Below are 135,689 nucleotides of genomic sequence, written 5' to 3' on the forward strand. Positions count from 1 at the left end.
GGTGGAGGAGAGTTCTGGTGGGGAAAGCCCGGGGCTTGTGAAGGGGCTGAGCTTAATATGCAAGTCACTGCTGGGAGGAACCAGCCTCATGAAAATGCCATTTCCACGCAGTCCCTCTCCCAGCCATTATCCTGCCTCAGACAAAAGCAATTTACTCAGCCTCCAATAAAGCAAGGGCGATAATGAAGCTGAGAGGAGCTGACTGACAGGCAGGACAGCCTCTCCTGCCACCAGCACCCACCTGCTGGCTGGGGCTGAGCCTGTGGGGAAAATCTCTGGACAGCACTGTGAATCACAGGCTCTGGGTGGGGTGTCTGGGTGCAGTCAGCTGTGCCAGAGCCCTGCCTGGGTGCTGTGGTTGGTTCCTGGGCACTGATGGGATAATGCTGCCCTTGAATCCCATGCCTGTCCTGCAGGATGGCAAGCCTTGGCATGGGCAGGATGGGTCCTTGGAGTCACCACCACAGCACAGCCGAGCAGAGCGAGACTGAATGCAGCATCTGCACTTAATGGATGAGTTTTGTCAAGTGCTACAACAACCCAGGAAACTGCACCAGCCCCAAGGGCGCTTGGAAACCAAAGACAGTATTTCACCTCCCTGCCTGCTCTGTCACAGCAGCTCTGAAGGCTCCTTTGTATAGAACCCAACCAGCGTTAAGCACTGAACAGATATTAAAAAAGAGTAAAGCTGACCTGCAGCCGTGTCCTACTGGATAAAAAGCCACTGACTTGTGTTTTCCCTGGAGAAGCAAACAGGAGGAAAACTTGAATAAAACCAGGGACACAAGGGGAAGTAACTTCAGCTGAGGGATGTGGCAGCAGAGGCAGTGCCCTTGAGCCCACCAACAGAGACTTGTTTTGGATGTTCACCCAGGATCCCAACAGTGATGCACAAAGCCTGCTCCATGTAACAATCTATTTATTGCTTTGGTTTTTGTATTTCTGAGCTTGCTTCCAAATTTAGTTGAGATCTGCCCTTTTGCTTCACTTGCATAGATCTTCCCCGAGTGTCAGGAGGCAGCCTGCTGCCAGGAGCGGCTCGGGTGAAGCTGAGGGATCCAGGAGCAGTTGAGCAAAGCAGTGCCTGTAGACAATCTCTGCAGCAAGAGCCTGGGGATGTGGGAGCTGGAGATCAGGGGAGAGGCCCCTCAGCAGGGGGAGTGAGCTGACCCCAAAGAGGAGTCATCCTCTGCTCACTGTACCACGCCGTCCCTACTTTGACAAACCACGGCACTGCTGGGGTGCCACGGTGCTTGCTGGCACTGCCATGGACAAACACAGAGGCTGTACTGGGGCACAGGCAGGTGCTTCATCCAATTCTCCTTGGGGTAGGGGTTAGAAATGGCCTGAGAACCGTGATCTGGGCATGGGAGAAGTTGTAAATCCCTCCCAGGTGTAAATCAGGGCCGGCTGATTCTCTACAGAACCTCACAGAGAGTGAGAACAGAGCATGTTTGGCCACCTCTATCTGGTCTCAGAAAACTGCAGCTGTGAGGAGCAGCCCTGATGCCTCTGAGAGGACACGTTGTTCTTGACAGTAACATAGGTGAGGAATTTATTGGAAATGCACTTTAACTTCTGAGATTAACTGCTTTTAAAGAGAACAGGTTTATAGTGCACCCCCAAACAAGATTCTCTTCCTGGGAAGGGTAAAAGCCAGAAAAAAACTTTTGCTTTGAGTTGTCAATCACTGTCCAGCTGAGAATGGGAGGGATCATCACAGCTGTGAAGAGATCAGAGAGGTGGGGGGGGGGTGCTAAAGGGGCACCCCCCCAAAGATCAAGGAAGTAATTTCTGGAAGATGACTTACTCTTCACACTGAAGAATTTGGAATAGAGGTGCCGTTTTCTCTGCATATGGTGCCAGCCAGGCACAAGTCAGGAGGAGTCAGGGTCATGTACCCACCTCATCCTCAAACACCCCTTCAAAAAAATAAACCCTCTGCACAGGGACGGTGTCTCAGCCAGTGCCCCAGACTGGGCAGCCCTTCCTCTGCCCCTGAACCATTTGGGTCCTCAGTGATGGTGTTTTCCCAGGTGAGCTCTATCCTGGTGGTTCCTGTTTCCCATCCCAGCTGCTGTGTAGGTCTGTCAGGAAGGAGATGCCTCCTGGGTGCTGGTGCTGGGAGCTGTGCCCTCCTGCTGCTGCAGCCTCTGGAGCAGGAGCAGCACGTTGTCCGTGAGCTCATTCCGTGGCCGCCCCATCCCGCTGAGCTTCACCGGCTGCAGGCTGGCGTGGGGGGGCTCGTACCCCTCGGGGCAGCACACCTCACTCAGGAGCAGCCAGGTGCTGTCAGGGTCCACGTGCATCAAGTGCAGGAAAACACTTTGGAAAACAGTAGGAAGACAGGAAAGAAGAGTAAGGACAAGGCCTTGTGGTTGGCACCCAATGGGGTTATTAAGAGCTAAGGAAAGCTTTGATGCTGTTGGCAACCTCTGGCAGCTGCACAAATTCTGCTCTTTACAGAGGGCAGCACAGTGGCCCCTGTGCCTGAGAAAGCAGCTCTGTGCCTCACAGCTACTGGCATGTGGGAGAAAAATATTTATGATACCACACAGTCACTTATGGACATCAAACAAGCAGCTGGTGCAGGACTGACCCAGGCTTGGTGCTGGCACTGTGTGAGCTATTGCTGGCACAAGCATAAACCTGCCTGTCCCAGGTGATAGGAGGTGACTGTGGGTGACTGCATGTGCTATGCATATCTGGGATCTTTTGGACAACAGCTCCTGCAGAGATCTTGGGAGAAACTGTCTGTGTTACTCACCACCCTCTCTGGTTTTTGGGAGGCTGGGCTTCTCTGTCTTTCCAGAGGTGGCAAACCCAAGAGTATTTGGGGACAGCTGCCCAGGCTGGGCCCCAAGGGAGGCTCAACACTGTATTTGAGGGCTTTTTGCTCAAGTGAGATCTCCCACCATCCCAAGTCCTTATTAGCTGCCTCCAAATTTTTGCAGTTCTTCACAGCACCTTTCACATAGCAGGATTTTAAACCAAATCCAAACAGAACCTTCATTAACAACAGAATGAAGGAAAAGAGGATTCACAACTTCCTCTGCAGATTTACTGCTGTGTTGATGGTTTTCACTTTGCATTTCCATACCTCAGTAAGATGGGATTTGCCTTTCCAGCATGCCCTTCACACAGGGCTCCAGCTGTGAGCTGCTGGGACACAGCTGCTGCTGAAGAGCAGGAAGCTCAAGGAGTGAAAGAGCAAATGCTGATTTGTGTGACCTACACTTACCCACCCCCTCCTGCCAGTTCTTCCTGCAGCAACCTTTGAGCTTAGCTAGGTCTGTGTCATGGTTTAATGCACAGGTGTATTAGGCTTAACTGGTATTAAACTCTCTGGCTGTGCCATGAACAAAATTAGACTGGAATTTGCAAGGCCTCTTCCTGAATGGTGCTGAGTGCTCTGTGAGCACCAAAGGCACTCAGCACTCCCCACACCTATGGTACACTTTTCCAAGACCCCAGTAATGCCCAGCCATGCATCTTCAGGTCTCTAGTTTTCAGTGAAATCATGGAACTGTGAGGAGAACAGCTGCCAGGTCAGGTAATGGGAAGAGAAATCAAGTAGGTCTGTCTCTGCTTCCCCAAGAAGCACGGGACTGAACTCTCTCTACAAGCAAAGATCACTTGCTACAAAAGGCACACAAAATCCAGATCTGATTGCTGTCCAAATTTCTCCTGGAAGAGCTTTCATCCCTAAAGTGAGGTTGCTTCCAATGTAAAGCAGGGAGAAATCCCTTTGAGAAGCTTTCCTCTGAAAAGGGAGTGTAGTGCCATGGGTAAAGTGAAAGAGCACAGAAATGAGATGAAGGTAGGAGAGAGCTCCCTCTCCACTTCACAATAACCCTGTGCATGTGACTCGTTACTCATGCACAGCCAAAGCTGCTGCTTTTGCCTCTCTGCCACTAACACCTCACCTGTCCCTCAGTGCAGGTCTCTGAACAGCAAGAGGGGAGAGGTCACCACTGAAGCTGTTGGCAGTGTCCCCTCCCAGAGGTGCTGGCAGTGCCTATCTGCCTGCTCCAGAGAAACCAGTGGGAACGTGCTCCACAGTGATAGCTGGGCTTGGCAACAGCTGCCTCAGCAACACGACCTTTTTTCTGTGGATTGGCCAGATGCAGGTGAGCTCACAGGACTCCTCATTCCCCTGGCTTTGTTCCTGCAGCTCTGCTGACTGGAAGGGGAGGACTGGCCCACTCAGTGCCAGCCCAAGTGAGGGGCTGGCAGGGGCAGGGTATGGAGCTCTCGCTCCTGCCATCATGGCTCCAGCTCTCCAGACACTGCCCTGCCCATGCCCTCAGCTTGGCTGTGACTGCAGCAGCACACAGCTCTGTGTGCCAGCAAACACCAGCTCCCAGTGGTTCCACCCAGATTTCAATGGGCAGCTGCAGAGATAATCCTTGCTCCTTATGGCTGGGATGGGAGCAGGCAAGGACAATGAATTGCTGTGAAGTGAACATGGGAAGAGGGGATATTGTGTGGCAGGCTGCTGATCCCCAGCACACACACAGCTATAGCTCTTACACTCACAGCACAGACACTCTGCTCTCCAACCTCTTCCCAATCAGTTGCTCCAGGGAGAGCGACCCTCAGAGATTATCCAGACCCTGCAGAACTCACTGCCTCTGGTGCCCATAATGGTTTGAGGCTGTGATTATCCCTCAGAGCCGGGAGAGCTCTGCAGCTTAAAGAACAACTTGACTTTTACATTTTCAAACTAACTCTGGGGTAGTTTCCAAGCAACCTGTTTCCATAGCAAAGAATCCTGGGGTTAATCCAAGTTTGTTTTCTGTTGTTGCCTTTTTCTTTTTGTGGTTTTTTTTTTTTCTTAAATATCACTTTATTGAATTTTGCCTTGAGCAGGTGGCTGTTCTGGCATGCTTCAATCCAGCCTGAGAGTGACAGCTGACAATGAATACCCAACAAACCACACAAGCAAACCAGAAGAGGTAAGCTGCATATAATCAACCTTGGTATGAAAAAAACTCTCCAAATAGCTCATATTTGTCCCAAGTGTGCTAAACTTATTCTACTAGCACAGAGCAATTTGGCTATTCTGTTGCTTTGTCTTCTCTCGAATTCCAAGCAAAGCCATGGCACAGTGAGCAGACTGGCAGAAGGACAAGGCTTCCCGGCTTTCCATCCCTGCTGAATGTTTAACTGGATACAGCCCACATTAGGCTTTGGTAAGAATTGAGGAAATTATTTCTGCATCTTAGTTAGGAGGAAAAAAAAAAAGCATTCCTATCAGACTGCTGACGGAAAGGTCAGCATTTAGTAGGCATTAAGTGTAAATTTCGAAACAGTCACTTGAAACTGAAATAATGAAAAACTACTTGTCAGTTTTGACAGGGGCCAGTGACAATTTCCTAATCTCTTTTTCTTCAAGGTTTTATTCCCTGAAGTGAAAAGCTTGACAGGGATGATGCAACTTCACAAATTTTCGAGAAGCTCAGATTTACCAATTGTGACTTTCAGTTCCCACCATCTCCCCTGGCCTTGTTCCCAGAGGTGGGGCCCCACGTGGCCCCCCCTTGCTCAAGTCTTTCTGGGCACTTCCCCACCCTTGCACGGGCTCATGTTCTTCAATGATGGCAAAGACTTTTCTAGTGCTCCTTGCATTCCCAAACTCTTCTTCAGTAGGTTTGGTCCCTTTGGTGATTTTGCATTTGGTTTTTGTTTGTTGTTTGGTTTTTTAAAAAGCTTTGGATAAGGGTCTCCTGGAATACTCCCAGCAGTCATCTTCTAGTAAAACCTATTGTTATTGTCCCATTTTCTCTTCCTCAGATGTGCTGGAGTTCTTTTTTCCCCAGCATCTATTTTTGCCTGTTGAGTATTGCATGAAGCTGCAGTTGCAAAAATCACTTACTCCCACTGCTTCATCTAATAAAGCTACAGGGTCCCATAAATGGGATTAAGCAGACTCCTTGGGGCATGATAATGCCCCTGGATGATAGCCAAACTCCCTTTTTCCTTTTTCTTTTTTTTTTTTGTGTGGCTCAAGCACCTTGGCCAAAACTTCCTGCTCAGCTCTTTGCATGCCTACAGAATCCTCACATAGTCAGTGTATGATTTTTGGAGCTACAACTGACTTTGCAAGTCCTGACCTTGCTTTTGACAGGTCGCAACCCATCAGTTGAATAAGAACCCTAAGAGCTGAGCAAAGGCCAGTTAGTATAAATCACCATGGCAAGCTGATTCCAAACATCCTTTTACCTCATATGATTTCTGCAGTGATAAAGCTGAGTTATGTGACGTATGCTGGCGCTCAGGCTGGGGCTAAGATTAGTTCTGGTCTATCTGTTTTTAGAAGCATTTAAAATGCAGAATTTCTCATGTATCAGCCTGATAACACTGCCCTTGCTTAGATGGAAAGGCCCTTATGTGTGACAGCCTGTGTCACTTTGCAGGATTACTTTCAGGCACATGGAGAGCAAGAAGAGCCAGAACTTACAGGAATGTGGTGGTTCAGCAGCTGGAGAACAGAAATAGAAGGGTGGCTGAGAAGTGATTCTTATCCTGATACAGGAGCTGATTGTTATGGTCCAAACTAATTTTGACTTTTCCAGGCTGAAACCTCATATCAGGGAAATAGAGTTAGAAGTGAGTGTGATACGATAAACTCTGATCCATCCAGGCTCCAAGACCAGGGATCACACAGGGCTAAACTGGAAAAATTAAACCCAAAAGAAACCTGCAAATGCTGCCATGTCTGTAGTGTCAGGCCAGGCATGATACACACCTCAGTGCACACATGTGTCTGCTCAATGGAGTTAAACAGGAAACAGCAAGGATTTCTTGTGAGCAGCTTGGTTCACATATGTGATGTATGGTGCATCAAAAGCATGGGGGGAGGAACAAAATATACGACATTTTCACCTTAAAATATAATAAAAGCAACATATAGGAGAAAAATGTTACTTGCCCTTGCTGCCATTTTGCTCTAACAAGTGAGCTCACTTCAGCATACAGCTTCCAACAGGGCTCATTTCATATTCCCCCTACTCCTGCTGTTGGGGGGAAATTGCACAGCTTCTCAAGCTGCTTGGTTAATGATTTAAAAGCTTCAGATTCCAAATATCTAGATAAATCCTGGTGTTCTGCTTTTCATCCAGCATTGCTTGCACAGACTGAGGCATTATTGCATTAAGGGGATGCACTCCCACAGCATAGAGCCCCTCTGCAGAACAAATGCTGCTGGAAGCCTGCTGTGCTGCCGTGAAAGCCTCCAAGGTAAAAATAAACCTGCTCCCATCCGCGCAGAGATACAAACAAAGGAATGCTCCAGCTCCGGAGAGCGCTGGCTCTGAACTGCTGCCCAGCCACACAAAGCCCTTCACACCCTGCACCCCCGGGAGCCTGTGCTTTGTGAAAGGGAACGGATGGGCTGCACTTCCCTTTCCAGCAGCCTGCCCTGGAAATCCGAAACCGCAGAGTCTGCGGAACCTGCTGCTTTCCCCTCCCTTCGGGGGAGGGCAGGGCTGGCCACACAGGAAGAGGGGGGCTGGCTGGTTTTCACCCCCATCCTTCGGCAGAGGGGCTTCCTGATTTATGCCCCATGTTCTGTACCTGGACTCGTTTTGTCTCCTGAAATCTCTGGCCTTGGTTCCAGGTGACAACATATGACAACAGTGATTTCTTATCCTGACAGCAGAACATGCTGAGCAGGATTTTGTACACCAAGCAGCAAAGTATGTCTGTCAACACTTCCTAGAGCTGGAGTGTGTTCACCTAAACTGTCTTTGCTCTTTTAGACTCTCCCAGCCTGCTCAGAGCAATACTGGTGCCAAGACTGACAGCTTCCCAACAAACTCTGGTCCACCTGGCAGAGCCTGGGTTGGAGCCCAGGGAAAATGGAAGGATAACAGAAGTAGATCCCCCAGCCTGCAGAAGGTATTAAGTGATAAAATACAAGGGAATGCCTGGCACATCCTCTTCCATAGCTGTCTTCCCTCTGCAGTTTGATGCCACCAGTGGGCCAAAAGCCTCAAGTATTTGATGAGGAAAAAGCAAGTAGCACATCTTCCCCTCTATCCCCAAATGCACTGCAAGGTAACTTGTAATGTCTGGGCAAGCTGACAGCTGACCCCTCTAACTCATTTTGGAGAATAAATGATACTTCAGCACAGAAAACTTCCATGAGTTCAAGCCCTGTTGTACAGGACTTGAATGTGCTGGAAGGTGGAACAAGAAAGGTGCAAAAGGAATGGGATCACCATGCTGCCTCTGTCCCCCACTATCTGTACACCCAACACACCTGCATTTAAAAGACATTACCTCTGGGCAGCTTCTTGCAGTTTCACAGGTTGCTTGGCACTGAGGTAAATCAGGCAGGCATCTGCCACTTTATTCAGGTCATTCTCGCCTGCAGAAATGGAACAGGAAAGAAGGGTAGGAGGTGACCTCCTCAGCAGCTGCTGCCTAATGGAATCAGCTCCAAATTGGCAGCAGAGGCTTCAGAGCCTTTGAGCTGTCTGACCCGGAGCTCTTCCGACCTTGCCTTTTAAGCATCTTGCTGCAAAGCCAGGAAAGCAATCAAGGGCACTGAGAGGAAAAGAGCAACTAGCCAGCAAACCTTCTCCCTCATCAAAGCTAGTTCCAGAAATTTCACTGGGGAGAATTTCACAGTTTCATTCAATAGAAGAGTGTGATGTGCTGGCTTTAAAGGGTCACCCAGAGATAAGCTCACAATGGAATCAGTCAAGCTAGCCAGAAGTATTATCTGGGCTCCAGTTTGTCCAGTAAGAACAAAGTGTGGCCCAACAGCAATGCAGGGAGTCCGTTCTGTACCCTTTTCTCAATCACAAGCGGGATGAGCACCCACATTTTGCATGTAGTGGGAACCTTCTCTCCCATTTGTCTCCTCGGGAGAAAAGAGAGCCCAGCACCTCTTTACAGAGCTCCCAAAGAGAACAGATTCAGGCTAGAGAAGATCAGGAGATCAATTCCATGGGCAGCAGGAGGAGAAGCAGCGAGTTGAGAGGAGACAATAAAGTCTGGCAGAGTTCCATACAGCCTGTGCTTCCCCTGGTACTCACCCATGTCCAGCTTCTCACAGAGAGAGCCCAGGCCCTGCAGCACAGCCAGCTGCAGCTTGAAGGCCAGTGTGTGGCTGTACACAGGCCCAGCTCTGGCACTCACTGGGGCCTGGCTGAGGAGGGAACTGGTCAGCTTGGGCAGGACATCTTTGGAGAACCTCTGCCTCAGGAAATCCCCACATGTTTGAGCCAGGGTACACAGCACCTAAGAGAGACATCAGTTACAGGGGATAGCGCAAACACTGGTCTGGGAGGAGCTCAGTGATGCACACCAGCCTGGTGGATTCAGACATTCACTCTCCTGGAGAATTGTTTTTGCAGGTGAGAACATTGTGACCACACCTGCCCCAGTTTCCCCATAATGAGCAGAAGGTGAATGTTTGAGAGGCTGAGTGAGCTGCACCCTGCTCTGCAGTGTCACCTGGCTGACCTCCTGGACTGCCCTTCCCTCATTAGCACAGTAAGGGTAAGAGCAGCTGTGCATTCTTACTCAGAATTAGTGGAGGAGTCTCTGATGGAAAATGCCATTAAATATGATTAAATCCTTAAATCTCTTTTGCGGTGCAGACAACCCATCTTTCCAAGCATGTCAGCAAGCAGAAAGGCCAAGTGGCCACAGAAAAGGGCACCCAGCACCATTGTTGTCTGCCCAGGATCAAACTCAAACTGGATAGAGAACGGCCCTAAATGCACGTACAAACAAAGGGGGCTCCACATGGCCAGAACACTGATCACTCTTTTGGAACTTCACTGAGCTCATGGTCTCAGTGTGCAGGACTGAGATGCTGGTTATTTTGTGTTAGCTTTACAGTGATATGACACTTCTTGTCCTGGAATTTAGGCAGGAAGACACTTTGGGGGGAATTTGTACAGCAATACCCAAGCTGGGAGCAAATTGTAATGATGACTTGGAACTTTTCAATAGTTAATTATCTTTTTATAGCAATCTCTACCTCCTTTTAGGGCAGGCACATGATAGGTATGGCTATTCTGAGACTGTAGTGCATGGCTTCTGGAATTTCAGGAATCAAAACTCTCTTTATTCACACAGAAGGATTCTAAAATGAATCTCACTCTGCCCAGCAGATGGATTCCTCTGCAATGCTAGGGCTGGCAACCTCTGGAAACATGCTTTACTGGCCAGCCTGTGAATCAGGAGGAGAAAGGAACCAGCTGACAAGGTCAGGAGCTCTTTAATAATGTCATTATAGGGCCAAGTCTTTGTTCAACCTCTCCCTTCCCTTGCCAATGCCTCAATCATGAAATGTTCCCCTATTTTCAATCTGAGACCTCCAAAGAGGATGCTGGGACTGTGTCTCCAGCAAGGCCAAGCTGCACTGTATGGTGCCTCTAACATCTGCTGAGGCTGTAGAGCTGTTTTTCTTATCCCTGCAATAACCACCAACATTGCTGCTTCGCCCAGGAACAGCATCAAGGCTTTACCTGTGGACGAGCTGCAGTGAGAGTGGTACAAACCCACCCACAGCAGAGCATGGTGACCCCATGCTCCAAACCACATTTAAACATCACTGCAGGAGCTTGGTGCTCTCTCCTGAGCTGCAGCACTGCCTGAGCCACTTCCTGCCCAAGCCCCAGCTGGAAATGCTGCTGGCAGTCACTGCCATACCTTGAAGGCTCTGAGCACTGCCAGAGGGTCGTCGCTAATCAGCCGGGTGACGAGAGCTGGCCAGACACGGTGAGCCATGGGAAGCAGATGGTTTCCATGAGGATGCAGCATGGTTACACAGAGCTCCAGCACGTCCAGGACCTGGGCAGGAGGGGAGGGAACAGACTCTGAGTGCTGCAGTGCCAGGCATTCAGGTGGATCCCAGCATCGCGGCAGGAAGCCGGGAGGAGGGGTTGAACAGCAAAGGGTGCGGTTTTACCGCAGCAGGAATGGGGACATGTGAACAGTGCTAGAAATCAGAACTGCTTGGAAAGGGACAAGCACTGCAGTGACACAACCTGTGCTGGGTACAGAGTTGGGCTGGGAGCAGGGCAGGATTCCTGCCCTGATCCCAGAGGCTGAGCTGCACCCGTGGACCCCACTGCGGCTGTGGCAGCAGGATCACCTGGCAGAGCTGAGGCTGCTAGGATGAGAATCTGGGTTATGCCTCATTTTTCTGTCTCACTTTGCACTTTAAAAGGAGGCCACCTTCAAAGGGTTTTCATAATTAGAAAAAAGCCAGGCTTTTAGCCCTGCTTATCATCACCCCAGCTACTTCAAAAACATTCATCAGCCTGTGCACTTCAGCCTGAGGAAGGGGGATGGGAGGCACAGATGGGAGAAAGATGCTTCTGTTTCCTCCACCAAAGGACAAAGCACAAGACTTAACTGTCATGAGCATCAAGGGGAAGTGTCCAATACAAAGCCACCCTTAAGATTCTGTTCCGCCTGGCTGCCATTCCTAATCCAGAGCACTCCCAAAAAACTATCTCCCTTTCTCTTGCCAGGTTTGGAGGATCTGTCCTGCTCGAGCATATGGCAGCACAAACCTGGGGATGGCAGGGAGCCCAACGTGCATGGCACACATGCTGACGAGCTACCAGCCCCTTCATGGTCACCATCTGTCCCCTCAGAGCCGGCGATTACCGACCTTCAGCCGCACTCGGAGGCTCCCGTCAGACAGCAAGTGGATGCACCTCTCCATCACATCCCTGGCCAGCTGAGCATGGCTTGGCATTGGAGCTTCTCCTTCCGTGTCACAGCTGGGCTCTGGCTTAGCAAGGGGAACCTCATCTGGAAGACAAAACCATTACTGAAGCCATGAAAATGACTTGGGAGCTCTGGAAGATCAGAGTCACAGATCACCCACCCACGACGACTCCGCAAATTCCTGAGTAAGGCCTTTGGCATTTTTTAATGTGCTTAGATATAGTTAAGCTTATGAGTTCTGTGAGTTAGTGTCAGGTTCAGTTACGAGTGTGGGGCTAGGGAACGTTCGCTTTCTTTACGGGACAATGCAGCTGGTCTGACATTTGCAGTCTCTTCTCACCATGGACTTATTTCCCATTGATTTTTATTAAAAATGAAAAGCCTGAATATTTAAAGATGAAGTATTTAAAGGTCAGGATTGCAGCACAGCCCAGTGAAGACTAAAAAGTTTCCTATATGAATGTCTGCAGTGCCTGCCAAGGCCAAGTGAGAAGGGAGCAGTGGCATCATTAGCCAGGAGAAAACAGTACAGAGATTCCCAAAGGACTACGAGGAAAACGCATAGGATCCTGGAAAGGGGGAACTTCAGGTCCTGAACCCAAATGAACTGTTACAAGGTAAGAAAAAACACAGTGTACTTGTGTCTCAGAGCTAGAGAAGCCTTGATCTGCAAACATTTAGCTCCCCCACTCAAAGAGAACAAAGTGAGAAGACCCAACAGCACTTTACATGAAGGAAGGTCAGCCCAGAGAAGACCTGAGACAGCCTGGCCCCGAGGCCCCCATGTGACAAAAGGACACCTCAGAGGTCACAGTCTCTCTGCAAGCTGACTGTGCTCCTCTCCAGCCACGCACAGCACTGACCTGCCTCCTCCTCCTCCAGGTCAGGAAGATCCCCCTCTGCGATCTGCTTCTGGCTGACGTAGTCAAGGAAGAATCGTTCCACTTCTTGACTTGTGATTGTCACCTCCTGTTGTCCCTGGGACCAAGCCCTGCTCTGCCCCTTGTCAGTCTGCCTTTGCTGGTGCTCCTGAGCGCTGGGCATTCCAAACCACTGCACTGCAAAAAAGGAACTGACATGACACTGGGCAACCACAATATCCTCCTGAAAGTCAGCAAGGGGCTGACTTCCATGAGAGATGAGATGGTTCTCACACCTCACGGGATTGCACCTGATTCAGACACCTGCTGTCACATCCCAGTCACCTCCTTATAGTACAGGCAAGTTAAAAAGGAATATGTGCCATGTGCTCTTACAGAATGTTCATGGGAGCAGTGAATCCATCCTTTCTCAGCCTCTAAAGGCCATGTTCCTGTGAAAGGCTGCAGGCCAGGCAAACTGGAGAGGGAAAGCTACTGGTGATCTTTGCTTGAGCACTGCCCCAGCAAGCAAAGCACAGTGGCCATCACACTGCAACACCCTGGCTACCTGGAACCTCCCATGGCAAGTGGAAAGGTCCTAGACAAGTACCCTCAGTGACAGCAAGGCTGAATTACACAAAGTAAACATTGTTTTGGTACCTAGAGCAGTCATGACTGAGTGGAGGACCCTGAGGAAGGTGGTAGCCTGGCTATTGTAAGTCTGATCTAGCGTAGACAGGACATCCTGGATTACATCTTCTACCAGTGGCAGCAAGCTGGCATCTGAATGCCTCAGCATCGTGTCCAGGACCTGGGACGCACGTGGCTGATATGCCAGCTGGCGCAAATTCAGGGAAATCCCGTTCACCAGATAGTCAGAGTTCTCATTAATCAAACACCGCACCGAGTCGTAACCACAGGCCTCACATATGTCTGCCAGTGTCCCCAGTGCTGTCTCGCTGATGAGCAGAGTCCTGTCACCAGCCTTTTCCAGCACAGGGTAGAGAGCCGACAGCAGCAGCAGCCGGAACTCCTTCCCGAGGACAGCGGCAAAGCAGCCAACGCCCTCCAGCTGGATGCAGATCTGCCAGATGTTGCTGTTCATGGTGCGGGTTGTGACTGGCGGCTCCGGGGACAGATGGAGAACGCTGCTGGATGCCCCTCCCGCACGCACAGCGGGCCCCAGGTGCTGCACTGACTGCTCAGGGCTGCTTTCCTCTGTGTCAATGCTAGTGACCAAATACCAGTTCGCCTGGTCCATGTACTCATCCAGAATGGACGTTATGGACCCTCTGAGATCATCCAAGCTCACTGGAACTTCCCTCTCCTGCAGGAAATCCACTCCCACTCCAGCAGCTCCCGTGACCAGCTCGTTGAGGATCATGGCTGCCTGCTTTCGGTACAGGCCAGACTCGCTGTACAGCCCCATGAAGTGATCCACAAGCAAGTAGAGGTTCCCGTAGTAGCCAAGAACACGACACACTTGCTGAAGGAGCTGGAAAACCTTCTCCTCCGTGAAGAAGCGGAAATATTTCTTCTGGCACCTGCCCTTCTGCACACCCTGCTGCAAGGGCCCCGGCGGCCCAGAGCGCCGGGCCTCCACTATCTTCACATCCGTCACGTCCAGCTCCAGAACCTGCGCCAGTGCCTTGGACAGGCGCTGCAGGTGGGACACCGAGTTGAGGACAATGTTAATCTTGGGGCCCAGCAGCTTCAGGTAGCCAAGCAATAAGCTCAGTGTGGAAACCTTGCCCATATCATCCTGAGAGTTCATCAGGCGGGGAAGAGCTGTGGCAAGGGAATGGAGGTTCTCAGAGAGGACATCAGCAAGAGCCCTGTTCTGTGCCACAATCCTCTGCTCTGCAATCCCTTGAAGAACTTTGTTACACCTGCTCTGGACTTCGCTGTTTTCATCATTAACCAGCCCAACCAAAGCCTTTAAGAGTTGACTGAACGAGTCCACCAGTGACTGACTGCAGTTCCTCAGTAAGTGGTGGACCAGCTCCACCAGCTCCAGTCTCACCTTCCAGTGGGGGTGAACTGAAGAAGATTCAACCACCTTATGCAAGAGAAGAGAGAGTTTTTCAGCAGTACTTTTAGTCCATTCAGGTCCTCTGTGGATCATTAGCTCTGATATTCTGTTGTGTTCCACTGGCAGCTTTTCCTTACTCTTTGGGATTCTGGCTAGCTGTTTGTCAGCCATTACCAAACCAACAATCAGATAAAAGAGTCTGATGGCAGAAACGGTGGTTTTGTGACCTTGTTTGATGTCTCCAGCAATAACTCGAGACAGTGTAATAGAAATCCCGGGCAGAAAAGAAGCAAACAAATCCCCACATTGCTGTGCCTCATCTTCATCCAGGTGTCGGTGCTCCTGGCAGTCACACTGCAGAACCAGGACCTGCAAGCACTCCAAAGCAGAGATCTTGATTTGCTTTGCTTTTTCTTGCTCTGCAAGTGTCAGAAGCAAAGACACAGCAAATCCTAAGAGCGGAAGGGTGGAAGGCTGGTACAGAGACAAGATAACATCCCCATAAGCCGAATGCATCAGGGTGTGGAGTGCCTGGATCACAGCCAGCTTCAGCTCCTCGGACAGCGGGGCGGCTTTGCCCGAGCTGGGAGGGGGAGCGAGGCAGGTACAGAGCTCAGAGAAGAGCTCCTGCAGCAGCTCCTGCTTCTTCACGCACGTCGCCGCAAGCACGGAGGAGATGCACTGCACCAGGCTCTGCACCAGCCGCTCCTGCTTGGGCCCCGGCACCCGCAGGGCGAAGCGCAGCGGGAACAGCACGTACTCCTGCAGCTCCTGCAGGGCCGCGCCGCTCACCCCGGCCAGGTGCGCCTGCAGTTGCTCCACGTTCTCCACCGTCTGCGCCCGCGTCAGCTGCACGCAGACGGGGCGCAGCGCCCCGAACGCCGCCTGCGGGGTGTCGAACACGGCCATGCCGGGGGACCGGGGGCCGCGGGCCCTGCCCGGTGCCGGGGGTCCCACCCGGGGCCGGGGCCGTGCTGGGGCCAGGCCGGGCAGCCCTGAGGGTGCCGGAAATGACGCCGCGGTACCAGCGCCACAAAGCTCCCGTGAAGTGGGGCGGGCACTGTGAGAAAAATCTCGGGTGCCGCAACGCACATGCGTCAGCGGCGTGCCAATAAAGTAACGGAGCTGTCAGCGCCACAAAGCTCCTGCGGGCCTGGGCGGGCGCTGTGAGAAAAATCGCGAGTGCTCGCAGTGCGCAGGCGCTGAGGATGGTCGCGCATGCGCTGAGCCCGCCCGCCGTGCGGCCCGGCTCCCTCCGGCGCTCCGTACGATGCCGCCCCTCGCCCCGCGGCGGGGTCAGGGCGCGGGCGGCCATCTTGTGGCGGCGGCCCCGGCGGGTTGTTGTCGGTGAGGCCGCGCCGCGCCCCCCCCGCGGGCGGAGCAGCCCCGGCCCCATGTCCTCCTTCTCGGAGTCGGCGCTGGAGAAGAAGCTGTCGGAGCTGAGCAACTCCCAGCAGAGCGTGCAGACGCTCTCGCTGTGGCTCATCCACCACCGCAAGCACGCGGGGCCCATCGTCGCCGTGTGGCACCGGGAGCTCCGCAAAGGTGCGCGGGGGGTTTGTCCGGCGAGGGCCGCTCTGGCAGCCCCTGCCCCGCGGTACCGGGGCCGCCCGCGGAGCTGCCGGTGGGCGCGGCCGGTTCCTCCTCGCGGAGCTCCGCGGGCCGGCCCCGGGAGAAGTTGTTGTCCCGGGAGTTCGTGGAGCCTGGGCGCTGTTTAGCTGCTGTGTTGTTGTTTACTAAACTTTGGGGGGAATGCCACGTGTGAGCGGAGCATTCCGGTGATACAGGCGGCGGTTTTGGGAAGGCAGAGGACGGAGGCACAGCCAGGTGTGGGTTGAGAGGGAGGGGATGCTCAGCTGTGGGCTGTAAAACAAGATGTGTAAAACAAGAGATGTACGAGTTACGTTCCCCTGACTGTGCTCGGGCAAACTTGGAAGTGCTCTGGCTGTTTGGCTCCGTTTTGAAAATTTGGGTTTGGATTCATACAGCTCACCCATTATGGAACTAGTGAGAGGAGATAGGCAAAGAAAAAGTAGAAGTCTGTAAAACTCTTTGGTGTTCTCAGCCAGAAACATTTTGTGCGTGTTTTTCTTGCAGATTAACAAAGGGTGATTTCCCAGATGGCTTCATCCTGAAGTCAAGGGAGCCTGCCAGTGCCTAGTGGAAGGTGTTCCTGCCGGGGCAGGGGCTAGGAGCGAAGTGCTCTTTAAGGTCCCTTCCTACCCAGACCATTCTGGGATTCTGTGTGGATGATGCCCTGTCCCCAGGTGCAGCCAGTGTCACCATTCCCCTGCTGGCAGCAGCACTGTGAGCCCCTTGGAGCAGCTGGGGTATCTTCTATGTGATTGCTGGTTTTTGCCATTTGTAGTTTATTGATGAGTTTTTGGAAGATCTGCCTTTGCCCTGTTGTGGAAATGAGCACCTTTGTTTTCTGCCTTCTATGTGTTCATGGTTGTTTTGCTTGGGGGAACAGTGAATTTCCCTAATTCTAATTTTCCCTAATTCTGGCCATATTGATATAGAATAGATGGTGTCAAAATAGGAAAATTTAGGGTATATTGAAGAAATGTTAGGAGAGTTGTTTGGAAAATTTTTGAGTCTCCACAATAGCTTTCTCCTACAGTTTCATTCATTCTGAGTTACACTGTTTTATTCAAGTATTTTTCCTGAAGTTAATTGATAAAAAATAAACGAATTGGTTTATTAATTTGCTGATGGGTTAGAACAGCTTTTTAAAATTGTGTTTAAAATGTATTGGTTTTTCAGAGCTGAGGTGTCACTGCACAAAAAGCATTAAACTCATGTTTATTTTTATGACTTAATTAGAAAAGAGCAGAAGTGAGGACATTGAGAACTACTTGACTTGAAAGCCCCTGATTCCCTTTGGTAACATGGAAATGTTTGGTTTTAGACTGCAAAGCTATAAACAACTTTGAAAGCCCTGTTAATGACTCTAAGTGAAAGAAATGAGAAATAAATGCAAACTCTCCTTTTGTTTTTTCATTTTCTTTTTCCCCCTTTCTCAGCAAAGTCGAGTAGGAAGCTTACTTTCCTATATTTAGCAAACGATGTCATCCAGAACAGTAAGAGGAAAGGCCCTGAATTTACCAGGGAATTTGAATCTGTTCTCGTGGATGCATTTTCTCATGTTGCCAGGTATGTTGCTGTATTTCTTCAGCTTTCCTCTCTAGGGATTTGCATTCTTGTTATTCAAAGCTTAGTTCAATTGGATTTTGTTGGTTTTTTTAAGTCTAGGGGGTGCTTGTACCCTCTCTGTAGTAGAGATTGGGTCCTGACTGCTTTGTGGTTGGGGACTGTTTAGTGTAAATGGGTAACTTCGTGTGTGGACCAGTCCTTCACAGCTTCACATGTTGTTTGGACTTTATTTCAATTGTTACCTAAAGATCTGGCAGATCTGTTTGTGGGCAGTGGAATTGAGCAGCTGGGTGTGTTTATTAAAGTCACATAATGAATGGTTCTGCCCCATTGTCAAAAGACTTTAAAAGAGCTGATGTTTTGGGTCACTGGGTTCTCACCAGCCTCCTGGTTTGAGCAGTTTCTTTGTGTGCTACCTGATCAGTAATATCCTTGTTGGAGGAAGGAAGAATTTCATATTAAAAGGGAAGAGTGATGCAGCCACCACCTTACTAAAATGCACTGTTGTTTAGTTAAGATTGTGTCTAAATGGCATTATGAGTCCTGTTAGCTCAGCTAAATAACATTAATGCTCTGGGTATTTGCCTTTTTGGGGGGCTGTCTGACTGTCAGAGCACACTCTGAGTGCATTTAAGTGCCTAATGATCCAATTAACCTCCTTTTAATTGGGATGTTATTGGCTGAAACAGCTGTTTAAAGTTAATACTCAGAGTTCAAAACTTGTCAGCTTCTGGGTTTTTTATAAACTCTTATTGCTAATTCTGAATGATAGCAAGTTTCTTCTTTCACAACTTTTCTGCCCTTACTTTGAGGTCAGAATAGTGGAAGACTTCCAGGCAATCTTTAGGTCAAATAAAGGGGAAAATTGGCCACAAGTGTGTTTTGCACAGTTTGTCTCAGACAATATGAGCAAGATTCTCTCCAAATGTTCACATATTGCAATGGGTGCAGTTGCCAGTTTGGAAGATGCTCTCTGAAAACATAAGGAGTGTTGATCAGCTGAACTGTAATGATTTCTCAATCTTTGAACAGAGAAGCAGACGAGGGCTGCAAGAAGCCCTTGGAAAGATTGCTGAACATCTGGCAGGAGAGGAGTGTGTATGGCAGCGAGTTCATCCAGCAGCTCAAACTGTCTATGGAAGACTCCAACAGCCCCCAAACAAAAGGTAAATGCATATTGCTTGTCATGTGTGTTTTGTTCTTAAATTGGTGCATCTTTCACTGGAATTACTGTGAGGAGTTGAGCTCGGAGTTGAGTTGTTGCCAGAGCCGATTGTGGAGATTCTTCAGGACTGTGTTGAGAAGTCTGATTTTCACGAAATCCTCAGTTCTGGTTTGCAGGTGTGCTGTCTTGGGGCTGGCAGTGAGCTTAACTGGGCGTGAGGTCTGGTGCTGCTTGTGCAGATATAGTGCTCCAGGGCTGCCTTTTGGGGTGAAAGCAAGTCAGTCATGCAGGGAACTGTTGTGTCCACCTCAAGTTAAGTGTTCCACTCTGCATCTCTGAGACTGCTCAGCTGGGTTATTAGAGTGTCTTATTCAATACTGTTAGTGCTTTCTTTCTCATATTAATTGTTTTGTTTTCCATAGTTACTGTATTTTATTATGATGTAGCAAGGAGTTTTGAATAATTGAAGTCTGGAATATATGCCCCAGAAGCTTGTCTGGTCTCTTTTTCTTACACCAGCTGATGTCATTTGGAGAAAACTCTAACTTTGCATAATTTAATATCATTAGAACATCACAGATATAACCTTATTACTGCATGAGACCTGTGAGAAACTGAGCATGAGCTTGTGTTTACTGTGCTTTGATTTACTGCTTTGGCACATCTCACCTCCTCTGTAGCACTTGGAGGTGTTTCACTGGTAGTGCTCCAGTGGAAAGAGGGGAGAAGTGGGATGCCTCAACTATGGAAGGTGAGGGTCATTAAAAATCAAGAGTGTTCTGGTTAAAGGAATATTTGTCCACCTTACAGTTGAAGGAAGTGGATGCTCCACTCTTGGAAGTGTTCGAGTCCAGATTGGATGGGGCCCTGAGCAAGCTGGTCTTGTAGCAAGTGTTCCTGCCCATGGCAGGGGAGTTGGAATGAGGTTGCCTTTAAGGTCCCTTCTTTTTAAGCCATTTTATGATTCTGTGAAGTGTCAGTGCCTTCAAATGAGCTGGAATGACATTGCTGCTCTGGTCATATTTTTTTCTATTGCCCACAGAGTTCTTATGGTGTGAGAGAGTTGGTTTGGTCATTAGTAAAAGTCTCTTATGCCATTCTTAGGTGGTGAAAGCAAGGTCTGATTGAGTCAGTATTTAATGTAGAAGTAATATAAAGATGTGAGCTTAAATGAGATCTGTATGTGAAGATATCTCTGGCAGTAGTTTTGTGCTTTTTCACACAGTGCTTTGGGCAGAACTGCTGAATGGATGCTTTAGCAGCTCACACCAGTGCCTTTCCACCTGCCCCTGATTGAGGTATACCTTTTGGAAGATGACTTTGGCAGTTTTTTCCCCAAATGTTGTGAGCCAAAGGGGTGCCCTGACCAAAGGGGTTGTCCCATCTGTATGAAAACAGAAGGACTCTGTGCTCTGAGGGGTGAACAGTCTCTGCATGAACTGGCTCATGTTGGGGTTCCTCTTATCTGGGTGCAGTGCATGAGGCACCTGTGTGTTATCAAAGGCCAGAATTTACACTCCTGATAACCCTGACCTGATTAACTGAGGACTTGAAACTTTAATTCAGTGTACCTGGGTAGGTGTTTCACTTCACAAAGTGTTTAAGTTTGAATCTAAAGGCATTGATAATTGATACTATGTGTTATTTCCTGCTCATTTGGCAACCAGCTGTCACTCAGTGTCCTTTGCCTTTGGCTGGTGGTATCAACCACTTCTGCTACTCTTGTCTTCTGAACTTAAAAACATTTTTACAAAATCAAACTTCCTAAGAGTAACAGATCATTGTCTGTGGGAAGCAGAGTGGAGGAATACAAACCCTTCAAGAACTGCTGTGTGCGCAGCTTCACTTGGCAAGAAACTTAGTTTTTGCCTGGCTAATTAGAGATACTAATGTAATATCTTTTATTTGAAGGAAAGTTCAGGCCTTTTCATGAGTCTGAATGTTACTGCCTTGTCAATTCATGGTCAAAAAGAAACTTGAAAAATTCAGCAGAGTTATCCTGTGGGCTTTTTCCTTGCTTTGACTGGCATGTGTGCAAATTAGCTTCTTGATGGTAAGAGCTAGTTTCACCAGGAGGCTTTATGGATTTCTGAGATAAATTGGTGTTTGAGTTTCTGGTGAGTTGCAGAAGGCTTTTTCGTGGTTACTGTATTCCATTTTCAAACAGGTGAACATAAGCAAGATGGAGATTAAGGTGTCCTGGTTTACAGATAGAACAATTGTCAGAAATGTGGAAAACCATAGTCCAGTGCTCCTCCAAAGCCATTCTGGTTTTCTGGGTTTGTGGACTCCCAAGGTCGACACAGCTGAGAAATAGGAAATGATGGTGTCTCTAGATTGGTGCAAGCTGTGCTGTTAAAATGTTGGAGCTCTTAAGGGCATCTGGTGCTGTTGATAACACCTGGTGCTGTGATAACTATTATTTTCTTTAGCCTGAAGTATGGCAAGAGGTCAGTTCTCTGTTATTTTTCATACTGCAGTGTCTTAAATTCCTGGCCTGGTGGGTGCTTCTCTTTTAGAAGGATGACTCTGCTTGTCTTGAGAGCATCACTTAGAGTTGTGTGACTTGCCAAGGTGCAATGGAATCCTGTATCAATGAGGAAATAAGTCTTTCATGCTCATCAGTCAGTGTTTCAGTGGTACAGTTTGTTTCTTGTTTTGTGAGTAGCAAGGCCTTGGGTAATGCACAGCAATTCAGTTGTCTGCACATGCTGAGTTCCTGCTGTGGAGCAGAGCTGATTTCCCTTCAGAGAGACAGAGGAGTAAGACAACCAGCCCTTTCTAAGCATTGTATTCCCTGGTTTGACTGCTCAGTGGTGCAGCTGACTACCAGATTTTAGTCTTTCAGGTTCCTTAAGGAGATATGCATATGCATGGAAATGAGCTTTTGAATATTGATACATTATTTTATCTCTAAATCTATTCATTAAGCTTGCATTTGCTTTCTCATTAATCTCATTTTTATTAGAATGTTTCTTTTCACAAGCAATAGGGAAGAGAAAAACCACCCATTTCTCTCAAAGACTGGAAAAACTAGGTCTTAAAGATTTGATGTGAAACCCTTCAGGCAATACAGCCGATATAGCTGATGTGTTTTCTTTTTGTTGTCTTTGTGACAAGCAGTTGAAGAAGGTCCTTGAATGTGCTGTGATGTAGGAGTGTGTCACTCTTAACACAGAACTGAACTGCTCCCTGACTGCTTTCATTGTGTTTATGTTGCAAATTCTGGCACAGAAAGTCAGACCTGTATTAAAATATGGAGAAGAACAGAGAGGAGAGCAGGCAGGGAGGCTTCTGAGGGTAGCTGAAATAAAAGCATCTGGACACAGGGCTAGGGTATGGTTTTGGAGCAGCTCAGCTCCGGTTCTGCTCACCCTAGGAGAGGCTGTCAACAAATATATATTGTAATGAGAGCTTCAGCAACCACAAGTAATCTGCCCCCAAAGAGAGAAGGGTTTGGAATGGTTGGAGGGGGTGCTGGCTCATTAGAAGCCTGTTTACCTCTGAACAGGCATCAAGAGCTGAGAACAAAACAGTGAGCACCTGAGCTGGGAAGATCCCTCAGGTGTCCAGCTGACAGGAAAGGCTCATAGTTGTCAGCAAGGCCTTTGGCACTGTAACCTTCCTCAAGCCAGCTGAGATGGTTTGTAGCATAAAAGCTGATGCAGAAATGCTTTTGCCTGTGTCTGTGGACTCTGCAACAGCAAGGTAACAACATCCTGGAGTGTCACTGCACAGGAGTTAGGAGAGCAGTTGTCTGTTGTTTTGGAGAAATGGAGAGTGCTTTGCCCTTTGGAGGCTTTTTGGGAGTAGTTCAGTTTCTGTGAAGAGCACAGCAAAGCAGGAGAGCTGACTTCATTGGGGTTTCTCTGGCTTCTTTATGTCCATGTCAAGGTGGGCTCTTGATTTTCATGGAAGAAGCAGTCTGTATCCTACAAGGATATCTTGATTGTTTTGGAGATGCATTACATTCTGATCAGTTCTGGATGTTCTCAGTGCTTGTTTTTCCCCTTCTCTGGCTGGATTTGACACGCTTTTCTGCTAGTGTAGACTGTGATGGGTAAATTACTCCTGGCTGGCAGATTTTGTAAGTTACCCAGCAAGGTGTATTATAATCTATGCCGTGCTTCTGTTCTCTTTCAGGGGTCCTTTTGCTCCATATGCTCTTGGGTTTGCAAATAAGTGTAGGGGTGTTTTTTTTTTTATTCGGATGAAATTGAGATAGTGTTTCTAGAATTCTCCAGTGACTTTTGCTTAGGTTTGCAGGTGCTCAGCATCACTGATTTCAGAGTGGTTCCAGTCAGACTCACGTGGCCTTGTTCAGATAGAATATTCAATGAATTCTGAATCCTCTGTGTCGGAGTGGTGAGCAAGTATAATGCTGTGTCTTGTGGTAGACCAGTTGGCAACACAGCAGGAATAACTCTTCAGCAATTTGAATCCCAGCTCTCAATTTAATTTCACTTGTGTGGTCATGCATTCGTCTGTTGTTGGCTCATGTTTATCCTCTGTTGGTTAATTATTTTATGATAAGTACATACAAGTGATAAATACTGATGACCTCTTGTGTTGGGCTGGGTAATTTTAATGCTCTCTTTGCCCACTTTCTCATCTGCTGTTCAACCCAGCTTGTGTTTCTTGCAGACCTCAGTGGGCAGCAGCTGCTTTCCTTGTTGATCTGGTACCTCAGTGGCTTGTCAGTCAGATTGTCAAGCACTCGTACATCAGTTGGATACATGCAATAATTGGCTGTCCTTTTTCTAGCCTTTGTTCTATCAAACATTAACAATTCCTTTGGCTTAGGGAAACTTTTGAGTGCTGCTTTGCCTTCCCTCTGACAGACATGTTCGTGTCTGCTTTGGGAAGGTTGTTCAGTTCTTTCCCCGGTGAGCAGGATATAACAGCTCCTCTGATTTCTCACCATTAGAATGAAGTTTTTTTGTATGTCCCACCTGACAAGGCAGGCAAACTCTGCATTTAAGGACAGATCTTTGTTTGGTTCCCCATTAGAATGGGACAGTCTGGTTTTGTTTTAAATTGAGTGATCTTGGGTTTTCCTGTGAATCAAAGTATATACAGATTATCTTGGCAAGACTTGATTCCATTGAATAGATGTTCTTAAGACTGTCCAAAGATTTCTTACAAATTACCCCGTATCTTGTCATCTTTGGTGGCAAGTCTGAAAAATGATCTACCTTCTTTTGAAGGTTCTATGGTTGGATCAAAGGCTTCATTAATACTTCTGACTCATTTATATAAACTGTCTCTTGCCTTTCAAGCTAATGTTTGCCATGCTGAGGTTCATTTAACCAATGCTGTCTTGCTTTATGACATCCCTGTTTCTGAAGTGTTGCAAGTTACCTGCTTGGAGATCAGATCATGCTTTGTCCATTAGTGTTGCTGCTGTCACATCTTGGAGTTGCAGTTTCACAGAACTGTCCTGAAGCCCTTATTTTGATGAAAGAGTGGCAGGTTGAATAACAAGCAATTACTGTGTTGATTGTGGGACCACAGGGAGCATATATTTAATGCAGAAAGATAACTTGAAATTCTTCTGTCCTTGTGTACCTCCACATCATTGCTTCATTTATAATGGTAGAAATCCTCACCTGTACACTCAGTGTTAGCCAGAGCATCTGAGGGTTGAAGTCTGTCATTTATTGACAAATAGCACATGTATTTGTCTTTCCTTCTTTCATTGTGAGAGGCACAAACACATATGAAGTGCACCCTGCTTGTGTATCCTCAGGCTGGTATGTACAGAGATACATGGGGGGGGGGATCAATCTTTTATTACTGTTTTGCATTTGAGTGTTTCGAATATGATGCCAACATTAAAGTCCAGCTGTGGTCATCCCCTAGAGGGCTTAATCATCAGAGCATCCATCTGGTGTAATTCTTTGAAGTAGAGATAGTTAAGGTGGGCAGATCTGGCATCCAAATGAGTTGTTTCTATGTCTTCAGTTGCAGAGGAGAAGAAGTCTTTAAAGCGAACTTTCCAGCAAATACAAGAGGAGGAAGATGATGATTACCCTGGGAGCTACTCACCCCAAGACCCCAGTGCTGGGCCACTGCTGGTATGTGGAATGGGTTGAGCCTGGGAGGAGCTCTGGAAGCCATGTGGCCACCTCCCCTGTGTCACAGCCACAAGGTGGAGCTGACAACAAGTGAAATGGGTTTAGTGGCGAGCTGCAGTTTGGGGTTGAGAAGTCCATGTGAAATGGAACGGATTCCTTTTTCCTACTGCAATAGTGTGTCACTTCTGAGCAATTCCAGGTAGTCTAACCCAAGATCTGAGTAGTGCTGCCAGGAAAGAATCTCAAAGGACTGCTAGGAGAACAGGCCATATTTTAAATTATTTTTAAAATCAATGTGTAGCCTCTAAAATCTAAATCTGTGAACAGTTAATACACAATTTCCTTTTGTAGGCCATATCTTTACATAAGTTATTTAAAAGCATAAAATTTGTTATATTTGTATGGAGCTGATAGGAAAACCAGCATTGAAGACTTTAGATGCTCCACGTTACTGGTGTGGAAATATTTGGAATGAAATAGAAAATCATTGCGGCCATTTGAGGCTACAGAATGAACATATGTTAACCCAGAGCCTATTTGAAGGGGATAAAAAATTACATCATCCATCTGGTAAACTGTAAACATTGAAAAATAAAAATAAATAACAGTTGTCAAGGAAATAAGTGAAAATTTTGTTGTTGTTTTTACCTCCAGATGCCTTGTAGCTTATGGTTTCTTTTGATTATAAACATTATCACTGTTGGAAATCATTTGCAGTTTACAAGGAGGTAGTAAATATTAGGTAATGGACCTCTTTGTTTTTCAGATTAAGAAAATATTTATTTAAAATTTGTTAGTCCTTTCATTAACTTTCAAACTATTGAACTGTAGTTTAAAAATCAGTGCTTGTGTTTATGGTACTAGTGTTCTGTTTCAAAAACCTCCCCTACTTGAGAATTTTTAAAAGAAAAAAGCAACACTTTGTTCTTCATGTTCAGGGAGTTTCTCTGCTTAAATTTTTTTGAGCAAGGAGGAAATACAGCATGTCAGGGATGGTCCTCCTAGAGCTCTCCTCATCCATGTCCTTTTAAAGTTTAGGTGCATTTTGAGTGAATTAATTCAAACTGACACATCTTTCCTCAGTGCACTAAAGCCAGCTGAGAGATGAGCTGAGGGCACACCAAGGAGCCCAGTTCAGTTGCAGAAAGCTGTGTGCTTGCAGGGAGCTGGGTGAGGACAGCCATGGCTTTGCAAAATCAGGACATTACAAAGTTTGCTTTATAGGAGGAGCTTTTATCATCATTGGAATTGATAGTCAGTAGCAAGTTAAAGAATTCTAAACCTTGTCATGATGGAATTTTAGTATAGTTTTATTTGGGCTGATGGAAATGTGGTGCTGGGTGTTTTTGCTCTGTCAGAATGCAGCTTTAGAACAGAACAAAAAGGTGCCTGTGCACTCCAGGGGGGCAAAGAGACTGTCAGGGTTGCTTGGGTGGAAGATTCAGTTCCAGCTTGAGGCAGCACACAGAGCTGGTGGTTCTCTGAGGCTGGTGTGGTCATGTCCTTCTCAGCTATGTCTTAAATGATCACTTTTCTTAATTGGACTGAGAAGTTTCCCCCTGCAGAGTCTTGAAAAGGATGACCCTGCTGTAATTATACAGGAGGAGCTAAACACTGGGATAGTGTAAACTCAATGAAATACTCCTTGTGTTAGGTTTAAAAATTGAAGAAAATATTCCCCAAATGGTGCCTTTCAGAGGTGGGTGAGCTCCTCTGCAGTGACCACATTCCTGGGAAGTGGTTGTGGTTAAGGTTACCTGGTTTTACTGTTGACTCACTTGTAGACCGAGGATTTGATCAAGGCCCTACAAGACCTGGAAAATGCAGCATCAGGAGATGCAACAGTGCGGCAAAAAATTGCTTCCCTGCCTCAGGAAGTTCAAGATGTTTCATTACTGGAGAAAATTACAGGTATGAGACTGGAAGATGAATGAACATGGGTCCAAAGAATAACTTAGAAATCAAAGTGTGGGGGTTTATTTTAATAATCACAATGTGTGGTGGAGTGAATTCCTGCTTTTGTGTCCTTGCTTTGTAGTTCTGGGGTAATTAACAGATAGCAATCCTGTGAAGTAACACTGAAGATTAAACTTACATAGCTGCTTCCATTTTTTTTTTTTTTTGGCTTGGACTGAGGCTTTTGTGCTTTGAGAATGCTTTTTATGCTTGCAAAATCATCAGCATTTTGCAAGAATATAAAAGAAATTGGGCCAGAGCTCTCAAGTGCATGCGTTTGCTCTTAAACACCTCAGCTGTTAAGATATCTTGAAGTTTTATCAGGCTGTGCTGAGTACACACATACTCCTTGATTGATATATTTTCGAGTTCTACCAGACTGCTGAGTACACACATGCTCCTTGATTGCTATGGAAAAGGCAAATTGCTACCCCTGTTAATCTGTCAGTCTTTGTTTAAATTAACTTCTGCAATTGCATTTGAAAAGTAATTTTAATAGAAGCATTTAGAGGTTGAACTGATTTGACTCTTGTTCCTGGAGGTAGTTTTAATTTAGAACTCATTATGAATTATCACTTATTTGGCCATTCATAATCTTAGTGTCCAACTGGACTGTGTGCAATTCTTAGATTTGTGTCAATACATTTGAAATTACTCATATATAAGAGGAATTAACAAGTGCACACTGTGTTTAAAAGTGGAAACCACCCGATTTGTTTACCTGAAGGTACTTCTAACATTTTAATTAACCTGTTCGTAGAGGCTTACTATTCATAAATTTACCTCTCTGCTTTCACTGACATCTCTGCAAGGATTAAATGCAGTCAGTGTCTAAAATACAGCCCACAAAGGGTGTATGTCCTATTTCCTGTATATCCCTGTGATAACAGCCCTTATTTTCCTGTCAAGCCAGAAGTGTATTTACGAACAAGATGTTATTGTGCCTGCGGCTCATGAATTGCAGCCCTTCTGTCAACAATTGGAAGTTCTAAACTTTGTCCTCTAAATCACCCAACGCTTTTGCACGCAGACAAAGAGGCTGCGGAGCGGCTCTCGAAGACGGTGGACGAGGCGTGTCTGCTGCTGGCCGAATACAACGGGCGGCTGGCGGCCGAGCTGGAGGACCGGCGCCAGCTGGCACGGATGCTCATCGAGTACACCCAGAACCAGAAGGATGTGCTCACGGAGAAGGAGAAGAAACTGGAGGTGAGTGCCTGTTCCTGGGGCTGGCAGAACAATTGGCTCACCAAACGCTCGCCCTGGACTCCTAATCCATGGGTTTCTCCCAAGGGACGTGATTCCGGGTCTTACCTTTACTTTTGATTCCGGGTCTTACCTTTACTTTTGATTCCGGGTCTTACCTTTACTTTTGGTTCTAGATTATCTAGGTTCTAGTTGTCTTTATACTTGGAATAAAATGGGTAAGAAAGCATTGTCATATCAGGAGAGTGCAGATCTGTTCTCATGTTCAGTCTAGGTGTTTCAATGCACCTGGAAAGCCCAGAGCTCTATACTTCTTAAAGAAAAATAGACTTGCCTAACACATACCTTATTTTGTTATGACAAAATTTCAAAAAATTAGCCTTTTTCAAAAAATTAACTTCCTTTTGCCATAATTAGCTGAGGTTTTTTTATGCTGCTTGGGTTTTTTGTTATTTTCCTGATGGTTAGGTGTCCTTCATCTGCCTCCTGAGCCCCTACTTGTTTAGGGGAAGCAGTTTAAGCCAGATCTTCTGCTCTGCAACCTTTAACAGCCACTTACCCACAGCTTCTGTGGTGCAGTATAAATGGGGCTGGTAGTGAAAGACAATGACTTGTGTTTCCTGTACAGCTTCTTTGAACAGGGAGGGCAGGACCCTAAAACAGCCTGGGGCTGAGCTGAGCCCCCCTGCTCAGGCTGTGCAGCCAGCTGTTTACAACTGTTTATCCGATACGTGCCTTCTCCATGGAAGTTCTTTCGCAGCACGTTGTGGGACTAGTGAGGAGTTTAATTAATGGCTGTGGTTGTATGTCACTCTGCCATCTGCTAAACTGCCCCTTGGCGGCACATTAAGGGCTTCTCTGCACCGCGGTGCTGGTGATGAGCAGCTGCTGCGGGGTGGGATGGGAGGGGACGTGGAGGACAAAATCTCCTGGAAGGAGACTGAGCTGCAGCAATTGCAGTCTCTGTTTACTCTCATGGCAAACCTCCTCCTCTGACAGCTCGGCAACATTGTTCCCAGATAAAATTCATTTTCAGTGTTTTCTTTGCCTGTGTTTATATTGGAGTTTCTCAATGCCTTGTGACTAAATTTCTTCAAGCATAGCATCAGTCTTATGACTGAGTCAGAAAAAAACACTTTTAGACATGGATACAGATGATGCCATGAAACCAAATGTTGTTTGGCAGCTGATTTATTTTCTGTGGAAGTCTTGGGTCAGGTTTTGGAGTTTCTTCTTGCTTAAAGAAGGACACCTATATATGTAAAGAAATACATAAATGATAGACATACTGCTGTTTGCAGTAAATAGGTAGCAAAATGCTGCACAATAATATTTTAAAAGGCCCAGAACAATTCACAATTTTGCGTCAGTTTGAGACTGTGAAACTGAGAAATCCATAATGACAACATGAAATTAAAATTTCTAATGCATTAGCTGAAATGTTGTGACAATTGTGGAGGTTTTTTGTTTGGAAAATATCCTTTTGGTAAATAGTGTTACTTGAAAATTGTAACTCTGGCAGAGGCAGAAATGTAACCCTGAAAATTAAGTGTTTTGCTGGTTGAGTTGCTTTGTTAATGATAGTAATCCTGCTGATGGCAATGGGACAGGCTGCTTGCAAACTATTAGGTGTAAATGCAGTTCTTCACTACATTAGAAAATAAAGAATGATCCTATTTAAATATTAGGATCTTATTAAGTATCTGTTTAGGTTGGCATCTTTGTCATTCTGCCAGACAAGGTGGCCTCAGTGCTGTAGCAGTCTAAACAGAGTTGCAGGAAATGCCACTCCAACAGTGAACATGAGGCACGATTGATATTCGTGTCAGCTCTCAAACCTCAGTGAGGGATGTTGCCTGATTACAGCGTTCCATTGTTCTGCCCTTGTAGAGGGTTAATAAACAGTGGAAGATGCTGGTTACAGATAAGGCAGGCCAGATCTGCTTATCAGTTTTGTTTGAGTCTTTGATGTTCTCACAGTATTGATAAGCCTGTATTTTTCTTTGTAGTGCTAATAAGCATTTTACTAGAAGGATCTGAAACTTGTAACAATTAAAAATGTATTAAAAACCAAAACATTTACTCAGGCAAGGTCTGAAATGAGAAAATAACTTAAAACAATCTAATTTTACATATCTACTCATTGTAGGCTTTGCTCTCTTGAAGTCTCTTTTCCAGAATCTTTGGTACTTGGAGTTTTTCCTCTTGTGATGAGGAAGTTTCCTCTAAGTTTCCTGACTTAGATGAGAGGGTGTGTTTGGATGGAAGATGGATTGTTTACTTCACCATCGTCCAGCCAAGGCTGTTGGTTAGGCAGAGGGGCTTCTGACAGAAATAAAAGTCAGGGCTATATTTTAAGAGATGGAGATACCTAATTTGGAAATTACTCTGGGTGTTTTTTTGTATTTTATTTGCTCGCAAAGTCTTTCACTGTGACAGCAATGAAAGTAGCTAATCTGTGTCTTTTGGAAAAGCAGCTTTTGTGGCCTAAAAAGCTGCAGTTGTTTACTAATCCTGTTAATGCTGTCCCTCATGAAACAGCAAATTGTCAAAACATACTAAACTCAGTGTGTTTGTGAGCTAATGCTCAGAATACTCTGCATGTCAAACCCCTGTGACACAACTCTTGTCATCAGTTGCAGTAAGGCTGTTAAACTGAGGGACACTGCTGAGGAACATGGCTTTGGAAAAGAATTACACATCAGCATGGACACAGCTGGCATGAGTAAGAATTGAAACAGCAAGGGGCAAGGAAGCACTGGTGTTTGAAGGGAGAAAGCTGCAGCAGAGCCTGAAGATCATAACATATGGACAAACTCTGGTTTTAGGGTAGCAGTGGAAAAAATCAAAGTGTAATAATTAGGATTCCTTTTTCCTGGGAGTGGTGTTGTGGTATTTTGACTGTAGTCTAAGAGCACTTAAGAAGATAGATTTTCTTTAAATCTATCAGTCACTAAAATCAGCTGGCCCCAAACTGATACTAAAGAGCCTATAACAAGGCTTATATTTTCAAAGGTAAGTATTCCTCATGTTAACTTCCTGAAAGGTATGGGGGATACTGTCATTCAGCAGCTGAACACTGAATTTCTTTTAAAATGGTGCTTCATCTTGCTCAGCAACTGTGGGCTCGATACTGCAGCTGTAGTTTGATCTTCCATGCCGAGGATAGATCAGATGTGGCCTGGGCATTCACAATAGCAGATGACAGGAAATAAAATCCACTTTCAGACAGGTGTAGAAGCAGGAACTGTTGTTTCTATAAGAATGAGATGTGTCCTTGTATCTCTCAGTAGTATTGAAGTTCCAATGGCAGTTTCCTGATTTGTGTTATTTTTGACCATTGCTGCACCATTACAATTACTGAGCACAATCAGCTGGGGAGGTTTTTTGTCCTCCAGCACCTGAGCCTGCAGAATTTCAAGGAGAATTGTCTTTTGAAGTCAGAGCATTCTTCTGGAATGCACAGCAGACAAAGAGGAAAAAAAAATCCAGGGAATTAGTTTGTGTAAAATGGAAATGTAGTGGGGAGAACACCCCATGTTGGTATACCAGGCAGCTGTAAAATGAAGTCAGATAAACAGATGAGACTGGAAGAACCAAGGAAATGGCAAATTGTGTAGAAGCTTCATGGGTAGCTGAAATAACTACTGACAGTAGGAAACCTAGAGTGGGTGGAGGGAGGGTTGTTTTAATCTGATGGGGAGAAGAGACAGAAAAAACAGAAGACTGTGAATTTAGAATTTTTGGTTTGATGTGCAGTCAGTGAGGGCAATTCTTCCACATACCTTCTGTATCTGTGTTGGTGAAAGGTGACAGGAGGAACAGAGTAGCACAGGCAGTGTGGATGGAGTGATGTATGTACTCAAGTGTGTGTTTACATGTCTGCAGCTATAAATATAAAGATCCACTTTAGGGGAATTTAAGATCCAGTTTAATGGAAGTATTCTGACTCTTGGTTGCAGCTGAAAAATTGTCCTGCTGAGAGCTCTGGGGGTTTTTAGATGTTTGTGAGTTTTAATATTCATGGCTTCAAGGCACCTTTAATAAGGTGTTAAAGCTGTGCCCACACAAATTTGCAAACCCTCTTTGATAATGCATCTCTGAGGGATGAAGTGCATTCTCACTTGAGGTTTTCTGGACTGCCCAGCACTACACATTTTCTTGAAATACAATTTAGTTCAGTGGGTTAATAGGCAATTTATTGCTGTGCTGCTTCCACTGCCTGGGTCTCTCTGGTGTGTCACTGTTGGCACGGCTTTGTGGCTGCTGCTTCCCTCAGACAGGAATTCTTGGGTTGTGTGGTATATTCATTTCAGTGGTTTAGACAGTGAAATAGCAGATTAAATTTTAGGGTTCCTGCTAGGAAACAAAACTGTCAGTATTTGACATGAATGAAGTAGCAGGAGCAGCTGTGGGAAGCAGCAGCAGAGTGGGGTCGGTTCTGCGACCCTGGCAGGGAGATCCTGAGCTTTGGAGTACCCAGACAGTGTCAGACCTGGGTCTGTAGGACCAAACTGGTGACTAATGGGGCAAGAAATGCTGGGCTGTGCACCAGTCCTGCCAGCTGTGAGCCACTGGTGCCTCTGGGTGTGGGGCAAGAGCACAGGCTGCTCTGTAGGGATGTGAACTGACAACTGCAGGCAGTGTAGGTTTGTTGGGCCATGTATGGCTTGAGGCAACTGCTGTGTTTCTTTGCACAGTGGAAAGATACAGTTCCTTCACTTTGTAGGTGCTTGTAGATATTTATAGTTACAGTAGTGCTGCAAATAGAATAATACTAAACAATAAAAGTGAATAAAAATAATACAATATTAACATACAATGTTTTTATGCATTTTACTGAAGTGAATGAGTGTATGACCACTCCCTTGCTTAGCTAGAAAAGCATTAAGATGCTTGGAGAGGTGAATGTAGCTGTTGGCTTGTGCCCTGGATGTTGATTTTTATGGTGAACATCAAATGTACTCCCCTCAATGTTTATTTCTGGAAGGGTATTTGGCAAATGGAATGATGATTTGTGGTCATGATAGAGTGGCAGCAGCCTGGGCTTTTTCTGAGAGCTTTTGAACATTGCAGAGGTTGAGGCATTCCCAGCAGCTGGAGAAATGCTCTGTGGAGGCCTCTACTGCTGCCTCTTCGGTTGTCCCAAACAAAGAGGAGAACAAGGAAATGAGTTACGGTTTGAGAGCATGTAATTCTGCCACGAGCAGAAACACCATCTCTGCTGAAGTGTGATGAATGATGCCACAGAAGAAAGAAGCCTTGTCAAATTTAAAAGAGCAAGACTGAACAAATTTAAGGTTCAAAATGAACTGAAGACTCCGTAAGGAAATATATTATTCAAGCTCTGATTCCTGGACTGCATCTTTCAGATAAAACCTCAGATTTGCTGGTTTAGTGCTGCTGCAAAATGAGGAAACCTGGTTTCACTTTGCTTTTGAGGAAGGTTCTGATGCAATGAGCTTGTGGAATGGCAGAAGTTTTCCTTTCTGTTCTTTTTCTAGTGGCTTTGTTTTAAAAGTACTTTACATAGGTTAAGTGGCAAGGAGGAGAAGGTAAGCAATACCTAATCAGCCTGCTGCAGTACTATGGTATATTTAATGTTTTTAAACAGAGGTTTTACCTGAACATATAATCACATGGCTGTCAGACCTCTCACTTCACTACATACTCTTCAAATTCCTGCTGAGCCTCTGATGCATTTTTCCCCTTGTGGTCTTCTGCTTTCTCACAGCTGGCTCAAGCTGCATCATATCAAAACTGCGCCTGACCAGCTGCTCTTCCTGTTCATTTTCCAAATTCTCACTAATGCTTAGCTAGATGTTTTTTCAGTAGATGCAATTGCTGTGATGACTTACAGCATGTTCCTGCTCAACCCTGCGCAGGAGAGGACGTGTCCAGTGCACACTCTGAGCCAAAATAAGCTGAAATCTGTGCTGTGGAACGTGACAAGGTGAACCAGGCCATGCAGCAGTGCTCAGGATGAATTTCCTGTCATGTTGATTACAGTCAGTTCTATAACGTTCGAGCATGGCTGCTTTGGAATGAAACACTCTGTCAGCTTCATTCAGTGGTGGTTAATTCTGATTTTGCATTTGTTTCAAGGACTGAGTATCTAATTCTCTTGGCCACTGAGGATGTAGAATGCCACACACTGAAAGGAAATGTTGATTAGCAAAAGCATCCGTGTGGCACAGTGCCAGTTTTTTCCTCTATCATCCTGAACCTCCTGCTTGCAGCAGAGGTCTCATTATTTTGTCTAAAAAAAGCAAATAGCATCCAAATACTATTAATCTTAATATAAGCCTACTGAGCAGTGAGACAATTAGCTCAACACAGAGTACAAGCAAAGGCCTCGGAAAGCAGCAGCTTTTTAACTGGACTTTGTGTTCTTCAGTTCCATGGAATAGAAGGACCTTGTGGAAAAATCTGCAAGGTGCGGTTTCCAGGCATGTCATGGGCTACATGAAAAACATGGTTTCCCATAAAACCTGCTTCCAGAGCCCTGTGTTGCAGAATATGGCCAGAACTTGTGGAAAAAGCAAAGCCCTCAAGCTGGAAGGGGGTTCCGTGTCTCGGCTGCTGTGCGTTCTTGAGGGGAGCAGCCAGCATTCCCTGTCCCAGCTCTGCCTCGTGGTCTCTCCACTCCTGGATAGCTCTGCCAGGAGTCAGCACAGCATCTCAGGCCCAGAGGGATGGAGAGGGTTAAGCATAGAGCAGACAGTTTTCTACCATGCTCTGTGATGTGTATCCAATCTGTCCAGTAAGTATTCATCTATTCTAGGAAATCTTGGTTTCTGGATTACTCCCTTAGTTTCCATTCCTGAATTTAGCGATGGTTTCCTGAGCCAGTTTTGGTTTGGGGGCTATTGCTGCCTCTTCCTTGTAAGAATTTTTTTCTGTCTTATTTTTTCAGTTTGGTTTTTAGCAAGTAGGATTTAGGCCTTTGGTATTGACTAGATAATGCTTGCATTTACTTATTAGTAAAGTGGAATTACTTAGAATTGAAAAGATTATGGTTCTCAAGATGACTTGATGTTTACTTTTTGTCAACATATGCATACAAAAGTCTCTCTTCAAATTGGGAGGATGTTTCTGATAACTCGGTGTTCCATGTAGCCTTCAATGTAGAGTATCCCTGAAAATAAGGACATGCTAAGAGCAATATTTTCCTAAACACTTGAAGATGTTAACTGTGAATCTGGAAGCAGGTTGGTGCTGTTCATATGCAGAAGAATTATTCCTAAATCTGTGTGTTTGCCAGCAGCAGTGTGGTTTGGACACATCTTGGTGGTTCTTAATTTGTCAGTGTGTTTTATGAGAACTGGGCTGTCAGGCAAGGCATTGGCAAGATTCTCCCTCCCCTAAGTAACTCTCCTGGGGAAGGAATGTTATTTGCATCTAATATAACTCTAATGGTCACGCAAATCATGTTCAGCTCAAAAGCCATCACATTCCAGTCCTGACTGTCCATGAGAAGTGATGGATCCTGGTCAGCCTATCAATTTTGCCCTGAAAATGGCAGGACATTAGTCTTTCTATGGAGGTTGTACCTGGTTTTATGTAATTGTTTTATGTGGATCTATAATTGGATCCATAAACCCATAATTGTTTTGTGTGGATCTTGGCAATCCAAGCGATATTTGAGTTATTTTCTTGGCTTATGCCTGGAATTTGCAACTTCTTTTTGTCTTCACTGCCCATTTATCAGTCCTGGAGGACTTGCCAGCTGCCTTGCCCTTCTTTTTTTTTTTTGGTTCCTATCTTGAGTGGGAATTACTACAGAAGAAAGAAACACCTGCTGATACTGACTCTTGACAGTTTGGCATTCTTGAGGAGGAAGTGCTGCTCATTCTTTCATGGCTTGATATCCATCACTCCCTGACAATGTTGTGAATTATGGATTTTAAAATATTTTTAAGATGGTCTTCTGTGGATCTCCGAGTCCAGCCTCTTCCACCTTCTCTCTGCCAGCATTTGGAGCTCAATAGATGTTCCTGCTGTCTCTGCTGTGTGTGCAGGATCTGGTGTGCTGCTGTCTCCATCTCCAGCGCTGGGGGTGTGCCAGCCCTGAGCTGAGCACTCTGGGCACTCTCTCCCTATCCCCAGGGCTGGCTCCCATGTTCTTTTGGAGAAGAATCCCAAGTGTTGGAATGCTGTGCCTCCATGGCATCCCTCTTTATCTGCTGCTGCTCTCTATTAATGCCAAAGAATCTGGGTGTTTGTTTTGTGTTTTTTTGGGTTTTTTTTTGTCTTCATCTCATGAGTTTCTTGACTTGTTTCTCACTTTAAGAATTCCCAGAAATGTGTGCACACACAAAAAGTGTGATTAGGGATGTGGGTGCATTCTTTTTTTTGATCCTGATTCTCTGTCTTTCATTAAAACAAGACAAATCCTCACAAAATTAATATGTGCACCTTGAGGTGGTTTGGTTTTTTTTGGTTTTTTTTTTTGTTTGTTTGTTTGTTTTTTTGTTTTTTTTTGTTTTTTTTTGTTGTTACTGTTCTCTAGGCATGAGAACAGCACCCTGCAGTTCGTGGAGCTGGGAGGGCTTTGTTTGGACTTGATTATTTCACTGTATATCCTGTGTATGCTAACAGAAGTGTTTGGTTATATTAACTCAATGAGCCTCATAAAGGATTTAAGTTTGAAATAGGCTGTTAAAAGACATTCCTGCTTGCTGCTGGCAGGAAATTTGTGGGATACACTTACACAGCCATTGCAGGGGTATCGGGAGTTGTTGCGATTGACGGCTGCTCTCACTGTTCTAATTCAAAATAATGAAACACAGAGAGTGTAAACTCCTTGCTTGTAACCCTACAGGAACTGCTGTGCTTTGATGTTTGGAGAAGGTGAAGAGAATTTCCATCACTGAGAAGGTTAGAAAGTCTGGATTAAAGTTGTAAACTCTTCAGAAAGATGTTTTGATTAAACATGTGCCTAGTTTCATTTGATCTTCAGAGATATAAACTTGTGATCTCTTTGCCAAGTAATTAAGAAATGAAAAGTAAATTGATATTCTAGCTGGCTGTGTGGCAGTCTGTTCTGTATGTTTTTTTTTTTTTCTTAAGCTCATTGTTTCCTGCATTCTGGAGGTGCCATGAAAAGTAGGCCACATGTAGTTGAGTAAAGACTGGCACATTCAAAAAAAATTATGTGCTACTGGAGTTTTATTCCTTCAATTGCTGTCTTCTCTGACTTGAATGTATAGAATGTATAGAATCTTACATGAATGTATAGAATCACAAAACTTTGAAAATTGCATAAGCACTCTTTAATTTGTCTTCTGTATTGGATAACTTGGATGTGTGCTGGGCTGCTCATAAGTGGCCTCTCACCAGAACTGACCAAGGTACAATTTGTTCTTTCTTCCATTTTCAGAGTCCAAACTCCTCTCTCTCCTCATTATGAACAAAAGTCACTGGTGTCTCTGAGACCTGGGGGAATTTCTGCGCATGGATAGGGATTCCTTACTGCACTTTTCCTACTCAATCCAGACCTCATTTGTGGAAAAACCACTTGCAAGTTTCCTCTTTGGAGATTTTTAGCTTGCTCTTTTTTCCCCTCTGTAATAAAATCCTGAAGATGTTCATGTCTGTATCCAGTGTGGATGTGCCTTTCCCTGGTTTACATTCAGTGATCCTACACATGTTTCCATGGTGTCCCTGCCATGCCAGTCTCACGGCACAGCTGCTGGGGTTGTAATGTGAGCTCATAAAGGAGGGCCTGTTTGACAACCAGAACTTGGGTTTGATTTAATGGCTTGAAAGGGGGAAATTGGATTAATTAAGTGTTCAGAATTGATCAAGTTCAAGAGCAATGAGCATTTTGGCAGCATAGTAATACCTGTGGTGTGCCTTAGCCTGTGGCTTCTGGCAGTGGAGGGGTGTCAGGAATATTCTGGCAGCAGCTGGGAGTCAGTATTTGGGGAAGAACACAAGGATAAAGCAACTCTGCATTGACACTTCTCTCAAATGCTCTATCAGGCCCTAGTGTGTGCTGGTTTGGGGACACTTTACATGTAAAATTAGTAAGGCAGGGCAGGGTTATTAGTTTAGGGATGCCAGAGCCTGTGGGCAGGCTGTGAATTTGGGGCAGATGGCAGGGTCTGCAGTCATGCCAGCAGTTGCCCAGAGCGCCAGGGCCTGGCCACCTTCTGTGAGTTTTCACCTGGAAGAGACTCCTGGCTTAACTAATGGCACTGTTAATTAACCTGTGCTTAATCTTTGTTCTCTTGTCTCTCTCTCTCAGGAATACAAACAGAAGCTTGCTCGGGTAACCCAAGTGCGCAAGGAGCTGAAATCTCACATCCAGAGCCTTCCAGACCTGTCACTGCTGCCCAATGTCACAGGAGGTCTGGCACCTCTGCCATCTGCTGGGGACCTGTTTTCAACAGACTAGAACAAACCATGTGCCCCAGTTTTTGTTATTACCAGCAGAAATAAGAAGACTGGTGTTGGCTCGAAGTCCAGTCTTCCAAGATCTGCAGTAGGAAGGAACTTGCAGACCCTGCTTTGAACCTCTTGGCTGCTCGTACTCACCCTCTGTGTGTACACTGGCTCACGTGAGGGGAGGAAGAGGAGTGAGTTTGGTGAGCTCTAAAGGGAGTGGGGGTGGTCTGTTTAGGCAAACTTCTCTCATCTTTTCCTGTACTCTTTAGTTGCTGTTTGCCCTTAGCACTTGTTACCTCCACAAAGATCACGAATCATGTGCACACATACCTGGGAAGCTTCCAGAGGAAGGTTGACTATGCAGCATCTTCCCTCTGTACAAATATTGTATTATTTCTGAATAAGTCTCATCTGTTTTAGTTGGGTTTCTGAGCCTCATCTCTGGGAGCAGTGGAATGGCTCGTGAGCCTCGTGGGGATGTGTGTGCATGCAAGTCCTGTGCCACGTCAGGGGAAGCATCTGCTCAGCAATGGTACAGGGAAAGATGTTTTCCTAAACCTGCAGTTCCTCATAATGCTGTGGCCTGATGTGAAGGTAGTTCCCATTTGGCATGGATATAAATTGAAGTCACAGGCAATAAAAATAAACAGCTTTTCTTTGTGAATTAGAGGTAGACTCATAACTTACACTGTGCTGAGCAAAGCAGAACTGAATGTTGCCTAAGTGGGAGTGGAAGTAAATTTTGTTCTAGCTACCTTAGATTTATACCACATTTTTCCTCTTCATTATATGAAATCAGATGGTGGTGGAAGCTTTGATTTAATGACCTGAGAGGCTGGAATAGTGTGTGGCAGCTGCTGGTGTCCCTGTGACAGGCACTGTTAGGTCTGCTCTCAGGATGGTTACACTGAAAACCCAATGATATAAACTCTCTCTGTAGCTTTAGTGAAGTTGTCTGATGCACAGAAGTTAAATGTGGTATAAATATTTATTTATATAGAAAATAGACCCATATATATGCATATATCCTGTATGCACATGTACCCTGTCCATGCATGTAGATATTAGAAGGATGTACTTAATTTTGTGTCACAGATTGTGAGTTGATTTTTATAATCAGGAAAAGTGTAAAAAACAAAAAAGGTAAATTTAAAAAGCTCTTAATTCCATTATGTTGCTGGCTAGTGTTTTAGCTGCCAGGGGTGTAGTTACATTTCAGTTTGTGTGTTAGGTGTGACAAGCTGGTGTGACACTCTGATCACTGAACCATTCCAATCTGGATACAATTCTCTTTAAATTTAGCACCTCTCACTATAAAACAGGTTCTGTTTCTGGAGACACTTGATCTGGTAACACAGGTTTTGTAAGACAGGATGAAGTGAGCTGAGATGCTCTCTCTGTGCCTCCCTGTGGTCTTGAGCTGGTGTCAAAGCCAGGAGAAGAAAATGCAGAAATGCAAAGCTCGTTCTTCTCTGCATTCATGTATTTTTCAGGCTGTTCAGTAGCCCGGTCAGCATTCAGTCACAACAAACACCACCACAGCATCTTTTGATCATTCAGTTGTTCAGAAGCTCACGTCCTTTTCCTACTGACACTTCCTTTTGTCTTTTATAATGCTCCTTGCACCCTCACTGCCCAGCCTAGAGATGTTTTTTTCTCTTTAGTTTACAGGAATTTTTCCAATGGCAGAACTATGTGTTCCCTGAGTCGCTTTGACTCTGCAGTCTTTTATGGTCTGTACTTTAGATTAAGCACTGTACATTCTCTCTGCTTTTGCCAAAAATGAAAAACAAAAAAAAACAACAAAAAAAAAAGAAACCACCAACACCAAACTTCAAGAACCCAAACCAAAAGACTCTTTTCCATCCTGATTCAGCTCACAGAGTTACCCCGAGGCTGTTAAACCAAGTTATTTTGAACATTGATTGAATGTGTATCCATTATAGGACAAAAACTGTCAAAAACTGATGTAGACAAATGTGTTGGCTTCTCACATTTGTGTTTTGGGCAGATCTGTGAGAGAGTTGTCTGTCTGTTTTTTTTATTTTTTAATTGAAATGTTTTGATTTTTTTTGAATATATGCGTGTGTTTTATTTTGCTTAATTTAAATGAAGTCTTCTAGTTTTTAATTTTATTTGTTTTACTTTTTGGGCAAAGGGCATCTGGTGAACTGGGTGACATTTTCTGAAGGTTAAACAGATTTACCCACAGTGTGTCTTTTTTAACAAAAGCTTAAATCTGTATATTAATTGACTTAGGAATTAATTTAGACATATAGGCTGCCATTTGACAGCAGTATATTCTGAAATGTCTCATAGATATCTATTTTTGAATAAAGAGGGTGTCATTGAACAGTAGTGTCCTTACTTCTTTCTGCAGTGCTCCAGCACCCTGTGGGTTTTGTTTGGGTTTTTTACCTTTCTGAAGCCCAGGCAGTGACGTGGGGAGATCCTTGTGTCAGTTTTCCATGCAGAGTGGATACGGGGGATTTCTGTAGGACATGTCAGTTGTTACTCTGGGAAAAATACAAATAAAAGCCAAACCTGGAATGGGAGAAAGGTGCCTCCCTGCATGAGCACCAGGAGCTACTGTTCCAGAGGGTCAGCGTGATCAAAGCCTCTCAGCTTTGGGGGTCTTCACGTTGCTCTGGGAGTTAATTCTGGAGGTTTTGGGGAGGTTTAGGGGTTCTTCAATTAACCAGTCTGCAACAGCCTCTGTAGGCAAACAGTGATTGTTTCATATGCCCTGGAGAGGAACTGCAAAGCGGATTATGTTTTATACTGATTTACAAATCTTCCCTAAAAGGGACTATATTTAGCACTGCTTTCACAAAGCCCTGCAGAGGCTGGGCAGTGCTGTGGGAGCAGGAGGGAGCTGGTGTGGGTCCTCCTAGTGAAAACCACCTTTGTGTGGTGTTGCAGGAACTAAGGTGGGGTTTTCAAAGACATAAATGTGACAAGGTACTGGCTGTCCTTCCTTGCCTTTGCAAATCAGGTTTTTGTTATTTTTTTTTTTAAGAGCTGGAACAAACTTCTCCAAAAATACTTGACTGTTAGGCAGCTGCCTTTGCAGTTCAGTACCTCAGTGCACTGGTGTGCATTCCCTACTGTGTAACCAAGGAGTGGCAGCTTATGCACCTGTACAAGGTGAGGAACTCACTCCTGACTAACAAGGAGGTTAACTGTGAGATCCCAGGTTGTGATGGTGATGAGGAAGGGCTGGCAGAGCCTTGGAGTGGTGGAGGCATCCTGTGGGGGGAGGGTGGGTAGTTGTGCTGCCAGAGGTTTGACCCAGGGCAGGCTGCTATGGGCTTTGGTTTTTTGGGGCCAAGTTTTGATACGTTCCCTGGTCAGTTCCAAACTTTATCTATATTTATCTCTAGGATTAGTTAGAAAAAGTATAAGCTGTCCCTAATGCTCTGAAAAAAAAAATGACCTGGTAAAACACTTGGATGAAATTTCACAGCAGACTTGGCGCCAGTCTGTTGGAGTGAGGCTGAATCACACATTTGCCAGTGATGTCACTGGCTTTAGGGATGTGCCACAGGCATCCTTTGCCTCTTTCTCACCTGCTGGAAGGCAACAGTAGGTAGAAAATGTGTTCTTTATTTTTATTTTCAGTAATGGCTTCATGTAATGACATTTAGGAAGAAGTTTAATAAAGGCCAAGGGCCTCACAGGCGTTCATGTGTGCTGGAGCAGATAGAATCGTGGTCATGCTGGTTATGTATGGGTTTTGAGGCAAAACCCAGGAAACCCCAGGACCAGCCAGCATTGGAGGGGGATGTTTAAGGAAAATGAACACTTTGGTGTCCCCTGGGTGCAGAGCAGCCTGAGGGATGTTATTCTACAGCCCATCAAGGCTGGATTCTGGACAGGGCTTGCAAATCCATGTCCCAGTGTTTTCCCTTGGCACAAGGATGTGATGGTTTGCAGCTTGGCTGGGACATGGTGGCCAAGCATTGCACTGCTGCTGACAGAGCAAATCCGTGTGACAACTAATAGTAGTAAATCATTCACAGATTTAGGGTCTTGTCACTTCTTTCTGGGAAGAGGCAAATCTTGTTTTGTCTTTCTGGGAAAAGACAAGGCTTGTCTTGTTCTGGGAAGGGACGAGGAGCTGACAGTCAACACATCCCTCTGCTGCCAGTGCCCAGCTGACCAGTCCTTACTGGTTTGTGTGTCAGCACAGCCCACCATGAGGGGCAGGACAGAGACCTCACAGGGCATGGACAGGGGTGCTCCCCTGGGAAGCTGCATCAGGGATCAGGCAGGCACAGAGAGGCTGTTGGAGTTGTCCATGGGATGGCCATGCTGGAAGAGGCATCTCTGCATAGTGTCTCCTGCACCTTCTGTGGTTGTGGAAGAGGGGATGGTTTCCTTTGAGGGACCTCCTGCATTGGGGGGTTTATTATCTCTTGCTGTTTGATGGTGCCTCAGTTGTCTCATTGCACTGAGCAAAAATGTGTTCCATGTTTGTGGAGGAGGAGGGAGACCTTTGGAGAGGCAGTACCATTTGGAAATCCCACAGATTTGTTCTTGTGAAAGCTCTGATTTATGGGAGTTTGTTCTAGTTTTGATCCATCAATGAAGGTAAGTTAAAGGTCATCAAGTCTAAAATGAGTTTACAATCAATTCTTGGCAAGTCAGCATCTCCAGCAAGCTGAGATATATCCAGAACCTCTCCTCCCCAAGAATGCTCCTGCCTGGCTTTGGCACTTGGACTAGCACTGAATTACAAACCCTCCCACGCAATGGATACTGGAAATATTTGATTTATAATTTATTGCTTGCACAGTGAGAGTGCCAAAGGGTCTGATGGATGCAGCCCAGAACTGTGCCAATGATCCAGGATGGGCACAGGGAGATGGATGCAGTGTGGTACCACGTCACTGACCAGGACTGGGCGCAGGGAAGTTGACCTCAGCTCTGTGGATAACGGAGGGAAAACCCAGCCCTGGGAGCCAACCCCTGCTGCTAAACCATAACTGCAGCGTTTGGAGTCTGTTCCCTGCTCATCGGAGCAGCCTTGCTCTGCCGAGGCTCAGATGGATGGGAGTGACCTTCAGGAATAGCTGCTCTAATGTTTATTTTATCAGGACCCTGCTCCAGAGCAGTGGAGCTGCTGGTTATTTTTAACCCAGGCGCTGAGCAGCTGGAGGCCTGGCTCAGCAGAGCCCAGTAACAAATGCTCTAAAGAGGGGCTGTGCATCATTGCTGGGCTGAGGAATGTTCCTGACAGGGAAGGCAGCGCTGGTTCGTGCCGTTAACTCCTTCAGGATTCTTTGGGGCTCTGCGTGCTCTTGGCACTGGTGTCTGGGGGGTTGGTGCTGCCACAGCTGGGGGCTGGCATGGCCCCTGCCCCTTGCCCTGAATGCGGGTGAGAACCCCCATCCTTCTCCCTCCTGGAGCTCTTGCCCTGTCCCCATGCCGCAGGGGGGGCGCTCTCTGTCCCTGGGAGAGCTGCTTGTGCAACTCCTTATCTCTCCCTGTGCCAGGCCCCACCTCTGTCCCCACTCTACCCCACAGGGGTCCCAGCCTCCAGCTGTCTTTTTGGGTTGTGTTGGAGCAAAGCAGGACAGGGAGGTGTGGTGGTTAAAGTTCCAAAGGGTAAGGGGAGATGGACTGTGTGGTTCTCCTGGGCGGTGTTTCTTGAAAGGCTTTATTGGCCAAACAATCTGCTGCTGCACGTGGGGGCTGGGCTCTGCTGTGCCCACTCAAGTTCCATGCTGGGAGCAGGAGCCAGGGCTGGAGCTGAGATGGGTCCTTGGCCTCCCATGGGGGAAGCAGAGACAGGGTTTGGGGAGTTCTGGCCATGAACCCCAACCTGGCTTGGGGAAGCAGCAGCTGTGTGTGGAGCACTGCACATGGGGATTTTATCTCATCCTAAAGATAAACAGAAAAGAAAGCTGGAGCACGGGCAGTCCTTGATGGGAAACACTCCCAGCTGCCCATCCAGCCTGAGTCACAGCTGGGATGGGAAACTCCACAATGTCAGGGTGACTGGGACAGGCAGTGTGAGTGAGATTCTCCTGAACACAGACTGTCCCCTCTGCTGGGGCTGTGGTGACTGTGGGACCCTCAGTCAGACACCACCAGCTCTATAATGGTATCCACGGTGTTTGCTTACAGGGGCAGGGAGGCTCCCACCGCGTTTGTGGGGACCACGTGGGTGGGCCATTCTGGCATGGAAAGTGTTTATCTTCAGCAGAGCCTTGACGCCGGTTCCAGGTGTGAGACAAATCCCCACTCTCCTCCCGCCTCCCTGTGCAGGATCCAGTTGCCCTTCACCTCCCCAGCCTGGGTGGACAGCCCTGCCCAGAGCCTGGCACAGTGTGCAAGACCTGTTTGTTTGATTACTTGTAGTGTTCTCTCTCCAGCTCTCTGAGCACAGTATGGAACCATTCCGGAGAGGGGAGAAATTACCTGGGAAGGTATCTCGGAGGCTGAGTGTAGAGCACCCTGAGAACACCAGGCCAGGCTGATTTGGGGCAGAGGGGGTGGTCAATATGAGGCCATTGTGGCTGCAGTGCCAGCCGTGGCAATGACCCCCCAGGTGCTGGGCTGGGAGAAATCACCCCCCACCCACATGGATGCTGGGCAAGGAATTGCCAGGTCCTGCTGTGGGGACGGGCAGGGCAAGAAGAGCCAGGTCTGGCTTTTAAAGTGAAAATAAGAGTTTTTATTCAGTGTTTGCATAGTTGAGTCATATCAAAGTAATGTCCCATCCCTCCCTGCAGTGTCTGCAGTGCCAGGACGGTTATTGAAGCCAATGCCTGGCTGTACCCATGCAGGTTATTTGCAGTAAGTATTTATACATTTGTTTTATAGGTATATGGTGCATAAACAGCTTTGTGCTCACAGTATAAAATCTCTCTCTATGGAGCTGCAGTCAGAGGATGATGATGGCAGGGGCTGGAGGGGTCGTTCTGCTGCTGCCTCTATGGAAATGGCTCTGTGGGCTGGGGCTGCCAGCACTGCACAGAGAAGGGGGCTGGCACGGGGGTCCCGGTGTGCCCAGTGCTGGGGGACAGACAGCACATGGATGTTTCCACTCCACAGACTGAGAGAACAGCAGTGAAGTGAGCGACTGCCACAGCAGCCCCCAGACCTCACCAGCCCCTTTATCCTGTCTGTGCTCCCGGGGAGGAGCGTGGGTGGCATCGCTGCCGCCGTGTCGGGGTCAGGCTGGGCTCCGGCAGTCGCCCTTCTGGGACCACCTTGGGCTAAAGCGGGTGGGGGCCAGCGAGGCAGGGTTTCTGCAGCTGGGGGGCCATGGCAGCTGCTCACATGGGCTGGGGTGCGATGATGACGTTGCGGTAGCCCTTGACCCCCGTCAGCTGGTCACTCTCAAAGTCCACCATCAGCTTCTGTAGCCCCGACAGCCGCGGCATCAGATCCATCCGGAATTTGGCCTCTGCCTGCGGCTCCACCGGATCCTCACTGTGGGAGGGCAGGGAGTCATTGTGGCCTGTCACCTTCAGAACCCCTTGTCACCCTCCCAGGGCCCGTGGTGCTGCAGGACAATGCTGGAACTTTGGCAAGCAAAGGCCTCTGTAGGGTGGCCAAACCCCTTCCCCAACAAGGTGTAGGGTAGGGATACTCTGAGTCCAGAGGGACCAGCATAGCCCTGGCTCCTGCCATGACTGCCCTCCCTGGGGGCTCCACACACAGAAATCCACCCCCACACCACTCCCAACATCCCAGCCAGGTGAAGAGGGAAAAGCTCTTACAGCTCCTTGACCAGCTGCCCCTCGGTGAGGCCGGTGCCCTCCACCACGAACACGCAGCCGTTCAGGGGCACTGTGAGAGGGTTCACCAGGCTGATCTCTGCCACCAGCTTCCGATTCTGCATTGGCTCTCCTAAAATCTGCAAGAAGGAGAGGTTGGACCCCAAGCACCACCAATCCTGGGGGCCACGGTGCTACCCCTGCCCCGGGGCTGAGGCAGGACCTTAGGGATGCATCCCGGGGGATGCAGCCCTGCTCAGTGAAGCAGGACCTGCAGCCCAAACCCCAGGGGTAACCCAAAGATGATCACAGCAACTCACTCCCCTCAAACCTGCTTGGGATGGGACATTGGACCCTTACCCTGATCTTGATTGGTGGATTCTCAACATAAATGTCTCTGACAGCTACGATGATGTCGCCAGTCTGGTGATCGTTCAGGAGAGCCACCACCTTGATGAGGTTGTCCTGGGTCAGTTTGTCCCTGTACTCTTCGTACAGGATGCGCAGGGGCACCCTCTTCTCTGGAAGGGCAGCAGAGAGGGGTCAGCACCCATGGCATCTCCAGCCCAGAACCCACAGTCCTGTGCTGGCACCCAGCTGCTGCTGGCATGGTGTGGGCTCCCCAGGAGCTTCTCCAGGTGCCTTGCAAGGATGGGGGAGCTGGGGTTCCTGCAGGGCTGGGGTTCCAATACTGAGTGCCAGAAGGGATGTTCAGGGTGTGGGGATGGGAAGGAGCCATGTCCTAGGGCAAGAATCCAGGCTGATGCCTGCACCAGGGGTCCAGAGTGCCAGCCCTTGGCAGCCAGTGTGGGCACGGGGAGGCAGCCTGGTCCCTGGCAGCTGCCCGCACTCAGCCCTCAGCCTTGTTCATCTGAAAGTCCTTCAGGGGTGGGGCTGTCTGGGGGAAGGACAGGGAAGGAGGCTGGAAGCAACCAGCTGCAGAACTGCCTGGAACAAGGAGGCCAGAGTGGCTGTGACCTTGAGAAATGGAGCCTGACATTCATGAGGCAAGATTTGAAGTGCCATAGCATCAGCTGAGACTGTGGGGAGAGGAGCAAGCCTGGCTTCCCATACTGGCACAAAGTGCTGGGGTGCCAAGTCTGGAATGCAGTCTGGGAAGTGCTGGGGTCTATATCCTGAGGCAGGAGCTGAGGGTAGAAGTTTCAGGAGCTCATAATTAATGTTTCAGAAAAAATTGTGTTGGGTTAACTTTTGCACAGGAATGTTAAGTACCCTAAAGGCCACAGCACATATCCCCACTCTCCCATCCAGCCCTGCAAAAGGCTGCAAGTACCAGCTGGTGCTTCTGCCAGCATGAGCAGAGGCACATCCCTCTCCCCTCCATGGTGGCAAGAGCCAGCACATTCCTCATTCCTGCAAAGCAGCTCAACACCTGGCAGAGCGCCGAGCGCTGCGTTTGCAGGAGGGCTGGTGAGGAGCAGGGCTCGGCACAGGGTAAACATTTGCCTGTTCCAGGACAGCAGATGTGTGGCCTTTCCGAGCCTTGAAGGGTCTCTGCAAACTCACGTAAGCCTAAACTCGTGTTTAATGACCAGATGGTGATGCTCACGTGTGACAAGGGCGAGGGAGGTTCGGGGGCCGTGCCAGGACAGCTCTGCAGCTGAACGCCCACCCACAGAGACACGGAGATCTGCAGTGCTGCTGGCCAGGAAACCCAGTGCTTCTCACTTCCTCCAGCCTGGGACCACGCACTCAGAGCTGAGCTGGGCCAGTTCTGCTCTCCCTGGTGTGGGAAGATCCCACCAGAGAGCCCAGCTTAGCCCAAAGTCTGAGGGAAAGCAGGAGGGATGCAGACAAGTGCCACAGAGTGCCTAGAGATGGCAGCCTGGGTGTGCCCAGCCCGCTCCCTTGGCATAACAGCTACAGCAGCAGTGGCTTGTCCAGCTCCAAATGCATTTCCAGGCTCCGCCTGAGCAATTTCCTCCTCCTCTCACAAAGATTAAAAATCCATACTGGTAGTTAACTGAGGAGGATGCCCCAAAGTGGCATTGCCTACTGCACAGCTGAACACAGGCTGACCTGACCCCAGCCCTGGTGAAGCATCTCCTTCACCATCAGTGGGTCTCTTACCTGCCCTGGGCTCGATGTCGATGTCCACCGGGTCCGTGAGGCCGCACTGGGGCCCGAGGGTGCCGTTGTGGCTGGTGGCGCGGGCGCACAGCGTCACCCTGCAGACACGCTCCTCGTCTGTGTTGTTGTTGACGACAGCAAAGACATCGAAGTCACGGCCCTTGTTTGCACCCTCTGACACCTTGATCCTGAGGTGCAGCCCCTCATCCTCCTCCCCGATGGACTTCTTCTGATGCTCTGCCTTCTCAAACACTGCCCGCTCCTCCTCAGACCCTGCGGTGCACAAAATCCCTGTGAGTCCCTGGAGTACGGGGAGGGCCTGGCCTGGGCTGTTCTGCCCTGAGCCCTGGAGCCCTCCTGCTGCAGCTGTTTCCCAGCAGCAACATTCCCTCCCTGGATGTCTCTGCCCCTGAAATCCCCCATACCCTCCGGGTATTTGTAGTTGTGGGTGATGTCCTCCCGGCTGTCCCTGCCTATGCTCTTGGTGCTGATGTACTTCCCCACATCTGAGGAGTGGATGCTCTGCTTCTGCATCCCGTCACCCTGCACCACCCAGTACACCACGTCGGCGTTCACCTCCGCGAAGATGAAGGGGATGTCGTACTTGAGCAGCATGTCACCCTCTTTGATGGCTTTGACGGGGGCTGGCCCGCAGCAGTAAACTCCTGCACGAAGTAGAGCCACTGTCAGCACTCCAGGGCTCGGCCACAAGGGGTGGCTGTGGTGGGGCGACCCAGCCGTGTCAGGGTGTGAGGTGGATGGAGCTTCCGTGTGGAGCACGTTGTACCTTCACTCTTCTCCTGAGGCGTCGGGTCCAGCACCTGCCACCCATCGTAGCCAGCTGCCAGGTCTGGACGGGCCATCCACGACTCCACCCAGCAGTGGAAGTTCCTGCGAGGGAAACCAGCATGTAGGAGTCTCAGCCTCCCCCAGCACCTGCCAGGCTCTGGGGAAGGGGCAGAAGTAGCCCAGCGGTGGGCAGGCTGAGGTCCTGCTGTGCTGCTCACCAGATCTTGTCCCAGGACTGCCTCTCCTGCTCCCCCTTCTCGTTGACGTAGCGGTCAATGGTCAGGTTGGCATTTGTGTCATGGGCTGAGTTGTAGTTGGTCACCACCCGGCTGGGGATTCCCAGGCACCGCATGACTGCAGGGAGCAGGGCAGGGTGAGACAGGGGCCCAGGTTTGCATCACCCCCACCCCACAGAGGCCCAGGTTTGCACAGCTCGTGTCCCGAGGAGCCCCAGGTTTGAACAACTCCTGCCCTTCCCTTTGCCCGTGAAAGGGCTGCCTGGGGACTGATCCCCAGGAGAAGCCAGTTCCCACAGCCACAGTGCACAGGCAAGCTGGCTGGGTGGCACCTGGCTCTGACAGCCTGACAGGTTTGATATTGCAGCAAAAAAAGGCACAAAAAGCGTCTGTGAGAGCTTTGGAGGTAGAGTGTGGGAAGCTGTGCTGAACCCCAGATTTCATCTCCCAGCTGTCTTTCACTGCACAGGGAGCTCCCCAGGGAGCAGGGAGGCAGTTACAGTGCTTCAAAGGAAGGCTATAAACCTCTGTGAGTCGCTGAAAATCCACTTTAGTTTTCTGCTATTTCTCTCCTCTAAAAAGGGTCTCGTCTGTCTGTGACACATCAATGCTCTCACAGGCAGCGTTTTTCTTGGGGCGAAGCTGCACGAGCATATGTGAATGTTTCCCAGCAGCAGCAAGTCTGGAATTGTTGTCTTCTTTTTCCCCAGTCTGTTTGCCCTGGTGTCCATGACATTATTTTGATCTTAGTGGATTTCTGACTTTATTGCAAACTTGGCCTTAAAGCCACTTCCCTCACACTGGCCTGCCTCAGTTCCTCCCTTGCTGCCTGGCCTGGGACGCAGTGCTGATTGAAAAACCAGAGCCCTTTTGTATATTTTTTTCCCTCTATTTCCTGACAAACTAGAGTAATAGAGAGCTAATTGCAAAGGAATCATTGCAGGCTGATTGCAGCGCTCCCCTCTGGATGCAGCACCGGGAGTGGATGCGGGCAGGGGCGGGGGTGGGAGATGGGGGGAGATGGGACAACCCTGTCCTGTGGAGAAGGGGAGACCAGAGGAATCTGCTCTCACCAGTGCATGCCACAGCAGCAAAGACCCAGCACTGGCCGTACTTGACTGGCTGGCACCCAAACTTCTTCCACCTCTTGAGAATATCCACGCTCCCAATCCAGGCCATGGGGCTCATCCCATCCTCGTAGCAGTTGTCCCACCGCCCAAACAGCACCCCTCGGTCCTCGTCATTACAGTTCACCTGTGGCAGGAGAAAAGGGGAAGGATGGAGGGGCAGGAACAAGCTGGGGAGGGAGGGAGGGAGGGAGGGAGGGAGGGAGGGAAAGAGCCTTTGCCCCATTCACATGCACTGTCACCCACTTTAACATCCTGTATCCATGCAAGAGCTCACTGGGATGCAGGTGGACACGGTGCTAATTAGGAATGAATTTTAAAAACACATCCTTCTGCCTGGGAATTTGGGAGTGATTATCCCTGGAATTATCTGTGCCCATGTCTGCTTTTTGTTTCCTCTAAAAAAGCTCTTATACATATAGGAACAGTAACAGAGAAAGGACGTAAGAGAGAGAGGAAACAGCCCAGAGAAGGAAAATGATGTAACTGGGGGGGATGGCAAATGCTGTCTGCCACAGCTGTAGCTGGGGGGTGTTTGCACCCCAGGGAAGGTGGGGTGCTGGGGACACCCTGCTGGCTGCAGCCCGGACTCACCATGGCGCTCACCACCCTGCCAATGTACACGGGGTCATTGCGGCGGGAGCAGTCCCGGTCCCGATCCCTCAGGTGCTTGGGGTTTATGTCCAGCATGTTGAGGCAGATGGCTAAGACGTCATCCTCAAACTGGTGGAGAGCAGGGAGGAAAGGTTGTGTGAGGTCTCCACAGGGGCTCTGCCACCTCTGTCCTCCCTCTCGGACTCACTGTGATGCCCCTGCCAGCAGCACTGCTGGTACAGGGGTCACACCTCTTCAGGGTCCCCTCCCCAGCCAGCATCCGCTGAGTGATGTTCCCACTGTCCCCAGTCAGCCTGTGAAGCCTGTGGGTGAGCTCCTGCCTACGTACTGGGGCTGGATCTGGTTTCCTGCAACCTCACAGGGGTCGGGGCTTGGACCTGACCTCCAGGAAAATCTGTTTCCCATCACGGCTGAGTCACAGCCCTTCCTTGAATTGAGGCACGGATCCTGTGGAGGCCATGGGCACCCCCGCTGCTGCGGGCCCCCAGCCCTTTGCCCAGGGAGGGTGGCTGAGTAACCCCCGTGCCCCGGGGGTGCAGCTCAGGGTGTGAGCACTGCCTTATCAGCACCCCTGGCACAGTGCCCAGGAATTAATTATCAGGCACCAGCTCCCAGCACAGCAGGGCCACCCAGATTAGGGACACATGGGGCCCCCAGGAGCCCTGGGGAAACACTCCCTTGCCTTGCTATGCTTTGAAGTCAGCGCATTCCCTCTTGGAAATGAGATTCTGCTTTCTTTGACCCACGGCTGGACTCCAAGGTGCTGACAGCACTTGAGGTGCGTGTTTGTGAGGGGCACACACATGGCACCAGTCCCTGTGTCCTGCAGCACCAGAGCTGCATGGCCTGGGCCGGCCAGGGTCCCAAGGGTCCCAGGGGGCCTTGCCCGCTCACCTGGCCGAAGTTCCAGGGGATGGAGAAGATGTAATCACAGGTGCCCTGGTAGATAAGCCCGTCCTGGGACAGGACGTACTCACGTCGCTCGTTCTCATCACGCATGAAAACCGTGTCCTCTGTGGGGACAGCAAGTGATGGGGACAGGGCTCTGCCCGGCACAACCAGCTTCCTGACCCCCTCCCTGTGGATGGATCCAGTGGGAAATGAGGCACCAGGGGCTGGAACTGCTCATGCCTTAAACAGCTGCTGGGGAATTTCGACCAAGGTTGATTTCAAGTGATGGGAAAATTTCAGCGGGTTTGTGGTTTGCTTTTCATTCTTTCTCATGTCTCTGTCTTTCCTCCCTTTTATTTAATGGAGATGGATCTCTTCTCAGCAGGGGAGACCCCCCTGGGGGTGCAGTGAGCAGTGGGAGTGGGTGTGCTGGCTCAGTACAGCCAAAGCCATTTCACTCACAGCAGCTACTGCTGTGGAAATGAACATTTACTGGAAATGTTTGCAGAAGGAAACCCCACACATCCACCCCCAGTGCTCAGCACAGCCCTGGCTGAGCAGAGCTTCCTATGGCCCCTTATCTCTGCAGATCCAGCGTGGGACGTTTGAGATCCAGGAAATCAGCCAATCCAGGGGCAGGGGAATGACATGGAGAGAGGAAAATCCCAGGGCTGTTGAACCTTACAGCACTGAATCGAACCTCTCCTCTGGGTCTGGCTGCCCAAATTTCACCAGGACAGTGATATTCATGTCACTGAGTCCACAGCTGGGTGCCTGGGTGAGGATGGGTGAGAATGGGCCTGGTGGAGGCAATTAGGGACAACTGGGGGCAAGTGGGGACAGCTGGGAGCAATTAGGGACATTCAGAGGCTTTTCCTCTGTCCCCTGCCTGGCCAGGAGCTGGTGCCAGGGACTGCCCAAGGCTTCACACCAGCAGCACAGTGGTGAGCTCCCACCGTGTGGTGGGGGCAGCCTGGACAGGCCATTGGGTGTTTGGGGTGGTGGCAAAGGGGCTGTGTGTGTTGTAGGGTGGGGATGGTGCTCCTGACCCCAGCCTACTGCAGGGATTGTGTGGAGATGGAAGCAAAGTGAAGCTTTCTGCTTAAACCTGCATTCAGACCAGAGTTTGGGACACCTGGGATCTGCACTGGGATGAGACCTGTGGAGCATCTTGTGTTTGCCTGAGCCTTGGAATCCCTGGAATCAGAGAGGTGAAAGCCTCACCTGGGTGCCAGGGGTTGAAGAGCAGGACGAAGTCCCCGATTTGGTAGCTGGAGCCCTGGTAGTCGGTGCAGGTCTCCAGGGTCATGCTGTAGCGGCCGATGCGAGCGTTGGCTGGGGAGCAGAGCGACACAGAAAGGGACTCCCCATCCTGCTGCTGGATCACTGCACTCCAGCACGACTCCTCTGGGCAGTCAGTCATGACAAAGTGGGAGCTGGTTCCTGACGTCTCACTGGGGCAGGGCCCTGTCAAGAAGGAGAAGGTCAGTTCTCCAGTGCTCCAGAGCCCCTGGGAGCCCCATGCCATGGAGGCTGCTCCAAGGGCACCTGCTCCAAGTCCCCCTGCCCTGTGGCAGCTGCCTGGATCTGGGCTGTCACAGTCTGGGAACATTCACCATGTAGTTTGTCAGGTACTGAGGGCACAGGGTAGCCCAGCTGAGGGGAGCTCGGGCACATCTCTCACTGTTTGGGAAGGGACAGACTCGCCCTGGGAGGCCAGCCTAGCACAGGGGTGCTTGCCAGGTCTCTGTTCTCATGTTCTCAGATGCACCCACTCCTGCCTCTCCTCAGAGCAGCGCTGTCGAGTCCCTCCAGCCACGGCATGGGGGCTGGCAGAGCCCGGCCATGAGCCGCAGACCCCCATCACTGAGTGCCCCAGTACGTGTGTGCAGCCTCAGGCGTTGCTGCAAACATCCCGGGATTAGGGATGACCTCAGTGGCCAAAGCGCCGAGCCTGGGACAGTGTGATCCTTGCTGGCCCCTCCGAGCTGCAGCCAAGGCCAAGCCACCTGCACTGAGCCAGCTCCAGAGCCGCTCCCCGGGGCGGTGACGCCCAGCCCGGCCCTGCGGCTCCCTGGCCATGCAGTGCTTGGCCGGCAGCCGAGGCAGCGGTGCCACTGCTGTCCCCTCTCCCCGCCGGAGCACAGCCTCGGCTGGTCCCCTGCCAGCCCTCGCCCACAGGCCAGCACCAAAAATACTCGTGAACTCATGGTAGTGACACAGTTTCTCCTCTCGGGGAGGCTGGGCTGAGTTCACGGCGTCCTTTGGGCAAGAGCCAGCCCGGCGCTGCCGTGAGCTGGGCAGACTCCCAGAGCCTGCCTCCTCCTCCTCCTCCACTCCTCTTGCTGCCCCCACAGCCCACAGCATCCCCCTGGACTCCAGCACCTGAACAGGGCTCTGCCAACAAGGCTACTGCAAAAATACAGCTCTGTTTTCACTCTACTCTTCCTTCCCCCTTTCTTGTGGGAGGTGGCACATGACCTCGGTGGCTTTGCTGTCCCAGGATGGAGGGACAGGTCTGGCAGTCCTTGCCTTGACAGCTCCGGCCCCGGTGGGGAATGTGCTGGGGCCGCTGCCGCCGGTGGGGTGGCACTGCCACGTGCCTCTGCGAGCACCAAAGCACCTTTCCCCTCTTTCTGCAACGCTGGGGCTGGGCTCCAGTCCAGAGGAGTCTCTGCCAGCCTGTGCCTTGGCCTGGGAGGCTGTGCCTGTGGCTGTGCCTGTGGCTGTGCCTGTGGCTACCCCTGCAAAAGCAGCCCGGGACTGCCTGGCTGGAGCATGGCCTGGATAAACCCATGGGGCTGCTAGGGCACCGAGGGAGCTGCTGGTGTAGGGTGAAGCTGGGAGGTGCTGGGTTTTGTTTTGTCACCAGAGCTTTTGGGACGGAAAAAGGAGAGTTTTACTCTGCGAGGAAACTTGGGTGCAGTTTTACTTTGAATTCTGGCCGGGTTGACTCAGCATGGTGCTTCAGCCCCAAAATAACTCCTGCCTGAGAAATAGTTTCCTCTCCCTTTGCTCTGAGCTGGCGGGGCTGAGCCCCTGCCCAGCGGCTGCACCCAGCCCTGGCTGTGAGAGCAACAGCCCAGCCCAGCCCCGGCCCGGGGGGCTGCACTGGGGGGGCTCCGTGGGAACATTTCCTTTCTCCAGTGTTTGTGTTTCCTGAGCAAACCCCGCTCCGGGGTGTCTGAGAGGCTGCAGGGCTGGGTGTAAAGCCCATCAGCAGAAATGCTGTGGTACCTCTGGCTGAAAAGATACACTGTGCTGATGTTTCTCAGTGGGGCAGGAGGGTTGGGCAGGATCCTGGCCTCAGCCAAGGTACTTGCTGGTGAGCTGGCAGTTCTGTCATGCTCTTAGTCTGGCTCGGCCCTGGGAGGAGGAGGAGGGGGAGGAGGTGATGATGGTGGTGGCTTTTTGTTTTATTTATTTATCACTTCTCTTCTGCTCTCATTAAGGAGATGAGTTTCTACCATTTTTTCTTGCTGTGATATAAAAGCTTGCGCACAGCACCAGTCTCTGCCAGGTGAGGAACGGGGACTGTGCCACATGGGGCAGGTGCCGCGGCACAGCCCCCGTGGGAGCACGGGTGAGCTTTGGGGCAGGGGGTGGTGACACCTACACAGCCCTCCCTCGCGACACAAATGTGGCGGCACTCACCGGTCTCGACGTTGAAGGAGAGTTTGTCCACTCCCTCCTCGTAGCCGCGGCCCGAGAAGCGCAGGGTGATGGTGAAGGGCTGCCCCCGCCGCACCACCAGCTGCTTGCAGCCCATGTCCGCCGTGCGGTGCTCCCGCCCATTGCGGTCGCAGTGCAGGTCCCACGTCTCCAGCACCAGATCTGCGAAGGCAGAGGCAGGTGCAGCTCCGAGCCTGGGACACGTCACGCAGTCCCGACGCTTGGGAAGGACGGGCGGCTGTGCCCATCCCGAGCCCTGGGCTGGGACCTTGGCGAGGGGTCTGAGCCTCCCCCACCCACACTGCCCTGTGCTCCCACATGTGTCGGGCAGAGCGTCTCTCCAGGAGGGCGCTGTGACCGTGCCAGACTCTGAGCATCCTTCCAGGAGCACTCCGAGGGCTGGGCTCCCGCTGTGTGCTGTGAGAGGGGCACAGCTTTAGCAGCCAAGCTCACAGCGACATTTTGCCCTCCCGATCCAGCTCTATACTGTGTTGTGCTGTGAGCTGCCTCTGTGGTATCGCTGTGCTCCCAGAGCTGTGCCAGGCCTGTGTCTCACAGCACCCAGCACCAGCGCAAAGCCCAGCGCTCAGCTCTGCTCTCAGGGGCCCTTTCACTGGGGCTGCTGTGTGCCCCCATCCCAAGCATGTGCTCATGAGTGAGCCCAGGAATGCCCAGGATGTTCCTGTGCCTCAGCCAGGCCTCCAGCAGCTTTACTGTGCTGCACCTGCTGACAAATTGGGGAGAGCAAATGTAGATTTGGTGACAGAGGGTGTCTGATGCCCCAGACATACGCAGGCTGCTCTGCTCTGCTTGCAGCTCAGGCAGGGCTGTGTGCCAGAACACCAGCAGCCACGTCCCTGCCACCCTGGGCACTGTGCTGGAGCGATGAGATATCGTTCATCATCACTTGAGGCCACTGACCCCTGACTGCTCTGCAGTGACGTATTAATCACCAGAATAAGCAAAAGCATTCTGTGCAGAGAGCACAGCAAGCTCAGTGCCAGCGAGGGACTGGGCAGATCAGTGGGCAATCAGTGGGCAAGCTGGGGCTTGCTGCCCCGTGCCATGGCTCTCCTCGGCCATGCCCTTCCTTGTACCAGCTCTGGTAGTCACCAATCCCTCCTTGGACCAGTGTCCAAATGGAAACAGCAGCCCATGAGCTCCCCATTCCCAAAGCTAAATGAAAACACTGCTCCTGGCTCTCTGGGCAAGGTGACTCTGCAGTATGGGCCCAGTGGAGGGCAGTGGGCTTGTCACTGTCCCCTTGAACAGTCTGTAACTAAGGGCAGGGTCCCCACAGCCAGTCCATGGGAACTGTGAAGTGGGGACAGAGCACACACAAACCCTTTCCCTCCTGCTTCCCCCTCTGTGAGCAGCACAGCCCCATGCTATGGAACACAGACTCTACAAGCGGAATCTCATGGCTCACATGGAGCTTGGCTGACATGGTTAAACTTGCTGACAATAAAAGAAAAACCAAATAATAAGTGTGTTCAGAGAACAGGATCAGGGCTCCTCCTTGTCCCAGTCACCCTGGCGTTTCCATCCTCAGCAGATTTAGCAAAAAGCAGATTTCTCAAAGCACAGGTGCCTCTATCCAAACCAATGAGTGCCAAGAGATGGGTGGGAAGGGGGCTGTGGTGCTGCAAGTGGTAGCAGCACCCTGGGCACTCAGGAGCAGGAGCTACCCAGTGTGTTCAGGAGGACACAGTGTTAAGCTGTGCCAGGGGAAATTTAAGGTGGACATTAGGGAAAAAAATTCACAGAAAGAGTGATTGGGCTTTAAAATGTGCTGCCCAGGGAGATGGTGGAGCTTCCGTCCCTGGAGGTATTTAAAAAAAGACTGCATGTGGCACTTAGTGCCAGGGTCTAGTTGATAAGGTGGCGTTAGGTCATAGGTTGGACGTGAGGCTCTCAAAGGTCTTTTCCAACCTAGTTAATTCGGTGATTCTGCAGCTGCTCAGCTATGTGTCTGTGTGAGTGTCTGACCCGAGGGACCTGCGCTGGTATTGCTACAGCAGTGCTGGGAGCCAGGACAGCCTGCGGCACTGTGGCACAGCAGAGCAGAGTGATGCCGTCTCACCCAGAGGGCTGTGTGCCCGTGGGAATCACACAGACCCATTTCCTGGGACTTTGGGGGCAGCTGTGTGGGAGCTGGGGGATGTATCTACCCTGAAGAGCCAAGCGTGAAGGACTCCTGAAGCCCAGAAGCTCTTTTCCTGCCTGAGCCTCCTGAAATCCCCTCACCCTGTCAGGCACACGCTCCCAGCCCAGCTGTCCACCCTGCTCTACCGGGAAAGCTTTAAATAGCACCAAACTTCATTCTACGGGTACCAGCGACACCCGGGCGGAGAAGAGTCGGGAGGGAGGGAATGGCTCAGACCTGCGTGGACCCCGCACGGACCCTGCTAGACTTCTAATCGCCGTCCCGCTTTAGTCTTTCCCGTTCCTCACCGCCCTTGACTTCGGCGGAGGGTCAGGGACCGGCTGTAGCCCCAGGCGAGCAGAGAGCGGCGCGGGGGCACCGAGCGCCGGCTGGGGCGGGGTGCGGCCGGTCGGGACCTCCCGCGGACGGGACCGAGCCCGGCACCTGCGGGGCTTCGCGCCGCGCTCCTACCTTCGGCCATGGTGCCGGCGCTGGGCGGTGCGGGTCGGGTGCTGCCTCTGCCCCCGCCGGTGCACGTCCCGGTGCCTGTCCCGGTCCCGCCGGCGGTGCTGTCGGGGCCGATGTCGGTCCTTGTCGCTGTCTGGATGCCGGGGGAGCTGCCCCTCACCGCCCGCTGTCCGGCCCCACCGCCCGTCCCATTTATCCCGCCCGCCCCCCGCGCACCCCCCCCCCCCCCCCCGCGGCCGGGCCGCCGGAGGGAAGAAAGGGAAAACAAAGTTTCCAGGAAACGGGCGGGTTTAGATCCCACCTATTGAAAGCAACCACCCAAAAAAAAAAAAAAAAAAAAAAAAAAAAAAAAAAAAAGAAAAAAAAAAGAAAAAAAAAAGAAAAAAAAAAAAAGTAAAAGCAGCAGGCTCCGGAGCCCCCCGGGTTGGCCCCCACCGGAGTCTCCCGGGACCCCACAGCCCTCGGGTAGGAGATGGCCCCGCTGCCGATCAAGAGGAGGGAGAAAGAGGAGGGAGAACAAGGGGGTGGAGAGGGGCTGCGCGGCTTCCAGCGAAGTGCCAGAACTCGGGACTGTTTTCTCCTTATAAAGTTCTCTCCCTCCTCTGGCAGCGTCCCCATCCTGGCCAATCCTGGTGGGATGCGCTTGTCGGGAATTGCATCCCCTTCCCGTAGCTGCATCTCTGAGAGATGGAGTCTGAAGGGAAATGTGTTGAAAACTTTGCTGCTGGACCGCAGATGTATTGCAATCAGCGCTGGCTGCTCTGGGACATGGAAGTGTGCACACAGCAGTGACCACCACTTCCCTGGAAGTCCCTGCCGCACGCACTGGCCATCCCTCTCCTGCCCGGGGGTCCCTGCCTCAGGGTCTTGCCAGTGGTACCACCTGGGGCTGCCTGGCATGTCCCGTCCCTCCCTGTGTGTCCTAAGGGTCACCCAACACACTAAAGACCACCGATCAGGGACAGAGGGCTGACACCCCACACCTCCATGGGCTCTTGGGGTTTGGGAGCTCTGCCCTCCCCACACTTGGGGTGGTCCTGGTCAGGGGCCCCCAGCTGTGGCCCGTGCTCTGCTCAGGCACGTCAGGACACTGCACTGGGAGGGTCTGCAGTGAGTCAAACTCCCCCTCCAGCTCTACAAAGGGATTTTAGAGTTGCTAAGGTCCAAGCATGCCAAGGGCAGAGTCCAGGAGAAGCCCCATGTGCGGGGGCTCCTGGTGTGTCCTGCTCTGGGGGCACATGGCTGGTTTTACAGAAGCACTGCCCCACAATGCAGCCATGCCTGGGGGTGTCCCATCCTCCATCAGGTTCTCTAAGGGAGGTGGGAAGGGATGTTGGAGCAGAATCAGCAAATCCTTGCTGAGAGAAAGCTTGGGACAGCTGGTTTTAGTGGAAACAATTCATGTACTACTCCACCATGCATCTGTATGGGCTGGGGGTGTGCAGGTCATGGTGGGGGCCTTTGCCAAGTGCACAGCCTGTGCCAGCAGGGCCCTCCTCACCCCAGCAGTGCCACCTCACCGCTACTCTCATGCTGGGGTCTTGCTCTCCTTGCTCAGATTTGAGAAGAGACACTGAAAATGACACCCTCTCCCTCTTCCCAGACCCCTTGGTCCTCGTGGGCAGCACTGAGTCGAGTTGTTCCCATGGATGCAGGGAGGGGTCAGTGGGGGGAGGGTCCCATGGGCTGCCCCTCACTCTGAGCATCAGGGCCACAGGAATTGCTGTCCTTTGCCAGGCCACTGTGATGGCTGGGGGAGGGCTGGTGGCCATTGGGAGCTCACAGGTGGTGTCACCTGCCCCCAGCTGGCCTTGCTCCCAAGGCTGCTTCGTGGGCACGGGAACCTCTGCCACTGGCGTTGCCGAGTGCCAGTGTGTCTGGGCTCGTGCTGCTGGGTTCGGCTCTGCCTGCACAAGCCCGCTCTTCCTCCTGTAGCCGGTGTGAACTCTGGATGCACTCTGCAGCGGAGGTGCACACTTGAGTTAATGCGTGACAAACAGCCAGAAGAGCACTGCCAGCAGTGGAGGAACTGGAAGCAGCCATTTCTCACTCAGCTTGGAAGCACGAGCAGTTTGTTGCTGTGAGGGGTGTAGAGGTGTTTTGGATGTGTGGGACTGGGCAAGCTGGGGTGTCTGGTGCTGGGCAGGCTGTTGGGATTATCTTCTGTCCCGTTTCCTGCCAAACACAGAGAGGGAACCACTCACAGTACCTGTCCCTGCTCTGGCACCTCGGGCAGAAGTGGCAGGAGACAAGTGCCTGGCTGTCCCCTGGGGGTGTCTCCCAGGGCTGTCCCTCTGGCTCTGTCCAGTCAGGGCTGTCCCTTGGGGGCTATCCAGGGAGCTTCGGGCTTGGTCCCAGCACCTCACCAAGAGGAAACCTCCCTTGTTTCCAGCTTTAGTGCCCACTTCACTCACCACCTTGTATTGCGGAGGCATCTGTCTGACCAGGCACTGGAAAATGCCGCCCATGGTAGGCCAGCCACACTGCTGGTGTTATTTTTACTCTTCTTACTAAGACAGGGTTGCATTAAGAGGGTGTTTGCACTGCTGAAGCCCAGAATAACTCCTCATTTGCTCAAGGTGTTCAGCGCAGGATCGCGACTTTCCTCGCCCCCGCCCCTCTCCTGGAGCTGCTTCAAAGCGTGCCGGTCCCTGCAGTGCCGGTCCCTGCCGTGTGTCCTGCACAGACAGAGCCGCTGTTTGCTCTGCTGGGTGTGTGCGGGGGCGGCTGCAGCCCCTCCAGTGCCCGCACATCCTGACTCAGTCCCTTGTGCAGGCAGATAAACAAGCCCTGAAAAGGGGCAGTGTCTGCTCTGAGTCGCCCTGTTAAGTCGTCAACCGACTTCAGGAGCTCTGCCCATCCCCTCGGTGCTTTCCGCCCCGGGTATTCCCCAAACTCAGCCTCAGCCCAGCCGCTGCTCCTGCAGCCCCCCGAAGCCGGGGCACCTGTGTGCTCCTCGGTGGGGGCCCGGCATCGTCCCGGGGTGAGGGAGTGTAAGGGGCCCTGCAGGGATGTGACTTCAGGACAAAATGTTTTATGTCCATGATGGCAGGGCCAGCAGGAAGCTCTGGGGGCTGTGTGGGCATCCTGGCATGCAAGAGGCAGCAACTATCCCTTCTCACACCTCTGATCTGTGAGCATGGGAAAGTACTTCCCAAAGCTGGGATGAAAGACTGTAGCTGCTCCATCTGCGGTCGGCAGAGCCAAGGAGCTCCTCAACAGCCGCAGACAAGGGTCCGTAAGGGCATGCAGGCTGGGGCGAGGGAGGGTGGGGATGGTGACGGCATCACGCTTCCTTTTGGGCTTTGGTCGCCACAGGCAGCTCTGGCGCTGGGCCAGCGGCTCAGCGAGACGGGCTCAGTGCAGCGCGGGGCTCCCGAGGTGGTGGGGCTTAGAGCCGGCATAAATGGGGGCTTGTTCCAGCTGTGGGCAGCTGTGCCAGACCAAGCACTGCAGCCTTTCCTTTGGGAGGAGAAGTGGCTTTTTAAGGAAAAGCAGATTGTTTTTCCACCTGCCCCCCACTCCCCGGCAGGCGTGGTGTGCTCCGGTGTCGCAGCCACAGGGCAGATAGGGCCCGTGGAGTTGAGGTGCCCGCTGACGGGGAGGGATGTGCGGTGGTGTCGGATGCAGTCCGGGGCTTTGGCTCCCAGCTCACCGCACAGGCTGAGCCAGAGGCTGTTCCCGAAAAATGCGGAGCCTGAACCAGCATGGCCTGGAGGGATCGGCCAGCAGCTGATAATCAGCTTCTCTTGGGAGTCCTGGTGCAAGGCCGGGGGTGGGGGGGGCTCAGGAGGAATTAATTATGTTACTGTCTTTGGTTTTAGGCAGAGTCTGTATTTTTATTTAAAAGAAATGAGAGAAGAAAACCCTCTCGAAAGTCTCTGGGTTTATTGGGTCTGCAAGCACAGTAGGGGCCGGAAAGCCGGGCGCTTCCCTGGCAAGGTCCCAAGCAAGCCCCTGGGAGGTGGGTCCTGTGTTGGACAGCAGCAATGCATGCAGGGGAGGTGGATTCTCCAGCTGTGCCAAACCTTTCCTTGCTGGTGGCCCCAGGATGACCACAAGGCCAGTCCCACTGTGGTAGGGTCCCATAGCACTCGAGAGTGGGCTGCAGTGCTGCAGGATGGGCTCACGTCCACTGCCAGCATAGTCATGAGCCAAACACAATGTTTTGCAAACTGATCTGGCCGTACCTGGTGCAAACTGAATTCCAGCCTCTGGCTGTCATTTCCCAGCAGTTTGTTGGAACCCCCCCAGCGTTCCCTCCCCAGGGAGCCTGTTCCCCCAGGGCGCCGCTCCCGGTAATCCCTCACCACCTTCATAGCTTGCAGGCTCCAGCGGGTCAGCAGGGGGAAACAAGAAGGGTCTGTGCTCCCCACTTAGTGCATAGAGTGTTTGTGCTCCTCCGTGAGTGCACATGTCCACATTTAATGCCTGAAGATGGGTGGTTCCCCCACATGAGCTGTGTGTGTCCCCCATGCAGGTCACCTGTGTCCTGTCATCACCTTCCCAGGGTGGGTGTCTGCAGGGCCCCTGAGCAACCACTGGCAAAGGCGTTTTCCATTCATCCCTCGGGATGCAGCACAGCTGGGATTTTGGAAAGCAGCTGGGTTGTCCTTTCCCTGGCCAGCTCAGATCAGACTGAGTTACGTCCAGCCCTTGGAGCTCTACCCTTTGGCATCACCCTTCACCCTTCCTGTTTTCCTCTGGTATCACCAGTTTCTTTGGTTTTCCATTTCTTATGGCTATCCTGCAGCTCCCCAGAGCACCAGCAACCCCAGCTCAGTGACAGTCAAGACCTCTTTTTGCTCTGCCAGAGCAGGCACTTGGAGATAATGAAGCTTCTTTGGGATACCTCTGCTTGCAGCCACATCCCAAAGCCAGGACTGAGCTGGTGTCCTTGTCCCACAGCTCAGCTCCTTCTTGCACCCAGAGCTGCCTCTGTGTTTACCTGCTGAAACCAGACCCACTGCCCTGGCTGTCACCCAGGAGGACAAATCCAGGCAAGACAGTTCCCACTGTGGCATGGACCAAGCCCCCTTCTGAACTCCCATGGCTGTTTGTGGCTGAACCCCAGTTCCAGGGGCTGCCAGGACAGGAATGGGCCTGTGGTGGCTCTGCTGGCACCAGAACTGCTGGGGGGGGGGGCATGTGGGGGGCTCTGAATTTCCCCACACGCTATTGTCACTGCATCTCTGCCTTGCCACCCATTTCCCACACTTCCTCCTTGACTGGGACAGGGCACAGCTGTGGCAGAGGCTGGGAGTCTGGGAACCTCAGTGCCTCTTGCTCTTCCTCTTCTGTTTTTCCTCTTTGCTCTGTCTTGAACCCAGTGACCATGCAGCCCCTGCAGGGCAGAGCTTGATGGGAATCTGGTGGTGAGGAGGAGAAGGAGGAGGAAGAAGAGTGCCGTGGCTGTCTCTGGTTGGAGCTCCCTGTCCTGTGCCAACCCACGTACTGTCTGCTCTGCTGGAGCAGGGCTCAGGAACCACAGGGGGAGCGGCTGACCCAGGAACTGCCATGGGGAAGACAAGGTCATTCCCTGGGGCTGGGATCTGTGCCTGATCCATGGGCCCTCCACTTCTCTGAGCTGGTTTTGTTGTCTGCTGCATCCAACATTTTCGACCGTTTTTCCTTTGGAAAAAAAGTATTTCCTGGGGTTTTGTGGGAGTTTCCCTCCAAGGTTGGAGGGTGCTCTGCACCCTGGCACTGCCAGACCCTGACCAGCCCACACTGCTGGATCCCTGCCAGCCCCTGACAAATGATTTTGCCATTTCACGAGGGAAAGGAGACATTGATTAACTCCTGTACTTGCCTTTCTGGAAAGGTTATGGCTTAATTGGTCAAACTTGGGAGTCATAAATCATGTGCTGAAGGATCAGCGGAGATAAGAAAATTTTTGCAGAATGTTGCAAAACACTTTTGGTAGGAGGGAAGGAGGGATCTGGGTATGCCCACTCAGCTGTGGGGGCTGATGACTCTTGAGTGAACAGGACCCTTCCAGGGAAACGATTCACCCTCCAGCCACAGGCCGGAAATTCCCCTTTTTGTTATCGGTTAAACTCAGGATTTGCAAAATATCCTTTTTTATTTGACTTATGGAAAAAGAAAACAACAGGAAAGTCATTGTTTGCTTTATTCAGAAGAATCATAATTCCATCTGGTTTGAAAAATGACTCTCCTTCTTGCTGGAAAGTACTATTTCTCCAAACTAAAAGCTGTAATGGAGGGGGTACAGCAGATCAGCTCTCAACAGAGTGGAAAATTGAGCAAGGGAACTGTCAGGCTTGGCTTGGAATGATGCTGGAGGGAGAAAAGATTTTTGGCTCTGGCAGTGAGCTGGGTCCCATCCAGGTGGGCACAGCTTGCACTGGCCACATGGGCACACTCAGCTGTAGGGCATGGGGGTGGGGAGGAGGGACACATCATGAAGAGGTAGAAATGTCCTGGCTCGGTGACCTTGGTGCCACTCAGGATGTGGCATTATTGGAGAATGGAACGAACTCTAGGCTCGCACAGGACTGGCTGTGCAGACCTGTCCGGGTTCTCTATGACTACAACTTTTAAACCAAAAGGAATGGGATAGGCTCAGTGACCAGAATTTCAGTGGAGCAGGGACAGAATTGTCAGTAGGGAAATGAGTGTTGAGCTGGGGAAGATGGAGTCTAAAAAAATTGTAGAGAGAAGTAAAGAGCAGACAAGTGGGGAGGACCAGGAGTGGTGACAGGCAGAGGTCCTGTGACAGGGCAGGGCCCGGGTCGGTCCCGTTAATGCTTCAGTAATGACCCAGACAGGAGGAGCGTGGCGCCCGCGGGGGGCAGCTGGGGCTGAAAGGAGCTCAGCGGGGCTTGGCTTCGGGATCTGGCAAAAACAAGGCTGAGGGGGGTATGAGTGATGCTCAGCCAGACTGGGATGGGCGAGTGCCCTTTGCCGAGGCGCAGCATCCCGCAGGGTGCGAGCCGTGACCGTGCTGGGCTGGGAGGAGGAGTGTGTTTTTCTGGAACGGCCTCCAAGGCAGAGATCGCTTCTCCTGCGATGTCTCTTGATTAGCTCATGCTGTGGCTGCCCAGGGGGGCGGCCGGTCAGAGCCTGGCCCCGCCAGTCAGGGTCCCGCCTGCCATCAGCCGCTCCCGGATGCCCAAACAGGCAGAGCAGGGACGCGCCGGCGGGGACAGGGTCTCTGGGGACCTCGGGCTGCTTTGGACTGGGATCGGCATGGTCGCACCCAGACCAAACGGGTCCCAAAAGCTTCAGGACAGTGCGTTCCCAAAACAGAGTGGGGAGGCTGGGCAGGATGACACCACTCTGCTCATCTATGGGAGGGAGAGCAGGAGACTGAGGCACTTAACCTTTGCAAAAGGGTCCTCTGAGCAGGGCCAAGGTGCTGGCAGCAAGTAGGAGAGCCAGGCTGTGGGCACAGCCCATGTAGGGGGCACAGGGGGCACTCTTGGACTATGCTGGGGTTGTAGGAGCAGCTGGAACCTGGGTGAGAACCCCAGCAGCTGGCTCTCAGTGGGACACACCATCTCACTCTCCTCCATGAGGACCATCCAGGTGTTTCTCTTCAGGTTTATTAATGTTAATGGAGTTAGTCCCGTGTTAATGAGCACACAGAAACCCAGGGCCCACTGCTGGGGCTCAGCCAGGGCTGCCGCAGCAGCACAGGGATGGTGAAACCATCCAGTGGAGCAGGGAGTACAGTGAGTGACAGGAACATCTCACAGGTCTGCACTCCCCTGAGATGTTCTAGGCACAGCTTCCAATGTCAGAACCCTCTCCACTGCCTGAGACAAGGCTGGTACTGGTGAGGATAAAGGCACTTTATGGGAGGATTGCTACACATCTGGTAGATTGTGAATGAACTCTGTGAGCTGGTGATGGAATTACTGCTGATCCATGGCAGAAAGAGCGCTAAGGACAGGGAACCAAAGATTCTGGGACTGAGGATGGGGTAAGAAGTTCCAGCATCCCACCTCTGAGCATGAGAAGTCTCATCCAGTCTGTGATCGAGACTTATGCAGCCAGACAGAAACAGCCCCAACTGGAGGAACTGGTTACTTGGCGTTTGCTTTAGCTGAACTTTCAGTGTGGTGGTTCTCCAGGTAAATGATCTGGTGGGCCTTTTCAGATGGGCAGGGTGGTCTGGAACTCTGGAGGTCCCTGGGCAAAGCCAGGCTTGCTGCTGGGGCTTCTTCCATGGAGTTCTGTGAATCTGAGTCTTCAGAGGAGAAACTGCTCTGGCTGGAAATCTGGAAGTACTGGGCAGCTTCTGCCTGTGGCCTCGCTGGTGCACCAGCTGTGCTGGGATCTGAGGCAGTCCCATGGGGCGCAGCAGTAGGGCATGGTGGGTCAGCACCTGGGAAGCGTGTCCAGGGAGGCAGGGTGAAGGGACGCCTCCGAGGGGGCTGGCTGCGCTCCTGGGTGAGGTGTCCTGTCACTCCCAGGCTGGCTTTGCTCTTGGGTTTGGGATGGGGGGTGTCAGCAGAGATGTGGTGGTGAGAGGTGCGGGCACCCTGAGGCCCCAGCTGGCAGTGGGGCTGCAGAGAGCTCTGCTCCACACCCGGCGTGGAGCCAGGAGTGGTGCTGGACTGGGACTGTCCCGGCCCCTGGGGCTGTCCTGGCCCCTCAGTGCTGGTTTCTGGCTGCTCTGCCAACCCCCTGCCCCCCAACACTGCTGGCTCGGGGCTGGGGGCTGCTCTGCACACCAGGACTTCCATGTGAGGAGCTGCAGACCCTGGGCTGGGGGGGCTGGAGGAGTCTCCCTGCCCGTCAGCTTGTGCTCCCCAGGCCTCCTGCAGTTCTGCCAGCATCTCCTCCAGGATCTGCCGGGTCTCCTGGTACCTGTGCTGTGCCTCTGTCCAGGCTGCCAACCCTTGGCTGCTCTGCATCCTGCGCACCTGAGCCTTCATCTCCTTCAGCTTCTCCAGGGCGAACTCCACCGAGAGCTTTTGGAAGGATCTCTGCAGGCACCGCAGTGCCTGGCCCTCCCCGCGCTGCGCCCGGGCCGAGCACTGCCGGCAGTCCAGTTTCAGCCCCGCCACCTACAGAAGAGGGGAGAGTGGCTGGTTTCGTGGCCACCAGCAGCACCATGTCCTGCAGGGGAAGATTCCTTTCACCCACCTTGTTGGAGAACCGGATGAGCTCCTGCAGCAGCTCCCGCTCTGCTTGCCGCCGCTCCAGCTGCTTGGAGAAGCTCATCAGCTTTGACTGGAAAAGGGCTGCAGACACTTGGAAGGCATCTGCCTCAGGGAAAGTCATGTCTTGGACCTCAGCCGCCTCCTGGCACAGGGTCAGGCCATGCTGGTACCGAGCCTGCAGGGACAGGAGGAAGGAACAGCTCCACACTTGGGAATGGTGCTGACCTGGGATATGTGCACAGGGTGATGCGCCGCAGGTAGAACTTGACATCGCCGTTAGCCCATCCATCGCCATTGCAGATGGATGAGAAACACTTCTGGGCAAGTGAGAAGAAACAAGGCAATGGGATTCTCCAAATCTCTGCTCTGCCCTGGCCTGGTTCAAAATGCACTAAATGCACCTCCTGTCCCGTGTGGGTCACCATGCCTCACCCTCCCTGCAGTGCATGTGACTAAAGGGCATACACATCTAGGGGAACCAGAAGATCCTCATCACAATGTTATTTGTTGTCTGATGGATGCCCAGGCTTTGTAGGAAAAAGGATGGAGTGCAGCAGGGGTTGGGGACAGCAGTCCCAGCCCAGCACACATCAAGAACAGCACAGCCACCCCCTCACTGGAGCAGGACTGCCCAGTCCCCACAATGCTGAGCTTGACAACTGCAGTGTGGCTCAACAGACTGGGGACACCCAGTTCTTCCCAGAAGCCTCTTTCCAAACCCATGGGATGTCTGTTACAGAAAAGCCCCTCCAGACATACTGTGGCCTGGGTGAGGAACTCCTTGAAGTGCTCGGCGGAGCCCTGGCAGCTGTCGGGACTCCAGTCCTCGGTGCCCATCTCCTGCAGCCGAGCCGCTGCCTCCCCATCCAGCCAGGACCCCAGCTGTGAGAGAGCGGAACAGGGATCAGGCAGGACAGCCACGGCAGCAGCGTGTCCACAGCACCTCCCCTTCCCACCCCGGCCCCGCATCCCAGCCCAGACTCAGTCGCCCATAATGAAAATCAAAGCTCAGGCAATCCTGCTACTCTCCAGGCTTCTATCATCATCAAAAATAAAGGAAACGTGACCAAAATGCTCAACCATGGAACACCACAGAGGGCTACTTCAACTTGTGGCACCCCAGGGACACCCAGCTCACCTTGCCAAACTCAGTCTCGAGCTCCCGGACCTTGCGGAGGAACTCCAGGTGCTCCAGGCAGCTGTTGGATTGGGACACGAGGTTGTGAAGTTCTTCCTCCAGCTGACTATACAGCCCCTCAGCCAACTCCATACCGGTCCTGCGGGTTGGGAGGAGAGGGACCATCACTGCCAGGCACTGCCAGTGAGCTCACAGATGCACAAGGTGGAGGGGAGCAGGTCTCTTGCTCATCTCCTGATCCCAGCCTTGCAGGCACTTGAACATCTTCCCAACCCAGGGAGCAAACGTATGGCAGGGACCCCGGGATGGGAAAGCCCCGTCTATCAGTGCAGCCCAGCCCCACTGAGAGAAAGGAGCAGGAGGGAGCAGTGGGTCAGTGCTGTCTGCATGGACTATGGAGCAGCGTGGCATGGCTGGACCAGTGCGGTATCACCAGATGGGTGCAGCATTCCCGGCCGACAGCGACATCACCGGGTGAGTACGGAATGGCCCAATTACAGCACGGCTGGATGAGTAACAGCATGGCCAGATTACGGCTTCACTGGATGAGTATGGCACGTCCAGGTGGGGGTGACATTACTGGATGACTACAGCATGGCCAGAGGAGCCATGCACGGCCAGATTGTGACATCACTGGATGAGTGTGCACGGCCAGACAAGTGCACATCACCGGACGATCACGGCATGGCCAGAGGAGCACAGCACAGCACAGCTGGCCGGGTGCGGCATGGCCGGGACTTGGCCCCATCTAGTGGCTTTTCCCGAGCCCAGCCCAAGGCACTGCTGCCGGCATTGCAGAGCAGTGACAGATCTGATCTGGCCTGGCCTGGGGCAGGAGACCCTCTCAGGGATCTGGCACCAGTGAGGATGAGGGGACTCCTGCAATGGGCTGTCCCAGACACGTGGTCCATGCTTCCAGAGCAGGACGGAGCATGGCAATACCTTGGGCTCATGGGGACCAGGCTGTCCATGGGGAGGTGGCTCTCTCAGCCAGCAGGAGCAGGGGTAGCTGGCACTGGCACCCCCGAGCAGCAGAACTGCCCCGTCCTACCTGATGTGGTCGGAGGCGCAGAGGCGGGCGGCCTCCCTGCGCAGCCTGGCCAGCAGGAACCCACCCTCGCGCTGCGCCCGCACCAGCTGAGGGTCACTCAGCACCTTCTGCATCAGCTCCTGGTGCCTCCTGATGCCCGCAGCCGCATCCTGTGGAGGAAGGGAGGGTCAGACAAGTGTCTCACCTGGGGCCTCACCTGGGGTCTCAGCCAGCACAGGACGGGTACCTGGGGCTGCTCCCCAGGCAGGAGCAGAGGGGACAGGGAACAGCCCTGTGGCCAGGAGCAGCCAGTCTGGGAACGGCTATGCCAAGTTTTGGGGAACTGGAGGGAAATGTTGCTGTGGCTGCACTGCAGATGGGCACGTTGGGAATGTCCCCAACCTGTGGTGCTGCCACCTCCTTACCTGTGTCCCAGCCAGTGCATCGGTGTTCCGCAGCTCCTGGATGCAGCGCTGCAGCAGCTCCGATGCCCGCCTGAGGCTGGCTGTGAAGGGCTGCAGCTTCTGTGGGGGACACACACCATGGGTCAGTGGGGGCAGTCTGCCCATGAGGAGGAGGAGGAGGAGGAGGAGGAGGAGGAGGAGGAGAAGTGCCAGGACAGAGCAGGAAATACTGTGAGGCACTGGGTTAAAGCTGATGAGGAAGGGAGTGAGGAGGTGGATGGGCAGCTGCAGGCAGGAGCACATAGGAAGGAGCTTGACCCTCCTGTGCTCAGAGCTCTCCTATTCATTCCCATCTCCCAGCCCCTTCTGCTGCTTTTCCAGGGATGTGTGTGGGACACATAAGATGCAGTGGGGACAGAGGGACACAGGGGAGGTGAGGCAATGGCTCATGGCGTGGTAACAGACACCTGGAAGAATTGAACCCACTCGCCGTGGCAGTAGGGGAAGGCACCGTCAAGCTCTGGGGGCAGCTGGGAGCTGTCGACGTGGCGGCCCAGAGCCTTCAGCGATGTCAGGGTCTCCACCTGCAGGACACAGGGTTTGTAAGGCTGCCTGGAGCAGGGAATAACCCCCTATTGCACCAGCTCAGGGGACAGGGTCAGGCTCACCTGCACCCCAGACAGCCTCTCACGGTGGGATACCAGCTCCTTCTCAGCCAGGAGCAGCATGCTGTGAATGCAGCCTGGAGACACACTCTGTGGGAGGCAGGGGAGAGTCACCCGGGCAAACCCCACACGCAGCCCTCAGGTCACCCATGGCAGTGCAGGGCTTGCCTGGGTCAGCTGAGGCTGGTGAGCTCATTGCAAAGAAAAAAGCTCCCACTCTCACTGGTGTGGGAGATGGAAACATGTCCCTCAGGCCATGTCCTTGTCCCAGCCACCAGCTCCCTGGCAAAGGACCATGGGAAAAGCCTCATGAGTGAACCCCTTCTCTGACACCAGTGATGCTTCTCCATGTGAGGAGCATCAGGGCCAGCATTTTATAGGGCATACAAAGACAAAAGGTGCTGTGGCAGGGGGGACCCCATAGCCCTTGGACAGCACAGAGCACTCCTGTGGCACTAGCTGGGCACTGGCACAAGGACTCTGCCACGACAGTGGATTGTCACTTTGGAGCCCATCTCCTGGTGAATTCTCATATCAGGATGCTGGAGGGCTCTTGGTGACGCCTGCCAGGTGATGGCAGGGTTCAGAAGGGACCTTTGGAGATCGCATGGAGAGCAGGCACAGGGGAGGCTCTGAGGGACCCCCAAAGGGTAGCAGCACTCCAGCACTCCCTCCCAGACAGGGACAGCCCTGGCATGTCTATGGCACAGGCACACAGAGCCTGGCATACCTGGACGGAGCGGAGGGCTGAGAATAGGACGGGAGCGGGCGGCTGCTTCCTGGCATCCACCACAACTGTCAGCCCAACATCCTTCGCTTCTCGCCTCTCACCATTCTTCACTTCTTGCCTAGCGAGGGGAAACACAGCAGGAGTGGGGGTCCTGCTCCAGGGCAGGACCCTCTCAAAGCCCCCTCCCACATTCTGCACCCCCAGGCAGGCAGGAACCCACAGCCACAGGCAGTGGCCTCGCCCCTGTGGGATGTCCCTGCCAAGGGCTCAGAGCATGTGCCTCTGGCAGGGGCATGGTCCAGGGACCTTGGGGATGCGCCCAAACCAGAGTGTGTGGGATGCTGGGCATCCATCCCTTCTTAGCCTGGGAGCCCTGAGCCAGGCAGCAGCCGGGGGTCACTGGCAGGTCCTGCTGGCTCTTACCTGGGGAGGGAGCAGAGGCAGAGGATGAGCCTTGCCAGCTCGGCAGCTGAGCACCACGCAGCCCGCCAGGCACTGCCACTGGTGGTCACCAGGAGGAGGGCCCTGCCCAGCCTGTCCGAGCTCCCTGTGGACAAAGGGTGAGTGACCCCTTTGGCAGCCACCTGCCAGACCTGAGCACCCCACAATGGGCTGGGGTAACCATCGGTGCTGTCTCAGCTCAGCCTGCCATGGTGCAGCCCCTATGGCCCTTCTGGAGGGGGAGAGCTAGCCCAAAGGGGCTCTTGGCATGAATGTCTGGAATTCCAGAGCTGCTGGGGACATTTTTCCTGAGAAGAAGATGGGTTTTGTTACTGCTTTTTGGTTCTTGTGAAAAAGAAGGAGCCAAATGTTTAGTATTTGGCAGCTAAAGCTGAACAGCTTCACTGGAGAGGAATGGTGTGGGAGGGCTTGGGGCGGCTGGGACCAGGGCAGCTGCTCTGCACAGGCTGCTTGCATTTATGTTTTTAATGTTTTTGCCCAGCTGAAAAAAAATTTTCCGCTTGGAGTATTTCTGGCCTCCAGCAAAGTCCTGAAACCTTCCTCCAAAACACCCTCTCCAGCAGCCTGTATTTCCATCCAGAGGCCTCTCCTGCCCATTCCCCAGGCTTGCAGTGCCAGCAGTACCTGGCAGGCAGATGATGCCTGAGTGCAGCAGCCCAGCATGCAGGTCTTGCCAGGCTGGAGGCTCCCGACCAGCAGCGCCAGTGCTGGGCACAGAGGGACCATTCTTGCAGCTGGAACTTTCCAGAGACTGTTCCTCCACAGGAGCAGCAGTGGCTGCATTTGTACCTGTGCACAGGGATAGAGGAGAGGGAAGCTGGTGACACTCAACAAAGCAGAGGAATAGCAAAGCCCCAGCAGTGCCTGGTCAGGTGCTGCAGCCCCACAGGATGGTACCTTTCCCTGCTGCCCTGGCTCTGCCCATCCTGGGCGAGTAGATGGCCGACATCTTCTTCCAGGCCCCCTCGTGCTGGCTGCTGACTCTCTCATCCTCGGGGGCTGCCCTGAGCCGTGTGCCCTTCAGGAAGGAGAACTTGTGGCTGGAACCTGGGGGGAGCCGGGGGCTGCCCCGCTGCACCAACCCCCCTCGCCCCTGCACCCCAGGAGTCGCTCGGCGGGACTGGCGGGTGAGGAGCATGGGGCTGCCAGCCCCCTTCCTGTGCTGTGCAGGGGTCTCACGGGGGGTGGCAGGGGGCAGCTCGGAGCCAGGGCTGTCCGGCTCCTCCAGGATGGCCGCCATCAGCCCAGAGCCGAAGCTCACCGGGTTCTGCAGCGCGGCCATGTAGGAGTCACGTTGGCGGCACTTTGGGCCATGCGGCCCTGGCTCCTGGCTCAGCTTTCTCTCCACACACGGGCTGCAGGGACTCTCCTCTGAGCTCAGTGCTCCCCCACAGGGCCAGGCATCTGCTCCTGATCCCCCATTTGCCCAGGGGAGCATCTCCTCAGCCCCAGCCCTTATTTGCCCTGGAGGGCAGGTGGGCCACAGGAATCTGGTCAGGACGTCCAAGTCCTCCTGGGATTGCTCCAGCAGGTCCACATACTCCCCCTCCAGGTTCTGGCTGATGATTTCACTGAGGCTGGGCACAGCCAGTGTGGCCGGCTTCTTTTGCAGACCTGCCTGCTCCACCTTGATCAGTCCCGGGTATCGTCCCTGGCTTGACTTCCGAGAGGTTGCCTTGCAGCCTGGGATGGTGCCCACAGTGTTGCTGTAGGGCGTGGGGACATTCGCTGTGCCATGGGGCACGGGTGTACCAGGTGCAGTCTCAGGAGCAGGTTCATGCCGGGCACCAGTGGGCACATTGTCAGCTCCAGCCCTGGGCTTGTCGGTGAACTCAGGCGTGGCAATCCGGCTCCACGGCAGTGGGGTGACGCCGTTCTCGGTGGCCACCAGGCAGGTGTGCAGGGGAGCTCCGGCCCAGCTGCTGTTCACCTCCTCCAGCCACGCGTTGGTGAAGAGCAGAGCGTGGGTGGCCTCGGGGACAGGTGTCTCCTCCACAGAGCGCAGGTCCAAGGAGAGGTGCTTGATGGTGACACGTGCTGTGTGCTCCTCGCAGGGCTCTGCTTGCAGGTAGAAGTCCCCGGGGCGCAGCAGGAGGGGGTTGAGCGGTGCGAGGTGCACAACCACCTTCTCGTGCAGACATAAGGGCCAGCCTTCATGGAGAAAGATGCGGTTAAAGTAGGGAGCCTGGGAGGGAGGAAGAACACAGCGCATGAGAGAGCCCTGCCAGCTCTGTGCCTCCCAGCCACCCCCACACACTCTTGCTGCCCAGCCTTGTGCTTCCCATGATGAGGATAAAAGAGCCTGGTGACCCAATGCATATCCCTGAGCCAAGCCCCTGCAGCACAGCCCTGCAAACCCACCCTGAGCCACGGCTATTCCCACAGTGCAGAGTCTACCCATGTGTTACAGAGGGGAAACCCCTGCTTAAGCCTCTCTAGGATCAAGGCAAGATGACCCCAGAGTCGCCTCTGCCCTTATTGCAGGGACCACATATGCTGGACAAATCCCAGGGAGCTGGGCGTGCCACGGTCCCCTCTGCAGGGAGCAGGTGGGACAAGGAGTGGACGTGCAGGGAGAGAACCCACAGGTCAGAGTGCCCGTGCGGGCAGGACTCCTTAGGGCAAACCCCCGTGTCTGGGAGAGGCTCGGGGGGGCACCATTGTGGGGCACAGGGGCTTACACAGGCCGCCTGCCGCAGGCGCTCGAAGAGCCGCTTGGCCGGGATGAGGAACTGGAGCAGGCAGCAGAGCCCATCCCCCTGGTAGCTGGTCTCCAGCAGCCGGAACACCTGGCCCAGGACGGTGGGAGCCGTGGCTTCGAAGGGCGGGTAGAGGGCCTGGAGAGCGCTTTGCACAGCCGCATCCAGTGACCCGGCATCCTGCGGGAGAGAGCCAAGTGTCACTGGTGGGAGAGTGGCCCTGCAACGGGGACACCGTTCCGCCTGACCTGGTGTCTCTGCCCACCATCCCACGCTGCACTGTGCCACTGTCGGGGCCCTAGGACGCTCACACTGGCAATGCTGCTGAGCTCAGGGGCTCCAAACCCTGCTAGGGTGGAAACCGGGGGAATCGAGAGTGGAGCACAGCAAGCACAGCGCAGTGACCCACCCCGCAGGCGGGGCGGGTCCGGCTCCCAGCACCGGGCTGTGGTTAAGGAGCCTGGGATAAGCCCCGAGGCAGCAGCCGCCTTGCTCGGCTGCCAGCCATGTGGAGGCGGAGGAGCCGCAGCAGCCGAGGGGTTAACCAGAGTCAGACCAGACAGATCGTGGGGCTGTGTCGGGCTCCGAAGCTCGCTGCAGGAATGCAGCAGATGGGAGGAAGGACAAACATCTGAAGATGGATAGGGTGTTCTGGTCCAGACTCATTGATGAATTTGCCAAACTCAAAATTATGCCTGTATTTTCTGGGAAGCGTTCTGCCGCGTTGCATCCCCCTGCACTGCCCAGAGCGGGGTGAGGACACTGGGTCTGTGCCACCTGTGGACCAGCACAGTTCATTCTCTCAGTGCTGCAGGAGTTGGCAGCTGTGTGGCATGGCTGGTACATGGAGAGAAGCCATCCCACGGCTCCATGATGTCCGGGCTGCGCTCCAGGCAGCGTGGGGATGAGTCTGGCACAGCTGTCAAGGGGACCCCATTGGAGAGTGGGGAAGAGGAACATCCTCCAAGCAGCTGGGTCCTGCTCCTGTAAGAGCACCCAGGAAGTCTGGTGGGATTAGCTCAAGGTGAGCATTACTTTCAGGCAGCTAATCCCTGGTCCAGGAGCCCATACAGAGACAAAGGGGCCACCGTTACTTCAGCTTAATTAGTTTTAATGCGCTTTAGCTAAAGAACTTTGCAGTCATGCTCTGGTTAATTCTTCATGACTTTTTTTCCATGTCTCGGCACAGGAATCTCCTGCCCCTGCACCTGACAGGAGAATCCAGAGAGCTGGGAGAAAAGGAGGCAAGCCAGTCCCTTCTTAGGGCCCTGATCTGCCCTGTGTTTCCTGTCCAGGTTTTCTGCCCTTGGACCTTTCTCCTCAAGCTTTGTTTTATTGAGTACAGTTCCTAGAATGGACTGGAGACCTTATTCTGGAAAATACCTGATGAAGGGCAAAGCCCAGCACCCCATTCCATGTTGCTCCCGTGGGGTCCTGCTGCAGCCACCTGGTCCCCAGTGCTGAACCCAGCCGGGTGCCCCCCATCTCCATGCCCAGCACTACCTGGCTGGACTTCTCCCCGTCCCAACACCGAGGTGAGGAGCCACAACAGCACAGGAGCATCCATCCAGCTCTGAATGTTGCCATGAGAGATGAGCCAGAACTGCCTGCCTTGCCTCCAACAGTCTTTTAAATCCTCCTAGGGGTGGTGACTCCACCATTGCCTGGGCAGCTTCTGCCAGGGCTTGACAAGTCATTCAGTGAAGAAATTTTTCTCTAGTATCCAGTCTAACCCTCCCCTGGCACCACTTGAGGCTGTTTCCTGTTGTCCCATCACCCAGGACTTCATCCAGTGGCAGGGACTGTGTGAGCCAGTGTCAGGAGAGAACCAGGGACTGATGGAGGCACCAGACACAGCCTGAGTTGTGCTGGGGAATATTTTGGCCTGGAATGACTGACTAAAAATGTTTTCATGGAGTGTCACAAAGCACTTCATCGCTGGGGGAGGCTTTTGGGGTAACCATGGTGCAGCGGCTCTGAGTTCGTAGGCGAAGCCGCATCCGGGCGGGCCAGGAGCCCGTAGGAATCCAAAAGCAGCCCCTCCACCCGCTGGGAGGGAGCTGGAACAAAGGCATTAGGGAGCATAAGGAGATTTACATTTGCAAAGCTATTTCCATTTTAATAAGCCAAAGTGCTGTTAAATAGAGATTGATATTTCTCCCCAAATACCCATATTTTTAAACTGGTTTACATCAACAAGACAGGCTGGGCTTTGGGGTTTTGGTGTGGTAAAGTTGTTTAACCCATGCCCAAAGCCACATGGTGACTCAGCTCCAGCTCCTTTCTCCCCCCAGCTCAGGAAGGAGCGAGGTTTGAGCCTGGGACCAGTCCTGAATACCAATTCCTCTGCCTCTCCGCAGCCCTTGCTGTCAGCAGCTTTGGCAGGGCACGATGCTCAGCCTGGCCCAGAGCGGAGGCCGCGCTCAGCTCAGAGCCCGGGGCAACGGCACGTGCCGGCTGCGGTGACGAATGATCCAATCGGTCCGCGAGCATCCCCTGCGCTGGCACGGCTCACACAGCAGCTCCCAGTCGCTGCACGCCATCCCCTGACAAACTTTGCAGGGAAGTTTAAGCATCGCAGCATGCAGCCCCGCACGCACCTGCCCAAGCGGCCACGGCCACGTCCTCCTCCACACCTGATCCCCAACCCTGCACACCCAAGCTCCACTTCCACATCTGCGTCTGCCTTCCTACCCACCCCTGCCCTGACACCCACCTCCACACCCACCTCTGCCTTTGCACCTCCTTCCACCTTCACTCCCGACCTCCCTCTGCTGTCGCTCCCGCTGCCCACCCCGGGCCCACCCGGTGCCCGCGGGACCGGCAGCCACGGGGAGGGGCAGCGGCAGGGAGAGGGATGCCCCAGGAATTACCATGTTTCCCAGGAAGTGGCAGAGGGGCCGGGGGCCGCGGCACAGACCGTCCCGTCCCTCCTCCTCCTCGCCGGCTCTCCCCGGCCCGGGGCTCCCGGCCGGTCCCCGTTCCGCCGGCGGCTCTTCCCGGCGCCGGCGCCGGCGTCTCCGGAGCCGCGGGCGGGGGCGGGCAGCCCCGGCCCCCCCGGCCCCCTCCGCCCGCCGCGCCTCTTCTGGGGGAAAAAAAGAAAGGAAAAAAAAAAAAAAAAAAGGAAAAGAAAGAAAAGGCGAAGAAAGCGGGAGCGGAGCGGGGCGGGGCGGGAGAGGGGAGGGAGGGAGCTGACGGGGGTGGCCCGGAGAGAGCCGGGGGGCGGGGGGCCGCTTTCCTGTGCCCGCCGGCCGGAGCCCCCCGTACGCTCCCGAGGCGCGGGCCCCCGGGGACAGTCCCCCTCTGTGTCCCCGCGGGCGGGGGGCGGACCCCGGCGGGATGGGATGGGGTCGGAGTGGAGGGAGAAAAAGACCCCGAGCGGGTGCAGGAGGAGACTGTACCGGGGGTCCTCCCCCAGCCCCCGCCGTCCCCCCCAAGCAGCTCCAGGCGAAGAGCTGGAACACACCCCAGCTGGAACATACAGAGCTGTATATGCATGTGTGTGTGTATGTGTGCATGTGCTTGTACGTGTGTGCAGATGTGCTCATACAGGCGTTTTGTGTGGGGGTGCCCCTCTTTTCCAATCCATCCAGGGTCAGTGTGATCTCTCGGCAGTGGTCTGTGTCCTGGATGGATCCCATGGCTCCCAGTTCCTGTTCCTGAGTTGCCCCAGAAGTGCAGCATCAGGACAGTGAGTGCCTCTCTTGGGACTCTGAACTGTTCCAGGGATGGGAAGGACCTACTGAGGGGCAGGATCATGGGATTCAGCAACCAGAGCTGTACAAAAACAACTAGCATAAGAGCCAAAGCCACAGATTTGTTCTCTCCTAAGGCAAAATGCTGCTTCACACAGCCCTGCTAGTCCTGGGCACAGACACTTCTTCCAGCCCCAGGCACTGTGGGCACAGCATCACCAGCTCTGCCAGCCCTGCACAGCGCCCAGCACACTCAGCCTCTCTGCGCCTTGCTCAGGGTGCAGTCATTTCCACTGTTGCATTCGTGGGAATGGGCTCAAGGCCGGGACTGGGGCTGGGAAAGCACCAGGGCGGGTGGGACGGCCACAGCGTGGGCTGCAGGCTGCCGGGGCTGTCTCGCTAGTGAACATTTGTCCAGGGATCAGCGAGCGGCCAAAGGACACGCTGTGAAAACAAGCCGAGACGGGAGGAGGTGCAGCTGGGCTGCTGGCGTGTGGGAGGGAGGACGGCGCCAGCGAGGCCTTCGCATTTGCTTCCCATTTCCTTGGGAGCTCGTGAGAGCCCTCCCGCTGCCGTATGGATCACGAGTGCTGGTCCTGCGGGTGGCCAGAGGCTTGGCCATGGGTACCAGGCTGGGGTGCTGACCTGAGCCCAACACAGGACTGGCCCTTGGCTCCAAGCCAGCACCCCTAGTGCCAACTGGGGCCAGCTGGGCAGCATCCCCACTGCCAGCTGGAACCAGCTGGGCAGCTCCCCATCCCCACCAGCAGCCAATTGCTCCTGTAATTGTGTTAGTTCACTTACCAGCTTCAGGTTTTTCATAGTTCCCCTGAGTGCAGGGGAAGGTGAGCTCAAGGCTGTGACCTTTTTTAATTGCGTGGTCACCTCAGAAATGGACCCAAGAGCTGTGGCTCTTGGGATAGCGAGGCCAGGAGAGGGCGTTGAGGGCAGGGAGGACAGTGTGACTGTGTCCTGGCACCAGCACAACGGATCAATTCCTCTGTGGTATTGGTGAGCAGGAAGAGACAGATATGGAACTAAGCCCAGAGGGACCCCACTACCCTGCACCCAAAGCAGCAGCTCCCCAGCTGCACCTTGAGGTGTCTCTTGCCACCTGTGCTCAGCTGGGCCAACCTGCAGAGGTAACCAGCAGGGCCAGCTTTGCATCCCCACATCCCCCAAAGCAGTTTCCTATATCCTCTGGCCAGCCTCAGACAGCAAGGCTGGGAGTCAGGGTGCTGGGGAGCAAGTCCAGCAAAAGGCAGAGCTTCTGGGGGCCACCTGGCTGTCCCCAGGGCCCCTCACCCCATGAGCTCACCCTCCTCTGCTGCTCCTGTTCTCCATGTCCTGTTTGTCCCGAGCAGCTGCTGGGACAGGCTGCATGTGGCCTCTTGCCCTGCCCCTCTGTCGGCACAGAGCCACCATTCAGATCCCCCTAGGCTCTGCCCGAGGTCACCATTCTTGCATTTTTATTTTTACTTTTCTGCAAAATCAACCCCCTTAGCTCTCTGTGTCCCCTTTTGTCTCCCATGAGGCTCCCAGACTGTCATGAGCTGGCGTGCTGCGAGAGGAGCCCGCCTGTCTGGGGGAATGCAGCTCTTGGCAGGGGGAGACACACTGAGTGCACTGCTGGTCCCAAGGGTCCCCTGGGACGTCACTGGGATGTTGGGGTGGAGGGAGGGTGAGAGTGGTGAGCCCTGGTGGTCTCTGGGGCTGGCTCCCGGTGGGCCCCTGGTGGCTCCTGCCCACTTTTCCACATCCAGAGGCCATCTGCACGTCTGCTGCTGGCTGTGCCCCACGGGGCTCTGGCTCTGTGAGCTCTGGGGTCCTCGGGTGTCCCTGCTGTCTGTGTTGGATGAAGTGGTCAGGGCTGGCGTCAGCGGTGACCCCACGCTGGCCCAGAGCCCTCCCAGCTCCAAGAACAGCTGAGGCTGGGTCATGCTGAGCCTGCAGCTGGGAAAACAACTGTGGAGGAGCCCCCACATGTTCCTCAGCTGTATTTTCAGTTGCTGCTGGATCAGAGGCTGTCAGAGATGTGCAGGTGACAGTGGATAGCATAAGGCTTTGACACCACATGCGGTGCAGTGGGCAGGAGCCGCAGCTCCCCACACCTTGATGACAGGGTTTCTCCAGGCTCTGGTGAAGTCCCTGTTGGTCTGGGGACAACCACAGTTGCCACAGGTCCTGACCACTGCCCAGTTCTGTGGGTGACAATGAACTTCTCCTGGCTGGAAATGGGTAAGGGAGGTTTTATTTTGGGCTGACAACTTCTCTTTCCAAGTTCTCTCCGAACCCAGGCAGGCTGCTCTCACTTTTCTTGCTGAGTCCACAGGTTTTCCCTGGTGCTTCCCCAACCCACATATCTCTGCCAGTGGAAGGCTGGAGAGCAGCAGCAGTCACGCCTCTGGCACTGGCACAAGCTGCCCGGGGAATTCCCGGGCTAGTAATGGCACTGGGGAACACAGATGTGTCCGGATTTCCTTGCAGATGGCAAAAATGGCTGGTGTCCTTGCTCACAGCCCCAACCCAGGTCCTGTTGTCCCTAAGTAGCCCCAGCACGTGGCTGTAGGGGGGCTCGAGCCATGGCACCATGAGAGAGATTTGGAAAGAGCTGGGACAGGATGGGGAACTGCCCACACGTGGTGAAGAGCGTGTGGGGACAAAGGGACTCCTGGCCTGGGGAGCAGGGGGATCCTATGGACAGTGGAGAGAGAGTTCTTGACCTGCAGTCCTGGACAAAGGACAGCAGCAGCACAGGACTCCTGCAAGTCCCTGTCCTCCTGGGCTCCTGGTTCCCATCTGACCATTCCCATTCCTTCTCCAGCAGCCTGGGGGAGCCAGCCTTTCCCCAGTGGAGCAGACCCCACACTCCTAGAACAGGCACAGCAGCTCAGCAGGAGAAGCCTTTACCTGTCCAAAGGGTGGGGGCCAGCAGGGCAGGATTTCATGTTCCATTCCATCTGTTACCACTTGCAGGAAGCATTACCGGGACCGGCACATATGTTGAGCTTTTGATGTGGTTTTGGCTGCTCCTTGCCAAACACGGCAGTGTTTGATTGGAGTTTGGCTCTTTGAAGGCTTTTATTCAGTTCAACTTCAAAATTGTGCAAAGCCAGGGAGAAGACTTCCTGGTTTTGCTTCTTCTCTGTGCTATTCCTTCTAAAAATTGATTTCTCCTTATGGAAGAGTTCTGCTTGCTCCATGCTTTTCCTGAACATCTTGAATGTTGTTTTGATGCAGCCCTTCAGTGAGATGGGGTTGTCACCATGGGAGGCTTGGGAGCTCCTGCTCTGAACTGAGCTGGACCCCGCTAAGAGCTGACGATGGGTGACAGGGAGGGTAACAATGCCAAGGAGGCTGTGAGTGGGGATTTGGCCTTTGCCTTTCTCCTCTGCTCTTGGATGTTTCTTTCTGGGCAAAAGAATCTCTGGGGAAAAGGAGCTCTGCCCATGGGCTCCCAGCAATGGATTGGGCTGGCACTGATGGAGAGTCACAGCCTGTGACTGGTGATGGTGGGTGCCTGTAGGACACAGCTCTTCCCTAGGTGGTTTGTCCCTCTCTGCTGGCACCATCCTTCCCATGTCACTATTTCCCTGGTCACAGAGCTGACAGTGGCTGCAGTGCCCTTTCCAAAGCCATAGCCACTCATACACGCCCAGTGGGCATTTGCTGGTTGTCTTCCAGGCAGCCTGCAAGTGACTCTGCTGAAAACTTGTGGGACAAAAGTCAAAGGGGAACAGAATGCCTTGGTCTCTCTATCCTCAATCTCCACGTGGCAAGTTCCTCCAGAATGGACAACATGGCCTCATCCCTGAGGCTGCAGCACCAAGGGATTGCTGTGCTTGAGCAACAGCTGCATTTCACAACATCCTTAGCTCAAGGATGTTGCCTCTGGCAGCCAGGACTTCCCTGGATCCAGCATGAGATCTGCCTGCATCAGCAGTGATGGGTTTCCTGTGCCTGGACCCCAATAGGAAATGAAAGTAACTGAATTATTTCTTCTTCAATTTTGTCCTGCCAGGAGAGACCAGGCAGCCCAGCTCTCCTGGCTGAGAGGGAACAGGGGTGTTCCCCCCTCACACCTGCCTGGCTGCACCCAGCTCCTGCCCCTGTCTCCAGCCATCATGACAAGAGTTGTGACATATCAGGCCTCTGAAGTGATGTCTTTGGAGCTTGATCCTGGGGTGATGGATGTCTCCTCCTGTGTGTGGCTGCTCTGTGCAGGAGCCCTGTGACAGGGTCTGGAGGTGCAGGGCACCCCACTGAGGTGGGCACCCTGGTGCAGCTGCCCAGCCCAGGCAGGTGCTCCTTTGCCAGCCCTGCTGGGTGTGGCGGTCCCCGGGATCTGCTCACATGAGGTGAGAAGCTGTGACCTGCCTTCTTTAGCCACTGCTGTGCTGTGCCCCACGGCTGCTCTGGTTCCTTGGGCAGATCTGTGGTGTGTGAGAAGCAGCTCACAGTGTAGCCAGGAGAGCCATGGGACAGGGACAGAGATGGAGAGCAGCAAGGCAGGGACCCTGCTCCTGGACAGCCCAGGCTGTTCCCAGCTTTTGCTGGGTGCAGGCTGCAGGAATGTGGCTCTGTCAGGCTCAGCTGCCAATGCCAAACCCAGCTCTGCTCCACTGAGCATTCACTGCTGCAACAGGCAGGGACTGCTGCCAGTGATGGAGAGCTGGAGACTGGGCTGTTGCCTCCCAGTTTCCACTGCTCCTTCCCTGCCTTCAGTGAGAGGCACCAGGTGTGCCTCTGTGCTGGCCCATATCATGGTGCCAGCAGCACAGCAGAGCAGGGTGGTGGCCAAGCAGGAAGTCCTGGGGACGCCCCCCGTGGCTCTGCACACCACCCTGAATAGCAGTTCCCTTTTTGGCAGGGATATAAAGGTGGTGTGGGCTGGGAGAGCCCAGCATAGCACAGCATTGCAGGAAGCCAGGATGGGAATGCAGAGCGTGGCAGTGGCTTGCGGGGCACTGGCCTTGTGCCTGGCACTCACCACAGCCACCAACCCCGGCTTCGTGGTGAGGATCACCCAGGCAGGCTTGGACTACGGTGGGTTCTGCTTCTGATTTCTCTCCTCACAGATGTGCTGGTGGCAGAGGTGTGGAGCCAGGTACCCTGTGAGAAGTGCAGGGTCCCAGAGCAGGATGGGGGATCGTTGGCCATGGGTGAGGAGCACAGGGACAGCGTGGGGAAATCCTCGGACAGGGGTGCCAAATGCACCATTGGCCAGGGCTTTCCCTCTTGCACCTGCCTGCCCCCCACGCCACAACTTGATGCAGCCCCTGGAGAGGGGTCTGGCCCTGTGGGGTCTCAGGGAGCTGCAGCCAGGCAGTGTGGGAGGCTGGCACAGCGGGAGGGTGCTGGTCCCACAGCACATCCAGGCAGCCAAGCCATGAGCCCTGGAGGAGGGAGCTGCAGAGGAGAGAGGAGTTGGGGAGTTTAGGCAGGGGCAGTGACAGAGATGGATGGGCCCTGTGCTGGTTTTATCGAGGCAGGCAGAGCCCTGGCTCCAGCAGAGCGCAGTTATGGATTGAAATACACTGTGTGAGAAACAGCTCATTTACCAGGCAGCTCTGCCAGGCAGTGTGGGAGAGAACGTGACTCCCCTTCTCAGACGGAGGCTGGGGTGCAGCACCCAGTAATGCCGTGCTGCTCCCTGGGATATAAGCTCCATCCATCTTCTCCTGCTGGCAATGGGCATGGAGCAGCCCAGTGCCTCGGAACTCCCACACACCTCACCTGATTAGCAGCCTGCAAAGTGAGGACTGGGACACCTCTCTCCTTTCTGTGGCTACCACCTTCCCCTGGGGTTGCAAGCAGGGCACCAGGCAGTATCGCCTGTGTGATTGCAGGGCTCTGTGCTTGGAGGTTTCTTTTAAAGCCAGCCTTGGAGGCAGCATCACCTGGATCTCTCCTCTGATCCTTCTGCTGCACGCCCAGTGCGTGCCCCAGCTCCTGCAGCAGTGCTGGAGTGAAGCTCTCCCTGTGTTCCTGCAGCCCAACAGCAGGGGATCGCAATCCTGGAGAAGGAGCTGGCCCAGCTGACGCTGCCAGACATCTCGGGGGACTCTCGTGTCTTGCATGTGGGGAAGGTGCGCTATTCATTCTCCAGGTGAGCCTTGCCAGTGGCCTGGAGCCACCCACTGCCCCCAACCAAGGCAAGGGTCAGGAAGACTGGGGAGAGTGGGGGGCCCCTGGAGCAGTGAGGACCATCCTGTCCCCTCCACAGCTCCCTGAGATGTTGGCCCTGTCCTTGGTGCATGTTCCTGTTTCACTCTTTGCCCAAGGGGAAAAATGGAACCAGGGTCCCGGCACTCTGGGCATGGGTGGACTGTGTGCAATCAAAGCCTGGGTAGTGGAGATGGCCTTGCCTGTGGGACCAGGGCACAGTTCCTGTGTGAAGCTGGAGCCCAGTCCCTGTGGAAATGCCGGCTCCCTGGTGCCCCAGGTGCCTCTCTGCTCCTGCAGCACAGCGTTTGGAGCTGCCTTGGGTGGCTGCAAGGGCCACGTTCCCAAAGGTGCCACTCTGCTCTGTGTGTCCCTGCCAGGCGTAGCTTTGCAGCAGCAGGGTTTGCTGGCAGTGCAGTGACTCCATCCTGCTCCCCCTCCTTCCCTCCCTGATTGTCTCCCTCCCTCCCTCCCTAATCTTGTGCTTGGCAGGAAGGAAGCACTGTAACGTGACTTTTCATTCACACATTTTTAGACTGCGCCTTCGTGATTTCCACTTGCCACACTCACGGATTACCCCGATCTCCAACGTGGGCCTGCAGGTCTCCATCTCCAACGCCTTTGCTGAGCTGGATGGAGACTGGCGGGTGAAATTTCTCTTTATGTGAGTGCCCAGTTCTTCCTCTCCCTATTCAGGCACCCACTCTGTGTCTCCCTCTCTGGAATTGGACAGGTTTTTTCTCCTCTCCCTCTCCGTTCTGTTTTGGGCAGCTGTCACGTTGCTTCCCCAGATATGATGGATAAAACAGGCTGGGAGGCAGGAACAAGACACATGGAAGGGGAGCTATACATGGACCCTCTGGTCTCTCTTCCACCAGCCCTTCTTGCTCTTGCTCCCCTCTATTTAAAGGTTACCTCTCCTAGTTTATGTGCCAGTGAAATGTGGCTCCCCTGAGTTTAAACCCTTTCCCAATCTCCTCTGGAGAGACCATTCGTGGGGGAGAGTGATCCAGATAGATTAATTGTGAAGCAGATTCGAGGTCTCTTCTCCAGGCCTTGTCATTGACAAATATCTCTTTCTTATCCCCTTCTCCCTGCAGCCGGGACCATGGATCTTTTAACCTGAAGGTAGAAAATGTCTACTTGAAAATCGCCCTGAGGCTGGGCAGTGACACCACTGGGAAGCCCACCATCAGCACCTCGGACTGCAGTGCCCGCATCTCCAAAGTCCGGGTGCTCTTTTCAGGCAAGCTTGGGTACGTGATTTCACTGGAAGGTCTGAAAACACTGTGTCTTAGCCCACCTGTCAAGGGACTGTGGCTGTACCATGGGAATGTGGCCCTGTTGCAAGGAGTAGCTTCTTGGCAAATCTGAGATTGCCTGGTCTTAAGTCTGGCCTGAATTTCTCCTGCTGTGGCTGCACATTTAAAGGGGGTGAGTGTGGTTTAGGCAGACACCAGACTTCTGTGGTTTACCAGTGAGTCTGTTTGCAAATGTAAACCCTGGGACAAAGCCAGATGCCAAATTGGTGTGGGAATGATGTCTTGCCTCTCTAGGTTCTCCTTTTCCTGGGCACATACTTCTGCAGTATGGATCTGAGCTAGGCAGGGCTTCTCTCTGTGTTTCTCTGCAGGTGGCTTTACAACCTCTTCCACCGCGTTATTGAATCCAAGTTGCGGAAGAATTTAGAGAGAAAGGTATGTGAGCAGTGGAAGGCAGGGCCCTGGGTTTTCTGGTTGTCTTTAACCCTCACTAGGTGATGTACTGGATGGATCAGATGTTGGGAGGTAACTATAGCTATAGCACATGACTGTGTTGCCAATTCAGTAAAACCAAAGGAATGGGCGTTGCAGGCTCCAAAGCATAGAATGACTCAGGCTGAATTTGAAACCTGGAGCCTTTGCCAAAGCCCAGCATAATTGGTTCCTAATTAACAAAGACTTTTCTTTCCATGTGGTCAGTTAATTAGATCTTATGTCTCAGCCAAACTCATTGTAACCTGATCAGAGCTGTCCTTTAACCAGCCATATTCTGGAGGGCTTTGGGGAGCACTTGGGGGGAAACTCTCATTCCTGGATTTCAGACATTTGGTGTTTTGTTTTACTGAGGGGGTCAGGGAGCTCTGGTACCGCTGCCTGCTACAGACACTGACATGCAGGAGACCTGCAACAAGACATGGAAACAAGCTGTTAGCAATAATTACTACAAGGATAACTGGCATGAGTTAGAGCCTCTCTGGATGTGAACCTTGCTTGGGAGGAGGCAGTTGGAGAACAGGCAAATTCCATTCCTGCAGCAGATCCCATCCTGCCCAGGCACTATTCCCAATTGCATGCAACAGTGTTCCCAAGTCCCCTGGGGTCTGTGGCAGCAGATGGTCTGGCAGCAGGAGCAACAACAGGGCTCAGAGGCCTTTTCTGCTGTTTTGTCCCCTGGAAGGAGGACAGCTCTGGGACTGCAAAGGGACCCCACTGCCCTCTGCTCCTCCTCCAAGCCCCCTCTGCCCCACACACATTCTTCACTGTCTTTGTGGAGTCATGGTGTGAGGGGCAATGGGCAGGAGAGGGCAGGGGTAGGCACTGAGCTGCACCCTGGGCACAGCTGGGCGTCAACCCAGGCCAGGCAGCCCGTGTCTGCCTCCTGCTGTTGCTGCAATGCTTGGGCAGTTCTAGTACCCCGAGTTCTGGGACTCCATTCACAGGGAGATCCCAGTCACAGGGAAATCCAGGTCACAGGGAAATGCGGGTCATGGGGAAATCCCAGTCACTGGGACGGCATTTTTCTGCCTGCATCAACATCCTCACAGGCAGCAATGGAGCATTTCCAGCACAGACAGAAAAATATCACTGGGGACAGGGAAGAGCTGCAACCTGCTGTCACTAAGGCCATGCCCAAGGCTGTGTCGCCTCCTCCTCATCTCTGTCAGTCTGGTCGCTGCCCCTCCTCAGTGCTGCATCTCACCATCAGCTCTGTGGGCTGCTTGCCCAGTCAGACAGATGACAGACAGATCCTGCCCATGGTGGCTGTGATGTTACAGTGAAAACACTGAAAGGAGCTTCTGCAGATTTCCTCAGCCATCTGCAGGACTGTGAACCGCAGTAAATTTCCCAGGGTAGTGGTGAGCCAGCAATAAAATCCCCACAAACGCCAGGGCTTCACTTGTGGATGACAGAGGCAGACGCATGCACTCTCCTGTCCTGGCACACAGAACCAGCAAAGCTCGGCTTTAGGGCAGTCAGTGCTCCTGCCCCTGCGGGGTGGGTTAATGCCTTCAGTTGCTCTTTTTCGACCACACCCTGGCTGCTCTGCACGGTTCATTCCTGCATGGGCTACATGAGATTCCTTCCAAGGATCTCCCCAGAGCTGAACTGTGCTGAGGGGAAATTGCTGCAAGGAGATGCTTGTTGGTATAAACCCTGCTTGTGTCTTGGACACTTAATGTGCTGCCTGATGAATGGAGGCAATCATCACTGTGTGCTCTTTTACTTAACCAGGCTTTGCCATGGAGCAGGGAGTGTGGCTGAAGCTCTAAGAGGGGGCTGTGCCCCTGCTCAGCTCTATGGACTTTCTGTCCCACAGGTGTGTGACAACGTGGTCGAGTCTGTGCAGAATGAGCTCCAGACGTACATCCGGACGCTGAGAGGTACTGGGGGGCTGTAAGTGGGTTTGGGAACAGCTCTTCCTAGCTTTTGCCAGCCATGAGGAATGTTTTACTTTGTGTCCACTCCCCATCTCCTGGTGTTCCAGTACATCTTCTCAGCAGAGACAAATCACTGTGTGTCCTGTCAGGCTGTGGAGATCCCTTCAGAATCTGTGCCCAAGGACTTCCAGGGTCTCAGGCTGCTTTACCTGGGGGACCCAGGCCACTCCTCTGGTCCAGGAGATGGTTTGCATCGCTGAGAAACATCCAGGAGGAAAATGGTTTTTTCTCTTCTAAAGAGAAGCAAGCAGAGGGGCAGTTGGTAGTGAGCTGATGCACCAGGAAGCCCAATCATGGCACTGCCCAGATGCCAGTGGAGGCCATCTGCTCCCAGCTTTCCTGAATATCTCCTTCTTAGTCATCTCTCTTTCTTGTGTTTACAGTCACAGCCAGGATAGATGACAAGATTGGGATCGATTATTCCTTGGTGGCACCCCCAAGAGCTACCGCCCAGTCCCTGGATGCAGACTTGAAGGTGAGAGGCAGCCCTGGGGACATTTGATTTGGCCAATGCCATTGCCAAAGGCAGGTGGGAGCCCAGGTTTTGGAACCTGCTGCAAATGCTGTTTGCCAGCCTGAGTCAGCAGGTGAGCCCCACTGCTATTTGCACCCCTTCTCCACGTCTCTCCCTCCTCCCAGGGTGAATTCTACTCCCTGGCCCACCGCTCCACCGTCCCCTTCTCCCCGCTGCCACTGGCCTTCCCCTCGGATCACGAGCGCATGGTTTACTTTGGAGCCTCCAGCTACTTCTTCAACACAGCTGGCATTGCCTACCACAAGGCCGGGGCACTGGTCTTTGAAATCACAGAGGCCATGGTGAGTGGCACGAGTGGGACAGAGCTGGGAAAGAGGTTCCATTTGCTGAGGTGCTCCAGGAGCAGCCAGCATTCCTGGAGAATCCCCAGTGAGAGAGCAGGGGGCTGTGGGGTGGGGCTGGGCTGTCAGACATGGCAGCATTTGGCGATGGGAGGGCTCGCCATGGGCTCCTCTGTGCCACATTGCCCCAGTGTGACAATCCTCTCCCTGCAGATCCCAAAGGAATCGGAATTCAGGTTGGATACCTCTGCCTTCTCAGCCTTCATTCCCCAGGTGAGCAGTCTGGCCCTGCCTGTCCAGAACTCTTGCACACACAGGCTCTGCTCTGTGCCAGGTGTTCTCCCTGAGGACTGGGGGTTTGTGCCATCGTTCCCATCCTCTCTCTACTCCCACACAGCTGGAGGAGATGTACCCAAACATGCCAATGAAGTTCAGGCTGTCCACTCCCACTGCTCCGTTCCTGACTATTGGACCTGGAGGAATCTCATTCCAGCCCATTGTGGATGCCCAGGCTTATGCCATCCTTCCCAACTCCAGCCTGGCTCCTCTCTTCCTCCTCAGCCTGGTGAGTTCAGACACGGTCTGTGGCGATGGGGCAGAAGGGATTTTGAGCTGTGCCCCATCCTGTTCCTCAGATCCTGCCAGGGGAGCTCCCAGGTGCTGTCCAGCCACAGTGGGGGGTGTCTCCAGCTGAACAATTCCTGAGCTGACAAATGCCAGGTTTAATGCTGGGTGCAAACACACCCCTGGATGGGCAGTGGTGTGTTTCAGCCGGTCAGAGCTGTTTCCCCAGCTGTCTGCTCTGGGGTGAGGGGGGGTGAGCACTGCCAGAGCTCTGTGCTCTCTCCCCAGACAGGGAACATGTCCGCTGTCATCAACGTGAGATCCGGCCGCATAGTTGGGAGCCTGGACGTGGGCAGGTACAGAGGGCAGCAGCCACTGACTGGGCAGGGGGTGGCTGGGGCTGTTTCTGTTTTGGATGCCCAGGGACAGAGAAGGGATGGGAAGGTCCCTGGGATGTGGGCTTGGTGTGGAGAGAATGAGCTGGGGCTGGAGGGAATGGGATCTGCATGGCCATCAATGGGTGGAATCGCTCCCTCCCTTGGGACATCCTCCACGGCACCACTTCTGTCCCTGTGCAGGATCAGGCTGTCTCTGAAGGATTCGGCTGTCGGCCATTTCCAGGTGAGCTATCCTTGACCATGACCAGAGCCCCCAGCATGGAGCTGGCAGCCTGTTGGGGATCAGGACAGGGAGTCATTCCCTGCTGCCTGCCAAAATGGGACCCCCCACTGACTCTGCAGGCACCTCCTGCCCCAGCCTGCAAGGCTGGGAAAGGATGCGGAGCCAGACCCATTGCTGCTCTCACCCCAACCTTTCCTTCCCTGCCAGTGCAGCCAGACAAAGCTGCTGGTCTCTGGCAAAGTGTGTGCCCATCCCAGCTCCTCATCTCCATTTTCTAATTATCCCCCAGTGCTTGCATATGTCGTGTCCCACAGACTAAAGCTTTTCCTCTCTCATCTCCCCTCTGCCTAGGTGCGAATGATGCAGTCCTTAACGAACATCCTTACTTCCAGCATCCTGCTCCCACGTCTCAATGGTGAGAACCTGCTGGGGGGAATGGGGCTGCTGGAGCAACCTCCACTCGGCTTGCTCCATCCAAGTGGTCCCAGCTCACTAATTAAATCCAAGGCTGCCAAGGCTGATGCAGGGGAAAGTGAGTGCAGGAGGCGGCAGTGAAGTGGTGGGAGCCTCTTGCTGCTCTGACAGGCTCCCAGCAGCCAACGCAATGGAAAAAATGAGCCCTGTGCATATCCTAATGCTTTCCAGACCCTCTCCCCGAATCCCTGCATCTCCTGCCTCGCCAGCAGCTCAGTCCAGAGTGGGGCTGGTGGCAGGATGGGCCAAGGGGGCTGTCATGGCACAACAAGCAGCCCTTCTGTGGAGCTTGGGAGGAGTTTCCTCTGCCTGCCCCAGGAGCAGTGGAGGAGAGGAAAGGGCTGGGGGAAGGAGGTGATCACCTCTGAGTGCTCCGTGCTCCCTTGGCTCCCATTCCCATCCCTGTGCAGACACATGTGTTGTCTTTTCCAGCCCGCTTAGATGAAGGCTTCCCTCTGCCACTTCTGGACAGGATTCAGCTCTCCAATATCCTCGTGAGGTTCCACCAGGTGAGTGAGAGGGAGCACCTGGACCCAGCTGGGGCCCATCCTGCTGCCCACAAAGCCCTGCTCACCAGCACAGCCTCCAAATCCAGTTCCCCCAGCTGTGCTAGGAAGTGGTGCATGGGAGCTCTCAGCAGCAAACCAGTTCTCTGCTTTTCCTGGCTGCTTGGTGCGGGTCTGGGATGGCACCACATCGTTCTCCAGTTCGTAAGCCTGGGGTCTGAATTTTCCATGACGCTTTTTATAGCAGTGTCAGCCCCAAATCCCCACTCTCCCTGAGTGGCAATGCCTGGATGGATGCTGTGATGCCTGGTAGGATGCTGCCCCTGCCTTGTCTGCTGTAAGGAGCTGTACCAGGTCCAGGGGAGCAGAGAGAGCCCCTATTGTGGGGTGCCTTGGGGAAACCCCAAAGTGGGGTCACCATGGGGATCCCAAAAAGCTGTAGTGAGGTGTGGCTGTGAAATGTCTCTGGAGCCTGCCAGGGGGAAAAAAAGGTTGGCAGAGCCACATGTCCCAATGCATTCTCCCTTCAGGGATGTGATGGGTGCTGGCCAATGCAGCTGCCAGGACCTGTAGCAGCTCAGCACTTTCTCTCTTTCTCCCAGAATTTCCTGCTGCTTGGAGCAGATGTTCGCTTCCAGCCCCGGGGATGAAGATAAGGCGATGAGAGCCCTTCAGCACCAAATATGCTCCAATCACCACTTTGCCCTTCCCTGCATGAGCCAAAGACCACCAGACCTGCCAGTGTCCTGCACTGCTGCCTTGGCCCAGACCCTCCGTGCTCCTGCTGGGGCCTCACCTGATGCTACCATGAGCTGGGGGTCACCTGCCCTGGGCCACCCAGTCCCCTCCTTCCTCTGAGCAGCAATAAAGGCATTGGTGCTTGGGATATGCTGTTGGTGTCACTGTCTGCACCTCGGGCCACACAGGGCCACACGGGAGCTGGATTGGGACAGCCTGGTTTGGCTGTGGCCATGGTGAGGCACCACCTGTGTCCTGCTGTCTTGTGCCTTCACTCCAGCCTTGGGGCAGAGTAGCTGGAAAGAGCACAGTGGAAAAGGCCCTGGAGGTGCTGGTCAATAGCAGCTGAACCTGAGCACCAGGTGGCCATCAAGGCCAGGGGCATCCTGGCCCTTATCAGCCATAGTGGGGAAACAGGAACAGGAAAGGGTTTGTGATTTGTCCAGTTCTGGGTCCCTCACTTCAAAATGGACATGGAGGTGCTGGATTATGTCCAGAAAAGGGCAATGGTACCAGGGAAGAAGCTGGAGCACCAAGAGAGGCTGAGGGAGCTGGAGGGGCTCAGCCTGGAGAAAAGGAGGCTCAGGGGGGACCTTCTCACCCTCACAACGCCCTGACAGGAGGGTGCAGCCAGGTGGGGGGCAGGCTCTGCTCCCAGGGAACAAGGGACATGATAAGAGGACATGGTCTTAAGTTGCACCAGGCGACGTTTACGTTGGATATTAGGAAAAATTCCTTCACAGAAAGGGTCCTTAGACCTTGGAATGGGCAACCCAGGGAAGTAGTGAAGTAACCGTCCCTGCAGGGGTTTAAGGGAAGACTGCACATGGCGCTCAGTGCCCTGGTTTAGTTGAAATGGTGGTTCTGGGTCACAGGCTGAACTCGATGATCTCGGAGGTCTTTTCCAACCTAATTAATTCTGTGATTTTGTGATTCCCGCGGCGGCGCCGCCCAGCAGCGGGGCGGGCCCGGAACGGCGGCGGGGCGGAACGCGGCGCCGAGGGGCGGAGGCAGCGGCGGGGCCGCATTGTAGGCGCACGGCCGTGCCGATCCGTCCTTAGCCGCCGGTCCGTCACCCAAAGCGCCCCCCCGGCCGCGGCCATGCTGCCCGGGGCCCGTGCGCTGCGGGCGGCGGGGCTGCTCCGCCCGCCCGGGGCCGTCCCCCGTACTGGGGTCGCCCGCAGGGCGCGCCGCGGGTCGGGACAGCGGCCGGTGGGGCGCGGCTTCGCGCTGCCCGCGGGGCCAGACCTGCGGCACTTCCTGAGGGCAGCTGCCGCGGGGCAGCCGAGGCCGTCGCCCGAGCTGCCGCCTGAGCCGGGCTCTGCCCCCGGGGCCCCGAAAGGTCTGTGAGTCTTCGGGGCCGGAACTGTTGGGGTCCGCCGAACCCCGCTGCTGTGGCCTCCCTGCCGGGTCAAGGGCAGCCGTAAGGCCGGTGCAGATAATGGTGCTTCAGTGCAGCATCGGAGCACAGTGGGGAAAATGGGTTTTCTGGGAGCTTTTGGGGGCCTGAGGGGGTTTTGACGCTAGAAGGAGTTTAGTCCTTGGCTGCAAAGCCGTGTGTGTTCTTCCACCATGGAGCTGGGCAGAGAGCAGTTCTGGCACCTGCCCGCAGTGTGTGCCGGGCTGTCAGTGGGGCTGTGGCAGCCCCTGAGGGGCTGTGGTGCCCTGGCGGGGTGATGTTCGTTGCCCTGAGTGTTGTATTTCAGTAAGGACACAGCTGCTGCTGGTCACAGCCCAGCCCTGCCGTGTTGCAGAGCACAAGGTTTCCCAGAGCCTGCCCTTCAGTTTATCCTTTGTGAGCTGCAGGTGCAGGCAGCTTTTGTGCTGCTTCCCTGACTCCGGTGGTGGGGTTGAGGGCTTGTTCCCGCAGAGGAGGGCATGGGAGGGGTGGTGGGTGGGAGCTGAGCAGGCTCCTGCGTCACACGGCCTTTGTTGCAGTGTACCTGGAGACCTACGGCTGCCAGATGAACGTCAGTGACACCGAGATCGTCTGGGCCATCCTGCAGAAGAATGGCTATGCCAGGACAAAGGAGCTGGAGGAGGTAAGGCAGCACCTTGGCAGCTCTCCTGGAGCCCTGGCTGTGCATGCAAGTCCCAGCTTTTCTCTGGAGTGCAGCCCTGTGGGATGTTATGAGTTTTGCAGTCTGAGTTCTGTGAAGGAAACTGCTTAACAAGTGTGCTAGAAAGCTGTGGGTTGTCTTTTTTCTTTAAACTACTGGGCTCCAGCTCAGTTGGAGAGGGATTAGACACAGCAGGATCCTCCTGTCTCATCTTTGGGTTTACTTTTACCATTTAGTGAAGACTGTGCTTGTCTTCTGTTTCTTTCTCACAACTCTTTTTGTTAAAACCTGCTGTGTACTCAGGCAGGTCTTTTTCCCTGAGTTAAGTGAGCTTTATAGTCTACCTCTTCAGGTTACCTGGGCAGGGCATGAGAACTTATTGTTTGCTTTTTATAGATTCTTTTCTTTTTGTTGCTTTTGATTTAGGCAGATGTGGTTCTTCTTGTCACCTGTTCCGTGAGGTAAGGAGATGTTTGTCACTGGTTTGGGACAGTTTTTAAGGAATTACCATTTGAAAACCAAGGCGATAAAAGTGTTGCATGAGGAAAGGAGTGTGCAGGTGTGAAACTGGCTCTTTAGTTTAGGGTAGAGCTGGCTGGTGCTATGATTTACAACATTAATTGTGCTACTAATTGCTTCTCTGGGTAGTGAGAAGTTCTTTGGTAGTGTCATCTCTGTGTATATGCCATGGGTAGTGAGAGACTTGCACAATTAATGATTTTATTTTTAAATATTCTATCTTCTCTTGAAGCAACTCTCTAGTACAATGTCTGTACTTAAAAAATGTGAGAAATATTTTTATGGGCAAGTTGATATAAAGGGAACTTTCCTTGTTTTGTCTGAATGCAGAAGACACCAAATGCTCATTGTCACTTGCAGGGTACCTTGTAGTACGGCCAAGGCACTTTTTCTCCCCAGGAGCTTAGTCCCTAAAGTGTCTCTGCAGTGCAGATGCTCTCCACTGGCAAAGAAAGTGCTAGCAGATAAGACAGAGGCAAGACATAATCCCCGCACCACAAAGGGCACTCCCAGGTGCCATTAGATTCCCTGCCTTTAGGTGAATCCTCCTCACAAAGCACTTGGGCCGCTTAGGCTGGGGCTCTGGGCAAGAGCAGCAGCTGGAATAGCCCGTTGTCCTGGCTCCCCAGGGAGAAGGCAGAGCAGGCCATCTGGAACCGTCTGCAGCACCTCAAGGCGCTGAAGGCCCGGCGGCCCCGGGCTCGTGCTCCGCTCCGCGTCGGGATCCTGGGTACGGCCGGGCTGCATCGCCCGAGTCCCACTGGCAGCAGCCGCCTTTGCCTGGGCTGAAAGCAGCTGGGAAGGGCTGCGGGGCAGGAACGGAGGGCAGGCAGTGCCTCAGGAGGAGCCTTCTCCTTTGTTGGCAGGATGCATGGCCGAGAGGCTTAAGGAGGAGATTCTGCACAGGGAGAAGCTGGTCGATGTCGTGGCAGGCCCTGATGCCTACCGTGACCTTCCCCGGCTGCTGGCAGTGGCAGAGTCTGGCCAGCAAGCTGCCAATGTCCTGCTGTCCCTAGATGAGACCTATGCTGACATTCTGCCTGTCCAGACTAGTGCAGGTGGCACGACAGCATTTGTGTGAGTACCTTTTCCCAGTGCTTGTTTCTGTGGCTCTGGTTTGGAAATCTGTGCAGAGTAGATGTATCAGTGACAGCAGCTGCCCAGGAGATGCAGTGCCTGACTGCACTGATTCTCCCAGAACCTGGCTGCACTGAGTTTCCCTGAGTATGTGTGTGTGTGTATTTGCTGTTGCTTTGCTGTGTGACTGAGCCCTGGAGAACATGCTCTGAGCTCTGGCTGTTGTGGACTTCCTCTCCTTTGGGAATGCTGACTCTCAGCCTGATGCTGCACTGAGTGATTTCTGTGCCACTGTCCTGAAGTCCATGCCTCTCTCATCCCCTGCCTTCTGTGGTGCCCTGCCCCACGTTCTGCTGTTCCTTCTTCTAATGCTCCACACATTATAACTTCTGATTGTTTAGTTTTGGTGATAACATTGTCAGACATGAAATCAGACTCTGCTCGGTGTGGCTGTAGCGTATGGAAGGACAGTATCGCTCTCTGCAGGACTGCGATGTAGAAGGGTCTTTGATCACTGCCAGGCTGCAGTGGCAGTTTGTGCCTCATTAGTTCTTTCTAGCTTTCTTGGAAATGTGCATGAAAAATCAGGAGGTGTTAGCTCAGGGCAAGCTGAATCCAGTGTGGATGGTCTGTGTGTGGAGCTGGCTGCAGGCAGCAGTGCTCATCCTGGGCAGGATGCAGTGTGGATGGTTCTGGAGGAGGGGGATGTGACCTGTGCTTTACCTCTCGGCAGGTCCATCATGCGGGGCTGTGACAATATGTGCAGTTACTGCATCGTGCCCTTCACCCGAGGCCGGGAAAGGAGCCGTCCCATCGCCTCCATCCTGCAGGAAGTGAGGATGCTCTCGGATCAGGTGAGGCAGAGCCTCCTCCCACCTGTCCCAAGCCATGGGAGGAAGGGTGGTTCCTTGTAACAGTGTTTTCAGTGGTACTTGTAACCAGTGTCACTGCCTTTATCTGCAGAGATGAGGTTGTGGTGGGGTTCCACCAGTGGCTTTTGGATTCCCCTTGTAATACTCTATGACAGACAGGGATGGGAGGGCTTCTGTTGGAACTCCTTGGAATAAAACCATGGCTGCCCTTGCAGCTCAGCCATCCTGCCCAGGTTATATTTCCTTCTCTCTGTTTATTTTGTAGGGAGTGAAAGAAGTGACCCTCTTGGGTCAGAATGTCAACAGCTTTCGAGACCTGTCTGAGGTGCAGTTTCAGTCAGTGGCTGCCCCGGGCCTCAGCCGTGGCTTTAGGACAGTCTACAAAGCCAAAGCGGGAGGTTTGCGCTTCTCGCACCTGCTGGACCAGGTCTCTAGGATTGATCCAGAAATGCGGATCCGTTTCACCTCTCCACACCCCAAGGATTTTCCCGATGAGGCAAGTATAAAATAAACACCTTGGCCTCTGCTTGCAGGCAGCAAGGCAGCTCTGAAATGTGAGGTATGGACTGTGCTGCCTTCCCAAACAAAGAGAATGCGGGTTCCTAAACTGGGAATAGCAGCTCCTGGGAGTTGGATGTTGGGGCTAAAGCTGGCAGGTTTGCAGTTTGCTGGCTTTTAACCAGGGAATACTCTTCCCAGGTACAGTTAAGCTGTCTGAGACATCTCCTGATCACTTATCACAGGTCCTGCAACTCATCCAGGAGCGACACAACATCTGCAAACAGCTGCACCTCCCAGCCCAAAGTGGGAGCACACGAATCCTGGAGGCCATGCGGCGAGGGTGAGTCACCCCACAAGGAGCCCTGTGTCCTGCCCTCTGATTTGGGCTGCTGGTTTCTCCTCACTGATGTTGTGGGTTTCCAGTTAGCAAATCCATGTGTTGTTCATTGCAGATACACAAGAGAAGCATATTTAGAGCTCGTGCACCACGTGCGTGACTCTATTCCAGGTGCGTGTTCCTTTGGCTTGGTCTGAACTTGGCACAGCTGCATCTCACTGTCCTTTCCTGAGTGCAGCATTCCTGTCTTCCATGAGGGAAGCGTACAGCTGTGTCTCTGTTACAGGAGTGAGCTTGAGCAGTGATTTCATTGCTGGGTTCTGCGGAGAGACAGAGGAGGATCACCTGCAGACAGTGTCCTTGCTGCGGGAAGTCCGCTACAGCATCGGCTTCCTGTTTGCCTACAGCATGAGACAGGTGAGTGCAGGCCGTGGTGGAGAAGGCTGTTATCTCTGGGTGTGTCCCCTAAACTCCTCAGTACTGTTTCTCACAATAACACATCTTTAAAAAGCTGATGAAAATCATTCCAAAAGACTTGGTATACTGGTAGATGTCGTTTGTCCCAGGCAACACTTGTAGGGTATGTGGTTCTGCACGAGCTGTTGTTGTGCCTGGGAGGCTTCCAGCTTCTCTGTAGGAGTGTCAGGGTTGGTAACTGCTTGGTGACCCGGATCTGCAGATGCTCCAGGGTGATTGCAGGGAAGTAACTGTGTCAGCAGAGGCTGCAAATGCATTATTTGCTGATGAGGAATGTGCTGTTGGAGCAGGGCTGGAGCCCAGCTATGAGGGTCTGTCAGTCAAGTGTGGAGGGAAGTGGTGAATTTTTGAGAAGGTATTTCCATGAGAAGAGTGGGTAGCTGGTAAGTCTCTATTACAATGCTTTCCAGAGTGCATGATTCTGTTAGGGAAGAGGACAGAAGGTTGGGAAATGCAAGGAAGCAAAGGGATTTGGATCACCATTTAGTACATTGATTAGAAGTAGCAGGATCTGTTACCTGTCTATGGACAGACAGGCACAGGCATATCCCACACAGGAGCTGCAAAACTATTTCACTTATACTCAGTGCCCTGTATCAGACCTTCTGCCTAAAAGGTGGAAAAGAAAGGTATGAGGAGCACAAGGACATGGCTGGCACTGGAATAGTTCATTTGTGATACAAACTGAAATGCTGTTGGAATGTTGGAAGCTGTTGCTGGAAGAGCAGTGGAGCTGGCTGGGGTCAGACAAGGCTCTGGGGTCAGACAAGACTCTGAGCTCGGGCTGGCTGCTGAGGGGCCGCACTGGCTCTGTGTGTGCAGAAGACCCGGGCGCATCACCGGCTGCAGGACGATGTCCCCGCGGATGTGAAGAAGCGGCGGCTGGAGCAGCTCATTGCTGCCTTCCGGGAGGAGGCTGCGAGGGCCAACGCGGCACTGGTGGGACAGGCCCAGCTGGTGCTGGTGGAAGGGGTGAGTGGGCCAGGAATGGAATTGTCCTCCTCCTTTCTTGCTGGCTCTGAGGGTGTGCATGCAGTCACCACTTCTGCCTTCCCTTCTCACTTTCCCCTTGTAATCCCAGGACTCCCAAGACCATTTCTTCACACTTAAGCAGACAGCCTGACTTTCCCAGAGCACTGAGCTGAGCACAGGGAATGGGATCCGTTAGGGATGTATCTCTGGCCAAGCACAGAATTTGTGCTTTGGTGTGCGAGTGTCACCCAGCAGCTCTAGCCACAGTGCTCTGTTCCAGGGCTTGGTTAATGTGGGTTTAATTCCATCAATAGTGCTCAATTAATTCCTCAGGCAATAAAGCCCAGCAGTGAATCAGAGCAATTGCCATGCACGTAATGTTCCCTGTCCTCTTTCCAGCCCAGCAAACGCTCTGCCTCGGAGCTGTGCGGGAGGAACGACGGCAACATCAAGGTGATCTTCCCCGACACCGAGCTGGAGGATGCTGCCAAGTGCGGGGCTCCAGGCAGAGCCCAGCCCGGGGACTATGTGATGGTGAAGGTGACCTACCTGCAGTGCTCATTTCCGTGCACAGTGCTGTTCTCTAGGGCAGCTGCTGCCAGAAGAGCCTAAAATTAGAATGGATCCTCCCCAGCCTTTCTGTGCCTGAAGACCTGTGCTGTTTCTTTCAGGTAACCTCTGCCAGCTCGCAGACCCTGCGGGGAGTTCCGCTCTGCCGGACCACCCTGTCCCGTGCTGCTGCTTCTCACTGAGGGATCCCTGCTGCCCTGGGTGGAAGCAGCACATATTCTCCATGAAGAAACAAGGAAGTGTGGTCAGGTGGAGATATGGTAGAACCAGGGAGATATATATGTATATTAAAATTTATTTATAAAATAGTAAAATACACATATATTTCTGCTTTGGTGCCAAGTTACCCCTCATAGATGCGTGCAGGTTCAAAGGGGTAGAAGCTGTGTGTGAACTTGCAAAATCCAAGTACTGTGAGATTGCGTATTTTGACTTGCCCTGAGGATTGTCCCACCCTCACACTGCTGAAGGTCTGTCCTCTCCCTGTGATCACATTCTCTGGCGCAGCCCAGCCTGAGATGGATGAGCAGAGCAGTTCCTTCCTATGAGCTCAGCTGAATTTAGGAGCTGCAAAAGCTGGTAGTACCTACAAAACACAGCCCCAGTAGCTGTTGGAGAATGGCAGGAGTACTGTGAAGGGGTAGAAAGGAGTGAAATAACAGAAGTTGATTAAATCTTTCAAAATATTGGCAAAATGCTTAAAAAGGGGATGCAAGAACCCACACCACACTTGTGTGTTGGAATGTGGCTCTGGACTGTGGAATGAAAAATGGTGTTTAATGTGCACCAGTGAATCTGTTGTGTCTGGGACTGAAGGAATGCAGCCTTACCCTGGTACTGGTGAGGATTGGATCTTGTCTGGAGAAGATTTCCTTGTTTCCAGGCCTGGGGGATGCATGGGAAGAGATGGCTGCTAGTTGAGGGTCATCTCTGGCCTCTTAAAACCTGGGCGGCAGTTTTGTAATCCAAACATCTATGGATGTCCTTCCCTTTGCTTACCAAGAGAAGTGGTTGTATTGATTTAAATGGCCAGTAAGTTCTTCAAGTGCATCTGACAGTTCCTTGTTTTCATCAGCCTGCAGCTGACCCTGGCTGTGCAGTGTCACATTCCAGCCTGCTCTGTGAAATTCAAACAAGGACCTGTGACCTGCACTTGTGAGTAAACTGCGATGTGAGAAAGAATCACCCCTTTTCATACAGATAATCATGTCATTAAAATAAATCCTTGTAGAAGGCTCTAGCCAGTGACCAGTTTTGAAGGAACAGCTGGTAGCAGGGCAGTCATGACATGAATTTGCAGAATTTTAAAATAAACCTGAAAGGGTTTTGCTTGGAAGCCGCCTCTCCTGCTCAGCTCTTTCTGGGCTATAATTGTTTCTCTTTGAAAACAGCATGGTTCACTGAATATTCATTAGGCTTCAAGAAACAAATACATTTTGCTTATTATCTTACAGCTGAGTCCCTTCTCCTAGAAGTGAACCTGCACAGTCAGCACAGTCTGTGTGGGCTCTGAGGGGCTGACAGGCACACAGGACTGATCTGCCCTCCTGCTTCCACATGGGAAAGTGTCTTTGGCCCAAGTTCACAAACCAAGGCCTGAACCTCTGCTGCTCAGTGAGGATGAGCTTGTGATCCACGGGGGTTTCAGGAGGAGGCAGCAGTTTGGGATGAAATCCCAAAGGAAGCAGCAGCATGTATTAAGCAACAGCCCTCAGAGGTGATGGGCATTGAGGCCAACATGCTTGGCTCATCAAGCCCACTGGGCAGTGGTTGAGTTTACCTGCCCCGTGGCAAATCTTTTAGGTCATAATTCCCAGGCATTCTGGGACAAGCCAGCACCCTGGAAAGGGCTGACACAGACTTTTCCCTGCTAATTTTGACCTCCCCAGGAGCATCTATTCCAAGTGGGAAATGCAGACCACAGTGTACCCTCCCCACTCCATCCTGCTTTGAGGCCAGCTGTGGCTATTTTACAATCATTATTTTAAGAGCGGGAGACTAATGAGGAGGAGAGCTGGGTTTTACATTTTGATGAGGAGGTGATAATGCTCACTGCACGGGCTCCCCGGGGAGCCATAGCACTCACCATTTGCTTCACCTCCTTAGTTTTTATAGGCCTCGGAATGAAGACCGAGATTTTAAGGCAGCAAAGCATCCATTAGGAAGTGCTTACAGTGACCTTGGAGGCTGAGTCAGTCCTTTGGCACTGCATGGAAGAAGGAATGTGTTGTTGTGTTGTTTTTCTTGAGGCCTGGAGGTGGGATGCGGGTTCTGTGTCACTTGTCAGGTTTGCTGCCTAAATCCAGCTGTTGGGAAAGCTGAGCTCCTACCTCGTGTTCTTGCACGTTTCTGTTCCCACCCTGAGCAGGGATGAGAGCCCTGAACCCTCCCAGCTCTCCCATGTCCCTGATGTACACCTGTGCCTTCTGCAGGTTGAAGTTGTGCCCTTACAGTCAGTCCTGCCCCAGTTACGCCCATGGGCAAACACCTAAGGAGGCTTTTGGCAGATGAGGTTTCCCAGTACAGACCTGAAGTGCTGGGATGACATTTACTTTCCAACAGCAGCCATGCCCTGAGGGTGTCTCCTGACACCGGGATTTTGTAAATCACAGCCTGCGCTTTCTTTTCTGCTGGCAGGGTGTGTGGGTGAGGCTGGACATCACCTGCACACACAAATAGCTTCACCTGGCAGAAAGGTTGCTGTCAGGGAGAACAAGAGCCAGTTTGTTCTCCAGGCCCCCACCAGAGAACAAACTTGTTTGTCCTCAGGTCTTGGCTGTGCTCATGGAGTGGAGGGACAGACAAGCAGCAGGTACTCATAGAGCCCCTGTTCCCTGCTCAGCACTGGCTTTTATTGGCCTAAGGACAGCCTCAAAATTGATTCCCATCACTGCCTACACTTGCCTGCCCAAATTTGCTCCCTTCTCCAATACTTTTGAAGCAGCTTGGGCAGAGCACTCAGGCTTTTCCCAGTGCCAGAGCTGGCCATGGTGTATCATGTCCTCCCCCAGAACACCTCGAACTCTGCAGTCTCTGTTCCCTCTACATATCATGGTGCTGGTGGAGGGAAGGATAGACGTTTTCCCTGATGGAAGCTTGTAAGCACAGTTTGCTTTAGGTCAGTTGGAGCCTCGCTCTGCTGAGGGGGTAGCAGGTGACAAGGCATTGCCTCTGAGTGATGCCAGCAGCCTGCCAGGCTGTGCCAGGGGAAATGCTTTCCTCCTGTTTCCTCATGGCTTTTCACTTCAGCAGACAGGCTCCATGTGCCTGCCAGCCCATTCCTCCAGGCGTCGTCCTCCTCCCTGCTCTGCGACTGCTGTGGGCTGGGGGTCCAGGGAGTTTTCCTTTAGCAGCTTTTCATCACTATTTCTGAAGCCAGCTCTTTGCACAGAGCTTTGGGATTAATGCAACATAAAGAACTTTCAAAACTGTTTTCCATTTCTAAAACCAATTCTATCTTTAGTTCACTCCTTTCTGAAACTGGCAGTGGTTGGGTTCTGGCAGGGCAGATACAGCTGCTCCTGCAGGCTCCTCTGCAGCCAATGGTGAGCTCTGTGCTGTGCTGGAAATGTAACGAGCTCTCCATTGCCATTGCTTGGTGCACCCCCAGACCAGCCCAAGCTGCTCCGCAGCCTCCCCAGGTTGTCACTGTCTGTCCCCAGCCTCCCTCCATGTCCATGTGCCTCCCCGGAGCGCTGCTGGGCTGTGACCTGCATGGCAATGACAGAGGCACCGGTGGTGAGTGGCAGCTCCGAGTTGTGGGGTTTGTGAATTCAGAGGGTATCTCACAGTCTGTCACAGACACTGCTACTCTCTGGGGCCCAGCAGTCCTGCAGCTTTCCCTCCTCCCTTGTGAGCAATTTATTTCCTTTACTGACAGACAACTATTGACTTCTCATTCTCCTGAAGATGAGATGTCTTGTCTCATCAGGTTTAAATTAATTTTATCTTTAGCCTTTCCTATTAATAAGCTCTCATCGCGGTGTCATTACTTGATATCTATTTTCTGATGTTTTTCATTAATGGCTCTATATCTTCCAGATATTTTTTCAAGTATTTTTTCCCCTGCTGCTGAGTTATTTAACAGTCAGACACAGATCAGAGACATGAAGATGGTCTGATGCTGGTCAGAGACAGCATGGAATGGCCCAGCACCACTTGGTGGGCAGGGCAGGGCACTGGGACTGTGATGGGGTGGCAGTGGGGCTGCATGGGGCTGGCAGGGATGGTCATGCATTCACTCCCTGTCTCTCTGCATCCCTCTGATCCCAGCCTGAGCTCTGACATGCCTGGGGCTCTCAGGAGCACGAGTCAATAGAGTAATTAAAATGCCTCCCCTGAGGCGAAGGTGCTGCAATTCCTTTGGACAGCTGTATCTGTGAAAAACGGGACTGCTTTCTATGCTTTGTGTTCCTGACAGGGGCTCTTCCCCTTCAGCAGAACTTCCACTAGGAAATGTGAAAGGGAATTATTTCACATTCTTTCAAGGGGGCCCCTACCCAGGGGCTCTGTTCCTGCTGGGTCTGAGCCACCTTCCCCAGGAGCCAGTCTGGGGCAGCTGCCACTGCCACCAGGAACGTAGAGCTGGACGTACTGCCAGCCTGGGGACAGGCAGGGTAACCAGCACAGAGACAAGCAAGGTGGCCAGCCTGAGGACAGGGAGGCCTGTCAGCACAAGGACAAGGCAGGGCTTTCTCATTGTATCTCCAAGGGTGTCAAAAGCCAAGTCCATCAGTGTTGAAAATACCCAAATCTCAACCTCGCTGTCCTACATTTATTTCTTGCATTAAAGAGGAGGAGAAAGGTGTCCAATTGCTGGAGAGCAAACACAGGGATGACAACAGCCTGATGCACAGTGGCACATCTAATGGAGCTGTCAGGGTGTTCAGGGACACTGCCAGGGATGTGTTTGCCACTTAGAGAGTGAGGTCATTGCGGGATCCCTTGCCTGCCCCAGCTGTGGCTCCCATGTAGGAATTACAGAGCGGCTGCAGGACGGGTAATTTGCAGCAGTGCCTCCAGCAGAGGGTTTGAGAGTGATTAATATTCAGCACACTGCTGTGAAAATGAACAGCCAGAAAGGATTGTCCTCCTCCCCTTCCTGTGTCCATGAGGACAGTGATGGGAACAGAAATAAGATTCACTTTTGGACTTTTGGTAAGGCTGATTATGGGGTTTTGAGACTAAACAAGGTGCTCCCTTGTCTTTGGGTTATTTAATGTCTTTTAATCTGTTCCTTCTTTTTTTTTTTTTTTTTTTTTCCTTTTTTTTTTTTTTAATGTCATCTGTAATTTAACTACAGGAAGTTTAAAAAAGAATAGTGGAAGACTTTGGTTGAAGCTATCAGAACCAAACAGGAGGCAGTTACAAAACCAGCTTCCCTTTAAAAATGGGGAAAATTCTGACATTTCATTAAAGGGAAGATTCTTCTCACAGTTTCATATCCAAACTCCATTTTGAAAAGCCCTTATACAGTTGGTGGAAAAGCTTTCCCTATCCCATGCTCTGCACAGCAGACAGGTGTCATTGAGTGCAGAAGCCTGGGAGAGGCTCAGAGCAGCCTCCACAGGGGAACCCAGCAGGGTGAGAGGAGTCTCAGGAAAATCCCCATCAGTGCCCTTGCAGCCAGAGCTGGCAAAGATCTGAGCTGTTCCAGAGTCACCTGTCCTGGCACACTGGGGCTGGGTGGTGCCAGCAGCAGGGACATCCCCCATGGCACCATTGTTATTAATATTGGTGGGTCAGAGCAGTGCAGGTGCTGCTGCTGTCCCCACAGGGCTCACAGTGGCCAGTGGCTCCCTACCCCTGCCTCTGTGGTAGCAGAGGTGGGACCCAGCCTGATGGCACTGTGCCAGTTGGAGAGGTTTGGGGTTTGGCATTTTGGCTCTAGGGTTACTGAGGAAATACTTACACCTCTTTTTGCAATAATTCATAGAATGGGACTTGGCATGTTCCTTCATTCTCCTCCTTCTGTTTCCTTAGGAACTGGAAACTGAAGGTGCCCAATGAGACATTACAGATTCAATAGCTTGGGCCAAGCAGTGCCACCCATCCTGTCCTCGTCTGGCAGAGCTCTGCCACTGTCATCAAAGGGCACCTGGCATCTGCCCTTCATCTCTGTGCTCCGAGCACACACAGATCATCAGCACCAAGATCCATTCCTAGAGCCCCCAGGTGTGGGTGTAACTGCAGCCAGGGCGAGGTGTTCTGGGTGCAGCCCAGAAGTGCCTAGTGCCCACATCTCATTAGCATTGTTACCTCTGCCGCTAATTGGCAGGGCAGGGGTGGCATTGGCTGCTCGGGGTATGGCTCACTCACAATGGTGAGGTAAAGGGAGTGAAGGAGCAGCAGGAGGGGCTGGGCTGTGGTCCTATGGCACTGGTGACACGTCAGACGCACCATTACCTTGGGAAAGGAGCAGCGAGAACCTCCAAGGTTTTCAGGGGAATATTTAGCCACTGAAGATGAAGATGTGAGCAGGAGCCCTGGCCCTGGCAGTGTGGTACCAGGAGGATGCTGGCTGCAAACTCTCAGCTAACAGCACCAGGACTCCCCTGTGCCTGTTGGATGGGGGTCTGAGGCCCTGGGCAGGACCAGAGGGACCCACTCTGGGCAGAGGCAGAGAAGGGTATAGGTGCTGCCCACCAGGAATGCCCAGCAGAGCCAATGTGAACACTTGGAAATGGCTGGTGGCACACGGTGCTGTGCCAGTGGATCTGGAGGCTGCAGGGCTTGGGCATCTGTCCCTGGCCCCTCTCACCATGCAGCTGTTCTGCTCCAGGGCTGTGGCACAGCCAGTCCAGGATGAGGCTTGATGCCAGTGCAACCAGGAGCGAGCTCCTGTGCCCAAGAGCTTGCTGGCTACTGCCACTGCTCTCCCCGGGGTCCTGGGGCTGCCAGCCCCAGCCTAGGGGGCAGCTGTCTCCCTGGGGCCCCAGGGATGTATTTGTTCATGTCAAACAGCTCCCAGCTCACTGGCAACAGGCAGGAGCAGGAAAACACACTAACAGAACCAGCAGCTCAGGGACAGGGGCAGAATAAATCTGCATAAATACAAATGAGGGGAATATTTATTTGGCACATTGAACACATTTCTGTAGCTACTTTAAGCTGTGAGAGTGGGAGTCTGGCAGCCTGGGCAGGGTTTGGGCTCCACTCAGGCCTGGCTCTGGGGCTGCAGCCCCTGTGGTTCCCCTCCTTTCCAGCAGACTCACCTATTCAATATTCCTCACATGTGAGTTACTCCTGTAGCTGATGGGAGAGATAAATAACAAAACCCTTGCAAATGCAAAAATCCTTTGGCAGTTTGGAAAGGAACTAAGTCACGTGCTGAATGCAGATGAAGAAAAATCATTTTTATTGTAAGGAGTAACAGAAGGGTGTGAATCTTCCTCAAATCCACCTCACCCACAATGCAGCACGTCCAAATCCACTTGGAGATTACAAGGCAGGATAGCATTCACTCTGATCAGTTCAAAGCGTCGCTGTTTGGGAACAAATAGGCTGAGTGTGCGCCTGGATTAGGCTGGGGGCTTTTTTGCCTCTTTTTAACAGTATGAAATCACGGGAAACAGCAAAAATCCCTTTTGAAATGGTAAGCCAATCAAGAAGCAGAAGGAGAGCAAAGACAAAGTGTTTACAGCTCATTGAATCCATCCCTTTTCTCTCTTCCCTTCTCAGAAGGATTTGGGCAGTTGGAGCAGTCTCATGAAATTCCTGAGGGGATCAAATCCCTGCCTGACTGTCTGCATCCAGCACCTGGAATGTCCCCTCTGTGCTGAGCCTTTGCCTGCCCTAAACCCCAGCCCAAGTGACGTTGGGATGGGTGTGAGGGAAAACCAGAGGATCAAGGTCATCCCTTCATCAGTGAGTGCCATAACAAGTGGTTTGTGGCCATGACAGCCAGGAGGGACACAGGCAAGACCTGGGGCTCCTGCCTCCACAGTCACAGTGTCATCAACATGGCTGAGCATTGACATAGCTAATTATCAATATGGCTAATTATTGACATTGCTCACTGTTGGCACAGATTATCATTGGCACAGATAACTCCAGGCGGGATAGAGACACCAAAATCTGAGAAGGCTGAAATGTACAGCAGAAGAAAGATCCTTTTCTTGGTTGGGTTTCTCCATTTTCATGTCTATTCTCCACCTACTGAGTCGTTTTCCTCCCTTCCCTCCTCCTCCTTGGGAATCGCCTGTAGGGGGACCTGGAGGGACACCATAGTTGAGCTTTTCGGCAGCCCTGTGCTACCCCTGTCACCTGCACTACCAGGTAGCAGGGTCAGGACCCTTCTCACCCAGCCCAGGTTCTGGCACCGGCACAATTGGCAGCAGAGCTCTGAGCCAGGTCCCAGCCAGCAAATTCTCCTTACCCCAGGGCGCTGCCAGTCCCGCAGCTACGGATTGATCGTGGGATTGACACCTGCAGCTGGGGGAGAGACACCCAGGTCAGTGCACTCCCTTCTCCAGGTGCCCAAAGCCCGACAGCCCCCTGGTGCCCCCCACCACGGGAACAGGCTCAGCAGTGCCTGATGTACCAGTGGCCTGAGAGGCCCCAGCTTTATGGGCAGAGATGATTTAGTGCCCTCAGGAATACGGCTCTGGGGAAGCTGGGAAGACTTCCAACTCTTCCTTCCCTTCCCTATATATTAACTTTCCATGCATATGAAGCTGAAAGCTCTTCCAATCACCTCTGCAAATATTAATTAATCCTCGCAGCATCCTGAGGACCATTATTCACTCTTATTAAGCAAATATTATTAAATCCTTTTATAAGAGGTGAAGTGACTTTTCCAGAGCTGTGCAGGGCACAAGTAGGAGTGCACAGACTTTCTCTTGCTACTGTATTCCAGACCTGCCACTGCAGAGGGGCAAAGCTGCTCATATCTGAGCTGGGGACCATCTCTGAGGACCAGGGAGCCCAACCACCCCAGCACTGCCGTGCCCTGTGAGGTACAAGTGTTCTTTGGGACTGTTTAGAGATGCACAGCACCTGGCAGCCCTGGTTGCACCCCAGAGCCATGAGAACCCTCCCCACTCCTGGCCACTACCCAGGACTGTGTCCCCTATTTCAGCTGCCCCGTTCTGGCTCACAGACACCAGTGGGGATCCCCGTGGCAGCACTGGGGCTGGACTTACTCTGAAGGAGCCAGTCGATGAAGGTGCTTGGGAAAGGGGAATTCTGCAAAGAACAAGGATGTGTTAGAGGCTGTGAATGTGGAGGGAGGGCAGCAGTGTGGGCACATGGGATGGAAAACGGGATGGGACATGTCTCTACCTGCAGATCCAGCTCCACATAGTGCCCAGATGTCACTGGCAGTTTGGAGAGGGCAGAGTAGATTTTCCCCAGAAGCCCAAAGGAGACGACACCTGGGGAGAGGAAGAGGCCATCAGGGTTGGGCAGAGCTGTCTGTGGGTCACTGAGCCTGCTGGAGCCCTGTGCCCACCCGGAGCTTTTGGCAGAGGCTGGCAGAGCACTGTCCTGCCCAACAAGGAGGAAAAACTCCTTGTCCTTCCTATAGATCTCAAACTCCCTGGGGTTCAAAGGTTCCCATGAAAGCTGCTACCCTGGAGCTCGCAGGTGCAGATCCCATCACAAGGGAAATGTTGGGAGGAAGAGTTCTGCTTTCAGTGAAGCAGCAATTGTGTATGAGGTTTGACATGAACAGAGCTGGGGAGGGGAAACCCTCTGGGTCTGTGGGGCTGCACCTGGCAGTCCTGGCATAGCCAACTCTTGGCAGCAGCTTGAGTCTAGCCCTGTTAGAAAAACACCCATAAGACACCCACTGTGGTGTCTGGCAGTGGTGGTGAGCCAGGACTGTGCCACCCACAGCAGCTTTGCCAGAGGAGAAAAGCTGCTCCTGCTCCATGCAGTGACCCCCTGCTTGCACAGCTCCAGCTCTCCTGAGGACACTTGCTGCCCGTGGAGGTGGGAGACACACAAACCCCGAGTGTCATTCTAAAACTTAATATAGGAAAGAAAATGTAATGACTTACGGTTGAGGAATTGCAGATTAATGTTGATGATGCTGACCCACATGTTCACTAATGGGCAGAGCTGCAACGGCAACAAGTGGCACAGTCTTGGTGAGAACGCAGTGGGTGCAGCAGCGCGTTCCCCAGCACCACTTGAGTTTCACAGATTTAAATCAGGATGAGACAAACATCCTGATTTTCATCCTAGAGCATAGTTCTTCCATGGAAAAAGAGCTATATGATTTGTTCAGCCCCCTTCTTAAAATGGCACAGGTTCTACTGAACAAGGTAAAAGATCCTTTAAAAGGATCCTAAACGGGGCTGTTGCTTCTCTTCACCCCCACAGGGAGCAGCTGAGTATAAATTACCCCATAACATTGCCTGATGAAATTGAAATTACTCCTAGCAAATAAATTCTGACTGTAAGGAAGATCAAACAATTTTGTGTAACTCACTTATGGGCTGCAGGCATGTATCTGTGCATGCACAAATATATATATTGTGTATATATATATATGCATATATATATATATATAAAATAGATAATTGTCCCTGCCAAGGACAGGGGGATTGGAACTAACTAACCTTTGAGGTCCATTCCAATCCAAACTGTTCTGTGATTCTGTGTGTGTGTGTAAATCTACCAGGCAGTTCTGGCAGGAGCACTGACAACAGCTTAAATGCAGCTTCACAGCAAAGAATATTCAGACACTCACCAGTGCAGGGACAAGCGACTTAAGAGTCTTGTTCAGCATGCTGCTCACCAGATTGGTGAGGAAGCTAGGGAGGGAAAAGACAGACAAAAATTACCAGGGAAGTTGTCAAAACCCAGGACTTGATATGAAGAAAAAACTGAGCTCCTCTGTAGAGGAGCCCCCTCCTCTTCTCTGATAAGAGATGCTGCAAGCCCAGAGCTCCCCCAGGCTTCAACAGGAATTACAGATGCTCAGGACTTTGTTATCTGAATCCCAAAATCTGCTTGTTATGCTGCCAATCTGTGCCCAGATTTGAGACTGAAGTTCTGCCCCACTGCCAACTGGCAGGAGCTGACCCCTATGCTCACCCTTTCCGCAGGCTGACACTGAAGCCACCAAGGAGGTTGCTGCAATTCTTAAGCACCAGCTTAAGGTCACCGGGAGAGTCCTGGGTCAGGGCAATGTGTGATGTGATGTTTGTTTCTACTGAGGATCCACTCAGAAACTGAAAAATCCTAGAAAACAGGAAGTGGCATGAAAGGTTATGGAGGAAGCCAAAGCAGCACTGCAGACCTGTGCCTGTGGTGAAGCTGCAAGCACACCTTGGCTGGGACAGTGCCTCAGTTTTGGGACTTCTCTCAGGCTCCTTGTCCTTTAGCAGATCACAGAACCATAGAATTGTTCAGGTTGGAATTTCCCTCTAAGATCAAGAAGCCTAATTATCAACCCAGCACCACCACCATGTTCACTAAACCATGTCCTCAAGAGCCATATCCACGTGTTTTTTGAATGCTTGCACGGATGGTGAGCGTCTGTGGAGTGAGGACAGCTAGAAATGGTTCCAGAGAGAGTCAACAGCACAGCTTTCCTCACCAGCCTCTTGCTCGGTGTTTGGGGATGTTTGTCCAGCGCTCAGGAGTGTCCCATCCTCCCCAGCGCCCTCAGGTCCCCATGGCATCACTCTCTAGGCTCACTCACCCTGGAAAGCGGAGCACCAGCTTCGAGTACAGGTTCAGCACAAGCTCAGTTCCACGAAGGACCTTCCATGACACTCGGGCGTTCTCGAGGTTCAGCACCTTCAGCCTGGGGGTTGACACCAAAGCAAACCCACCTTGAGATGGTGGGATCAGCAGGAGCAGATCCTACAGTCCCATCTCTTCCTGCTCATCGTTTGATCTGTGGATATTCCCAGGTAAAAGTGAAGGTGGGGAAGGATCAATTCCCACTCTGCAAACAGCCAATCTCAAAGCATGGTCAGGTTTCTCAAGGCTATGTCCTCCTGAGTCTCAGCCATCTCCATGGGTGGAGATTCCCCCACCTGCTGTGTTGCCCATGGCAGTGTCACACCACTCCCACAAGTAAGACTTTTCCCATTTCTGGTTGGAATTTCCCCTGTTGCAGAGTCTCATGTGAGCTGCGAGCCCAGGACTGGTGGTTTGTATGAGAGGGAGGGTCTGATCCCCTGGATATTATGGGCCACCCTGCAGTGAGCCCCACCACGGGGCTTCTGACTCACCAGGCGTAGCGTGTCATCTTCTGGGGGGCTCCACCACCCAAGAGTCCTCCTGCTCCACCCAGCAGTCCTCCTGCTTCACCCAGAAGACCATCAAGTCCAAGCAGACTTCCATTGCCTAGGAGACCTCCTTTTCCAAGCAGCCCTGTGCCAAGCAGACCTGTCTCTCCAAGAAGGCTGTTATTGCCAAGGAGGCCATTGCTGAGGAGGCCATTACCAAGTCCTTCCCCACCAAGGAGGCCTGTGCCAAGTCCTTCACCAAGGAGGCCTGGGCCAAGGCCTTTCCCACTAAGGATGCCTGTGCCGAGCAGCCCATTGATGCCAGGTTGTCCTCCTGCAACAGCCACAACTTCATTACTCTCCTGTCCTTTACCACCCAGAAACCCTCCTCTCCCAAACCCTCCCTGTGCCAAGCTTCCTCACCTAGGAGGCCTGTGCCAAGGACCCCAGCTCCACTGCGTTCGTTTCCTGCACCAAGGGGACCTCCACTTTCTGCTCCACTTGGATTTCCTTTGCCCAGGAGGCCAGTGCCAAGCAGCCCACCTTCACCAAGAGCACCTGTGCCAGGCAACCCACTTTTTCCATCGATGAGACCAGTGCCAAGCAGGCCTGCAGCAAGAGAGTCCCAGTTACTGATTGGACTTCCACTCTTGGGAGGATTTCATTGACAGGGAAGGTTAGTTTGGCCACATTAGGGTGCTCTGTTGGTGAGCTCTCACAGGGAGCCCTGAGCATCCTTGAACAAAGTTGGGTTCCTCATGGAGATGGGCCTGCCAGGAGACAGCTCCCTGATGAGCAGAGGGACATACCATGAGCCCAAAATGGCACAGGACTGTGCTGTGACACTCCCCTGGAAACACAGAAAATATCTGAACTCACCACCGATGGGCTGTGCTGCGTTCAGCAGGTTGAGGAGGCCCTGGGAGGGGGGCAGGAGGCCCCCAAGAAAGATGAGACACCAGAAGGGTGGCATGTCCTGGCACAGCACCTGTGGGAAGACCCACATCATCCCAAGCACCAGTTTCACATGGGTATTGACAGCCTGGGCACTGGTGCAGCTCTCCATCATTCATGTGCACTACCCTGGGGTGGTGGGGAGATTCCTCCTGGACATACAGCCTCCAGACACCATGCCCCTCATCCCAGGAGGTCAGCCCAGACCTGTAGACCCCTCTTCCCACTTCTGGTTATCAGGGAGCAGCTGAAGCCCAGTGCCACACTGCTCCAGAGCCATCGATGTCTCCATGCCAGCCTGTGCTCCCCCCATGCAGAGCTGGGTGCCTGACCCTGCAGGGAAGTGAAAATGCCATTTTAAGAGAGGAAGAGGGATGGAGATGAGACAGGAGGACCTTGTACTGAGGGAGACGGATGGCTTCCAACCACTCTGAAATGGCCCTGAAAGAGGAACATTCACAGGGGCACAGCTGAATAAAAAATGACGAGTGTCACAGTCGTGTCCTTCTGCCCGCTGTGAAGAGCACCCTGTGTTATTAAAGCTCAAAGCATGGCCAGAATCACACTCACTTTCCTGTGGGCAGGTTGTTTGTTTTTCTCATCTTGTTCCACTCAAGCTGTGAAAAGAGTCTGTTTTCCCTGTGTTTGATCTACCCTCAGCCAAAAGAAAGTACCTTCAAGGACCTTCTGTTCCTACCTGAGCTGGGCTTCTCAGGGTGACAGCGCAGGCTGGGGAGTGTTTGTTTATGCACGGAAAGGTGTTTGCAAAGAAATGAGAAAATGGTCTCTCTGCAGCACTGCCAGGGGTCTCAGCTCTAGGAGCATTTTCCCGGACAGCCCGTGTCCTGAACAGACACCTCAGCTTGTCCCTTCCGAGAAAAACAATGTACAGGTGGAGATTGCAGAGGTTCAGCACAGTGAAATAACATTATTTAGGTCAGACTGAACAACTTCTTTATATCTTCCAGATACTTTAAAAAAATCCCTCTATGACAGTTCTCGGCACAATTAAATTAGACTTTAATTCACTCGACTGTCTTCTACATTTTCCCTTTGATCAGCACGTAATGATGCACAGCTCGTGTAGCTGTGATTATTGAACAGGGGAGAAGGAGAGAGGCTCGAGCAGCTTCTATTGAAAATCGTGTCAAATAAAATCAGTGGGATTTGTTGGAGGGGCTCTGAAAGACGTGTGCAGCATTGCAAAAGGGTACAGAATGGATGTCAGGGCTCTTAGAAGAGCTCTTAGAGAATACGTGACCATGCAGGCACCTATCTCTGCAGTTATTAACAATATCTACCAAGGTGCTGCGCCTCGGTCATGCACATTTCAGTGAGCCAAGCATCTTGCACATGCAAAAGGTACGTCTGGCTTTGCAGATAAACACTTATTTTACACCAGCTGAGATGAGGTCTGGAGAGCTGAAAATTGCTCTGAATTCTGGTCACCAAGATCATGAAAAAACTCCCAGTCCTTTCTGCCAGCTTAGTCATTATCACAAACTTAACAACAACAGGAATAAACGTGGAATTTAACAAGCAAGAGCTCTGCTAGCTTTAAAAATTAATTTTCATAAATGATTAAATGCTGCTACAGAAATCAAAGGAAAGCATCATTAAAATTCCTGCTTTTCAAGCTGAGTTATTCTGTGCTGTAGGTCGCCTGATGGAGCTGGCACGGTGGCCACGGTCCTTCAGTGCCACTTACCTGGACCCTTTGATGTCGAGGTGGAGCAGCCCATGGTCACGGCTGCTGGCAGATGCTTTTATAAACCCGAGCTGCAGGAATGAGGAAAGCCAAGGAAAGGATGGAGCAGGGACAGTCCCCTTTTTCTGGCTGTGAAATGTGACCCCTGCACCAGCCAGACCCTGAACACCACACGTTGCTGTGGCCAGCAGCATCCAGCCAGCCCAGCAGCTCACCCCTCACCCTGGGTGTGGTGCCCACCCGCTCTGGGGAGTGTCCCAGGGCTGGTTCAGGACAGCTCTGCACCATTATATGGAGCAGAATGAGTCCAAGGACAGTGAGGTAAGCAATTACCTCCCAACGAGCTAATTACATACAGAAACCTCACAAACTGCAAAACAAATGAAAGAGAGTGTGGGTTTGTGGTGCACCGTCTGCTCTGAGACAACTGCCTGTGCCCCAGAGGCAAGCAGGAGCTGGCTGTGTGTCCAAGAAAGATCTCTACAGTTTAAAGGAGGCTTGAGAGACACCAGATAAAAGAAAACAGGGAAATAAATAGAGGGGAAAGGAAAAGGAACATCAAAGATGACAGAAAAACCTGATTCTGATGTTTCAGGTGTGTTTCAGGGTGGATCTGGGCTGGACCAGGGCAGGACAGTCTCACAGGCAGTGATGCTGCAGCTGTCCCAGCTGCTCCCGCTCACCCCAGGAGCAACGGGTGGCTTTACAGCCTTAAATTTGCAGAAGTTTCATGTGGTTCCTGCAGAGTTCATAGGCATTACTGGGTGATTCCCCCCCTGGTCCCTAAGTGCTCCCAGGACAAAGCCCCAGTAAAGCCCAGGCCAGGTGAGCGTGTGATGGGTGCCCAACATGATCAAGATACCCCACAGCTTTGGGCCCAAGCCCTGAAGAGTCTGACATGTTTGGGTCTGACTCAGCATTTGCTGGCAGAGCTCTGCACGCCCTGAGCTGGGAGTGGACAAAGGGGACTGCAGTCCTCCCACCTGAGATCTGTCCTGAGCCCAGGGGTTTTACCAGAGCTGGACACCCCCACAGGCCTGAGCACCTGCTGTGGCTGCAGAGAGGGCTGGACTTTATTGGACCTGAGCACAAGAATACAAAGTACACCCACGCCCTTCTGAGCACCCACAAAAGAGATCAAACCACAGTGTTCCATGGAAAACACAAGTGTCTTCCTTGTGCTCAAGAATGCAGGCAGGGATAAAACCCTGCTACTGTTGTGCCATGTTGGGTACAGAGAGACACTCAGGATCCTCAGGCAAGTGAAGTCAATTTTCAGCAGCCTGGGGAGGAGAACCCTCTCTCCCAGCACACCTGTGGGACACAAACCAGCCCAGCAGTGCCGCAGGAGGGGAGGTCACTGCTGAACTTCTCCCCAGGGCTCAGCCCCAAACTCCATCCCCTCTATGTGCAGCCCCTGTCTCCTCAAGGTGTCCTGTGGTCAAAAAAAGAGATCAGGGCTGCGGTGGCTCCTCCAGCCTCTGACCAAGCTGCAGCCCAGAGAAACTGGGCTTTCCATCTGTGGGGAAACTGCCCTCTGGTGAGGGGAAGCTACGGAAGGAATTTCTGCATGGGTTGTTCCTTCATATATATGTTATTTAGAAGGCAGAGTGACATCACCTGGGTGGGTCATCATCACCTCTGCTGCAGCCGTGAGCTGTATTTTTCTTTAAGGTCACCACTGGTGCTGTGGGGACTGCAATTTCCATCAGCAATTCATGTGGCTCGGGGTATGCCTTGAGTCTGGCAACACCCAAAAATGAAAAGTTTCTGCTGGTGGGAGCATAAACAGTGACCAGGAGCTGCAGAGCACTCAGTTGCCCACTGATGCAGCAATTGCACAGTGCTGCTCTCCAGGACAGGTCTGATCCTGAGTTCCTCAGGAATTCCTGTACCTCAGCTGAAGAAGTTCATCAGGAGGCCCAGCGGGAGGAGCTGGTGTCCACTGTGGGTGGCAGGGGTGGCATAAGGGCCTGTGGAGGTTTGGGGACAGTCTCTGGCTTTCCCAGTAGATAGTCCACCAGACTTCTGGCCACATGCCAATTGACAATCTGGAGTCACAGGGTAAGGCAACACAGGTCAAAATGTTTGCAATATTTGCATTTACGGTCAACTTCACTTTCCCTTGCTGTGAAATGGCTGCACGCACGGCCTCGCCAAGTCGGGGCCCGTGACACTTCCTTCTCTGAAAGTTTGTGAAACCTAAACCCTGTTGTGCTCTCCCATGACAGAGGTGAGAGCAAGGCATGAAGCCAGGATCTGTGCCAGCTTCCACAGCCCCCTGGCCAGCTGCACATGGCTGAAGGAAACCTTGATGAAGCTAAGGGAAATATCCCAAGCACAGATGGAAGGAGAAGATGCAAGACTCACATTCAAGTCCAGCTCGAGAGCTGGCCAGTTACCAGGGGAAGGCTGGACATGGTGTACTGGATGCTGCCCAGCAAATCCAGGGCCACCAGTGCTGGGGGGAGAGGAAGGAATCAGCGATTCCTTGTTGGACTCGGCTGCAAATCCCCCCTCCCCTACCTGAAGTTCCTTTTCATCCAGAAGAGCCTGGCTTTCAAGTGGGCTCTGAGCAGGGAGCTCCTGCAGACCCCTGCTCCTGGCAGATCTGGGCCAGGGTGGAGCAGAGGAGGGAAAGGTGTCCCAGTCATCCCTCAGCTGGAGTGGGTGACACACGGCACAAGGCAGGACAAGGCGTGGGACCCACTGTGTGCTCACAGTTCAGGAGTCCCAGCTGGTCACTGACGAGTCCCAGGGCAATGCTGAGCACTGGGCAGAGCTGCAAGAGTTGGGGAAGGTTGGTGAGAAGCCACCTTCACAACCAGAGAAGAACACACAGCCCTGCTTGGCTCTGCCAGGCTTTCCTTGGCCATGGAGGCAGTGGCCAACTGGAATGGTAGCCCTGCTCTGGGTCTGGCCCTGGGCATCTTCCTCAGAGAAGTGGGGAGACCCAGGAGCCCATGGGGGATGGCTAGAAAGACTCTGGGGCCTTCAGGAGGAGGAGAGATTCCATGAGTCCATAGCACAGTCCAGGACATCATTAGGAGCTCTCAGCATTTGGGCAGACCTCGCACTGGGAAGGAAGGAGAAGATTCTCCCAAGCTGATGGAGACATGGAATGTGTCTCCCACTAATCCCAAGGTTCTGGGTGGATGCAGCAGCCCTGGGACAGTGGCTCTGCTCCTGCTCCAGGCACCAGTGATGCCACATGGAGCTGCACCGCATCTTTTCAGACTCATTGCTCCTTCCCAGAGTGTTTTATTTTTCCGACTTACCAGATTAGGAAGAAGTCTGTTCAGGACACTTGCCAATAAATTATCCACAATTGGGAGCAGGCTGTGGAAAAATAAAGGAGCACCATGAAAACAACCTGCTGCAAAGTAAATGGGTCTTGTTAAACAATTCCCTGTGAATAGCGTGGAGCACAGACCTCCCGGAGCAAGGCAATTGCAGCAGCAGAGTGAATCGTTTCTGCTTGGATTTTGCATGAGATAACTGTAATTTGCATCCCAAAATAGCCGATGGGAAATTTGTTGCTGCCTTTTATCTGCTAGTGTATAGTCTCCTCAAATGAGCAGAGAAAATCTCAGGCTGAGTGGTTCCAATACTACGTGCTCACGTCTCAGAAGACCCCCACGCCCTGTCCATTAAAATAACCTCTGAACGTGGCACATGGGACAGAATTGTGCCCTGAGATCTCTGGGACAGCACACCACTCACTGTGGCTGTGTCAGGGGGGCACAGGGACCAGCACCACTGGCCCTGTGACACGGCTGGTGAGTGGCTGTCACCTCCAGGCATGGTGGGAGGGAGGGCTGTAACAGGAAAATGCCCTGGTACTTTTGCCATTCTCGGGGTGGGTTAGGGTTGGCAGAACTTGATGGTGAGGTGGCTCCTGCCAGCAGGGAACACCTCCATCACTCACCCTCTCAGGAGTCTGATTTTAATGCCACCAAACAGCCACAGCACCAGCCCTAGCCCAACCCACCTCTTGCCATTGAGGGCACTCGAGTGTAGGGGTTGAGGTAAGCGCCCGTGCCAGGCAGGAGCTGCAGGGACACCCTGGGGAGCGTCAGCTCCAGGGACAGCGAGAGGGACACTGCGAGTGACAGCTCTAAGCCCAGCTGGGCTCCACCGCTCGCACACAGCCATGTCAGGGGGTGGGGGAGTCAGAGGCCAGTCAGACCAGAAATGCCAAAAGACACCGAATCTTCTCATTTATTTTCCTGTTTCAGTTACTTTCCAGTTTTATCAGAGGCTTGGTTCTTTTGCCTTGTTTTTCCTTCTGCTCCTGCTGGGCTTCCAAGCGCAGCCGGGCGGGCGGGCTGCAGCGGGAGCGGCGGCTCGGCAGCCGCGGCCAGCGCGCAGTTCGTGCACCCTCTATGGGCAAAGGCTCCTGCGCTGCCGCCTCCTCTGCCCTTCCCTGGCCGCCTCGGGAGCCTCCTCTGCCCTGCAAACCTGCGGGACTTCCAGAGCTTTCTCCTTTCAAGAGCCTGACCAGTTGAAATTTTAATTACGTAAACAAAACGACTCCCGACTCAGTTTGGAGGAGGAGGTTTGCTCACAAGCATCGTGCTCTTCCCCTTCCCAATGAAATTCCTCTCCCTTTCCTGGCTGATCATGGTGCTGCTGTGAGGGTGTCAATCCCAAAGGACCCTCAGTGGTTCCTGTCTTCCAGAGTGACACTTGTGACCCACCGTCACTCAAAACTCCTTTACTTTATTCCTTTACTTCTTTACAGCCCAACCTAAGCCCACCTCACCCTCCGGTGAGTTGTGCAAATTAAGGCTGAAATTATATCAGTGACTCACACTGGTCTTTTTTATTAAAACGGCCCATTTTTACCCTTATAATGATAAAAATAACCAGAACCTCAAAAGGATATCACTACACAAAACCTCCTTAAACTTCCATGTTAAATGAATGGATTGTCAGAAAAGGGTTTTCATTTTGCTATAACGACCTATTTTCTGATTTTTCAGATTAGTCACTAAATATTAACTAGAATTACTCACCTTCATTCCTACTATTGTTGTATTTATTCCCATGTTTATTCTTGGCTCAATGGAGTATATCATAAGGTTTGGGGGTAAAACAGGGGCTCTGTCCCCCCCAAGCTCACAGTACCTTTTGCCACTTTTTGAACTCTTTTTCTTTACCTGACCTTACACTGAATTTCAAGCCTGGCTTTGCTCAGCTCCTCCTAAAGTGAGACCTTATGCTGGTCCATGGGCACATCTGTTTTGAACCTCACAGCAGATCCTTCTATAGTGAAGGTGCTGCAGGAAAAATGGAAAGGTGCTTGAATTTCCAAAGCTGGCCAGTGGATTGAGGGTGTAAAGCACCATTTGTGAGTTTCGTATATTCCACTATAAATAATGACCTGTAAACCAGGGAAAAGCATTGAGCAACAGGTTACTGGACAGCCAGTATCAGGCAGCACTGTTCCCAGAGACCAGGGCAAAAGGGAAGGAAAAGGTGTGTGAGACTCCGTGGCTGCAGCACGTGAGGCTGCACTGATCTGAAAGAGCTGTGCTGGGAAATCAGCTTCTTCCACAGAAATCCCTGCTGACACCTGCCCCCAGGCTGGCATGCACAGGTTACCACATCAGGGGGAATTCTTTACGTTTCCAGCAAGTGCCTGGGGAGGCTTTGGAATAGTACCAGGAGATTTTTGTCTCCTTTCCTGCTCAAGGAACCTCGAGAAGTGGTTCCTGAGACTTGTCCCACCCATGCTGCAACTGCCAGCTCCTTCCCAGCAGACAGGGTTTCCTCCAAAAAAATCCTGTGCTGGGACACCTCCACGGCCACTCCTGGCCATAAAGGCACCTTTGTTCTGGTGCCCTCAATACTTAATACCTTTGTGAGATCAAAACTGCTTTTTTTGACAACCTGGTGTGTCTTACACAACAAGGGGATAATACACACCTAAATAAATCCCTGTGGAGTGTGTGCTCACGTTATCTGTGCCTGGCTCTGGACAGAGCCTTGCACAACCAGCACCAGCAGGCTCCATGTGGGATCTGCTGCCAGCAGGAGCTGCTCCAAAGGGCTCCAAAGGAGAGGGAGATATCAGCAAGAGCTGTGCCAGCGCTGCATCACAAGCTCCCCTCTGCCCTCATCTCAGGCATGAGAGATGGGCTGCAGCAGGGAACCCACGTGCACCCAACCCAGTGTCCCTCTGAGAGGCTGTTTCACACCTGGTGCCACAGGCTGAGCTTCAGAAATGCTCTCTTTAGGTCCCAGTTTGTCCTCTGAAGGCACAGCCTCCCCACCCATCTGTGTGCCGTGTGGCAGAGGGGCGTGGAGCAGGCAAACAGGTGTGGGGAGCCAGAAATTCATAGAAATAAATATCCAGAGAGGAAAATACTGTGACAGTGAGAGATTTTATTGAAAGAGCAATACAAGAGCAACCTTTGTGCCTAAGAGCTCTGCCTCCTGGCTATGGATGTTAAAAGTGGCCACAGGAACCCCCAAACATCCACCAGCCAAGCAGCTCTCCCACATGATGCTGGCCAGAGGCTGCTGCCTGTCCTGCTCAGGCCACAGCCACAGCACAGAGCAGCACTTGAGAGAAAGAAAGAGGGAGAGAGTGCAGCAGAGCAGGGCTTGGGGTGCATGTGCTGCCTCACAAAGGGAGCAGCATCGAGGCTCCTCCTGAGCAGGATCTTCCCAGAGTGGTCTGGCCAGAAAACTCATCCACCTGGAAGAAGCAGAACAAAAACTACTCCGTTTTCTCATTCAGACTTTCACCAGCTTTTTGCCATTCCCAGCAGAGGGAAACTGGGAGCAGCCCATGGGAAATGAAGTTGGCTGGGGTGGTGTGGGGCTGTGGGAACTGCAGGTCCCAGCCCTGGTGGGCACATTCCCACTCCCCAGGACACAGCACAGTGGGAAAACTCAATCCTTACGTCAGTGATGATGACTTCAGCGTTCCTGAGGTTGGTGTTGAGGACGTTGGGCAGTGGGACCGACAGACGGAAGGCATCTGCAAAAACAGGTGTAAGAATCTCATCACAGGGATGAAACCTGGAATGAAGGCAGCAAGGGGAGGGGGAGAGCCCCAAATCCAGCTGAATCTGAGATGGCAGGGGACCCTGACCCCCCATACCTTGAACAGAAGGTACATATACAGCTGTGAAGACCTTCTTGAGCCATTCTGCGAGTGCAGAGGCCTGCAGGGAAGAGGATGTGTCAGAGCAATGGTTATTGGGCCATGTCAGGGTTATCTGTTGACTTCTACTCAGTTTGCTCTGAAATACAAGAACTAGGAAGCTTCCTTCAGTGAAATACTCCCAGGACTGAGGGTGGATATGCTCTTTGGGTAATTTCTTTTTAATTATTCCTCCCCCATTCCCAGCACCCCCAAGTGAGGAGATACACCCAAGTGTCACTGCTGTAGAGCACGAGGGATCTGCAGGGCAGAGGGAAATTGCCCTCTGCCAAGAGAAGTAGAAGGATGAAAACTGAAGAATTAGCTTGTGGATTTCTCCCCCACACAGAGCCTCTGGCCATTGCATCACTCACTGCAGCACCTCGATCCAGTGCATGCACTTACGCTGGGAAAGTCAAGACTCTGGGGGAACTGTGTCAGGTTGATGCTACAAAAGATAAAAACAAGGAAGAGTTGGGGTGTGCTGCTGCAGCCTCCTCCAGGCCCTTTCTCGGTCTGGAAGTTTTCTCACCCTCACAAAGATACAGGATTTTAAAATTAGAACAACTTTTTTACAATTCTCTCATCACGTCAACCATGCAGTTGGTCTGAGGTTGGGGCTGGGAGGAAGCAGGAAGGCTCCAGCAGCCATTGACATTTTTACCACGTCTACATCACTGTCCCCCACCAGCCCCATTTGTCCCCAGGCAGAGCCCCCCACCCGCAGAGCTGGGCTCTACCTGTCAAGAGTCAGGGAAGTTTGCAGTTTGCCATCAGAGACTGATGGGGTGATGTTCAGAACGATGTCCTGGAAATGGAACAATGAAAGAAATGAGGTTATTCCCCTGCACAGCTCCCAAGACTGAAAAGTGTATTTGTAAATTGCCCATTCTGAGAAAAAACACTTGTCTGTGCCGAGAAGCCACATTTTTGTGACAGATGGCATCATGTATCTGTCTCCCCAGGGTTCGCCTTCCTGTCTTTATTTTGTGTTATTCCTGAAACATTTCACTTACTATTTATGTTTGGTTATGAGCTCGTTTAAAGGACTGGGCATCACCGTTTTGATGATGCAGTAAATACAAAAGTACAAACGCTGCAGGGCCAAGGGTAGGGCAAGCCAAGGGGATGCCAGCAGTGATCCAGTCAGCACCCTGTTAGAGTCATCTCCTCCCCCAGGAGCTCACTCACCACATTGATGGAGAACAGGAGCCCCTGGGGGGTCTGCAGGGCAGGACTGGTGACGTCGATGGTGGCTTTGAGTGTGACAGTGGCTCTTCCATCCCTCACAGTCACTACTGGCTTTTTGCTTACTCGGACACGCAGCTCCAGTGGCAGAGAGCCAGGGAGGGTCCGGGTGAGCTGCAGGGAGAAAAGAAGTCAGGGCAAGGGTGGGGTGAGAGGTGGGGTTGGAATCACTGCACATGGAGAGCGTGACAGACCTGGGGGATGAACGGGAAAAGGGCAGACACGGTCAGCGAGCTGCTCTGGGGAACCTGTGGGAACAGCACTGGTGACATCGCTGCCCGGGACGGGTTGTGCAAAGCCCACTCTGGGCTCAGCTGGACCCCACAAACACAAGCAGGCAAAGGTGGGTGCCCTTGGGTCACCCAAGAGCAAGCAGGACACTGACCTGGCCTTGCAGAGGGGAATTGCTACCCGTCAAGCTGGTGATGCTGAGGTTGAGGGCTCCCTGCCCCTGGACCTGCTCCAGCAGGGCGCTGAGGGTGTCCTGGGAGAGGCTGAGCCGGGGCGGGCGGCCGGTGGCCAGCTGCAGGCTGGCAGTGAGTGGCAGTCCCTGCATGGGGGTCATCATGCCATCCCTGGCGTTCTCAGAGAGGAGCTACAGGACACAGAGCAGGGAGGGGCATTGGTGGGGCTCAGAGGATTGCACTGGGCACCCTGCCTGCCTGCTGACCTCATGGAGAGGCTCACACGAGGTTTGTCAGCATTAAATGATGACAGGGCTGCTCCAGGCTGCTCTGGCACAGGCAAGGGCTGCATCTGCTACACCTTCCCCACTGAAACACTACCACATATCCTGATTGGAAAGACACAGTGCTGATATTTTATGCATGATTCTGGTCCCTGTCAATTAGCAAACTTTGACAAACCACTTATAAACAGAGCATGCCTGTAAGCAGTGACTGCTGCTCCTGTATGAAATTAAACTTTTCTGATTAAAAACTATGAGAGTGCTACGATTATGCTTAATTAAGTAGCATCAAGCCACACTTGCTCATGCCACCATCAAAGATTAACAGGCAAAAAATAGAGACCCAGCACTGGCAATAGCAGAGGTGGCTGGAGGAGACTCATTAGAGCCTTCCTGTGAACTGTGCCTGAAGGCAGCTGAAATGTGAGTAGCCTTTGATAAACATCCACCGTGTTCCAATGAATCAAAGTCAGAGGTTTTGGGACCAGGGAACACAGTGGCACTTACGTTCAGATCCATCTGGATGGCGTCACCACTGTGGATGGAGAAGGAGGGCAGGTCCCCCAGAGCCCCGAGTGGGAGCACCTCTGTGGACACAGGGAAGAAAGCTCTTCAGCTGCAATGGCAGGGGATTCTCCCAAATCCCATGGTCCCAAGAGTTACTGGAACCAGCAGCAGCTCCCGCTCACAGCTAGAAAAGCCACTAGAAAACAATAGTTTGCAGCAAAAATGTTTTTTCTAAAAGCAACTATTCCTGTGGTAGGTTTCTGCTGGAAGAGATGGCTGCTGCTGCTGGGGCAGGGAAACTGAATGTTGAGTTTGAGCTGGGAGTTGTGGTTTTAGAAAATTGCTAAAATATTTGTATTTACCTAATGTAAAAAGCCAAGTAAGGCTAGGGGCAGGATGTCACAGGGAGGAGAGGAACAGGAGGTGTCCACTTACGGTTCCTGGAGCCGAGCAGGGAGCTCAACACCTTGAGCCTGGCGTTGACGATGTTGCAGCCCTGGGGAAGCAGAGGGGAGTGAGAGGGTCCTGGGGCCTGCTGCACCGGTGGGTGGCATGGCACCGGCACAGCCAGTGACAGCAGGCTCTGCTGGGCTGCACATGTGGGCAGAGCTGCTGCAGGCAGTGCTGGGGGGCACATCCCATCACACAGGACTCAGCATCGCGTGGGTGAGCAGCCCCTCTGAGCCAGCGTGGGTCTCACCTGGGTTAGTGGCTGCTAAACCAGCGCCTGGCTCAGAAATCTGTTTGCCAGCAGAGCCTGGCACAGGTGATGGTGCTCTGGTGCCTTTCAGCAGGAGGAGAGGCTGACCGCCCCGCTGAGCTCACAGCTGTGCAAATATCCACATCCATGGGGCAGCCTGGCCTCCTGCCTGCCCTGCCCGTGCTGCCTGCCCTGCCCGTGCTGTCGGCCCACCCGGCGCTGTGCTGGTGGGTCACATGAAGGTGGCTCTGCAGACTCACCAGATCCTGCAGGGCATTGCTAAGGAAGCGTTTCAAAGGCTCTTCCAGAACTGGCACTCTGGGTCTGGTAACAGGAAAATAGGAAATAGCAAGTGACAAAGATTAATGCTGGAAAGTAAGGGGACTTCACACAAGAGAAACATGAGGCTTCACTTGCTTTGCCCTTACTCAGTGCCGAAATATTACCATTCCCAAGCCCTCTGAATCCTGCCCAGTGCCATGTTCCCCACACCCAGAAATGTTCTTTTCTTAGCCAAAATTTTAGAAAAAGGTCAACAGTTCCCCTCTGAGCCCAACAGCTGGATCACCTTCAAGGCACCACGCAGAAAGGTGCTGCCATCAATGGCCAACGGCACCAGGGTGTCCCACTGCCACAAGAGCCACGGGCTGGCCATGGGCCACCCACTCACACAGATGTTCCTTCACACCTGGTTCATACCTCACATAGGTGTTTATGTCAACAGTCTTGCAGTTCAGAGCGTTCTGGTGAGGCGTCCACGTGTCCTGGACCACCATGGTTGCATCTACCTCCACCTGCTCGCAGAGTGGCTGGCCCGGCACACTGCCCAGGGGAAGCACAGCAGGCAGCTCGGGACACTTGCTGACCATCTTCTTTCCAAAGAGATGGCGACCCCCTGCCCCAAGCCATGCCCCTGATGGACATGCCATACCTGCTCTCTACCAGCAGCTGCGTGTTGAAGTCCACCTGGTGCCCAAAGCCCGGCAGGGAGCGCAGACTGATTTTGGGGAGGGAGTTGTTCACAATTCTCAGTCTGGATGGTTGAAACAAGGAAAAAGCAGTGAACAGCACATTTGCACAGCCCTGTCCCCTCAGCCCCCAGCACAGCAGCTGTGCTCTTGGGATCCTCTTCCCCCTGGGTCATCAGGCATCCCCACCAGGCAGGAGCAGCTTGTGGCACATACAAGGCACCCTGGGATGCCAGGCAGAGGCAGAAACTCCCAGCAGATGAACCCCCATTTATGACCCCCCCCCCCCAGGAGAGGAGGGAGGGAGCCCTGTGTGTGCAGGCTCCAGGACAGGACCTCCTTTCCCCAGCATGGCTCAGACACACCGGGCTGCTCAGGGACACCACCTCCCACTCGCACTCACCCCATGAGTTCTTCACCATTTCTACCAAGAAGGTTGCCAATGAGACCGTTTTTGCCAAGGAGACCATTTTTGCCAATGAGAAGTTCAAGGACAGTGTCAAGGAGAGTATCAACAAGGCCATCTTTGCCAAGGAGACCGTCAATGACACCATCTTTGCCAAGGAGACCACCGAGGATACCGTCTTGGTCAAGGAGACCACCTAGGAGACCATTTCCACCCAGGAGACCATTTCCACCAAGGAGACCTCCAACAGCACCATCTCCTCCAAGGAGGCCACCGAGGAGACCATCTTCACCAAGGAGACCACCAACAGCTCCATCTTCACCAAGGAGACCACCAACAGCTCCATCTTTGCCAAGGAGACTGCCTACAGGACCATCTTTGCCAAGGAGACCTCCAACAACTCCATCTTTGCCAAGGAGACTGCCTACAACTCCATCTTTGCCAAGGAGACTGCCTACAGGACCATCTTTGCCAAGGAGCCCTCCAACAACTCCATTTCTTCCAAGGAGACTGCCGACAGCGCCTTCTTTGCCCAGAAGACCCCCAGTGATTCCATCCTTGCCAAGGAGACCGCCAAGCAGATTGCCACCAAGGAGACCACCTGAAGCTCTCTGGGGAACACTTCTGTCTGGTGGATCTTTAAAACCTGAAGAACAGGATCAGAGGTCACTGTGAGCTATGTGGACTCAGCATACAAGGTGTGCCAGCCTGGTTCTTCCCTCACTTCCCCTCTCCCTCTTCATACAAAAGAAGTGGTGGCACCAGCCTCTGTAAAGTAACGGAAGTGCCATCTCCAAAGTGCTTTATAAATGCAAATTACCTGCATTGCCACTGCTGCTGGGCAGATCTGCACCAGCTTCTGATTTTCTGAGTATGGTCAAGAGACAAAAAGAGCAGAACTGGCCTCAAAAGAAGGATAAATCCTGTCTCTTATGTACACTTACCATTCATATCTGGTCTGGCAGCCAAGAACGGGATTCCAAATCCTTGTGAAGGGATCAGCAGGCTGTTGAGCAGGACAACAGTCCACAACACGGACATCTTCGGTCCTGATAACTGTGGGAAGTGATTGCCATGAGTGCAGTGCTGGGAGAGCGAGCACCAGCCCGTGGAGGGAGGAAAGAGAAGGGAGGGAGGAGGAAGGAGAAAGAAGGAATGCCTGTCAGGGAAGACAAAATCAGGGAGGAGGCTGCTGGCATCTCTCCTGCCTCCTCATCACACTGGTGCTGATGGACAGTAACCCTCCTGGTGGCACTTTCCTGCAGGAGGAACCAGAGTGTCAACACCAGATACTCCAAAGACCGATGGCCAGAGCAGTCAAGGGCAGAGCAAAGGGATGTTGGGATGTTCCTGCTGTGATCCCCCCCAGTGCTGGTGAGCAATGGCGTGACTGAGCTGTGTGATTTGGGACTCATCCATCCTGGATGGGGATTTCTCCAAGAGACATATCCTGCATGCCACAGAAGGGGAAAACAAGACATTTCTGATAACATGATTGTCTCTGGAAGAAGAGCAACAACATCTACAGAGTACAAATACACAAACATAGCGAGCAAGGAGAGAACCTCCAGGGAGAATGTCATGATTTCTGCACAAACATCAGATTCTGATGCTTCCCTCTGCATGGAAACACCTGATAGAATTGTAAGAAAGAAAGCAAACTTTAACATTTCAGTGTCATTGAAATATTTCTGTGGGACCTACAACTTGAAGTAGCTTATTTTTCTTTTTTAAAGAACCAAAATGAACTTCGTTGCTCCAAATCTATTTAAATGTAAATAACTCATCAAAAAGGGATCAAAACAAGTGTGAGAGGTCTAATTCACCTTAGCTGGAAATCTATGGCAGATAATTGAGTTATACCAAAGATAATTGAAATGATAATTGTTTATGAAAACCCTGAAATACCCTTTCTTCTGCAAGGACTGCAAATCCAATGAACACGCACATCTCTTCTGGAGAAACTTGCACTGAAAGGCACCATTTACTTCTCAGAGCATAATTCAGGCAGGCAGCAGGCAAGAATAACAATTTTTCTTAAAAGGCCAACACTCCCAAAGGAACGCTGAGGGTTTGCAGAGGCAGAAGCAAGAAACAGACTTTTTGAGGAATAAGTTTGCTCTTACCTGACCAAGCTCTTTCTCCAGCCAACGTCCCTGTCTTCTGAAGATCAAGAGGATCCAGGATCTTCATATATAGAGCTTCACAGCAGGAAAAAGGCGATGTCATTTGGGACATCCAAAATAATTGGTGGGGAGCAAAACAAACAAGGTCTTGTTTCTGGTGGCTTCCACTGCAAATATTTCCTTGGAGATACTAGGAGTTAGGTAAATCATTGAGCAATGACCTGTAGGAGCAGACTCAGCCAGCTCTGGGTGCCTGGTGTGGTACATCATCCTTTCATCCTGCCCAGATGCGGACGTGGCTGAGATGTCATGCCCTGATAAAATACCTTTCTTTCTTTTTTTCTTCTAAATAAAATTGGTGTTCTGACTGAAACATGTGTCAAAACACTGGCCACCCCTGGCTGCTCTTACTTCTGCAGTTCTCAGGGCTGCAGTACTGAGCAGTAAGCCCCTGTGTGGGGATGTGCCACGTGTTATGATAAATGAAAGACCAGGCAGCACCTTTTCCAGTGCAAAGACAGACTGTGGAGATAGCAATAGCCAGGTGTTCCCTGCCCAGGCCACCAGGACATGCCCAGCATTCCCATCCAACTTGCCTACAGCCTGATCAAATGTCACAGCCCAACAGATGCCCTGAGCTGACAGACTCTTTGGAGAGACACCACCTAAGTGGGAAATGCTGCCCTTATCTAACTGGCATGGAATTGCTTCCAAGTCCATCGGGATGTGCTTTAACAGGAAGACACTGTTGAGAGGCTGATGCCATTGACCTGGAAGCTCCCAGGCCAGAACTTGTCAGTTTGGGGTATTTTTGAAGTTCTGGAAGGATTGTTGATCCCCCTGTGGGCACACCACCCTATGCAACAGATGTGCTGCAGCTGCCCAGGGTCTTCTGCCTCCTCCTTGCAGCTCTCTCCAGGCCCCTGCCCTGATTGCTGCCCAGGAGACACAGAGACAGTGCAGCAGCTCTTTGGGGCAGGGAAAAGAAACCTTCCTCCATGGGCCCCAGACCAAACGTGGTCCTCATGCATGGGGCACATCCCAACAAGCACAGCAAAAGCTGTCTGTGCTGAAGGGAGAATGCACTGGCTGAGGGGACTGGGATGAACTCTTCACTCCTGACAACAGGAGTGGATGGTAATGGCTGCTCCCCAGTTCTACTGAAAAATAATACCGAAAAATTGCTTGCTCAGTGTTAATACTTTCTGTGAACTTGGAAATAAATATTTCCAGCAGATCAGCCAGCTTTGGACACACATTATTTCCAGCTTTGAAAAAAATACCTTAGTTAAAGGCCAAGGAAGGGGTGGCAAAGATATCAAAGCACTGAAGGAGTTGTCACTCTCCTTGCAACCTGATCAGCCAGGACCTCTGGAGCACAAAGCCCGGCTGTCATGGTGAGATCATGACCTTTGATAAGATGGACGAGGGTGTTAACAAGATGGTATTAAGTTATCATCCATCCTGAATTGCTTCATGCTCCGGGAGCCACTGCCCAAAACCTGAACTACCATGAAGACAGCCCTGATACTGGTCAGTGCACAGGGAAGGGGCAGGATGGCAGCTCTGGGAACAGCTCCTGCTCAGTGACCTTTCAGGCATGACAGTAACTTGGCCTCTCCCCAGTGGCTGCTGAATGCAGAGGTCTCTGACCATTGGATATTTTGGAAAAACCAAAGCAGATTCCCATAAAGAGAATGACATGGTGGTGTCCACGTCTCGCTAAAGTGACTTTCAAAGCCCCAAGAACACAGAGCCAAATTACTGAGAGAGGACAGAAACCAGAACGGGTTTGGTCAGAGGGAGAAGAATAGGACTGGTGTGAACAGACATGTTTGCCTCAGTTCTCTGTGCTTGGATCACCTGAAATGAAGCTGTCAGGCAAACAGTAAGGGGCACGTATTCCCAAGAAGAGTCTGAGACCTTGACATCAGCAGGCTCCAGTCAGGGCAGGCTGGGGGAAATGTCCTAGCTATGGCTGGAAAATGAGGTGGATCTGCTCTGCTCTCCCATTGATGGCAAAATTCAGACACGGCCTGTCTGCCTGAGGAAACCAAGGTTTTCCCTGCCATGCCTCTGGGACCACTGAGAGACTGGTACATCCCTGCTGCTGAGGGATCAGGGCTTCTGGGTTTGTGTAGGGCTCCAGGGAACAGTGCTGAACAAGGCTGCACATCCATCCCAGGTCACCAGCACCAGGGACATGATAGTGTGGCTCAGCAGCAGAGCTGCTTCATGAAAAATTAACTAGGTGCTCCCTGAGATTCCCAGCCTCGAATTCTCTAGGAAAGCTGTGGACAGATATTTGGATTCATTTTTTTTGCTCTGCTCAAAGGATTGAGACTCAAACTCTTTGATTTGTTTGTTAGCTGACGCAAGAACAATAAGGGAAATCTGGCCCATGCTTCAGTGACATGAAGAGAGGCATCACAAAGCCCGGTTTTCGTGGGGAGCTGGTTTTACAGCTCCTTCCTCACTGCTGAGGAATTCCAAGGAAAATGATTCCTTACAGATGATGCAGAACAAATCCCTGTGGAGAACAGATGGGGTTCTCAGAGCCTGCCTCCCCAGCATGTTTTCCTGGGAGTAATTTCCTAAAAACACAACAGTCTTTCCAAAGATATCCTCAATTCAGCGCCAGCTTCCTGTCACCAGGAAGAGATGTTCAAATCATGTCAGCTCGATGAAATCAGGATCAAAGCTGTTTATTGACTTACTAATGACAAGAAATTATCCAGGAGCCAGTGAGTTACACACTCAGGATCAATATCAATGAAGCAGCTGATAAATACCAGCACCAGCCCAAACCTAACTCCTTCTGGGGTCCTAATCCCTGGGCAAACCCCCCACCCCTCACAGCATGTGCACCCTGGGAGCAGGGGGTCACTTTCTTCATCTGTCTTGTGGGAGGTGTGGGTGATGCATCCTGACAATGCAAATATGATTTATTTAGGGATCAGCTCTCTCAGGACACAGCCTCTGCCCTGCCATGCCCAGCTGGATCTGACAGTGCACGGCAGGACAGTCTCACTAAGGGGGCATGAGGTGTTTTTATTCCACTTTGTGGAGTCAAACTCTTGGAAAGCCAAAGAAAGGAAGAGACACTCCAGGAAGACCAGCACGCTGCTGCTCCCTCCCCCATCCATTCCCATGAGTCCTGGCCACAGTGGGGATTGGGGACTGCAGCCACTGAGTCCCCATCCCTCAGGTCTGAGTGACAGGCGTATCCAGCACCAGCATGTTCTGTGGATTTAACAGCAAAAAGCACCTGGGTGGGATTTAACAGTTGATTCTGTGTTTGTGTGTGATGGACTAATGGCACAAAGTCCAGGGGTGGCCCAGGGTACAGCAAAGGCACCATGGCAGCGTCCCTACTGTGTCCCCACTGATGATGTAGGTGCTGCCCAGCAGGTCAGACAGGATCCCTGCACACAGCACCCCTGAAATGAGTAGGAGACACTGTCAGAGACACCTTGGCTGTGGTGGGCACTCCAGCATTTCCCTGCCTACCAAAGGATTTTGGGAATACTCAGAGGGAAAATCAACAGGGTGGGAATTCTTGGGTTTGTGTATTTTAGTTTAGTCTCTGCTTTTGGCATACTTCCCACATGAGTTAAGTAGATAAATGGATGCTGCAAGGTGGGGAATTTTACTGTCATTTCAGCTGGGTTTAGGCGTGGTTAAAGGAGATGTGTTGATTTTTGGAGATTCAGAAAGGCAAAGAGCTGTGATAGCAAGGGGGTTTGATTCTAAGGACAGGAACAATGCTCCAAGAGGCCTCAGAGAAGCTGTCTGCATCCTTTGTCCATGCAGGCAGATCCCTCCTGCCTCTGAAGGACTGGGCAGGCAGAGCCCGGCTGGAGGCACTGCCCAACACTTCCCCTCCAGGTCCCCTGCAATGGAATGGCTGGCAAGTGACTGTCCTAGCAGAACCCCTGACAGTCCTGGGGACAGGAGGAATGTGCCAGGTTCCCACCCCACAGGTGTCACACCCTGGAGAATTACTGGTGGCCAAAACTCTCCCACAAATACACATTGGGAGCAGGGATCACTTCTGAGCATTTGCACCTGTGGGAAAACAGTTTAGGAGGCTGATTTATCATTTGTTATTCTTTGAAATATTATTCCTTGAAATAACATTTTCAATTTCAGGATACACTTCTGGTGGGAGCAGAACTTTGAGGCTGCCAGACCACAAACATCAGGAGCCTCCACTGTTGGTTACACAAACCAGGGCTTGCCTCAGTTTCCTCTGTCCTTGGCTGAACTGGGTTGTTCTGGATTAAACCTGCCTTAAGCTGAGCAAAGAGCAGGGCCAGATCCTCACAGGTATCCGACTAAAATGGACTGACTTTATGACATGTTAGGGGGCTGCACGTCTGCCCTTTGACAAGCCTTTGGGAATCAGGTGCTCAACCCCAAGGGCAGCTCTGTCTGAGCATCACATCCCTGCCAGCCTGGCACCAGTGCAGTTGCTGCATAAACCCAGGAATGGCTGGAAATGCTGCTTTTCACCAGTCTGAAAGCTCCTTTGTGTGGCAAAACTGTGAAATCTGTTACAGTGCACTGAGAAGAAGGAGGAGGTGGAGGAGGAGGAGGAGGAGAGGGAGGAGGAGATGATCTCTGGGAAACACGGATGGGAGGAGGATGGGACTTGCCAGAGCTGGCAGCACTTTCTGAAGGGTGCTGTGAAGGACCTTGCTCACGACTTGGGTTGCACGCTGGGCAGGGAGAGCACATCACCCTCCAAGCCCTCATGCACCCAGCAATAATTATTTATTGAAGATCAAAAGGTGGGAAAGTCACTCGCTAAAGAATTGATCTGCTACAGATTAGGGCAAAAATTGTCTAATAAAATGCATTTTCTCTCTTTGCAAACCTTTTCTCAAGAATGCCATCTTCTGGTTTTAAATGAAGCTGAAGGTTTACATCCCTAAAAGAAGCTCTGACAGTCTGGGAGTACAAAGCAGACAAATATGCACACTGAATGGAATAGCAGAACTAGAGCTGGTCTGAATTTGTCCATAAAATCTTTGTTTAGTGGAAAAAAAGAACTGCAAAAAGTATTTGTGTGCTGCAGAAATCCAAACCTGAAGACTGAATCATCTAACAGTGCTGTGACCTGCCCCTGAGGAATTGCCAGTCCTGGCAAACCACTGATGTGTCCTCTGGGACTTACCTGCTGGGGGGGCTGGTTCTAACGCTGACAAAGGGGATGTGGGAGCTCCTGGAGCTGAACCTGGTGTCCTGCCCCAGCCACCCTCCAACCATCAGGTTTGCAACCAGAGTGATTTCCATGTTCCTTTTGTAAAGCTGCTCAGAGCAAAGTTTGGTCAGCACAGGATAAACCCCAGGGACGAGTGAGCCCCCAGATCCCCCAGCCATGCCTCCCATGGGCACTGGCTCCCATTAACCTTTTCCCAGTGATTCTCATTTGGACTAAGCCATGAAGAGCCCTGAGCCAGGGGAGAACACCAGAAAGATCACCAGGACACAGAAACTTTTCACCTTCAGCCTGAAGGAAAGACAGAGGAAAAGAACTGGGTAAAGGGGGACAGTCAGAGCCTGGTGCCCAGGATTTGATGCTTACAGCAAAGTCACGTCTTGCTGATATTCTCATTACCTTTTTTTCCCCTTCTTGTTCAAACTTTCCATTTAAAAACATGTTTTTAGAAACATGTTTCTTACCAGTGAAAAATCACGTGGTCTAATTTTGAAAAAAAATTAGGAAAAAATCATTTTGGCATTCAAAACATCTCCATGCCCCCATCCAGCATGGATCTGGCAGATGGAGGACTGGCTCTGATCTCCCAGAAATTGGGGTTTTACTGGGACATCATGGACAAAAGCTGGGCAGCCTCCCACACTGCAGAGCTTCAACACCTGCCCCAGACGGTGCTGAGGCAGGAGCTGAGATGCTTTGTTGCCTTTAAGTTACAGTTTCTTTGTGTGTTTGTAGACACAACCATGCAGAAAATCACCAGCTTTAATATCCCACTTGTTAGCAGGGAGTGATTCGTGGCTGCCTCCGGGCTGACACTTCCCAACCTCCCACTTTTATTTGCTTGTCCCCGGTTCTGGGCCGGCAGCGTGAGGCTGCAGCTCATCACTCACCCCGAGATGCCTTTCGTGGGCTTGGGCTTTTTTTTTTTCATGGCTTCCTCTGCCATTTTCTGCAGAACGTCGCTCCCATTTAGAGCAGCTGAGACTGCTGGAGGATTTGCAGAATACGAGGAGTTCAGCACAAACCCCCCAGGGGGGAGCCTGTGCTGGAGGGTGAGGGGTTGCAGTGCATCATATAAAACATCTCTATTAACATATCCCATCCCACCACACCCAGGACCCCTGCTGACCTTCTGCAGAGAGGTAAGGAACAGTCAGTCTGTAAAACCTTACTGAGAAAGGGGAGAACCAAAAGAAGCAGAAGTGATATTGTTGTGTGAGCTGGTCCCTGAGGGTTTCCAACATCTGCCAATATAAATAATTCAACTGATAAATCTCAAAGTCTGGGTAAGCTCTCAGTCTAGGGTCTCAAGTGAGAGCTCACAGCCAACAGAGACTTGTGCACCAAGTCTGAAGGAGAAATCTCATCTGCTTAATTACATGGTACAGACAGAAGTAGGAGCAAGAAGAAACCCAAGATGGGCAGTGGCAAATTCTGCTCTTGGAGACCCACATGTAATTGTGACTCTTGGAGGAGCAGCTCCCCAAAGGTTCATGGGGTTGTGCAAACACTGGGGGAGGACATGGGCTCAGCTGGGGGATAACCCAGTGAAAATTGTGATAATCTCAGTAATATTCTTACTAATTTCAGGCAGGGTTAGAGTGAGGATGAGAAGAACTTTCACCTGCCCAGAGAATGGGCTCCTTAACCCCAACCCTGTCCTAATTCCACCATGGGACATCCACACATCCAACCAGGCTGCAAACAGGCTGCACAGAACCCTCCTCCAGCCTGCTGCTGTCCCTTTGGCTGCCCCTTAGACACTGTGTCCTCCCCCATCCCCTCCTGAGTACCCCACCCAGCAGGACCCAGCTCTGGGAGCTCAGCCTGGTGAGGTAATGCAGCACAAAGTAATTTATTTCCTCTCTTCATTTCTGTATAAAACTTGTCATGAGGTTTAATCCGTCATTACCTCCCTCCCAGAGCTGTGCTCGGTGGCCCGCTGCTAAGCCCAGACAAGGAGATTTACATCTTATCTAACAGGAGTGTAAGATTTATGGATAACTCCCGACAAGGAGCACATCATGCCAGAAAGACACTTTTGTGCTAGTAACTTGATCAGTCATTATGCTGTGAGTTGACGTCTAATTAAGCCTCCACAGGCACCATCAGGTCCAGAACAGCTCTTCAGGAGGAGAAAATCCACCTCTAAGCACCGTGGTGGCAGCTTATCCCCAACCCTTGCACTGCTGGAACAGATAATAACGCTCCCCAGAAAATCCCCAATCTCAGGGAGAGCTGGTGATATCACCTGCCCTGGAAAAAGGAATCACAGGGGCAAATTCCCAACTGCTGCTCTAAAACACAGCAAATACTCATTGCTCAGTGGCTTTCCTAGGCTGTGTCCATGTCCCTGCCAAAGTCAGATCCCACAAAACATCTCTCATGGCCGCAGGGGACTCGTCTGAGGGTTACAACCTTCTCGATGGATTTACTTTTCTGAACGCATTTCTTGCCTCTCACTGGGCTGCCTACATCAGCGTGGGAGTGTAAATCCTGCTCCCCCTTGGCAGACTGCTCGATCTTCATATTTTCTCTTGACTCTGCTTCCAGGATGCCTTCGATGGAAATGCGCAGCGTG

At 52.2% G+C, this 135,689-nt stretch overlaps 8 protein-coding genes across 16 annotated transcripts; 3 read left to right on the plus strand and 5 right to left on the minus strand.

Moving 5' to 3' along the window:
* Positions 1 to 902: 902 nt before the first annotated feature.
* On the minus strand, positions 903 to 15,796 carry TTI1 (TELO2 interacting protein 1). Its single transcript, XM_053958311.1, has 7 exons — positions 13,224 to 15,796; positions 12,567 to 12,761; positions 11,645 to 11,787; positions 10,675 to 10,815; positions 9,048 to 9,252; positions 8,287 to 8,374; positions 903 to 2,325 (listed from the first exon to the last, which is right to left on the minus strand). The coding sequence occupies exons 1-7, from the start codon at positions 15,502 to 15,504 to the stop codon at positions 2,091 to 2,093; spliced, it is 3,288 nt and encodes a 1,095-aa protein (XP_053814286.1). The 5' UTR covers positions 15,505 to 15,796; the 3' UTR covers positions 903 to 2,090.
* Positions 15,797 to 15,859: 63 nt separating this feature from the next.
* Positions 15,860 to 40,897, plus strand: RPRD1B (regulation of nuclear pre-mRNA domain containing 1B). 3 transcript variants are annotated; one of them, XM_053958330.1, is made up of 8 exons: positions 15,860 to 16,140; positions 17,622 to 17,751; positions 18,784 to 18,917; positions 24,881 to 24,993; positions 26,778 to 26,904; positions 27,980 to 28,155; positions 36,977 to 37,032; positions 38,405 to 38,489. In XM_053958330.1, the coding sequence occupies exons 1-7, from the start codon at positions 15,990 to 15,992 to the stop codon at positions 37,007 to 37,009; spliced, it is 864 nt and encodes a 287-aa protein (XP_053814305.1). In that variant the 5' UTR covers positions 15,860 to 15,989; the 3' UTR covers positions 37,010 to 37,032; positions 38,405 to 38,489. The 3 variants fall into 3 exon arrangements, with proteins under 3 accessions (XP_053814305.1, XP_053814304.1, XP_053814303.1); XM_053958329.1 differs by lacking the exon at positions 38,405 to 38,489 and adding an exon at positions 37,535 to 37,753; XM_053958328.1 differs by lacking the exon at positions 36,977 to 37,032 and having other exon boundaries at positions 15,863 to 16,140; positions 38,405 to 40,897.
* Positions 40,898 to 45,203: 4,306 nt separating this feature from the next.
* On the minus strand, positions 45,204 to 58,476 carry TGM2 (transglutaminase 2). The gene is made up of 13 exons (XM_053958319.1): positions 58,313 to 58,476; positions 55,678 to 55,857; positions 53,248 to 53,490; positions 52,027 to 52,145; positions 51,112 to 51,240; positions 50,464 to 50,644; positions 49,373 to 49,508; positions 49,153 to 49,256; positions 48,791 to 49,030; positions 48,366 to 48,638; positions 46,635 to 46,795; positions 46,278 to 46,414; positions 45,204 to 45,987 (listed from the first exon to the last, which is right to left on the minus strand). The coding sequence occupies exons 1-13, from the start codon at positions 58,320 to 58,322 to the stop codon at positions 45,831 to 45,833; spliced, it is 2,070 nt and encodes a 689-aa protein (XP_053814294.1). The 5' UTR covers positions 58,323 to 58,476; the 3' UTR covers positions 45,204 to 45,830.
* Positions 58,477 to 65,857: 7,381 nt separating this feature from the next.
* Positions 65,858 to 77,608, minus strand: KIAA1755 (KIAA1755 ortholog). Of its 2 annotated transcripts, XM_053958310.1 has the most exons (15): positions 77,445 to 77,608; positions 74,554 to 74,751; positions 73,134 to 74,057; positions 72,770 to 72,890; positions 72,497 to 72,661; positions 71,834 to 71,957; positions 71,411 to 71,528; positions 70,684 to 70,770; positions 70,483 to 70,599; positions 70,037 to 70,135; positions 69,633 to 69,781; positions 68,582 to 68,720; positions 68,203 to 68,325; positions 67,427 to 67,618; positions 65,858 to 67,347 (listed from the first exon to the last, which is right to left on the minus strand). In XM_053958310.1, the coding sequence occupies exons 1-15, from the start codon at positions 77,445 to 77,447 to the stop codon at positions 66,361 to 66,363; spliced, it is 3,546 nt and encodes a 1,181-aa protein (XP_053814285.1). In that variant the 5' UTR covers positions 77,448 to 77,608; the 3' UTR covers positions 65,858 to 66,360. The 2 variants fall into 2 exon arrangements, with proteins under 2 accessions (XP_053814285.1, XP_053814284.1); XM_053958309.1 differs by having other exon boundaries at positions 72,770 to 74,057.
* A 5,575-nt stretch (positions 77,609 to 83,183) lies between these two features.
* LOC128796552 (bactericidal permeability-increasing protein-like) lies at positions 83,184 to 91,998 on the plus strand. The gene is made up of 15 exons (XM_053958320.1): positions 83,184 to 83,312; positions 84,261 to 84,375; positions 84,967 to 85,095; positions 85,532 to 85,687; positions 86,065 to 86,128; positions 88,011 to 88,074; positions 88,515 to 88,606; positions 88,771 to 88,947; positions 89,161 to 89,220; positions 89,345 to 89,512; positions 89,800 to 89,867; positions 90,090 to 90,132; positions 90,484 to 90,547; positions 91,039 to 91,115; positions 91,715 to 91,998. Exons 1-15 carry the CDS (start codon positions 83,198 to 83,200, stop codon positions 91,760 to 91,762), a joined length of 1,440 nt encoding a protein of 479 aa, XP_053814295.1. The 5' UTR covers positions 83,184 to 83,197; the 3' UTR covers positions 91,763 to 91,998.
* Positions 91,999 to 92,936: 938 nt separating this feature from the next.
* Positions 92,937 to 99,564, plus strand: CDK5RAP1 (CDK5 regulatory subunit associated protein 1). Of its 5 annotated transcripts, none has more exons than XM_053958313.1 (14): positions 92,937 to 93,192; positions 93,789 to 93,892; positions 94,337 to 94,371; positions 94,790 to 94,942; positions 95,059 to 95,159; positions 95,296 to 95,506; positions 96,240 to 96,360; positions 96,644 to 96,874; positions 97,122 to 97,219; positions 97,332 to 97,387; positions 97,503 to 97,633; positions 98,516 to 98,665; positions 99,065 to 99,205; positions 99,337 to 99,564. In XM_053958313.1, exons 1-14 carry the CDS (start codon positions 92,952 to 92,954, stop codon positions 99,415 to 99,417), a joined length of 1,854 nt encoding a protein of 617 aa, XP_053814288.1. In that variant the 5' UTR covers positions 92,937 to 92,951; the 3' UTR covers positions 99,418 to 99,564. The 5 variants fall into 5 exon arrangements, with proteins under 5 accessions (XP_053814288.1, XP_053814289.1, XP_053814290.1 ...); XM_053958314.1 differs by having other exon boundaries at positions 94,829 to 94,942; XM_053958315.1 differs by lacking the exon at positions 98,516 to 98,665.
* A 7,014-nt stretch (positions 99,565 to 106,578) lies between these two features.
* LOC128796554 (BPI fold-containing family B member 4-like) lies at positions 106,579 to 112,761 on the minus strand. 2 transcript variants are annotated; one of them, XM_053958327.1, is made up of 11 exons: positions 112,303 to 112,761; positions 111,847 to 112,032; positions 111,427 to 111,757; positions 110,889 to 110,993; positions 110,279 to 110,425; positions 109,932 to 109,995; positions 109,237 to 109,297; positions 108,518 to 108,609; positions 108,379 to 108,421; positions 107,613 to 107,668; positions 106,579 to 106,719 (listed from the first exon to the last, which is right to left on the minus strand). In XM_053958327.1, exons 1-10 carry the CDS (start codon positions 112,490 to 112,492, stop codon positions 107,637 to 107,639), a joined length of 1,251 nt encoding a protein of 416 aa, XP_053814302.1. In that variant the 5' UTR covers positions 112,493 to 112,761; the 3' UTR covers positions 106,579 to 106,719; positions 107,613 to 107,636. The 2 variants fall into 2 exon arrangements, with proteins under 2 accessions (XP_053814302.1, XP_053814301.1); XM_053958326.1 differs by having other exon boundaries at positions 106,579 to 107,447.
* A 7,702-nt stretch (positions 112,762 to 120,463) lies between these two features.
* Positions 120,464 to 127,898, minus strand: LOC128796549 (BPI fold-containing family B member 3-like). The gene is made up of 16 exons (XM_053958312.1): positions 127,885 to 127,898; positions 126,703 to 126,814; positions 125,756 to 126,404; positions 125,316 to 125,417; positions 125,084 to 125,206; positions 124,645 to 124,708; positions 124,120 to 124,180; positions 123,685 to 123,764; positions 122,875 to 123,084; positions 122,684 to 122,737; positions 122,433 to 122,603; positions 121,982 to 122,049; positions 121,647 to 121,689; positions 121,200 to 121,263; positions 121,000 to 121,076; positions 120,464 to 120,791 (listed from the first exon to the last, which is right to left on the minus strand). Exons 2-16 carry the CDS (start codon positions 126,797 to 126,799, stop codon positions 120,717 to 120,719), a joined length of 1,938 nt encoding a protein of 645 aa, XP_053814287.1. The 5' UTR covers positions 126,800 to 126,814; positions 127,885 to 127,898; the 3' UTR covers positions 120,464 to 120,716.
* Between the last annotated feature and the right edge of the window lie 7,791 nt (positions 127,899 to 135,689).

This window comes from Vidua chalybeata, chromosome 17 (genome assembly GCF_026979565.1).
Source record: "Vidua chalybeata isolate OUT-0048 chromosome 17, bVidCha1 merged haplotype, whole genome shotgun sequence".
Classification (NCBI taxonomy): Eukaryota; Metazoa; Chordata; class Aves; order Passeriformes; family Viduidae; genus Vidua; species Vidua chalybeata.

Coding starts and splice junctions, on each gene's coding strand:
- LOC128796552 (XM_053958320.1), top strand. CDS start 83,198: ATGGGAATGCAGAGCGTGGCAGTGGCTTGCGGGGCACTGGCCTTGTGC. Junction 83,313..84,260: donor CCAGGCAGGCTTGGACTACG/GTGGGTTCTGCT, acceptor GTGTTCCTGCAG/CCCAACAGCAGGGGATCGCA. Junction 89,221..89,344: donor TCTCAGCCTTCATTCCCCAG/GTGAGCAGTCTG, acceptor ACTCCCACACAG/CTGGAGGAGATGTACCCAAA.
- LOC128796549 (XM_053958312.1), bottom strand. CDS start 126,799: ATGTCCGTGTTGTGGACTGTTGTCCTGCTCAACAGCCTGCTGATCCCT. Junction 123,085..123,684: donor CCATCCAGATGGATCTGAAC/GTAAGTGCCACT, acceptor TGTGTCCTGTAG/CTCCTCTCTGAGAACGCCAG. Junction 120,792..120,999: donor CTGAAGTCATCATCACTGAC/GTAAGGATTGAG, acceptor TGCTTCTTCCAG/GTGGATGAGTTTTCTGGCCA.
- RPRD1B (XM_053958328.1), top strand. CDS start 15,990: ATGTCCTCCTTCTCGGAGTCGGCGCTGGAGAAGAAGCTGTCGGAGCTG. Junction 17,752..18,783: donor GCATTTTCTCATGTTGCCAG/GTATGTTGCTGT, acceptor ATCTTTGAACAG/AGAAGCAGACGAGGGCTGCA. Junction 18,918..24,880: donor CAACAGCCCCCAAACAAAAG/GTAAATGCATAT, acceptor CTATGTCTTCAG/TTGCAGAGGAGAAGAAGTCT.
- CDK5RAP1 (XM_053958313.1), top strand. CDS start 92,952: ATGCTGCCCGGGGCCCGTGCGCTGCGGGCGGCGGGGCTGCTCCGCCCG. Junction 95,507..96,239: donor GGTGGCACGACAGCATTTGT/GTGAGTACCTTT, acceptor ACCTCTCGGCAG/GTCCATCATGCGGGGCTGTG. Junction 96,361..96,643: donor TGAGGATGCTCTCGGATCAG/GTGAGGCAGAGC, acceptor TTTATTTTGTAG/GGAGTGAAAGAAGTGACCCT.
- TGM2 (XM_053958319.1), bottom strand. Junction 50,645..51,111: donor GCAGGGTGGTGAGCGCCATG/GTGAGTCCGGGC, acceptor CTCCTGCCACAG/GTGAACTGTAATGACGAGGA. Junction 46,415..46,634: donor ATCCACCAATCAAGATCAGG/GTAAGGGTCCAA, acceptor TCCTTCTTGCAG/ATTTTAGGAGAGCCAATGCA.
- TTI1 (XM_053958311.1), bottom strand. CDS start 15,504: ATGGCCGTGTTCGACACCCCGCAGGCGGCGTTCGGGGCGCTGCGCCCC. Junction 10,816..11,644: donor GCCTCCGAGTGCGGCTGAAG/GTCGGTAATCGC, acceptor CCTCCTGCCCAG/GTCCTGGACGTGCTGGAGCT. Junction 9,253..10,674: donor CAGTGCTCAGAGCCTTCAAG/GTATGGCAGTGA, acceptor TGTCTCTCTTAG/GTGCTGTGTACCCTGGCTCA.
- LOC128796554 (XM_053958327.1), bottom strand. CDS start 112,492: ATGATGGAGAGCTGCACCAGTGCCCAGGCTGTCAATACCCATGTGAAA. Junction 112,033..112,302: donor CGCAGCACAGCCCATCGGTG/GTGAGTTCAGAT, acceptor CTCTTGCTGCAG/GCCTGCTTGGCACTGGTCTC. Junction 110,426..110,888: donor CTGGTGCTCCGCTTTCCAGG/GTGAGTGAGCCT, acceptor CCTGTTTTCTAG/GATTTTTCAGTTTCTGAGTG.
- KIAA1755 (XM_053958309.1), bottom strand. Junction 70,136..70,482: donor AGTGGGTTCAATTCTTCCAG/GTGTCTGTTACC, acceptor TGTCCCCCACAG/AAGCTGCAGCCCTTCACAGC. Junction 68,721..69,632: donor TGCGCCTCCGACCACATCAG/GTAGGACGGGGC, acceptor CCCAACCCGCAG/GACCGGTATGGAGTTGGCTG.